The sequence below is a fragment of the Gambusia affinis genome, linkage group LG09 (assembly GCF_019740435.1).
Source record: "Gambusia affinis linkage group LG09, SWU_Gaff_1.0, whole genome shotgun sequence".
Lineage (NCBI taxonomy): Eukaryota > Metazoa > Chordata > Actinopteri > Cyprinodontiformes > Poeciliidae > Gambusia > Gambusia affinis.
The window spans coordinates 9,604,732-9,748,910 of NC_057876.1; the positions used below are offsets into that span (position 1 = coordinate 9,604,732).

At 38.4% G+C, this 144,179-nt stretch overlaps 2 protein-coding genes across 4 annotated transcripts; one reads left to right on the plus strand and one right to left on the minus strand.

Moving 5' to 3' along the window:
• The first annotated feature begins 2,910 nt into the window (after window positions 1–2,910).
• Window positions 2,911–74,875, plus strand: ctnna1 (catenin (cadherin-associated protein), alpha 1). 3 transcript variants are annotated; one of them, XM_044126176.1, is made up of 19 exons: window positions 2,911–3,223; window positions 6,554–6,669; window positions 6,911–7,106; window positions 14,143–14,309; window positions 15,941–16,060; window positions 16,887–17,156; window positions 20,559–20,762; window positions 37,636–37,716; window positions 38,027–38,179; window positions 42,177–42,269; window positions 43,525–43,681; window positions 44,273–44,473; window positions 46,300–46,448; window positions 51,001–51,111; window positions 52,438–52,619; window positions 58,312–58,417; window positions 72,102–72,236; window positions 73,105–73,419; window positions 74,520–74,875. In XM_044126176.1, the coding sequence occupies exons 2-18, from the start codon at window positions 6,565–6,567 to the stop codon at window positions 73,393–73,395; spliced, it is 2,721 nt and encodes a 906-aa protein (XP_043982111.1). In that variant the 5' UTR covers window positions 2,911–3,223; window positions 6,554–6,564; the 3' UTR covers window positions 73,396–73,419; window positions 74,520–74,875. The 3 variants fall into 3 exon arrangements, with proteins under 3 accessions (XP_043982111.1, XP_043982109.1, XP_043982110.1); XM_044126174.1 differs by having other exon boundaries at window positions 73,105–74,875; XM_044126175.1 differs by lacking the exon at window positions 2,911–3,223 and adding an exon at window positions 3,392–3,565 and having other exon boundaries at window positions 73,105–74,875.
• Window positions 28,522–34,087, minus strand: lrrtm2 (leucine rich repeat transmembrane neuronal 2). The gene is made up of 2 exons (XM_044126177.1): window positions 33,334–34,087; window positions 28,522–32,751 (listed from the first exon to the last, which is right to left on the minus strand). Exons 1-2 carry the CDS (start codon window positions 33,335–33,337, stop codon window positions 31,115–31,117), a joined length of 1,641 nt encoding a protein of 546 aa, XP_043982112.1. The 5' UTR covers window positions 33,338–34,087; the 3' UTR covers window positions 28,522–31,114.
• Window positions 74,876–144,179: the final 69,304 nt, after the last annotated feature.

The following is a 144,179-nucleotide window of genomic DNA, read 5'->3' on the forward strand; positions in this document are numbered from 1 at the left end:
CAAAAACAGCAAAGCAGAGGTTTATGCTTGGGTGTGTTTGTGAGAGCTGTGAGCCTGTTTAAATGGGGAAAGTGAAGTTTAAAGAGTGGCCTCTCTGGCCCGTCCAGATAATCTATTTATGTCAGTCACACTTCATTAGGCCCAAACCAAAACTATTTGACTCTTGAATATCTTGATCACGTGTCTCAATATTATCAGTCAGTGCCGGGACAACAAGATAAAAGTGTGACTTCAATGGGTTTTCATGACCTTGAAGCTATAAAAACATTATTTTATTAAGCTTTTTTTGTTCCATTGATGACATTTCTGATCACTTATGTGGGATACTAGGATGTTTCAGTAATCCAATAAAATGTGACAGACTGCTGCGCTTTCTTTCAACATGTTCACCCTGTGCAGTATCAGTGCAATGGGATCCGTCTCTGGAGGCTGTTGTTGTTGTTGCTTGAAACCACTAACCCTTGAACCGACTGACTTAAAAGCTAGCGCAAACAAACACACAAAAGGGGATGATTGAAAAATACTTCTGGTAAAATTCTGAGGCCAAGCAAGGTTAACTCAGCCGTGTCAGAGAGACAGTTTCTTGTCAAAGGAACAGTTGGGAAACGTGTGTGAAATGTATTTTTAAAGATTACTGTCACATATGGTTTGTCCTGATTTCAAAGATAGTTGCTTTACAAAGCGATTCATGCCAAGTGAAAAATTTCTTTGTTTACAAATGTCATATTCTTTCATGATATCTAGGCTTATGTTACCAACATGTCTAAAAATATACTTTCGTTGTAAGTTGGGACATCCTGCCCTGTGTTGGACTGGCGACCTGACCATGGTGTACCCCGCCTCTTGCCCGTTGACCACTGGAGATAGGCACTGGGACCTCTTGCGACCCCACTAGGAATAAGCATGTAATATAATGGATGGATGAGTTGGGGCATCTATAAAGACGACATCTCTTCAGAATAGAGTCCATAAATTCACTGTACTTTATGCTCAAGGGGCTAATGGCAGAGAAACAGTTTACGGTTACAGGAAAACTGTTTATCTGTCATGCTGACAAACCTGAACATTCACAACAGGTTCTGGTAGCTACAGTGTAGCAGAGAGGAGGGGTGGAAGGAAAGAAAAAGGTGAGCTCCCTCTGTCTATTACACAGAGGGTGATTGACAGCACTAAGACCCACCTACTGGCTCTGACTGGTTGTTTCTAGTTAGCACTGGGAGAAGCCAGATTAGCTCGATGTGTCACAGATTATCTGTGTCATACTGTTGACAGAGAGTTTTAACAAATATGTAAAAATATATATCTATATGTTTATGAAAGTTACACACTACAGCTTTAACAAATAAACAATCAATTATATGTTACCAACTTCAATTTTTCTAGACATCTAGCCTTTATCAATTTAAACCCAACACCTTGACGGGGTAAAAAAAAAAAACGGGATTTAAATGATACTGAATGTGGAAGGGTTGTTGGAGCCAAATGCTAGTTTGAGTATTTCAGAAAGTACTCATCCAATAGAACTTTTATCTAGAATTATTACTCCTAAATGTCTTGTTGATTTCAGCAGTCAAAAGAAATAACTGGCTGAAAAGAAACAGTGGCTCAATCAGCTAGTCCTTGCAATCAAGGCATATGGAATAACATTTCTGGAGGCACAGCACATCAAACTTTCAAGGAGAAAAGTGACGGCAGCATAAGACGTTCTCCCTTGTACTAATGGTTTGGTCTGACAGTGATGTTATAATGGTGAAGGGAATTTTCTGTACTTCTCTTGGCATCAACTGAGCCCTAAAAGCTTTGGCATGAAATTACCAAAACTATGAAAGTATGAAATGTTGAAAACTGCTCCAACTGCTCCAAGTCCATAAATTTGTTGGTCATTTTGATCTTTCTAAAATGACAAATCGCATTTGTCATTTTCTTATCTAGTTATTTATAACTAGAAAACCTACAGAAAATAGATAAAGGGAGATACTTTTACACACACGCACAAAAACCACACACAGTTGCCTGTGTTCTTGGTGAATTTATGGTCTAAATTCAAGTTTCAAGTCTCCCTCAGTACAGCTAGATCTTTTTGTGTAACCATACTCCCGAGAATCAGGAAAAAAAACATTAAGGCTGGTTTTACCAATCAGTCAGACTTTCTTGTAACCCTTTAAAATGGATCTTTGGGCCCATTGTTAAAAGAGCACAATTTTCTGTTAAAAATTGATTGGACCGTTTACTGAGGCAATTGCTCCTTCCCTCCCCCACGTCTTCAATGGTCTGGAGATGTGTATGGCTTCCCAGATTGAAGTTCTGACTTCAGAGGTTACTATTGTTCCTGACTTGTCCACTTCAGTGGTCCCTACAGGGACTTCTCAGAATTATCTCCTCCGCACTTCTATTTTGAGAACTTTATGATAAAGCAAAGGTCAATGTGTTGTCATATTTCTAGCTGCTGGTGCTTTTAAACTATACATGACAAACAATTAGTTCGTGACTTTGACATAAAAAAGTCCTTAATATATCTTTAGTATCACCAGTATTAAATGTACCATGAGTGCCATAGTTCTAGAACATTATGTGGTAATAATAATAAGAGACGGAGAAAGTTATTCCAGCTCTTACTAGCTTAATGTTTTGATTTTTTCTTTCATTATGGGAAGGGTTAGGGTTTTATGGGAATAAGGCATTTCCTAAGAAAGGATTTCACAACACAATCTGACAACAACATTCCACAGAACACTATGAACATTTCGAGCGGCTAAAAAAACACACACATTCTCGCCCGTTTCAATTAAATTGAAATCTCTTTTAATTTGACATTTCAACTCCCTTCTAAATTCTATTGTAAACAGATTAAACTGTTAGTCTTAGTCAGTCGCTCGGTTTTATGTAAGCACTAATTAAACCATATATGGCTATGTACGGTGAGGACCACGCCCAGAACACCTCCATGTTCCACGGGCTTGCTGTGGCGTGTGGTCTCCCTCCCTCTCTGCCAGGAAGTTCAGGAACTCGGTCACCGCCCCGGCCTCCCCCCCTCAGCCCCCGCCGATTCGTCTCCTCCATTGTTGGGCAACAGTCTATCTCATCGAAACGGTCTTAACCGAAACTCCCTACGCGCTGAACGGCTTCTAAACTTTTCCAGACGTTTAACATTTTGTCACATTCAGTCGAGAAGAAGAGGCTTTAACTTGTCGACAGGCGAGCGCAACTGACGGAAGCCTTTAAGGTGAGGAAAACTTTTGAGGCGAAGAATTCCATACTTCCCATTCCTCCATTTTGAACTTTTAAACTCCTGTTAAATCTAAGCGATTGTTATCCTAGAATCAACAGCATATCAACTTCTCTCACTGTGAATTATTTAATTGTATCTAAGTACACTCAATTCTGTCCATCCGCTTTTAACTTAAAAAGTTTTTTTCTTAGCAGCAAGGCTGAAGAAAAAAGGCTAAGCTCGGGATTTGTTGTTATTCAGCTAGCGTTAGCAGTAGCTGGGGTATTGAATGCTTGGGTGATGTTAGCGTATGTACGTCAAGCTAAGCTGACTAAAAATGAAGAAGCACTTGCTGAGGTTTGTTTTACTTCCTCATTGACGTGAACCTGATTAGCTGTGTTATTTTCATACTCTAAATGGATCTATATTTAAATGGGTAAAAATAAACAGTAATACTTTTGAGTTGCTTGGGGCAACAGGTGTTACCTGAGTAGCTTAAAGGAACAGCACCTATTAAGTTAGCAGCTTAGTTTGGTCGACACACATTCATGCGTGTCGACTAAAATGAAAGTTCGGTGTATTTTGGTAACCGTCTTGTTATCATTAAACATTTCTGAATTTCCAACTCATATTTGTTGCTATGGACCCAATTTTAGTTTCATTTTTTTTCCTCTTGGGAAGACTTTACCTTACGAGGTTAAATGCCCCGCCCAAGTGGATTGGGTAAACACATTTTAAGTTCAGCTCCTAGTGCGTTTTGGAATCACGAGGAGGAAATGGCCCACTTAAAAAATTACAATTGCAGTTGTTTTTGGGAGCGAGAACATGCTTACATCAGTGATTTTATTTTTTGTCTGTTGTGATGGAAATACAAAATTGGAAGTAATTTTTAACATGTAGAACTGTATCAGCTAAATCTGATATTTTTTATTCAAGCTTAACAAGGTCAACAGTGTTGGACTTATAACCAACTAAAATGCAAAATTGGGTTAATGATTCATATCAGAGCCTAGGAAATGCAATCTTATGGACTGCATTAACATATTTTTTTTTTTTGTTTTCCCCCACCAAAGATGTCCAGCAAACAAGACCTAGGTTAGCGTTTCTCTATTCTGGTTCTTAGGGACCACTGCCCTTCTGCCACACACCTGGCCTGAATAAATGGCTTATTAACAGGCTTTTGCAACACTTAACTGTATGCAGGAGTTAGAGCTATTGTATGAATCAGGTGTGTTGGAACAGAAATGCATCTAAAATATGCAGGGCAGTGGACACTGGCTACCAGGATTGAGAAACACTGGCCTGTTAGATTCCAAAAGAACTGGGTTGATTCTTCCAAAAACATAGAGCCATTCCTTTGTGTTTCCACTAAGGTCACACCCTGACTCTGGTACCAAACAATGGATGCCAGGCCCTAGATCGCTGTTGGGTCTGAAGAATGTCCCCCTTTTGGCCAAAAGGGGCAAAAGGAGGGCAGGCCCATTAAGAACTGCATCCAATCAAAATGTTGTGAGCACCGTCTTTAAAACGTCCAGGTTTTGTTTCTAGAGCTGTAAAATATAAAAAAAATCAGTAACAACACTTTGAGAATAAAATGTGAGATCGGCACCAGAGTAACATCAGGTGATTATTTCTTACCTAGGTCAATGTGCTGCTTACAACTGTGCTCACAGCTCATGTTTTTTTTTTCCCTCTGAACCCATAAATATTGTTTCCGACTCAGTTCTTAAACACTCCTAATATCACCAGATGATGTTTTTAAATCTTATTCTAAAGCCACACTAGTTATGGCAGAAATATATCATCAGTGCTCCCCCATCCACCCACCCCGATAATCTCGCTTTACGTTTTTTGTAATATTGGGGCTTTTGTTGACAATCTAGGTTATGAGCTGGTGATGACTTTGTTCTCGCATTACAGCTGACCAACTTTTTAGTTTCACTCCTGGCCTTCGGGGGTTGCTGATTGCCTTTGCTTGCCCCGTGTTTGATAGTTAATCAATAGAGTTGCAGTGGGTGTCTGAAAAGAAAAATTGAAATTGGGCCACAGTGTTATTGTGTGCATCTGTTGACTGCCCTTCTCTAAGGGAAGGGTGTTTACTCTATAAAGGACCTTTTTAGTATTTTGAACATTTTCAGATAAACTCACTGAGACTATTATGAAAGGATGTCCACAGTAGGAAGCCAGTGTTTTAACTATTTTTATTTTTAACAGCTCAGCACACATCTAAATTCTGTTGGTGACAAAATAGGGGTTTTTCCCAAGTCAGACTGGCTTTTAAGTGATCAGGAAGATCCAATCATGTTTGCATTTATAATCAATCCAGAGTGTTGATTGTATTTACTTAACTTATGTACATTGCTTAAAAAATATTCTGGTGGGGAAGAAAAAAATCAATCTAGAAAAATAAAGTGAGTTTGACTGAGACATTTATCCAGTGTCATTCATAGACTGCATTTTTTATTATTACCTGATACAAATGTATTTTTCCTGTTGTTTTGGCTAACAGACATAAATTTGCCAATGTTTATCTGGACTTTAATTAGCATTAGCAATTTTGAGTGCGAAGCTAATCAACATGTTATCGTAAGTACATGTTCATAATGCTGCTTTTACTTGTATTTATGCTCTTGCATTTCACATTAAACTCATATTGTGCGAATAATAATGGCATAGCACCGATGATTATTCCCATAAACTGTCTTTTACTGTGAAGCCCTGCTAGGATCAGTGTTGATCTGATGTGTGGCGTCTTTTCTCATGTAATCCTCCCATGTCTGTTTGCATTCTTGGTGCGAGCCGTTGAAGATCACTTATGCAACCTCTCTGTGTTGGGCGATGTGGGAAAGAGGGGGGAAAAAAAGCTCAGCATTTCAAACTGAGATTAAGTGCTTCTGTGAAAGTTGCAGCAGGAGGCGGCTGTAGCTTGACTGTGGAAAGGGAGTCTAGCAGCATTTCATCATCAGTGGCTTTATAATACAGGGTTGATGTTGGACAAAACAATACTATGTTCTATAGTAGACTTTGTCAACCCCATGTGTTAAAAAAAGAGTTGGAGAAAGCAATTGCCCTCTGAAAATTAAAAATAAAGTGTTTTGTAAGTTTTCTTTTGTCTGGTGAAGACGGGTTTGATATAGTTTAAATTATTAAATATGTTTTTGAACTAAGTACTGCTGTCATTGTCGATATTTCTCTGTCCCTGCTCTTAAATCAGTTTTTTTGTGTTGCTTTTTTTCCTTTTTTCATACTTTTTTTTCATCTTTGTTTTTAGACTAAAACGTTTATTTTTTTAAATGTGTTGAATAACTTTAAAAAATATTTTTTATTTTTTATTATCTCTTATAGTACCAGACAATATGACTAGCATCAACACACCTAACATCAACTTCAAATGGGACCCAAAGAGCCTGGAGATTCGTACTCTGGCAGTGGAGAGGCTACTGGAGCCCCTTGTTACCCAGGTAACGGAAACTCATTAAATGTTCCAATTCAAGTTTATAAAACAAAATTGCAAATCCTAGAAATAAATATTTAATATTAGCTTCTTTGTCAATATTTTCTCAAATGACAAAAAAAAAGAATATTAAAATGGTTGGATTCTGCTTTCTTTAAAATAAATTCAGCATTGTCATAGGCAATATAAAGGATCATATATTCTGTCTAATACATATCTGATATGCATTTGTTTGTATTTCTGCAAAGGTCACCACTTTGGTCAACTCAAGCAACAAAGGCCCATCTAACAAGAAGAAGGGCCGCTCTAAGAAGGCTCATGTTCTGGCTGCGTCAGTCGAGTCTGCTACCCAGAACTTCCTAGAAAAGGGAGAAAAGATCGCAAAGGAAAGTCAGTTCCTCAAGGATGAACTCACTGCTGCAGTGGAGGATGTCCGCAAGCAAGGTACATTTACAAAAAAAAACAAAAACAAAAAAAAAAACACATTTAAAAGATACACGCCACAGTATTTGGTATAAAGTGCCTCCCTAGAAAGGATAGATAATAAATAAATCATAAGTTGTGTGGATATCGCTTTCCTAAGAGAAGACCTTGCAATAATATTTTGTTATGGTTTTTTATTTTTTACATTGGTCTGCAACTGGCCCATATAGGCTTCATTAACCACACATTGTTTCTTGTAATCTTTAGGTTGATGATATAATTGTACTTTATATTGTTTATTAACGCTGCTGATAAACAAGTAAAGTTTCAAAATAAATGGAAAGCACAAAATAAAACTGCAATTTACCTTATTTAATATCTCTGTGGAAAATGGCTAAAGGGATTTAGATTTATCTTTTTTTTTTATGTGTTTTTCTTTTCATGGTTTATGCAGCTGATTGTCTGAAAATTTAAGTTTCCAGGGATTTTATTATTGATCTTATCCAACACAAATCAACCTAATGTGAAGCTCCCAAAATTATTTTCATCTAGTTAGTTGAAATCCTAGCTTAAGCCTGATGACAATGTTTTGATCATTTGTCTAGTAACTTATTCTGGTGGAATTTTAGTCAAATGTGTGAAAACAAAAAATGTTTCTACTGCTTCAGAAACTGTTTACTTGCAAATGTTACAATTTAATGACTATTTTGTCACTCTCTCTCAGCTGTATGATCAGTTCACATGATAATGTGAGGTACTGCAGCCAACAGTCTCTTTGCCACTGAATTATTGTAAAGAATAAAAACCCTTTTTGGAAAAACTAAATTCCGTTCAAAATAATCTCCTCGTAACCTTTTGACAGCATGTCGCTTCAAACATCCTGTACTGTCCCTTTAAAAGAAACATTCACTGAAAATGTGCTTTGTTCACGTAAACTACGTTTCTGGGATAGCAGCAAGAAAAAAAGCAGCCAACAGTCTGTCTGTCACTGAATTATTGTGAAGAGTAAAAACCCTTTTAGGGAGAGCTAAATTCTGTTGTTCAACATAATGTCTGTGGTCTATAGGAGTTTAGCAAATCATGCACGGAAAACAGATTTGATCAAACTGGTAGCTTGTGGCTCAATAACTCGCTGACGGTGCAGCAGACATGCAGTCGCTTGCGGTACAATACCAGTTATTCAGAGTCGAGCTCAGTTAGGGACTCGCAACTGACTATTAAAAAAGGTTTGGTGTTACTATCAAATCTTGGGTTTACTAAATGTTTCAATTTGTATCTTAACACATTTGTGCAAACATTGACAATATTTTCAGTCATTACTAGGCCCCATTTTACCCATTTCAGACTGAGAGTGTGCTTGGGAGCAGAGGTGTGTGTTTTAATTTTGCATGAGATAAAAGATCAAAAATTGCTTTTTTTTTCACCTGTCAGTTTAACAAACTGTGATTATCGTCCTGTCAAAATGGTTTATCCTCACACTTGGTAACCGTTTGCCATCTGTAGGTGAATTGTGGTAAAGATTTTCCTACCCATCTGCTTTAAAAGTTTCTTCTTTGTTGGATTGAGGAAGAGATCTGACGCTGTTCTGTCCACCGCTGTTTCTGCTTTTTAATTAAAATGCCTCCCTTTTAGCTGTTGCCACAGAGATCAGAGTAGTGCGTGGCATAAAATGATAAAGGAACATGGTTTCCAGCTGCCTCTGACTGTAGATTTATTTAAATGTTTGTATCCTCCTGTGTGGGTAGGAGTCCACCCACTCGGCTTCTACTTCCAATTTAATTCCGCGTCTCCAGACAGAAGTCGACCATCAGCTCAGCAGCCAGTAAAATAAAAATCCTTCTTGTGACGCTACTTTCCATCATCTTAGAAGCACACAAGCCACTCTCATTTGCGGTTCTGACCGAACATCTGAGTCTTTCGAACCAGAGACCTTCCGCTTGAGGGTGGGCCGTTATTACCATGTGACGTGACATCTGTGTCACACTGTCTTTTCCTCCCAGATCTCCTCTGCTCAGGTTCTGCTCTGTGTTGTTGGGCGGTGGACGACATGTCGCTGAAAGCATGTGCAGCACTCGGTGCCCAGGAATGTTAGCGTAGTTTGGGTGAGCTGTCACTGGGCTGGAATTCACTGCCTGTTGTTTGCTGGTTCCTAGGCCTGGCTGTCAGCTATGCCACGCTGCTCAGTGGAGCGTGTTTAGACTGATAATACGGCCATTGACTAGGATAACACCACCTTGGATTCAGGAAACACTTTCCTACCCAGCAGCTGTTTAAATCTGGATTATGATTGATAGTAGGCAATTGGATGACTATTAAACGTTTCAAAATAGGTGTTGAAAAAAGTGTTGTTTTTTTTCCCTCAAGCAGTTTGATACACTATTTTCACTTTAGCATTCATATTACATCTATGTACACATCTCTCACCATGGAAGACTTTCTTTGCTCAGCTGTTTCTCCCTACATGTGCCCTTGCTCTCTCCCTCTTGCCTTTCCCACCTGTCTCTTTGCTGTCCTTCTGCTTGGGAGGCTTATTGTGTGACTTACATTTTAATCATTTCATCATGCACACAGTGGGCTGCAGATGAGCGTTAGATAGATGGAAGTTTATTAAAGAAGCACAGATCACTATCTCCCTTCCAGAAATGGCCTTATTGATTTTTGTCTCCGTGGGGGGGAATAACAGCCTAAGGGGGCCGACTCTGCTTGAGGTCTGTGTTGGCCGTCATTTGCACAAACTGTTATAAGTTTGAGGTGTCGGAGTAAAGTGGATGATCTGCATGAGCTGGTAGTTTAAATCTGCTTTTTACATATGTTAGTTTGATAGAACTCTTTGTCTACAGCTTAAAACCCAAGGATGATGTGAAAAGGGCTGAAACAATCAATTATTGAAATAACTAATTTAGCAATTAGTAAATCGTTAACGCTAGCATTCAGACTCTAAAACATGACATTCGCTGAAAGAACAACACTCTCAAAGTTTATATTCTGTGTATAATTTTGGCTTAATATTGGCACTAAGATGAAAAACCTTCTTTGTCTGTAAATACTTTCAACCCAGAACTCCTTAAGTGTTAGTTTTAACTTCGACCAGTTCAAATTCTGTGTAAAAGGGGTGGGGGGAAATCCAACTTGGCTCATATTGCTATCCAGTTATTAAATCAATTGTCAACAAATCAGTCCTACATTGTATTAATGTTAAGTCAAGCATAAAGAGCTGAGCTTTTCACATGTTGATGTTGGATGTATTCTTTTAGCTGTACATGCATCCTCTGCCACAGATGTTCAAGTGTACACTTAGTATTGGTTTGAACACCATCGTTAAAACTGATTCAGATTTGTCATCAATTTTGCAAAAATAGGTTCCAACTTTATTTTTGTTTACTTCTGTTCTTTTGCAATTTTTGTAGTGTAGCATTATTTAGTCCGCCTCAGCAAAGTGTTCAGTTGAATGACTGAGTGTGGTTGACAGCTCTAAACGGTCTAAAGTGACTTTGACTGCTGGTTTTAGTTTAGGTTTTAGTTGGAGATCATTTTATCTGTACCAACAGAACGTCTATGAACAAAAATCCCACCTCCATAAAGCACGATGAAACGGCTGTCGGGGAAAGGAAAAGACGGAAGCAGCGGAAACTACACCTGGAAAATACAGTGTGAAGCAGTAATAAAAACACTTATATATTGGTGCAGAGGGACGGAGAAGAAGCTAAAGCAACACTGACTGGATATTAGAAAAACCCAATGATCCACAGAGATGAAATGAAAGGCCCTTTTGATTCTATGTGCACTGCATACAAATGTTGCAGTAGTTGTTTAGCTGGAAAGTTTGCAGACTGGTGAAGAGGATGTTTGAGCTAAAACTCCTGGTAGAGCTTTTTAGTACGGCAGGCATCTAATGTAAACAGGAATCAGGACAGCAATGGGGGCGGGCGACACAATGGAATAAATAGCAGGGTCAACTAGATAAGCTGGAGATAATGAGATCCATAGAGATTATGGGAATATATCACCACTGTAGTTGGGCTACAAAGCCCATATTTGTGTCCCTTGCTAAGAATGGATAATATGATAATACTTTTAGGCTAATTATTATTCTTTTTTTAAACAGCCTCATAGGGAACATGCTTGTTTTGTAACCTTACCACATTTGGATCCTTCCATTGATGCTATTTGAGGATAAGACATTAATTGTTTGCATCTTTAGTTTAGAAAAAGTCACTGTAACAATGTATTGGACTCAAAATACCCTCATTTACATCCAGTAATTGTACAGCATCAGCAATCTGGCTAGGAAGACAGTAATAGTGTATGATTACAATCGTTTTCTTTTAGAAAGACTTAAGAATATTAAAATTAAATCGGATCTAATCCAAATGCTCAAATAAATCGGTGAATTTTTAACTTGATGTACTGTTTTTTGACGTGTGAGCACACTACCCAAGTGCTGCCAGGTTGTGGTAACAATCCTCTTTGGTGTGAAATTTGCTACTTGAGGAAAGACTCTCAAAAGTTTGCTTTTTTTTTCAGGGACAGTGAGAATGAATTTAGAGGAGTCACAAAGATGGTAGACATTTGAACAGGACATGCTGAAACATTCAAGTGGTTTATTTGTGGAAGAGGATGAGACGGATGACATGAAATCATAATGACTGAGCATGGTGAAGTTGATCATTTTTAATTTCATTTCTTCTTGAGGTTTCAACCGCAAATATTCACTTGCGTAAATGACCCTGATTGTGTCAAAATGTTTAAATACTTAAGTTACAGTATGGACCCAAAAACCTTTTAAATGCTAATTTCTGAAGTTTTCTAGAAATATGTCTCAAAGTAACTTCAAAGTAACCTTGGCAACAAAGCTTTACAATTGACAGGCTGAGATGGGACTTCTTCACCTTTGATTAAGGGAAATAATGAAATGAAATAAATAAATAGATTCAGTTTAGACTACTCCTGGGTTTACTGGTATTCAGTCTGTTTTGGCCTGCAGGTTTCTTACTGGCTTGGCAACCAGTAAAACCTTGTAGAGTAACAGAAGTACGGTAACTACTTTAAACTTTTCTACATTTAATTTGGAGTGAATTTATTTCTTATAGATCACTTAATATTTTCTTTCCTCACTAAATATAACAAAGAAAAATGTGATCACTTGATGAGTTTGAACATTAGATTCTGAAGTCTTATGTGAAGGTTCCTGTAGCACAGCAGTTTTATTTCTAGATATTTCAGAGGTCTTTGTTTTGAACTGGTTTTAATTGAGAGCCAGTTGGCTGTCTTTAGCATGTAGGATCAGACTGACCTCATTGCTTTCTGCTGTTGCTCTAATCTGGTCATGTAATCTCTGAAGGTTTATGATTGTGCCCTGGTTGATGTTTCACAATACCCAGTGTCCTTCCTTGGTAATCAGCAACAATATAGACATCATTATTATCTGCAACTTAAAAGTTTAAGTTGCCATAGCTACACCGCTCCTCACATACCTTCCCTCTCCTTTCATTAAAACAAACAAAAAAACCACTCATAAGGTCTATAGCCTCACCGTTATTCCTCTCAATGCTTCCAGTGAAGCTGTCATCCATGTTTTTATGTCTACTGGCTGACTGCCATTCATGATGCTGATGAGTGTCACCCAGAAAATGATGTACGAGCTGCAGGTCTCCCGATGCGTTGGTTCAAAGAGAGGTCGCGTTTTTAAAAATAAGACCTGTGTGTGACTCAGGACACACTTCTAAACCAGAAAATAAATCACTCCTGCATGTTTATTTTTCCCTTTTTCCATGTGATTGAGTTGCACGCCCCGCAAAGCAAAAGGAAGAAAAACAAAATAGTGCAGTTACTTTTTGACATTATTTAAATATGCCGAATGACAACTAACTTTTGACTATCAAAAGTTCAGTCTAGGTTTAATTCAACTACGACGAAACCTTGTGATTTGAAATTCTGTATTTAGTTTGTATCTAACACTGCAATATTTAAGTTAGAGGGTAGAAAGACTATCTGAGCCAGAAAATCTAAATTTAAAGATGAGATTTAACTTTCATTTCAAATAAGCAAGCTAAATAGAAGTTGGCTAATAAAGTTAATAGTCGAATAGCCTAAATTATCGTGTAGATTTTACATGCAAATCCAAAAAAATTAATGTGGTGATATTCACTATAACCTTAAAAAGAAATGTTGTTTTCATTTTCTTCTTATAATTCGAAAATTTTCTTTCTCATTCAGTACACACATTGACCCAGAAGAATAACTTATCAAGACGATCAAAAGATAAGCCGAGAGGATATGCAACAGAACGTTGTATTTGTCTGCTGTCTACAGCACACCACTCATGCAGGAAAATTATTCATGTTTTATTTTTGCTGCTTCCTCCAGTTCATCCAAGTCTGTTTAGCATTACCGAAAAATAAACAAGATAAGTACCTGTCTCTTTTGTCTGTGTTAAACGCCAGTGTAGTTGTAAGGCCTTTTCATAGAATAAGTTTGCCTGTCGCTTTCGCTGAAGTAAAGGACAGATTTACTGTCTTGTTCATGATTGGAGGCTACAAAGGCAATTTGTGTGCCAAGTCAACTGTGCAGTCCCATCCAATGTGAGCCAATGAACAATGCTGGAAAAACCAGACAGTGAGCCATTGTTGTGATTTTGACCTCCATTTTTCTTTTTTCTTTTTTTTTTTGTCTGTGAGCATGTCCATTGGGCAGTAGGAACACTGTGTGATACATGCTGACCCCAGCTGAGCAGGAAAGATGCGTCAGACGACTGCTACTCCTGCACACTCTCGTATTGCTAATAATGACTTTTGACGCAGTAAACATGTTGCGGAGAATGGACTGTGACTGATTTCAAACATGTATCATCCGTAGATTATCACTGCTACCACTACTGGGGACAGTAATAGTTGTTAGACTCATTTCTTTCAGCTTGTTTTGTAACAAAATGAATGCCGTTTTACATTCTATTCTGTTAGTCTTTTGAGTTTATACTGGAATTTAAATAAACACTTCACTTTACTCATAAAAAGTGTGAAACTGATATTTTTTTTTTGCTTTTTTTTGTTTCACTCAGGTGAATCAATGCGACAAGCCTCTGGGGAATTTGCAGAAGACCCCTGCTCTTCTGTGAAGAGGGGAAATATGGTCCGTGCTGCCCGGGCCCTTCTTTCTGCTGTCACACATCTGTTGGTTCTGGCAGACATGTCTGATGTCTATAAACTCCTGGTGCAACTCAAACTGGTAAGATCATTTTAGATCTTCTAAAGATCTTCACTTTACTTGAGCTTCTTTTTTAACTCAAGTAAAGTGTTTAAAACTCACCAGTTTTAGCCAGTAAAGAATTTGTCAATTTTTTTAAGTTGCTGTTGACATTGTGGCAAGTGCCACTCACTCTCCAGTGTGTGGATTGCAGCTTGGTATCTTTTCTGCTATCGAGTTGTATTGCAGGTCTGTATTATGCGCTTATTGTGAGCGTGGTTTAGAGGTTCATGCAGCAGCTCTGCTCCTGGTGGTGTCGAAGTGGTCTGACCTGCCAGGAGAGCAAAATGAGGATTATGGTCGCTGGCCGGGGTCCGACACGGTGATGTACCGCATGCTGCCACAGAAAAGGACCAAAATGTCATCTGAATACAGAGGATGGGCATCCTGAGAAGTCTGGAGCCCACATGTACCGCCACTGCAGTGTTTCTAAATCCTGATCAAAATTAACAATGTGTGTGCATATATATATATATATATCACTAATAGTTATCTGAAACTGTAAAATGACAAACTTGTAGCATTTATTTTAGAGCTCTGTAAATAAAGTCCAGGCAGTTAGCTCTGCTGTGGCAATGTGACTTTCTATTGAAATTGCTGCTTTTCTTAACCAGTGACTCAACTACTGTGGGGAAAAAAATATCACATGGGTTTCTGAAGAAATATGCACAGACCTTATCTGTGGTTATGCCAATTCATAAACACAACTTCATATTCTAAACAAAAATGGCTTTCCTCTGGACCAGCAGTCAGATAAAACTTTGTTTAGAAGGTGTAAATGCTGTGAAATCTATTATCTCTATTTCACGTTATCCTGCAATTACATGGATATGTAAAAAAAACAAAACAAAAAAAACAAAAACATTTCTTATGTGCTTGTTTAATGCAAGTTCAATAAAGTGTATCCCTGAGATAAAATGATAAACTGTCAAAAAAAAGGGGGTGGAGTGCTGTGGTGGTGCAGGGGCAAAGCACGACCCACGTATCGAGGCCTTAGTCCTCGTGGTGGTGGTTGCCGGTTCGATTCCCAGCCTGGCGACATTTACCGCATGTCTTCCCCTCTCTGATTACCCTGTTTCCTGTCCAGCTACTTTCAAATAAAGGCCACTAGAGCCAACAAAACCTTTAAAAAAAAAAAGAAAGGGTTGGGGGGGGTGGTTTTTACAACTTTTTCCTACTTAGGATTTTGTCTTGAATTGTGACATTGTTGATGCTGATGTTGTTGCCTGGTTGGATTCTCAAGAACCATGAAGATGCAGAAATCTGGAGTATTGCTCCCCTGGTGTAAAATAAAATGCCATAACCCAAAAAGCCAATCCAAACTTGACTTTCCTATGGGTTTTCATACTTCATACACCACTGGTGTGCTGATTCTATTGCTCTAATAGTACACCATATTTAATACGTCAATACAGAAAAGTACTTCCCTGTGTTAGAACTAAAAGGTACCTAAAAGTTTCAATTGGAATTTTAGTTTCATTGAAATGCAGCTTTGAACAATTGTGGCATTTTGACAATGAGATGTATTTTATTTATGTTTAAGATGTCTTCCATAATTTCAATACATCTTGTTGCTGTTTGTAACTTCAGTTTTTTTTTAAATTTTATCTCAGGTGGAGGACAATCTGTTGAAAGTGCGGAACGCAGGAACAGAGCAGGAGCTGGGCATCCAGTACAAGGCCTTGAAACCAGAGGTGGACAAGTTGAACATGATGGCGTCCAAGAGACAGCAGGTAGTGTAAAGTAGCCAAGAGTTGGAATGAACTGAAAAGCCTGGATTTCATTTTATTTGCTTGGCATGTACCTAGATGGTGCATGCCAACCAGACTTGTAACTATACAAGGTTGGGAACTTACCTATTAAATGCTAATTACAATATACACAAGTGGTACCTTATTAAGTGAAAAGAGAGACATATTCAGTTTTAATCCTGTTCTTATTAGCTGTTCCAGGAAAGCTAATGCAATTTAAATTCACCTAATTTGAATTAATATGATGCATTGTTCAACATTGTGTTGAACATGAATTATTCATCCTATTCATATTCTTCAATTCCAAATATATGCTTTAGCAAATGTAAAATCCATGTATTTCTGAAGTAAGTCCATATGGATCAAAGTCACATTTTGTAAAAAAAGAGATTTTATGTGAACAATTTTTAATGGAAGGGGAGGTTGTATGAAATAATCAAGCTTAGCTGTGGTTGGTAGTTAAGTGGTGATAACCTAAGAGTTCATACTGCTGGTGAGACCCTCATTTTTAATGTTCAGGCTTTTCCTTTGCTCAATATTAATCAGGTGCCTCCTTTTCCTACGACTGTGGAATCTCACTAAAATCTTAATAGCAATGCATTAAATTGCAAAGGGACTTTATAATGGCCTGATTATGACTATTGTATTACCGGAGGGAGCAGAAATAAATCTGGGTTATTTATAACAACTCTTTGTGTCTCCATCAGGGCATGACAGGCCCAGTTTAGACTGAAAGTCCATCATCCCTGTAAGCATTCCTGCTTTCGCTTTAACCCCTGTTTCATCCCTTTTCATTTCACCCTCCTAGGAGCTAAAGGACGTCCATCACAAGGACCAAATGGCTGCAGCACGGGGGGTGCTGCAAAGGAATGTCCCTATGCTGTACACGGCATCCTGCGCCTGCCTGCAGCATCCTGACGTGGCAGCCTACAAGGCCAACCGTGACCTGATCTACAAGCAGCTGCAGCAGGCCGTTTCTGGAATCTCCAATGCTGCCCAGGCAACTTCCACAGAAGACTCAGCCCTGGCCCAGCCTGGTGGGGCCGGAGAGCTCGCTTATGCCCTCAACAATTTTGATGTAAGTCAAATGAGTGACTTGCATGTCACAGCCTGTTTGCCGAGGAAGTGTGTGCGCAGCTGTTAGTCAAAAATACATCATCCATACCTTTCTAAATTCACATTTTAAAAAGCGGATTATAAGTTTTAGATTTAGCAATTTTAAAGCAGAAACTTCACTGAATCATGAAGTGACCAAAAACCCTAAGGGTTTTGAACTTGAGGTGGAAATTAGGACAGGATGAGCAGACAATGTGGAACATGGCTGTGGGGTAAAGTGAGTCTGCTCTTGAGTCACTGCTGCTTCATTTTTTTAATTTACTTTAGTTTCAAATCAATTAGACTTATACTGCCATGAGTTTCATAAATTAAACTATACTTATAAATTACTAAATAACATAACTTAGTATATGCATGAATAAAACCCTTCTCTCTCCCCTGCTTATTCAGGACTTTGTATACGACGTGTGTGGATATGAACTCAACTATGGAGATTTTTTTCCTTTTACAAGATATCCTAGATATAAAATTACAGAAACAAATTTAATTGGTGTACAAAACACCCGACCCACTACTCATAATATTGACATGAAACAAAACATCAAGATAACTGATGGGTTAAAAATAGAGCTAATCAACCCAACACTGCCTAGGGAGATAAATACAAAGATGATTAGATTTTCTATGGCACTAACCTCTCTGACATGCAATGCATAATATTATTTACAGAAGGTGTGTTCAATTAAACTCCAGAGACATTCTGCAGGCCTGCAGTAACACAGCTCTGTAGAAGAAGGTCTCTGCTTTATCTTCTTTTGTGCCAATTTCAATAACTGAGCCAGTACTATTTAAATATTTAGTCACTTGACAAGTAGCGTTGTCTATTGTATTCCTATGGTATTTTGATGTAGTGCTTTCATAGCTGTATGTACTTTATTTATATTGAGGACAATGAAACCAAATTTTAAATTTTTAATTTTTTTGGTGCATGGATGAAGGAAAAAACTTGTTCCTTTTATTTTGTAATGCAACAGAAGTGTAATAGATACAAGAGTAACACCCTTTACAAAAAACCTATAGAGCGATAACAAACAGAAACATGTTGGTTCATCTCTACATTTAATGCTTCTATCAAAGCTTTGTGCTTGACTTGACATGCTGATGGTGATTTTAGGCAATTTATATTTTTCTAAAACATTGTTTAAGAATATTATGCCATTTCTCCCATCATTGATCAGTAGACAAGTTTAGCAAACAGCTGGTTCCATCTCTGCGCTGGTAGCCATTTAGGTTTTCTGCGTTCACTAATCAGATTGATCATATTTTTTCACCCAACAGATTCACCAGTCAAAGTCACTAAAGCTGAAAATTGTTTCGATCACCTGCTGATTTCTCTTTGCATCTCTAATTAAATGTGGGAGGAAAGAGAACTTACATGTGTGGACAAGTTCTCTTACCAAATAGGTGTGATTTAATTTTGGACAGTTTTTGGAAATCGGTAGGCGGATTAACAGCACTAACGGCGAAACTTTATTCAAATCACAGTTTGTTCTAAAAGTTTCCCTCCTCTTACTTTTCATGTTTATTTATTTAAATCTGGGGATCTTAACTACATTCTTTAAAATTCTTAGTTGTTGTAATAGCAGGTTACTAAAAATAAATGTTAGGTTTGGAGATGAAAACAGAAAGCCTCTTATCCCAAAACAACTTGCATCTGCTTTTTGTCTGAAAATCACCTCTCTAAAGTCTACTTTCAAGTGCTAGTCAAAATTAGTAAATGAGTCAACCTCTGACTCTTTCTCTCACTCTGTTTTCTCCTCCGTGTCTCTCCCTTTGCTTGTTGCCATGGTGATATGATATGCAAGCATAGGAGGTCAGATGAGAATGAATGAATGGAGGGAGCTGGAGGTGCCTGTGATGGAGGGCGATCTGCCCAAACAAATTACAATTATAATAACTAAGCAATTTAAATATTTTGTCGCAACAAAGCACCTGAAAAGCAGAGTCCAGTTATTGAGGCCTTATTTTCTTGAGTGTCACTAACCTGAAAAACATTAGAGCCACAGCTAGAATCTGTCTAATGCTTTTGGAATGCATCAACAGCAGAACTACTTGTAGCTGTTAACAGACTTGCCCTACAAAGTCGAACCTAATTAGAGTCGTCTTGTGCTGCTGAAATAAAATAAACAAGACAAGGTTATACTGGTGTCTCGTTACGCAAATGGAAACATATCTGTAAATTCTATTAACTCTTAAGTGTTTTACCGATGCATATGAACCTACCCATTGGCTGGTATGTCATTTTTAAAGGTATTGCAACCTTTAACAGAAATCCCTTAATATTAATCTTTTATGGTATTAAGAAAACTATTTCATTGCTGGTAAAATGTCACATGTCAGTCATTTAGAATAGCTTCGATATCTTTATTTAAAGCTTCTCTTATGTTGATGTAGAAATGCTAGCAAAGATGCAGAGAGAGAGAGAAAACTCTGGCATCAAACAGTGACTTTTACACACACACACACACACAGCAGTCAGCTATTTTATGTGCTCATGACAGACTTTTAAATCAGTTTCAGCTATTGATATGTTGAAGATCAAGGCTGAAAATTTAATTTATTTCCAAGTAGTCGGATTGAATTTATGTCCAAGTCGGCTTAAACGTCAATGGACTTGAAGACCATTTTAAGGCCCAAGAAGAACTGATGAAGATATTTTGCTAAAGTGATATTATCCAAGTTACCTGGGTGGCTCTCTTCTAGATCCAAACCACGGGGGTGTTGCATTTTTTTTTTAAAGACGAGAATATTTTCACTCAATCAAATTGCCATCTTTTAAGCAACTAAAAAATGGAAGAAGATCAGTGATCCCAGGTGATAAAGTCATGGAGTTATGTAATGATAATGAAACACCTGCATCAGAGAAAAGACAACTAATCTGACTCAACCTTTATTCACACTCTATGTGTCCTTGAACAAACGCCTCATAAGAAATAAAGACATCCAACTCCTGACGTTTTCTTTTCCTATAAAAGGATCTGAAGGAGCTTGTGAATCTGTAATTACATTCAACTTTATCTCTGACATTCTTTACATGCATCCTTTTAATACAAGTGAACATGTTGAGTGAATTTTTTAATGTTGATGACAAAAATACACACTAATCAAAACCGTGACCTTTACAAGAGGGCAGGAATATTAAACTGATGTTAGCTGGGGAGAATAATACTAACTCGCATACAGATTTATTCTTGTCCTTGTTTTTCATTTTCAGTACTTTTTTTCCTTTTAGATTGTCAGCTGTGGGCAAAGTCTGCTTTGTCCCGATTTTGAAGGTTTTTAGAGAAGTATGCTCCTCTGTAATTAATAAAAAAAACGATCCAACTCTGCTCTTCGTTTAGTTTCTCTTATTCCTTTTCAACAGAAACAAATCATTTTGGATCCTGTGGGCTTCAGCGAGGAACGCTTTCGTCCTTCGCTGGAGGAGCGCCTTGAGAGCATTATCAGTGGAGCTGCTCTCATGGCTGACTCTTCATGCACACGTGATGACCGCAGGGAGCGCATTGTGGCTGAATGCAATTCTGTGCGCCAGGCTCTGCAGGACCTCCTGTCTGAGTACATGGGGAATGTAAGTGTCTTTATTTTCTGAATTGTTGCGAAACTGACAGGTCTTTAGCAGCTTGTTAAACTTTGACATCCAGATACTTTCTGCACTTTAGAACTATCACAAATGCAAAACGGATGCAACGTATGCAAGGAAAAAAAAAAATCATACAAAGATCAAAGCAGTGAAATATAGTTATTACAAAAGCATTTTTTGAGAATTTTGAAAGTACTTTTACATATGGCAGATTAAGTTTTCTCATCCTTTTCTTATAACCTTGGGCCTTTGTTTTTCAGTATTTCCAGTTTTTGTTCCTTTTTTTTGTTTATACTTTGTCATAGTTCTGACAATTCCCATTTTATACCACTGTTTCACCTTTTATCAATCCACGGTCACATCCATTTTATTTTCAGATCCAATCCAATTAAACAAAATCAGAAGTTTATTTTAAAGCAACGTTTATTTTTGTCTACATTGAGCTCCTACCCACCCCTTCAGTAGTACACCGACTAGAGAAACGAAGAAACGAATCTCATCAACACTGATGGTGAATGGACATGACAGTGATATGACTACTCATTTGGCCAGATGAAGAAAATGGATTATAAGCATAATATGTTACTGCCTGTCATGTGCATTTAATGGCCTAATTTAGTCTCTGAGGTCTATGACATGTGACATGTGGTTAGCATAGTGAGAGAATGTGACCTGGTGCGTTATAGCAGTGATAGACTGTTGGATAACTTGACTACGTTTGTCCGGTATTTGAAACATCGCATGGCTTCATGACCATATGTTTATGTCTTTCATGCTATTCAATTGTATTTGATAATGTACACAGAGCCAGTAGAATGTTATGGCCCTTTTACAAAGTAAATAAGACTGACAATGGCACCTGACCTGTTAGCCTTGAGGTCAGGTGCCTCAAGGCTAACCTGACCTCAAGGGTTGGGTACATTGGGTTAAAAGTGAACATTTTGTCCTCCAAGTCAATGGATTAAAACTGAGTAAATGTGATGTTGAGAAGGGTCAAATTGGCCCGAGTGTTGCCCAAAACTGCAGCGCCTGTGGGTTTTATGGGTCTGCAGTGCTCTTTTTCTATCAAGTAATCCATATAAGGAGCAATGGTGAACTGATGAATCTTGATGGCTAGTCATCAATGCATGTGAGGAGCAATAGCTGACTTGTGTAGCCTTATCCAGTAGAGGAGCTACTGTTGCTTTAATTGTTGAGGAAGTTAATGACTGTGGCTCTTTGAGCATCTACAAAGCAAGAAAAAAAAGTTCAAGAATGGGTTGAAGCTCACAATAATACTGCATTTCAGCTGCCTGAGCCAGATTTGAAGTCAAATCTGTCAGGTAACAGGGTTAAAGTTGAAAACTCTGAATTTCAACATTGCGCCACCAATAAACTTTGTTTGCAATAGCCCTTGCAGACATAATTTTAAGTGTTACTTTTAATAAACAAATGCCATTTTTAATTTATCCAGTTTACAATTGCTGGTGCTACATGTAACACTGATTTTAGGCGCACTTTTACATGTGTCTCTTGTAATATAAACATATCCACCTCATCTTACTACTTTTGATGTGAGGAATGGCCATATTGACACATGAATTCTGCTGTACAAGTCATAAGTGGGGGTAGTCAGCGTTGCTCCAAGTTTCCCAGTAGGAAATCTGACTTCGGAGAGTGTTCTAGTTGATTTTTTCCAATTGATAAGTATGAACTAGAACATGCTAACTAATTGGACTAATGGATTTGTTAACAGGTTTGAGGTGGAACCTCACAACTTACAGGACTTAAATGATCTGCTAACATCTTGTGTCAAGACACACCAGACCACCTTCACAGGGTTAATATAGGCGGGTATTGCCTCTCTAACCTGAAAATAGAAATTTCTGTCATAGATTTAAGCTACGTATTGCCAGTAGACAAAAGTTTAAAAATGGTATTATTGGTTTTCCAGCTGGGTTTTTGAAGTCACCACTGACTCAGAAACACAAATGGAACACTGACTCCTTTTTGTGTACAAAAATCTCATTCAGTGAGGGTTTCAGACGTGCAAAGGGAAAAATATTTAATTTCTTCTGCTCCAAGTAGAGAAATCCTGTCTCATCTTTATTTCCTTTTAACCTTAACTTCAAGCAGCATTCATGCTGCTTTCAGTGTACCTCGGAAGAGGGAAGAAAGTTTTCTTCCTGTGACATTGCTTCATGGGTTGCATTGGATTGCAAATTACCACCAGAAGTGTGAAAGAAGTTTTCTTTAATCTATTTTTTCTAACATGCAAACAGAGAAATCTTGATTTTTTTTTTCAATACTAATGAATCAATTCTGATTACTCATAGAAAAAATAAATGATTAATAAACGAGACTTTTCCTTAAAATTGCCTATATAATCCTGTGCGCATACACACACACACACATGCACACACACAATTAGCATCCATGTTTCAAAGAAGTTGCTAGTGAACCAAACGGATATCAAAGAACTGGCAAGTTTTCCCAACCTAATTTGCCTGTAAATTTTACTTTCTCTCAAAGGTTGCGTGGATATAACTGCTACAATATCACCCCGGTGTGATTTTTGTCTCGTGAATTTGTCTGTATTGTATATTTGTATTCCTTGATGTGTCAAAGGAAAAATTTTATGATTTGGTATATACATTTTTTTATATCATGCAGAACGTAACATTGAGGTACCAAGAGAAAACTGTAGAATCGTGATCTTCCATCAATCAGGACTTTGCTAGTTTTATCTTTTTTTTTTTTTTCCCTCCAAGTTGATGTACTGGCCAACTGATTAAATTTGACATTGGCCCTCAGTTTGTTTCTCGCCTCTAAATATCTTTGGGCAGAAGTGTCTGCTAAATAACTGTGATGCTTTTTTGATGTAAACCTAATTAGCCATGCACAAATTGGCTTTCTGTGGCAGCCGATGTAAACAGAAATTGGAGCTGAATTACAGAGCAAGTCTTATTCATTACTAGAGTTTGGATTGGGACGTCCCTGTTGAAATTGTTTTGTTGAATTATTTGGACTAGGCAAGCATTTCTTTTTCTTATTTGTGTGAGAGAAACAATATTATGTTAATGATGATCACTTGAAAGATTGCAGCCCATCTCCTCAGCCAGTGAAGTGGAAAGGTGGATAAGTGGTTATGTTGCTCTTGCTCTCCCACTCTGAAGCCTCAATTATTCCATATAGCCATGAAGGTTTTACATCGCATATGCAAAGTGTAACAGTTTCTGACATTTTGTATTATTTAAGCATCCCTTGTTTCTAGTATGTGTCAAGGGTTGTCTCACATTGCAAAAATAATGCTTCATTGCTCTGACATACACAGCTACTGACAGTCCCTGCAAGTTTATTAGCATTTTCACCTGTGTGAAAATGACATGCAGTACCTGGCAACTGGAGTGGGATCGCACATCCCTTTCCTCCTCATTTCTATTTAGCTCAAAGCACTATTAGCACTTGGCACTCCTTAACATTTCTTGTACAGATTGAACATCTGGCTTAATCCCATTTCCTCCTTTACAGTCTTCTTCCCGTTTGTTCCTTTCTCCTCTGATGGCTTGCTCTCCCCCCAACTCTTATTTTTTTGCCTTGGGCACCTTAAGTAAGTGGAAGAATTTTAGTTCTATCCAATTTTCTCTCTGCCTGCACAGATGCATCTCATTAAAAATATATTTTGGCTGACTACTTAAGGTTTACAGTGTGTAACAATCTAGTTGCTTTTTCTGACCATTGTTGGGGCATGAACTGAATGTCGTGTAACCTGAAGCTGAAGGGTTTCTTCTGTATACACATTGAATATTTTTCAATTATTGAAACTTTGTAAAATACTATGTGCGACACTAGAAGGAGAATAAGAACGCCATGTTTGAGTGAACGATCCAGTGAGTTCACTGCTAGGACTGGGAAAGTAATCCATCATTTTCAGTCTTCAGATTTCGCCATCAACAAAGGACGTGTTTCAATAGAATATATATATATATTTTTTTTTTTACAAGTGAATGACTTGGATTACAAACTTGATAATAATTAGGCCTGTGGCGGGACCACAGACAGCTGGATTTATCAAATTAACTTAAGCCAACTGAACGCACCAAGCTTGTGAGGATGAGATTTTTAAGGGCACATAAACGGACCACAGGAGTGAAAATGATGACATCTTCACAATATTTTTATATCAGTCTTAAAAACAGAGTGCAGCGCTTGGAAGGAATTGCATGAATAAAAACTTAATTTTCTTATTAGATGACTTCAAAATTCTATTTGGAAATCTTAATTATTTAACTAAACCTCCAAACCAAGCCACTTTATTTTATAAGTTACACTATTATCTTAAAAACTGACTTGAGTCTGAATTGGGCAAATCTGTCCCCTCACACATTTGAGAATGGTCGAATTGTCACTCGAACATTTAGTTTGTGGACGGCTTTTAATGCCGTTAATGTATTCCCCTTAATGTTTAGATACAGGAAGGGCAAAAAACTTGCACTGATATATCAAACAATTTTCAGATTACCATTTTAACTAGAACTCGTTGTTCATAATTTGAATGTGCAGTAAATAGCTTTTATGTGTACTTTAAAAAGTTTCCATCTGAAGTCGTGTAAGTGTTAGTGTTGAGCTCGACACCTTGTTGTGTTGCAGTTTTAGATTTTTGAGAGTTTACAACATTGGGGAGGAATGTTTGCTTACAAACTTCTCGTTGTGCTGGCGTGCTTCACACTGTTGAAAAAGCACTTAAGAAATCACTATTCCTTTAACATCTTTTGAGTTGCGTAATTTGGATTACAGGGACAAAATGGCGACAGGAGGACTGACGACATACAAAGTCCTGTTGGAATTTGATCTTGTGTCCAAAATCTTTAATCCTTCAAATGATTTGGATAATTCTGCACTGGCCAGTGTAAAAACTTAAACATGTGGACACTGCAATCATGGACCGAAATATTTTCTTTCTTCAAAACGCTGAAGATTTAGGCCAAAACAAAAAATAAGACATTTTTAGTTGTCCCCCACAATGGCTGGCACCTTATTTTATGAACCCTGTCCTGTTCGCGCTAGTTACACTGTTATCTATCTTATCCAACACTGTAGTGAGCACTGCAGCTGACCGCTGTGCTCCGAATACAAACCAAATGATTTGCGTCAAATTAATGCATACATTTTATATTTCATGGAGAAGTTTTTAAAGAAACTAAAACTGTCTCATAGCTGAGAAATTGAATCTGAATCCATAATTAAAACAAATTACACACTGCACACTGTAACAGAGAAAAGATCTAGTATCCTGAAGGCTTTACTTATATTTATGGGCTCCATAAAACATTAGTCTGTCAGTTGACGCTTGTCAGGCAACATTTCTTGAATGTGTCCCTTTGATCTCAGGTTGGTAGTTTCTGGGCCTTCTGATCGGCTTTTCTGTCGCGTAGATTGGTGGAATCGTTTTTCTCAGCAGTAAGGAAGAATAATGCATTAAACTCACAATAAGAAGCTCTGTGCTTCGGCAACTTGACTCTTCTTGCTTTTCACAGTTGTTCAGCCTTGTTTTCATTAGCTCCTGTTGTGCAGGACAGATGAACCATCAACAGCCAAATCAATTAACAAAAAGACTATTTAGGGAGTAGAAACAAATTCCTTCAGTCATTAAAGTAAAACGTAATGCAGCAGTTATGCATGTTCCAAAGTTTTGAACTTTCTTTTTACATGTAGAGTCCATTTATACTTTGAGAATGTGTTTAGATGTGATCTTCCACTGCTTTAAAACCAGAGATTGTTCACCTCTGTGTTGCCACATTGAAGTAACATGCATATTAATCCACATCATAATGAATACTAGATCTTAAATAGAGAACTGATAAACGTATGGTCGATAACTTGACCTGGAAGATTTTATTTTTAATTTACTGAAGTATTTAAATGTTGTTTTTGTTGTTGTTAACCTTGTTAATTTTAAGTCAATGATGCATGACAAAATCTATGCTTTAACCTTTTAGACACTTCCCCCCCAACTTAAAAAAATATGTTGTTGAAATCTCAGTAAGCATGAGAAAATTTCATGCTTACTGTTGAGGTTTAGGTTTTAAATATCTGAATATTGTAATTTTTTTCACTCCCCTTAAAGTTTAGAAAAACTGATGTGAATAAGTCTGAATGCTCGTATTTTCATCCAGGGAATTCTAACTTCAACATTTTATAGCCTAAAATAAAAAGTTTGAATAAGTTTTAAGTGAAGGCAAAAGGCTTATAAATGGAATAAGTTCTCACTCGTGTACCTGCGGAGTCTTTACTGTTTTAGAGCCTTCTGTTTTCATCTCATAACTCTTAATCTGCCTTTAGGAGAACTTTCATGTTGAGGAAGTCTTTGATATTAAATGAGCGGTATTTGCAAAAGAGTACTTGATTTGCCCATTGAATCATTAAGCAAGAAACTAAACTCCAAAGTATGTGGATTCCTCCTGCTGTTTTTTTAGGATGGTGCAATAGTTACATTTGCTTTATTTTATTTATTTTTTTCTTCAGGGGCTTATATAAAGAAACAGAACAAAAAAAACATTGCTCTGTGTAGACAGCTCACCTCTTTATCATAAAGCGTTCTCACACAGATACAATTTTACACCCACACTAAGACCTGCTGGCTGTAGTTGTTTCCAGTTCACCTGGGAACAACTCCATGTCTGGGAGCTGTAGTTGAGCCGCAGCTCAAACATACTGCGAAGAATAATTGGATCACAGACGGAGAAGAACCATATATCTTTGGGAAACAAACGTGGGCTGGTTAATTCATTATCAGATGGTTGGTGAATGCAGTATTCACCAAAACATTAGACACATTCAAACTTGGTTACAATAGAGCAGACTGTTATATGATTGCTAACAAATTTCTATAGGAATGAATGGACTTTTGTCCTAATTTACACCCCAAAATTGAAATGAAGTTCAAGGATGGAAAATTAGGGTTTTGTAAAAAGATGTGGCGTACTAATTAAAGAAAAAAAACGTCTTTCTTGCGTAACTGATATTATTCAAATTAATTTGTAGTGCAAATCTTTTAGCTTCCTGCATGGATTAGACTGACGGTTTCACCTGGGCATTTTGAGACACTCTTGAACGTGCAAGTTTCACCTTCACTAAACTCCCATAACTGGTTTGCGTTAAATTGATTAGAGCTGTTGCTGGTCTTTTCTATAGCTTTTGTGAGTCAGTGCTTAAAATAACAGCAGTATTGCACGATACAATATGAATCTACATAAAAATATATGCCTCAATGTATGAAGACAAATTGATTTGATGTGTTTAAAATGTCTTTTACAATGTCACTGGTAAAATGTATACTACTTGAGTAATTTTAAGAAGACAATTACATCCTTGTTGGCCATCGGTCAGCATCCAGTTATTTAAAAACTCTTAGCCAACTCTAAAGCAGTAGTTCAAATAATTTGGGGGTGCCTTCTGGCCATGGAACACATATATATATATAGATGTATATCTATATATATGTATGTATTTATTTTTTTGCTTTTTTTTCATGTAACCATGAGCTACTTCAACTTGATAAAATCAATATGATTTATTAAGTATCAAAAGGTTAATATGTAGATGGATGGCTGAGCACAGAGACATAAAGATTGATAGATAATCACTGTCATTGGCCATTACTGCAATATTAATTTCTATATATATTTCTATATTAAGATATAACAATGTACATTAATGCTAAAATTGTGTAATGGATTGACTTGGAAAAAAAAGACCAAAACCAAGATGTCAGCGTACATCAGTTTGCAAACGATTTGCAAACAATTGTAACCATTTTATTTAAAAAATATATGTTTTGAAGGGACAATGTTTTTTTGTTTTTTTTTTCAGTTTGGCACATCTTATCCACTATACAGATATGAAATTTTACATATTACAATACAAAAGGAAAATGGGAAGAGAAAAGCATTCAGTTTTGCACAAAGAGTTTCGAAATGAGTAGGAATTCTTTTATTTAGTTATTTATTTCCATTTCAGCATTTTTCAGCAGGGAGAGAAGAACTAGAGGGTGACAAGAGGAAACAAAACAGTTTACAAAGAGCCAAAGTGCAAAGGGATGCATAATCCTACAAATTTTGTGGATTTTCAGTCACTTGGTACAACTGTAGTTTTAAAACAGTAAAATGTCAATATCATGATTGCCATAACTCATAGAATTTAATTTACTTTTTTATCCATCAGAAAATGGGGTCTTGTAACTTTTACTGAATGAAACTGAGAAATATTCCACTGAAAGTTGGACTTTTGAACATGCAAGGTCCGAAGGGCAGCAGTAAAAGCAGTGCGAAGCTGGAAGAGAAACTTGAAATTAGAAAGGGAATTACTTGGCTTTGGAAAAAATGGTTTTAACTAAAAGTGTAAAAAGTTTTTGGTTTACTTACACAGTTTGTGTTTGATGGCATGAGAATTGTTAGAGACGCACTTATACAAATGTGTTCACGTAAAAGCCTGAAGCCAAATTTCCATAACCTAGAAGACAAACCCACAAATAAGACCTTCTGCCTCTGCCCAAATAGAAAAATGCTCTCATTCTTGTCATATGGTACATCTTCCTTAAAGGTGCTGTGAATTGGAGCAATGCCTCATTGCGGAGTGATATGAAACCAAAAGCTGCTGTGTTGTACGTTTAAAGCACAAGCAATTATAATGAATCCCATTTTATTAAGCTGTTTTAAACTGAAGTTATCTAACAATTTGTGCCCTCTTTTCATCCCGTCAATTCATCTCAATCCCACTTACTTTCACCCTGCCCCCACTCTTGAATCGAACATGAACTGTGAAGCTGCAGCAGCAGCTTCAGACTGATGCTAATGCACATCTTCTCTCTGCTGCATACAAATGTGTCCTCACCAAAGCCTGCTGTTTGCTTATCATTGGATCTCAATTTGCCTAGACTATTGAGCACAGTTTAGCTCAACACTTGTTAGTCCAAACAGGAGAACTGATATATTTGTTGAATGTGAATTCCTTTTTCAGACTGCAAGTTACAATTTTATTGATGCTGTTGTATAAAATAAGACAAGTGTAGGGGAGTTGTTGGTGTTATCTCACAAATGATGACAAAAAACTACATTTTACTGATGGAAGATCTAGATGTTGCTGGTTCACTGGTGTGGGACACAGAATATTAAGATTCTTTTTGCCTTGCCTTAATTGGCTCAATCTTGAACCCGTCAGTCTTGATTAGAGTGTAGCGCAAGAGGATGGGCTTCTGGGAGAGGTCTTTATTTTCAGCATAAAATGTTCTGGCATTTGCTCTGTTCATTGCCCTTTCACTTGCTACTCGCATATCACGAAAATCTAGAAATTGATTCTGTTATGCCAAATCAGCATATTGTACTTAATTAAATTAAGCCCCAAAAATATTATGGTCACAGTTTGTATGGCCTTTACAAAATGTGTAATCCATATACAAATAATTATATAAACAACTACAAACACTAAAGGTTTGTGGTTGTTTTTTTTTTTCCTTTAAAGATGGGTAATTTGGATATTAACTATAGCTGAACACGCTGTGGTGTGTCCCAAAGGTTAAGGATTTATTTCTAATAGCTGAATGTGATAGACAAAAGCCCAAATGCAGAACGCCTTCTGTTGGCTGCAAATCAGGATTTTTGAGCATATGCCTGACAAAACAGAAAATCATCCAATTAATATAATTGAACATTTTTTATTCTTTGTGTGGAGTTGCAGCTACAATTTATGAAAAAAACAAACAAACAAAAAAACAGCTTATCTGGTTTAAGGTTGTTGGTTAAATTGATATATCACTGATTTGGTGAATGTAATGTTTTTTCAGGTTTCTACTCTCAAACAATTGAGTATTAGTAAGAAACATCTTAATTTCAGTGCCTCTGATGAATTTGGGAAACAATATTTTAAATGCTTTTTATTTATTTTAAATTTTTTTTTTTTTACCTTTTGGAAAACAAAAAAACTAAATATTACAAAATTACATCCCTTCACTTTAGGTACTTTGTTAGCAAAGGGCTCTATGACCCTTTTAATTAAGCTGTGCTGCAAAATATAGACAATGTAGAGACAAATCTCACAGTTTACAATTTTCTTATTTAAAATGATTGCCCCTGGCTGATATGAACAACCTTTCTTTCATAGAAAAATAAAATTGTGACTATCTCCACATAGTTTCTTTACTGTCCAGTCTCTGTCTTTGTAGCATTCGATATTGATCATGTTTTCAAATGTCACTTGTAGAAATTAGGCTTTTTACAGAAACCAGAAACAAATTAAAGAAGCAAACCCTGTTTGTTCTGAAATGGTCAAATGACGAACCTTATGGTCTAGGAATAAATAGGAGTTCATACTTCACACTCTTTGTAAGGCAGTTGCTGACATTTGCACTGCCCGTAGCCGTTGATGATGACGAGAGCCCCTTCTTCATGGCTGGGCTCATACTCATTATAGGGTACCTGTGTGGCTAGGTCTGCCATTGGCTGTCGCTGCTGGGTCCTCATCTGTCTGCGGTTCTGAATAGCAGAACAGTGGCGTATCCTCCGCAGGGTGGGGGGGCAGCACTTTCGTGAGATATACACAACAAAAATTATGAAAAAAAAAGAAAAGAGAAGGGCCATAGTTCCAATGATGACCCTATGAGTCATGACAGTGTTGTCCATAGCTAAGAAATCATCTGTTACAGCTGCCTCTTCCAGTAAAGCAGTAGTTGCTTCAGCAGTGCTTGGTGTTTGTGTTGTGGTTGTGGTGGTTGTGAGTGTGGTAAAGCTCCCAAAATCCTCTGCATAGTCCTGTGTGGGGCTTGGCTGCATAATTCCAAACAAGGAGCTTGTGATCTCAGCAGCCGTAGTAGTGTCTGTGGTTGTACTGATGGTCTGAATGACTGGTGCTGAAAAATTCTGGCAAAGCTGGAATCCATAGACGGCGTCAAGTATCTCCTCCCCTTGGGCATATTCGGGACTATGGCAGACTATGGAATGTTCCCACCTTCCCTTGAAGGCGCTCAACCATGTGGCCAAAGAGCAAATCCTTTTGGTACATTCCCAAAGGTTGCTGGACAGTCCAATTGTACTCAAAGACTGCCACATATCCAAGACTTGGGGCTCCAAGCTGCTTAGTTTGTTGTTATCCAGTAGCAAAATTTTTAAATTTGGCAGCGTTTGAAACACGTCAGGTGTCAGGACACGGATTTCATTTCCTGTGAGGTCCAGCTTCTCTAAAGTGCTCCAGGTCCACTCCATGCCACACGTGACATTGTTGATCTTATTCCACTGGAGATAGAGAAACTGGAGGGCAACGAGACGAGGGAAATGGGCCAAGTTAATCTTGGTCAGCTGATTGTGCTCCAAGTGGAGTTCTTTGAGTTTAATGAGCCCAGCAAATCCATTCCGGGCAAGGCTCCGTAGACGGTTGCTGCTCAGGCCCAGATATTCCAGGTTACGGCAGTCCCAAAATGCTCGTACAGGTGTAGTGCGAAGTAAATTTGAGCGGAGGTGAAGTATCTGGAGCTTCCTAAGTCCATGAAACAGTTCTGGCTCCAATGATGTCATCTGATTGAATGAAAGGTCCAGGATCTGAAGGTTGATGAGGTGGATGAAGGTTGTGTTGGGCAACTTGGTGATACGATTGGAGCTCAGGTTGAGGTCCTTCAGTTTATAGAGGCCTTGAAAGGCATCCTCTTGTACTGTGGTGATCTGGTTGTGATCTAGATGTAGCCAGGTGAGCTGGCTGAAACCATAGAACTGATCGGGGGAGAGCTCAGTGATGCTGTTGTGGCGTAGCGACAACCCCAGGGCGCCCTTGTCCACACCATCTGGTGGTGCCTTAAGCTCCTGGGTGTCGCAGTAGAACTGCAGGTCCTCACAGCGGCATTTTTGAGGGCAGGTTGTGCATGATGCAGGAGACAGCAGACACGCTAGGAGCATACTGATCACACTCACAGCCACTGGTGCAGGTCCCACCAATGGCCACCTTGAATGGAAACCTGGGTCGGTTCAAAGAAAAGAAAATGAACTTTGGGGCGGGAAAGCTAATCTCTGCAGAGCACCTATTATTAATTCAGTTGAGAAATGGTGCCAATTTTCTCCATCTTTTCTTTCCGGAGCTTTAACAGGCAAGACATTTTACATATGCAACTTTACTAAATGCACACGAGCATGTTGCCCTCAATCATAGCTTTAAAAAGGACATAATATGATGAGGAATGTAGTTATCAATTACACGTGACCTGCTGTTGGTTTTCTTGCTTCTAAAATTAGGCTACCCTGCTCTTTTTTTTTTTTCTCCCCCTTTTTTGTGATGTAATAATTAAATGCGAATTTACTGTTTGGAATAAAAAAAAAAAAAGCTTTCTCCAAATTTCCACAGAAATATTTGAGAACAGCAAATTTTATTTTTCTAAGATGCATCTTCCTAACTTATGTCAGTGAAGAGCAGAAAATTGGAGGGTGGTGGGGTGGTATTGCAGTACACAAATGAAGCAGAAGAGCTTTTAGTTCTCAACCTCTTGCTCTTTACTTGTATTCCCTATTTATGACCAGAGCTGCCATATAAAAGACTAACTTACCCATTCTTTTGTGTACATCGGAGGCTGCATTCAACTGTCCTTTTCCAAAGACTCTTGGAGCAACGGGATGGAAGAAAAATCCAAAGGGAAAAAGCCCTTTTGAGTAAACACAAAAGGAATCGGCTTCTTTTGAAATAGAGCAATTCTGAACCCACCCGATTGAAACAAAATGTAAAATTCCATGTCCTAAGATGTTTATTCCTTGTGTTTTTGCCAGAGTCCCCTAAAATCCAAGCACAAAGAAGAAATAAATCTTTTCTCCTTCAACCCACAAATCCTTGATAGAAATAATATATTTATCAAGTTGATCAGTTGGATCCAGAGTGACTCCAGTCAGCAGCTCCCTCTTCTTCTTTTTCTTTTACCCTTTTGATTTCCTTCCTCTGCATTGATGATGTCTGTGACGTTTTACTTGAAAATCAAGTGTTTTTCTTTCATGGCTCTGGTCGTCCAAGCCTAACTTGTTGATGGCAGGCAGAGATCTTGCGTCTGACGCCGGCTCGGACTCGGCAGAGCCTCTGCAGAGCTGTGAGCGGAGCCCTCATCCGCTAGCTGAGACGCAGAGAGAGAAAAAAAAGCAGAGCGGGGAGTCGGGGATGTTATTCTGTGCTTTTTGTTGCAGCCACTCTCTGCTGCAGAGTGGTGGCAGCCTGGCGTCGATCATCACCGCTGTTTCTCTCTCTCCCTCGTTTTCTCTCTCCCACACACGAACAGCCTCTTACTCTGCTGCTCAGTCACTTGCTCCCTGCCTCATACACAGTTCTTGTGCACCTTAGTCTTCCTCCACCTCCCTCTTGCTTCCCCTTTCCCTCCCACTGGCTCGTCACCATCAGAATATTGATACCTTGAATGTGTTGCCGCAGCTTGCTGTTGAAATTAACCACAGCTGTAAATCTCAGCCTCTCCATGCTGTTGTTCTACTTGCAGCGAATATGTAGTAGAATAACTCCTGTGTAGTCAAAGTTTTGGGTGAAAGAGCATGACTGACAATGTACTGCATTGCCTCATATATAATGCATTCCCTTTTATTGCAGTCGTCATTTTCATATCTTGCCCTGTCCTTTTCTTCCACTCCTGCTATGTAATGCATGCACAGCTGCTGAGTGGAGTAACTAAAACTTGCTTTCTAAAGGTTACAGAAAAGGCTGAATGTTCTGTTGTTATGCACAGTCTGGGGCCAGGTCACGGGAAAACAATATGTAGGACTTTCCATATAGATTTGACATTAGCAGAGTAGTCTAAATGTGAATTTTCTTTGCAAGAACCTTTTCCAGTAAAGAGGGCTCTTTTCTGGGACCATTATTTCAGTAGTTTTGTCTCCATTTTAAGAACCAAGGCCAAATCAGATTACAAGGGTAGAAATTTACCCTAGAAACCAATCCAAGTGAGGAGGTTGTACTTCTTGGACTGACCCAGAGAAAAAGTGGAATGGGGCTGCACCTTTTTCCTGGGTAAAAATGTCAAGCTTTTACCTTACTTTATCCCTTGAGTACGTATTTTCGGTCAATGTTTGTATTATGCAACAGGAGAAACTGGTATTTTTCCATTTAAACCAAGTCACTTATGTTGAATATTGGTGTTTTACAGGGCTGGAATTGAAATGTGCTTATACAGTTATCTAATCTTGACGGAAACATTCATGAAATAAATGAAGCATGGACATTTGCTTTGAGCTGAAGGAGCAAAGAGTAAACACTCTTGAACTGCATTAGCCATCTCTAGGGATTTATATCAGTAATGTTAGGAATGAAGACAGTTTAAGCTGTGTTTTCTGACACAGATTTCACATTTGACAAGTGGAGTAGTTAATGTTCATTTAGTGCAAATTTTTCAGGTCGCTAAAAAAATCTGAGAAAATGTCTTTTTTTTTTAAGAGTAATTTTATTACTGTTGTAGTGTATAACCACTGTAAATGGTTAAAAAAAAATCATGTAGTTGTTTCACATCTCTCTCATACACTTCCATAGCAGCCACGCTGCTGCAGCTGGTTTGACCCTCCCAGCAGCAGTGAGTGTAATTTACATTTACAACTTAGACAAGAAACAAAGGGTAGAATTAAAAAGCTAACATTTTAGTAAAAATGTTGCACGATTTATTTTTATTCAATCTTTGTGTTGACTAATTTGTTCCATTAGTTCTCATATCTTGAAACTAAACGCCAGTCTGGCTGTGACTTTCTGGGTCACTTGCCTACATTTCCCACTAACATAGGTTCCCTTGCCAGGTGAAAGGTGAGTATGTGAGGAAAACCGTAGACATTTTGGGGTTATTCATCTTTTTTTGACGTTGGAGAAGAATTGTACAAGGGAAAATTATGATAAAGTCCCTTGAGACTTAAGATGTTGTTCAATAAAACTAAGTTGTCTAGCTCGAATCATTTGATATGTTTTTGTTGGAGAGAGTATGACTAGCTGGAGTGTTATAAAAGATGTGGAGAAGAAACTGCTGCTATAATAAGTGCCGGGAGATCTCTGGACCCTCTGGCAGAAATATGAAATATAGGCTAGACACGGATGGAACAGGATTGAAATGGTAGGTGTAAAGGAGGCTAAACCTCTTTGCAGCACTGCATCCAGAGAACACAAAATCATGGAGGATTTGTGCTCTTGGCTCTCTCTGGTTCCCAACTATCTGCATAACTCCCAGCCCAATAGGCAGCGGGGAGAGAGAGGAGGTCAGTCCCACCACTATCCATGGTGTTAGTTGCACTTGATTTCAGCAATATAAGGGGGATAAAATGCCTAGAGCTTCACTAGTTGTTTGCCTTTTCCTCTGCAGGCTTTTTTATAATGTTTTTCAGAATGGGTGCATCTCATGCTCAGCTCCTCTGTCTCCCTCCATCTCTCCATGTTTCTTGAAAGTTTTACATTTTGAGGTTATGCTTGAGCGAGTTGTAGAATGTGACTGAGCATTTCTTTGCTCTCAATGGGGAGCTGAGGTTAGGACCGACTGCTGTGCAGCACTTTGTGGTGTGACTACTGCCTATAATGTTTAAATGTTACTGTACATAATTTACACAGCTAACCAGCTGCACTTGTTACTTTTTTATTCAACATACATGCCCTTTTGACAGCTGAAGAGCTGCACATGCAGGGCAAACTGGGGATGTTTTTAGAGTATTTACAGCAGTGCTTGTATTTTTTTTTTTAAATCAAATGTGAGATCAAACGATAACCATCTTCATACAAGTTTAGATGCATCTAAATTCATGATTTTTCCTTGTCCTAGTTGTGATTTTCTTTCTTTTTTTGAAGTACTTTTCCCATCTCAAAAAATAAGATGTGAAAACCCAGGGCTCGACCTGCAATGTTTCACAGGAAGAGCACATTATTTTCAAAGTGTTGCCATGATTGCAATGCTGCAAAGCTTTCCAAAACATTGTTGTATTATGCCTCAGCTGAGAAATGGTGACTCTCAATCCACATCTTTCCATGTCCTTTTAAACCAATGCGCAGCTTCCCTTTAATTGGATGCAAGGTCCGGTCTGAAAGGGGCCACTTTGGTGTCACTCCGTAACAATTTGCTGCAGCAACCTTAGTAACTGTGAAGCCAGTAACATTTACATACCAATTACAACAAGGAGCAAGCCTGAACCGTGGAATGTGAACATGTAATCACATTACACTACAACAGTCACAATCTGGCTGATTGCATTAATACACAAATAAATAATTACAGCAGGTGGCCGCAGGTTAAATGAAAGAAGAACTATTTCCTTGGCTGATTGCTGTTAGTATTATCCTTCATATTCAACTGAATTACTTTATTAAAAAGCTTGCTCTCTGTGTGAAGATCTGGCATTTTCCTAACAGTTTATTGGCTATTGTGGTGGTTTTTGCTGCAGGGGGACATTTCTGTGTAAGTTACATAAAATAAAGAACACTAACTTTGATCAGAGTAGGAATACCTCTTCATTCTGAACCACATTTTTTTTTAATATATGTTTATTGAACGGCGAAGGGAAGAATTCACCAGTTGATTTATGCAGAGTATGTTTGTTGCAAGTAAAGAATATGCCACATCTTTTATCTGTCAAAAGAAAGTTACAAAAGTCAATAGAAGCAGGGATTTCTTCTTCCAAAACTATTTATTATACATGTAATGCGTCCTATAAAAGAAACTCTCCCTGTTTATTTTTGTCAACCTGTGTCTTTGAACACGATGTGCAAGATCCATCACAACACATCAGTTTAATTAAATCCTTGAGTGTTTTAACATCCGTCTAGTACATGTCCCTTACAAAATGGATCCGTGGTTAACACTGAATTCTAATGCTCAGCATTTTCTTCTTTTATGTTTCAGGCAGGAAGAAAAGACAAGAGCGATGCTCTGAACACAGCCATCGACAGGATGACAAAAAAGACCAGAGATCTTCGCCGACAGGTATGTTGTTGCAAGCTTTTGTCTCTTCAGCTCTCATAAAACCTTTTTCTTTTTGTGCTCAATGAACTGTTCAGGTCAAAAGAAATTGTCATCAAATATCTTAGGTTTGGTTTTTAAGATATTTCAAAAAATAAAATGTACAAATGTAATATTAAGTTAAGTTTTTTTCAAACTGATTTTTTATTTTTTTTATTTTTTTTTTTCCAGCTACAAGATGTTTTCTCTGTAACTAGGATATTAGGATTCATGTAGAAATATGCAGGTGACATTGTTTGTAATGCCTTTGTTGTGTTTTTTTGTTGATTTCCAGCTGCGTAAAGCCGTGATGGACCACGTCTCTGACTCTTTCCTGGAGACTAATGTTCCCCTTCTCGTCCTGATTGAAGCTGCCAAGAATGGCAACGAGAAGGAAGTGAAGGAATACGCTCAGGTGTTCCGTGAGCACGCCAACAAGTTAATTGAGGTAATTAAAAATGTTTACCTTAGTATATATTTGATTTTCGTTAACATTTTTGATTTATAGCAGAATTGAAGAATCCACTTGCAAATGTGATATTGCATAATGGAAACAATAGTTTCTCTTTACTGGGTTGAGATGTTGTCACTGTGAAGGGGACATTCTGTTCTCCCTATACTTTACTATCAGATTACATAATAATCAAAGAGTAATCAGCTGTAATCTGTATATCTGCTGTACTCCAATTCAAAGTTAACAAAAATCAGTGATGTGAAATATTGTTAAGATTTATTTCTTTATGGAAACCTCTGAATGCTCACTGGTAGCATTCAGAGGTAGCACATACAACCATAGCTTACAGGGGTGGTGAAATGGATTTATCAGTTTATATCTGTCAGTAAACGCTAATTAGTGGTAATTACCTTTAATGTGAGTGCTGTTGTTACAGCTGATGCAAAACAGATCAGAGTTGCCAGGGGATCCTGATGCTGATCATTACTCCTTTCATCAGACCTAGAATGTCTAGACACTGGCTAGATATCTATTAATTTAAACTTGTGCTCATGGGTCACAGGCAGCACATGCAAACTTGTAATTAACTGCTTCTGCGTAGCAAATTTAAACAAGTCATTCCAGTTGAAACACAGTTTATGCATTAGCTTTCATTTATGTTGACGTCCATCTTTAGAAAGGTTGCACAGAGATACTGCTTGGCTTCAACAGCTGTCATTCCCTGAAAACTGGATATTTAATGCATTTTTTTCAGATCTCATTTTGAAATCTTTTAATACTTCTGTTGGAGAAAGAGTTGCTAACTTTTAAGTAACTCATCCCCTTGAATGACTGGTTGTAAGTACTGGCTAAATCACTAAATTCAGTCAAGGCAAGGCAGTGTTCTCATTCGCCAGGGGAACCCGCTGAAGCATTGGAGGGAAAACGGGACCGCACTGGGGTGTAAACCCTTAAGTAGCTCCTAAAGGCCTGAGTGTCACGAGCTTGACATTGGAGAACTTTTTAATGCTTGTTCTACTTCTGCAGGCTCATTGAAACAGACAATCAGTGTGTAGGTTTAGTACTGTGATGCTGTATAAACAAAGTTAACTTTTTTTTTTTTTATTTGGGTGAAAATAGATGCTATTCAGTCTTTCAGTTAAATGGGGCATTGGCATTTCTATATAGTATGCATCAAAATATTCAAGATCTGAACAATGAATCCGAGGAATAGGATCAAAAATCCTACCATACAGCTGGGCTCCCATGTAATCATAAAAGCTTTGTCTATTACCTTAGTCTGTTGTCTTAATGTTGCTTCTAAAGTTGAACATAATTGATATTTTGAATTTTCACAAGACTAATCAAAGAAGAAAAGGAATACAATAAGACTTATCCAGTTTCTACAGGTCTTACTAAACCTGTATTACAGCCTCGATTATTAGCATGACAGTTAGCATGACTAATTGTGAACAATATTGTTTCGGTTCAGAAGTCAATGTATTAAGTTTATCCATGCATATACCCAAAAGGCTTTTTTCAGTGTTTCAAGGTTAATCTTTATGTTCAGTTTCTGTTTAACATTTTGGATATTTTAGTAACTTGAAATGGATTTTAGCACAAACTAATTTGTGGCCAAACCAGAAGTCATAAACTTGTTTTAATCTGACTACCTTTTGAGTACATGTGATTTGATATCTACCTGCTGCCAAAAGAAGTCATTGAATCCTGCTAAAATTTGTTTTGTTTTCTCTGATTCACAAAGTGTGCCTTCCAATGTGGTTGTTTATTAAATGTCAAACTAATTGGCGTTGACTAGTGGTCCTCATAGAAACCTACTAATCAAAAGCTTTTGGGCACTTGCTTATTTAGAGCCAGGTGGGTCATGTTCTTATCCATACAACACATCACTGAAACAAATACCCAGTACTCAAACTATTTCAACAAAAACCTTTGAGTAATTGAAGTTAGTGTTATCTTGAAATAGTTGGAAGTTGCAGTCAATACTCTGGTCAGCAAGGTTTATCACAATTAACCTAACCTGGAGTTTTTTTGTTTGTTTTTGTTTTTAATCTTTATAGTAGTATGCTTGGTTCTTCACCATCCAGGGAAGATATATGCAATAAATGCAAAACCCACTGTTTATTTCTTGGACTAACCAGAACTGGGGTCTGTTTTTATGAATAGTGCAACTGCAGGCTGCCCAAGGGAAAGTGGCTTGTTAGTTCACACATTGTACAGCTGCATTATGAGTGACCCATATTCAGAGAATGAAGGAAAAAAAAACAAATGTATTCATTTTACAACGCCCCAAGCTTTCTGGATCTCTGGCAAGCCATCATAACAAAGCAATTAAGTTACATAGAGGGTTACTTTCAACTAAACCTTTTTGTATACATCTATTCGCTTGTATCCAATGAGCGCAAGAGCAAAAAAAAAAAAAAGGTAAAAACATAGAAGGATCTAAAGTGTTGCCATGGACCAGAACTAGAATAGTGTGGTATATCTCCCAGTGGAAATTGCTTTACTCTACAAACCCGTTAATAAATTTCTGAATTTCTGTTTGGGTGCTTTTCCAGCAGCTCTGTTGGTAAAAGTTTATCAAAGGATAAATAAACGGCTCAGGCATAATAAAGAATAAATACATGTCTTGTACAGAGCCATTTTTTCATTTTCTAACCAATTTTCCACCTCTAGTTGAGGTTAGAGGATTCACCTTGTGGTCTCTGCATGTCTTTCAATGTTTCTGTAGAGTACGTTGCTATCAATGTTTCAGTACTTCAGCAATGCAGCTGAATAAGCACTTCACATCAGAAAGATTGCTCAAGACATTTAAGGCGAGGAAACGGAAGATATTTTGCCATCTAATTGAGTTTACCACTTCTGTAGCCACAGTTATTCTGCTGCCAAAATCACACATTTTTTTCTTCCACAAAATTGGAAATTCTTTACGGTAATTTGACTACTAAGTAACTACCTGCCACAATACTGTTCATCCTTTCAGTTATTTTAATGCAGCTTTAGATTTGTATCACTTCTTAAAGTTGTATCTAATCAAAAAGTTTTTGATTTAGAAGTGATTTTTGTATTTCTCTCACAAACCTGATTGTTTTTTTTTGGTCCTCCATTTGAGTGACCCTGATGAGAACAAGGAAATTGACTGAAAATAATTCCAGCTTTGGTGCAGTCATGATTTGTTTGTTTTTTTTGCATTTGAAAGTGATTATGTTTCAGCACATTTTCTGTCCATTGGATAATCCCATTTTGGCACAGTTCCTCATATCCCAGGCATTCTGTTTCAGCATTGTTGCCAGCACACCCCAACCAACAAATGGGAATCTTAAACTCCCTGACCTAAATTCAAATAAATATGCATAGATATGTAGTTCTCCCTCAGAGGATGCTAGTTTTATTAAATATAATTGAAAGGAAGCTTCATTTTGTGGGTCCGGAATGGGAATATTTCCTCTGTATGTGTAAATGTTGACAGGTAGAGACGAGGTTCGTTCAGCTTTGCTCTGCAGTTCTCATGCTGCTGCCGAGTTCTTTTCAAAGTGTGGACTGTTTGCCTCTCCAGGAGGGTGATGGCAATCTGGCTGCCTGTTTGTTTAGTCACTCAGTATAACTATATCCTTGAGTAATCAGCTACTACTTTGATTTGCATTAAGTGAAATGTTCTACTGTTTTTTTTTTTTTTAGAGGAATAGCGGCCTTATCTATCCAATCAACAATGTAGCTTTTGTCGTTCTACTTTTCCAGTTGCCCTCTCTGTCATCACACTGTATCGTTTTAGCAGCTTTATGAATTAATCTGCAACATTGAGCTTGTATTCCTCAGGGATTAGTTGCTTGGCAGAGCCGTTCTACTTCTGATCAATAAGAATAAAGCGAGCTAAAATACAAATTTTTAGTTTAATTATGCATCTGTGTTCCTTTTCCCCCTCCTTTATAATGTTTCTATGCCAGTGGCTGTTTTCTGCTTAAAAATAGATTTATTTGTGCTCTCTATTTAGGTGGCCAACCTGGCATGCTCCATTTCCAACAATGAAGAGGGAGTGAAGCTGGTCCGCATGGCAGCCTCTCAACTAGAAGCTCTGTGCCCCCAGGTAACGAGGTGTTTTTTAGTTATCATTTATCCAGTGATTGTGCTCATCTCTTACAGCTTACGCCATTTGTCTTCGTGCACTTGCATTGCATGTTTCAAATTAATATTTTTGAGGGCAGTATAAATATCTGATTTTCCATTTCTGTATTCAGTTTGATGGAAATGATGGGTACATTGATTATTATAAGTGTGATGTATGAGGTTCTCACAGAAGGATAACGTTGCTTAAAAATAAGCGTTTCTGTAGAAACATTTAATAAAATTTCTTAATCTTAGATATTTTAATTAAACTGAAATAATACATATTGCTGCTACATTATCAAGTTATAATTATGCTGCAATGTTTTTGTTTTTATAGCCTTAAGTGGAAATATAGAATTAGCATTCTCTCACTTCTGTAGTAGCTCAAGTGACTTTAGCACAAACTTATTGCTCATTGTAAAATACAAGGCTAACAAGTTGTTAGTTGGTTAGTTGAGCTATCTGCTGTTGGCTGTTTTACAGACATGCCCATTCATAGCTTGTCTAAAATGTTACCTTTATAAGAGTGAGTTTTTACCCCATGACTGTCTATTTGAGCAGCTGAGAGTGTAGCAACATGGGAGAGAGGGGCAGCCCTTCATTATTTTACTCTCCATACAGCTGAAGAAAGTACATCACTCTTTTCCCCTCCCTAGCATTTCACTAAAAATAATTTATATCTATTATATCCCAAAATAACTGGGCCACTTCTTGAGTCTGAATTTGATTGTTTTTATCCCATAAGATTCTCATTCCTTTGATTAGCGTTTGTCCTTCAAAAATACTTGAATCTGAAGATTGTAAATTTAACATATTATGTTAAAAGAAAAAACGGGATATATTTAAAAACTCATAGAATACATAAACACATTACTGTAAACAACACAAGCTTTTTTTTTTTCCGGCAACGTGACTTTTTTGTTTTTTCACATTGCCATGCTAATCACTGTTTCATTATTTATTCATATGAGACGTTTAACCTGTGTTCAGTCTAGTGCCACTGGACTTTTTGAGCTTAAATCCACAGACATACTGTCCCATCTTTCAAAACCTGCTGCTCATAGTTCAGTTCCCCTCTGTCCTTGAAACCCCTCATCATTCTGAGGGATGAATTTGCCTCTTGATAGAATCTGAACATTCAGGGGGGAGGGCTTTGTGCAATTAGCGTATGCTAATGTTGTGGCTGAGGGCTATAGTGTAATTGGGCTTTAATGGTTGTAATTTGGCGATTACAGGTGATTAATGCAGCACTAGCCCTGGCTGCCAAGCCCAACAGTAAGGTGGCCCAAGACAATATGGACGTGTTCAAGGATCAGTGGGAAAAGCAGGTCCGTGTCCTCACTGACGCTGTTGATGACATAACATCGATTGACGACTTCCTGTCTGTGTCTGGTAAGTGATAATTTCAGTCATATCGACACAAAAGGGAAAAAAGCAGTTCTGAATGGTTTATAAAGGATTTTTATTAGAATATATGTGTATATTCTACTACAATAAAATAAAATGTACACCTCAGTTTGTATCGAAATTGGACATAATGAAGAATGCATCAGAAGATGTGTAAATATTTTGTTTTCTCTGGAAGACGTGAGCCCGATCTTATTGGGCTGAACCTGAAGCATCATTAGAACTACATCTAACATCGACATCTTGCACCGTCAGGGCACACAAATGGTTTGTCAGCTGTGCCCTGTGAGCGTTCTCATTAGGCACTAAGTGGAGTGATTTCACTCGCCTCGACCCAAGGACAGGCAGCAATTTACACAGTGGACATTTACATTTTACAGGCGTCTCATTGATAAGCAGTCAAAGAATTAGTCTTTTACCCTTTTCCATAAGCGTCATTATGCCGTTGTAATTTATCCAACTCACAATAAAACGTTTCATTTCTATCTTATCTCATCAATGCATATTTTTGAATCATTCCAATGCAGAGTATTAACATTGGAAGTAAAACATATTCTCACATATGAATGTTCTCAGAGAACCACATCCTGGAGGACGTGAATAAGTGTGTCATTGCCCTTCAAGAGAAGGATGTTGATGGTTTGGATCGTACAGCTGGGGCTATCCGAGGCCGGGCTGCCAGGGTTGTCCATGTTGTCACCTCTGAGATGGACAACTATGAACCCGGAGTCTACACAGAGAAGGTTCTGGAGGCTACCAAGCTCCTCACTAACTCAGGTATCACAGTAAAATAAAAAATATGTTGATGTCTTAAAGAAAGGTAACAAACTAGTATTTTAGCTATGCTTGCTTTTTATTTATTTCTTTTTTAAACTAATTCCTTTATTAACTTAATGAATACAAAAAAATATTAGATCTGAACAAATCTGTAGTTTCTGCTTAAATTTTGAAGAAATTTACCTCCCAAGTTAGATAGAGTTAAAGTGATGGAAAAGGTAAAATATCCCTTTAAGAGGGACATACATGATACAAAAATGTTAACTTTATTTTTTCAGTTGCTATCTTTCTGATGCTTTTCAGCTTCGATGCAGAGCTTCCTCAGACTACCTTTCACTTAATTTCAGTGTATTGCAAGATTAAATGCTATCTAGAACTGACTTTCAAACAAAAAATTTCTTATGTGGAAAGTGTATTCATTTTTCCCACTGCTCAGTCTTACCACATTGGGTAATTCATCCTGTGACTCACCATCTGTACAGCAGTTGCTATTCAGTTGTCAAAGAGAATTGAATAACTTAGCACAAGTTGGATCATAGAAGTAATTTTGTCCAAATAATGTGGTATATCGTTAGTCAGCCAGCATGTATCTGTTAGCTTCCATCACTAGCAAGCTAATGTGACAGAAAGATTTTTCGGTTGTCAGATTTGGAAATGGCTCGTCCAGCTTGAGGGTGGGCCCATTAACAGTCATAAAATGCAGACAGATTTTCTTCTGAGGACTTCAACTAAACCGAAACAAGGTGTTGAGCTTTTTATTCTCATTACGCTCGAGCCTTGTGTTCAAGTTGCATACATTGAGGTTACTTTTCATGATTTTTAAAATGCTTTCTCAGTACCGGGTGTTTTTCTTCCCTCTTTATAGAGATTAATTCATCCAATAACAATTGCAGTTGAATAGATGCGAGTGTTATATTTAAATAAGAACATGATTTTATTACCATATTTCATTTCATAACTATTTCCAGTCGACAGGCAGAAAGCTAAAGATGGATTACATCAGCATATTCCTAAAAAGAAAAAAAAATTGTTGCAGCAACAAAATTAATCAAGTTGGCATTTTATTTTGAGACAATTAAATGTTGCTGGCTTTAGACTTCTAACTTAATGTAAATTAATAAGATTTTCCTTTAAAGTTGAGAACACTGAAAATCTGATTCTTCTGTATACAGAAGCCTGCAGGCTGTAAGTGATTTGTAAGCTCAAAACAAAATCCTCTTTGTTGATGCTGCTGCGCTCCCCCCCCCCCCCCTCTACATTTGCATCCCGACATCCAAGCTTCTGCCATGAAGAAGCAGCTAAGTCCTAAAAACTGAATTTGAAGCTATGCAAATCGCTGAGAGGAAAAAAGGCCCCAAGAGCAGTTTTTAAATCGTCACTGGGGCAAAATGCATGCCTGCTGGGGCAGGTTTGTGAAGTCTTCTGTTGGAAAAAACTCTTAATGCAAGATTAGATCTTTTCCTTTAAGCAGTCTTATGTATTTTGAATGCAGCCTTCTAGGGCAGTAAACTGAAAAATTAAATTCTCTAAATGGAGTTATTAAATCTTCAAGTTATTCAGATTTTATGGCAGTTGACATTTTCATTATAATGTTAGATTTTTGATCTGAGAAAAAATTTAATTTAAGAAACATTGTGAATCCCTGCCTAATGTTTTTTTTTTTTTTTTTTTTTTGTTCTGTGTTCTTTATTTCATTAGACTTCTGGATTATGCAGCATATTCTTTGATTTTTTTTTTTCTTTTTCTTTTACCATTGAAGTTATTTTGGTGGAAAACATGTCCATTGACAGTCAATTCTTCTTTCCTCCTTCCCCTCCTTGCCTCAGTTATGCCACGCTTCACAGAACAAGTAGAGTCTGCAGTGGAGGCCTTGAGTGCAGGTTCACAACCTGTAGATGAGAATGAGTTCATCGATGCATCACGTCTGGTTTATGACGGCATCCGCGACATACGCAAGGCTGTTCTTATGATCAGAGTAAGTTGCGCAGTTTTTTAAATTATTATTATTACTATTTTTTTTTTTTTTTACTTTACACTTCTTCCTTTTTCTTCTTTCTGCCAATGCAAGGACTTGCTTACATTGTCATGCCTCTGGCTTTTATTCAAAATTTAAAAGTTCTTTATAGAATATGTAGTAAGCACTTTTATTTCTAGCTTTCTTTTTCAAATTTCTTTTGTAGGTTATAACCGAAAATAACGTAATGTTCCAGCTGAAAAATACAATGATAAATTAAAAAAAAGAGGGATCCAAAGCCTTGGTCTTTTCTCTGATATATAGCTCCATTTCCTTATTGGCTGTGTCGGCAGCTGACAAAGGTTTTGATATCTTCTTGCCCTGTACATATTGATTCAACAGTAAATATTACTGTCATGCTGTCATCCATTACTGACTTTTTTACACAATAATGTTTCTTCTTTTGTATTGCTAATGATGATTTAGATGTGACCTTACTTTATTGAAATCCTGTTTTATCTAATAGTTTTACGTATTTAGTTTGTCACGACTATTGCTTCCTGTTTTTGAACATTGTTTTTCTCTTCATTACTTCCTAACTCTATTTATGTTTCCTTTTAAGTCTTTCCCTTTGGTCTCTCTATTAAATTGCATTCTTGAAAGAGGATTATATATTCCTTCTGACAGCTCTTTGTCTCATCAATATGTCCTCCTAATCAGCCTATTTCAGTGTGTTTATAGGGCTGCAGGCACCAACTTAATTGCAGATCAATCAGTATAAATAAACCCCTGTAGCTTATTAACCTTAGAAATGCAAATTAGAATTTCTCCTCATTTTGTTGTGGTTGAATAAATTTCTATATATTTTTTCCCATATAATAAATTGAATGAATCGGAAGACCTTACGTTTTTTTGTCAGGAGTTAAAATAGCCTGACTTCTTGCCAATATTTATTCTAAAACACAGTCTTGCATAGTTCTTGGAGTTTGTTTTATGCCTTGTGCTATTTTTAGCACCGCAGGAGAAACTTTGTGTGCAGTTTTCAGAAGCCAGAAATGAACTTTTCTGACGAAAGAGGCGACCTAATTGACCAGGCATGCAATCTGGTTTAGCAACAGCCTTTAGATGTGTGTGGGTTAATGGCTTTTGCCCGAGCAGAACCATAACTGAGACAGATGGTAGTGGGGAGCCATTGAAGCATTACTTTACTGACTGACAATGAGCTGACTACAAAGCTCTATGCAGCCCTAAAAAGTGAAATGGATAGTTATAGGGGAACTGGTGTAACTACTTAAGACTGCCACGTTTTATGTGTTTTACATGATGACTGTGTGTATTATGTATTAAATGATGCAAGTTGTGCAGGTTGGATGCTTTTTGCTGCCCTTAACCAGCAGCACTTGAATCTTTTGAATTGGCTTCATTTGTCCACGCGGCGTTTTCTTTGCTGTCATTTAAGCTCTAAAACAGTTTATTGGTTTTCATCAATTATGCTCCTCAGACATGAACAAAAGGCAAATGAAAGCTGGTCTATTATGTATTTGCATTTGCATTATAATGAGCATCTGATTTAAGATGGACATTTTAATTAGCATTCCTTTGCTGTGCTGCAGCGCATGGGAACCGCACTCCGTTCCTATCAGCCCCGGCTCCTCTCTCGTCATCCAGATTAAGCTATTAACACTGGCTTTATGGGCTTGGCTAAACACTACATGGAGGATCAGCTGGTGTGTGTGGGTGTGCATGTGTGTTAACACTGACAGAGGGATTACTGGGGAAACGCTTGCTGACTCATAATTTATCCAACTGATTCATTTTGCCATTAACTGCCAGCTTGGGACGGCGTGATGAGACAACTCAAACCTCCTCCATTATCTAAAATCTCCAGTTCCCCAGAGTGAACCAGGATTTCACCAGAACATCGGAAGGCTGAGCTCCACTGTTTGGATATTGCTTAATGCAGTATTTCTAACACTAACTTTCCAGGGTTTTTGCGCAGTGTGGGATTTAGGCATTTTTCAGGTTTGAATAAGCATGGAAAAATAAACTAGGTTTTGGAATACTGAGTGATTTAGTTGTCTCATTCTCTAAAAGCTGTCTGTGGATCCGTCTTTCTAGGCTTTATCTCTATTTGTTGACAGTTCTCTTAATTTTCCCTGCTGTTTGTCCCTCTTTTCTCATCATTCATTCATCATTTTACTCCATTGACACATCCAGCTTTTTTCTCCTCTGCCTTTCAACCACACATCCACCATTTATCCATTTTCTCTTTTTGTCCGTCCATCTGTTCATCCTTCCGCTCTTCTGTAATCTTACATCATTCAGACTTATTTTCTCCATTCCCCTTTTTTATTCGTAACTCTTCCTTTATTCAGATTTAAAGAATAGCATATTTACTAACATCAGCTGTACAATTGTAGAAACAGCAAAGCATTGTAAATTTTACATAAGTTCTGAAAAATTCTTATTTACTTGGTGGAGGCACTTCGAACACCTTCGACCTTTAGCATCTTGAGTGCTCTCTCTCCAGATGTGTATATTGTTTAGTGTACCACCTAAGAACAGACTAGTTATAGTATTGGTATGCAAAAATGCAAATTCCTCATCCTTAAAATATAATAGCCAACAAATATTCTGAACAGATATTCTAAACAGTGATAATGTTGCAGTCACTGAAATTGAAATTAATTATGCATTTGCAACATACTGTACAGCACTATTTACTTATTTAAAAATGGCTATATATATATATATATATTTTCATTCATGGACTAGATTGTTCTTATTTGAGACACATTAGTTTGCAAAGCTAGACTGACATTCATGGGCAAAGTTTACATGTAAAACAAGCCATATTTAGGTGTACAATGATGTATGAAATTCTACAAATCAGCTTAAACTTCTCTAGAGGGTATGCCCACTCCTTCGCACAAACTCAGTCTCTTGTAAGCCCCTCACATGCTTAAATCAAAACAGACAAGCATGTGGGTATTTTTTTATTTTTTTGCAATAGATGTGTCTTTAACCTCTAAGTGGTTCACAGACAGTCTGTTGGACATCCCTTGGATATATGGAAGCCAGAAGGAACCCATTTCCCACCTACAGTGACATCTGAGAATATGCCTTGTAGACATGAAACTGACTCAAAGTCAATCAGCTGCTGACAGCTAAATGCAGAGGGCAGCCGTCGTCTTTACCTTGTGATTTGTGCGGCGCATTGCAGCCCAAGGTGATTTAACTGGCTATGTCCTAAAATAAAAATCCGTGCAGCTCATCGAGGCTATGAGTACGATGTCACAAGAAGAAAAACAATACGGGATTCTGTTGAACTGAGTTATTCATATTGACAACGGCACAAAGAGATGCAGCACTGGCCTGGTTTCTGGCTTTGTCACAATACTGCCATTTGAAATCCCTTTCGTTCTTTTCTTCATGACTGTTCTTGACACAGCGTCTGGTCTTGCGTGCCTCACAGGTAATTTTTAAGATGAAAAGGAGCATCGCAGCGAAGACGTAGGCTGCTATTAAATGTGATTAGGAGATTTTACAATAGGAGACTAATGTTAAATGTAAATTAACTGGAAAAATATCAATTTCAACGTGCTTTATTAATATAATCCAACAGCAGGTTATTGTTGTGACTCTGTAGTAAAGTACCCGCCACGCTTTATCATTTCTAAGCCGCCCACATTCACAGCTTATCAGCGTTGCAGGCCACTGAGGATGGAATGCGTGCCCAGATGAACAGCATTGTCTGGACTCAGACATGCCTGAGAGTCGCCACTGCTTTGTATCTGAAACTATACCCTATTCCCTCGAGAACAAGACAATCTCTACAATTTCATAAAGGGCTATAAGGTTGTTCAGAGACTCTTTGCTATTTTTAGATACGAGGGCTCTGAATCCATTACAGTAGGGAGGACTGAGACAGTTGGATAAGCACAAATAGAGGCACAAGTGCGATAATGCACCTTATCTGCCCACATCATCTCCCCTCAACCCGCGCCACATCGCCGACAAATTCTTTCCCTTGTTCGTCAATGTTATATTTTGCCTAAAGCGTAACCTATTGAGCTCAAATTCCTTTTGAATATTATTTACGAACAAAATGCTGCTCCTGGCTGGTTTTGTATTCATGGCAGGAGACGAGGTGAAGGATCGGGAATGAAGTAGCACAATTCCACAAAAACGCAATTCACGCTTCACAAATCTTTTTCTTTTTTTTTTTTTTCTCCCTTCAGATGGCAACGACAGATGGGCCTCAAAAGTGTTTGCTCCAATATGTTTCTTGCCTTCGTCTTACCTTCATTTTCCCACTAAAATGCCCAGGCAGCACACTACACTTGATTTACAAATTCATTTGGAGTTTACAGTGTATGCAGTGGGCTATAGGGAAGGAGACATTTATCTGATGCTGCCCAGGCTGGCAGCTCCAAGGCATTTCTCACAGATAATAAACAGGTTTATTATTTAATAGTCCTCACAATGCTGGAGCGTGCCAGTGTTATTTTATGTGCTCCTCTTAATTACAATAAGGCTGTTTCTTACCATGTTCTGCTTTATATCATTAAAGACTCCAGAAGAGCTGGATGACTCTGACTTTGAAACCGAAGATTTCGATAATCGCAGCAAGACCAGTGTGCAGACGGAGGACGACCAGCTCATTGCCGGCCAGAGTGCACGTGTAAGTCCAACTGTTTTCTTCACTTGCCTAAGATGTTTATGAAGGCCCTTCAAGTATAAGTACTTTATTAAAGATACCTTATTAAAAGCTGCCTTACTGATGGATCGAGGGAACAGAACAGTTAAAACATAGTTTGATATAAATTGGGTTGAATATTGACCTACAAGTTTGTCATGTTTCAGTTACTTAGTTCAATAATAAACTCCAGTTTGATTTCTGTTTGAAGTCTTAGAATACTGAACAAAAATAAATCAGATATTTTACAAAACCTGAAAAAGTATTTAATTTTAACTTTTAAAGGTTGGATGTATGATGATTTATAACAAACTTTTCATGCTACGTCTGTCTTAGAAATTATTGCTCCACAAACACCCCACCCCCCTACTTACTGCTAATGGGTGGTGCACAGTTGGCTTGGTACCGCGGTGGCTAATGTGACCAAATGATTTGCAAAAACCTCTCTTGTGGAGCTCTGCCACAGATTTGGATCTCATTTGTCCTTTTGCTGCTGCTCATAAATCTGTGTATATACTGACCAATTTGATAGTTACAGACTCTCAGGGAGTCAGATATTTTGGGGGGCACATTTTAATAAATATTTTAATAAAATAATTTAAGAATCTAATCTGTAAAGTACCGTACAAACCTAATGAAGCACTGATCTGATGTTTATGCCCGTGTCCCTTTGTGTCTAGTAATCACGCCTGTACTGCACTAGATTTACCAGCATTGTCAAGCTGAATGTGGGTGCTCTGCAGTGTACTTTAATTCACTTTAAATTCCACCGCAGCTGTACATTTGGAAGCCAATAGCATTAATAATTTAAAGAACGAGCTATAACTTAATCTTAGAAATCTGTTGTGGCAGAATGATTCATTGGTACAGATTCAAGCAATTTGTTTTGATCACCAAAGATTATCTGACTGTTTTGTTTGGGGAGAACTTTTCATTTTTGCATCGCCTAACTTGCTTTATTCAATCTTACCTGGCTCCAGAGAGACGGAGCCATTTTTACCAGCAATAGAATAAAAACTCCTGCGATGATATTCGATTTCCTCTTAAGTGTCTGCCTACCTCAACCTGACAGGATCATTGGCTGAATGTCTGATTAGCTGTTTGGGAGCTGCCTTTTATCTGTATAGAGGCGTCTGTGAGCTGATTTGGACTAGACTGCTAATCAAATAGAATAAGCTGTGTGTTATAGATGTGAATCAAATGCAATCTTTAGCAGGACCTTTTTCTGCACAAAACACTGCATGTATTATTTGCAAAGCGATACCAAGTCGAAGTCTAACCCGGTATACTTCTTCCGATCCCTTTCTGCAGGCCATCATGGCTCGGTTGCCTCAGGAGCAGAAGGCAAAGATCGCAGAGCAGGTGGCTAGCTTCCAGGAGGAGAAGAGCAAGCTGGATGCTGAGGTGTCCAAATGGGATGACAGCGGCAATGACATCATTGTGCTGGCTAAGCAGATGTGCATGATCATGATGGAGATGACAGATTTCACCAGGTGAGATGGAACAATAATAAATGAACTAAAAATGTCACAGGACATTTTAAAAATATCTCTGATCAGATTGTCAGGTTGTTGTTTTTTTTGTCCTTTTTCCATTTGAAATCCAAACATTTTGTCATATGAAGTCACTCACATTAATACTTCTATAGTTTCTTTCCTATTCAGTCAACATGTCATCGTCTCAAAGACGGATATCACAAGCTTAAGTTAAGTCTGTGTCAAATACAGTCTCTCTGTAAGCCTACGGTTGTTCACCAACATTTGTTCATATTTGAACAATGCTTCATTATGGAGTTTAACTCTGCTGTTCGTGCCGTACAGCTCCCCCTTTTACTTAAGCAGTAGGGTAGCGAGGATTTCTTCTTTATTATTTTTCCATCCTCTCTTAATCTTAATATGCAGAACCATAAGCATAGCATCCAATCTAGCTGCCCCCTGTTACATAAATAAGCTGTAATGTGTGTGCAGTGGGAAGACAAAATGAAATGGACCATCTTCCTCCGAAGAGCTGCTGAAGGCCAAATTCACACTAATGTGTTGACATATATAGATATATTTTGTTGTTTGTTTTTGTTTTCTCTGCGTTACATTGAGTGGGTTGTCACCCATAATTACTAATTTGAAATGTAAAAATGGGATAAGTATTCAGTTTTCAGTTTTAGGATTAACATGCATTTTTAATCTAAGGTTTTATAGCCAGCCCTTTGTAGGCATTAATTGTGTAAGTGTTGGTATTTCCAGGCATCATTAAGGATGAGTTTCCCCTTAACTTATTGCTCTACCAGTTTGTTTCTCGTCTTTCGTGACTTCTTTGGGCTTTCTGCCTTCACTTTTGTCTACCTCACCACATTGTCGCCCACACTAGTTGAGAATCGGTGCCTTAGCCTGTGCTGAGTATTTTTCCTCTATCTGTTTTTGAATATATACGTTTTGGGTCGCTGTCTATCTGTCAGCTGTGCTGAATTTGAGCTGGCAGTGTCTCCGTGTGCTACAGGATTCACCCAGCTGCTTCTGTCACATTGTCAGCACACACTAGCTACCAGTTGTCATTGGGAGTCAAACATGCCCTTGTCGCGACTTTTTTTTTATTTTTTTTTTATGTGATTTGCAGATATTTATTGTGCCTCTGTTTTACTTCTATTATTTTGGTAGAGAGACATCTTTTGTTTTGTAACAAGTGCTGCACCAGAGTTCATATTCAAACAGCTGGATATTCATTATGCCGTTGACTGGTTTTATGCATCTGTTCTAAAAGGCCTTGATGATTCGGTTTAGCGGGTATTACAGTGAGTGTATGACGGTGGTGAAATTTTTCACATTTGGTTTTGTTGGAATCACAAACCTAAGTGTGTTTTATGAGAATGTTATGTGAAAGAGAAGACATTTTCACAACAGGAGACCAAAAGGCACTACTTGCTAACATTCCCTTTGCCCTCTACCATGGCTGTAGGCAACTTTAGATAATAATTTCTTATGGTTTCTGTTAGTAAGAGCTTTCTTCTTGCTGCTTGTTTTTAAAGACTAAATTAGTTGAATGCAGGCTACTAGTTGTTATGTTGACAACTAGTAGTTAATGTCAGTAGTTCCTCCATTGTTACCACTGGTCTCTTGACAGCTTCTCTCACTACATCCCTCTTCCAGCCTGCCAGTTTGTCTGTTTCGTTACCTTTGGAGTTTTCCATGATTTTTCTATTTTTGGACGGTTTGAATTCCGCTTCAGTAGTCGCAGGTTTAGCTTTTGCCACCTAAACCTGCTTTAAATTCCTCCACATTTACTCCCTTTTATATGTTGTGTCCTTCAGTTTTAAAGATGCTATTTGCTCACTAATTTTCTTTCACAGAACAGCTTGGGTTAGAATTAAAATTACAGTACACACAGCTGGTCTCAATTTACTAATTAAGTAACTCCTGGAAGAAGACATTTCCATACATTTTACTTGGAGACATCAGAGTAAAGGGGCCTGAGGTCAATTTTCAGACTTTTGTGAATATTTTTGAAGAACCACATTTCATTTTCATTCGACTTCATAATGTGGAACAAACGGCGAAATGTTCAAGGAATGAACATTTTTAGAAGCATATTGGATGTTTGTTACAGCGTTACAAATGCTGAAAATTGTGATGTTTACATTGCTTACGATTAACTCACATCTTCCGTTTCTTACCTTTACAAAATGTTCCCTCTGCTCTCTAGAAGCTTCAGCATCTCAGCCACTAACAGTATAAATCAGGTTTCTCTATCAAGAGCAGTGATTGTCCACCAGTGTAAAGGCACTTGAAGAATAGCATCCAGCTAAAAATAGCATGCAAGCACTCCTTTGCAGATGCAGTGTTACACACACGAATATCGCGATGACAATTGCAATTTGATATATTATGCATCTTTACTAGAAACTACTGTTAGGTTCACATGAAGAATGCATGAAAGTGCCTTAAATGCATTTTTCACTGAATGTGTTTGTATAGCTTTGCTTTTAGAAATGTGAGTGAATCACTCTGGACATTTTGTTGCAGACGTGTGAGTCACATTGGTAATGATGTAATGTCGTCTCTTTATCCTCATCTTCTGAATGGGTCAAAGAGCCTGTCGCGCTGACTAAATATGTAAAATAGTGAAACATGGCAGAGCAGTCTGAAATGTTAACAGCCAGTGACCCGAAAGGTTGCACAGAACCCGGCAGATTTTATTTGCTGCTCAATCTTTCAAAGGAGTACGGATAAAAGTATTGCAACCTTTTACTACTAAATGGTTGGATGGATTCAGATATGAGGTTATTGATTGCCTTGACATTTTATTTTTTTATACTGCATAAATACCGCCTCTCCCACATTGTAAAGCTGCTGTTCAAAGCAGCCCCTAAGAACTCAAAAAAGAAAAATCAAATACGCATGATTTAGGATTTATTAATTTTGCATACTGTAGAATATTTTTGTCTAGGATAAGAGAATGCATCTCCACTGGAAATAAAGAAAGAAAAATAATCTGATTTTATGATGAGTTTATTAAGTTGGACAGGCTGATCCAAAGCAGGTATTACTTTCAGGACCCAGCTCAAGCCTCATGTGCTGTACTCACATTATTAAACTCATCCTCCTCTGTAGTCCTGATTATTTTGACATCTAATCAGCAGTTCAGCGCCGATAATAGCCTCGATAAATCACAGAGCTGTCAAAAAGTTCTCCCTTCATGGTTTTATTTACAATATTTAGCTGCAGGAATTGTTTTCTGGCTGCCTCATCCAAATGAAGTGGAGAAAACTTAATTTTCAGGGCTGTGCTTGAACACTAACCCGCTATCAGAATTTGTACCGTATATTGGCTTTTTTTTTTTTTTTTTTTTTTTTTTTTTACAGTGCAACACATTTTCCAAGGATTTCATTTTTTTTCCACCTTCATAGCAGTTTGAGGCTATGTTTTCTGACAATTTGAGCAAAAACATTTTCTAGGCATGTAATTATAACCAGTTTTCCTTTATTCTTTACTAGGAAAGCTACAACAATAATTCTCTAACAGTGATAAGACTTTATAAATTACTGCAGTCAAACCAAACCTAATGGAAACTTTAAGCAAATTTTGGAGATAAAGACTGTATTTATTCACATTTTGAGGAGAAAAGGAAATTCATCCCACTGTTTTTCCATTACAGCCTGATTATTTCACTACATTTAAAACAATTTCATCCTTGAGTTTTGGAAACTAGAATGTTATGATTTTTAGGTAAATATTTGATATATAGATATACATGTGATAATATAACATGTTCTACCTTTTACATAATGTCGCTTCTATATTCAAAAATGTTCAACCCATCTTTGTGTCTCCCTTTAGTCACTGATTTTTCATGGAAAGTCTGTTTAAATGTTCAACATGTATGTTTCTCAAAGTCTAAGCTCCCAGGCTGAATACAGTGTAATTAACCAAAAGGTAATGAAACAAAATGGAGAAACTACATGGAGTTAAAAGGATGCCCTCACAGCAATGCTTACACTACTACATTACACTACCACAGATCTTCACCGTTTCTTCAAAGTAAATCCATAAAGTACTGCCCCTCCACCAGCGTTTGAGCCCTACCGATCTGATTCGGTCTTGAGTTTAGCTAAAATACAATCAATATCTTCACAAACTTCCTGCAACTGATCCGCAACTACCCTTTTGTTACTTTGCAGTGAAGTTCCTAATTCAGGGTAAAACTTACAGTTCAGTGTTTATCACGCATTTCTGTTGTTTCCACCCAGACCCACAACCAAAGTCTGTCTTAGGGAGCACACAGACAGCCAGCTAATCTATCCATACGTTATGCCTTCGTGGTGAGGGTCAGTAGCCAGTGAATTCAGCCTGTGCCCGAATTATTGTCCTTTGAACCTTGAGATGGTGTGTAGCTCCACCAAGGTTGATGTATGAGGTAATTGACCTCTCCTGACAAATTTGCAGAGTGAGAGAGGAGTTCATGTCGACTTCAGCAATGCTTGTGGCTCCATGGCAGCCTTCATGAATAAGACATTTTGTCGTCTTGGGTACATGTAACATGTCCAGCAGCCAGATGTCACACTTCTCTGAAGTGCTTGGTTTACATACATCTGGAGGAGCTCTAATAATACTTTGCTCTTATCTACACATTCTGAAACGTATCACCTGTAAAGAGTTTGTCTTGTCTTTGTGACCTGTTTATTTTCCCAGCTAGGTAGAAACAAATTCCTAAGAATAAGCCACTGGTTATATATAAATATTTTAAAAAAAGGGGACACTACTGGTCAGATATAAATCAGTTGTGACTTTTTCTTTATGTTGTACTTTTTTTTTTTGAGAACAAACCACAATGGTGTGCTATCAGCTGCCTTTTTGCCTGTATGCGTTTTTTTCCTCCTTCCCCAAAGCATCACAATGCTTTCAGCTCCGTCTCCAGGGGTTGTCTCGTCCCTGGAGAACTTCCAGTATGCGCTCTGACGCATGGCCTTTCCCACTAGGACCCTGGCTTGTTCAACATCAGAGCAGCAGAGGGAGAACAAGAGAAGGAAGGTTTGGAGACGGGAGGAAAGGATAGAGGAAGTGAGAGAACAGAAAACAAAATTCCATCTGTTCTGGGTTGGACGGTTCTTTTTTTTTTTTTTTTTTTTTTTTCTTTTAGCCTGGAGAGAACAGCTTTGAATCCAATTTGTCTCTCATGCCAACTGTGTCCCAAAGTCCCTTGAGGGGTACCGAAAAAGGCAAATAGCTGACGAGCATTTACAGTGGGTCAGGTCAGAGCTGGGTTGACCAATGTTGGGATGGACTTTGAGTGTGAATCGGGAACAGGATGGCATTGTATGATTGTATCGGGTCATTAAACAAAAATATACACAAATAAACTTTTTTTTTTTTTTTATCCACATTAAATAAAATTGCATTTAGTTATTTGTATAACCTTGAAAATGTTTTTGGTTTAGCATTTTTGATTTCTCTGAACATTGTGTTACTGAGGATGCATTCATGTTTAATATGTGTAATCATTGCGCTCAGTTGTTATGCATTTTTATATCTCGAGCTTTACCTGCACAATCCCCAGAGTTTACGAGATGCTACTGCTTCATAGGGAAAACAACTCTGTTAAAGAATCAGGGGCTCCATTACACAGATTTTACTGCTGCATCACACCGACTCCAGTAGAGGAAAAATGTCGACTGATGTTTCCATCTTCTATCTTCAGGGGGAAGGGGCCACTGAAAAATACATCTGATGTCATCAAAGCTGCCAAGAAAATTGCAGAAGCGGGAACCAAAATGGACAAACTGGGACGCAGCATCGCTGACCTTGTAAGTGAAAATGAACCCATAAAGGCGAGGGGTGATGTAAGCTACACCTTTGTGCAACCCATCCCTGTAAACTCCTGCAGTAAGATATATTCAGTCTGGACTATTTCATTTCTGAAAGGTATGCATGTGCTTCTTGGTATAGTCATTTTATCCCATTTTATTCTTTTGTCACGACTTTTGAACATGTTTTGTTCTGAAATTGTGGTTTTTGAGGCTTTTTTAAAAATTCTTATAAAGCCGAGTTTGAATATTTTTTTGAAGCTTTCTGTGCTGCCTGTATTTGTCTGCTCCGAGTTCTTCTAAATCTACATAGATAATTGCTGCCGTTTTAAATTAATCTAAAATAAAGAAATCTACTCTCGTGATTGTAGCTGTTATAAGATATTGATTAAATTGCTCCCAGCTGTAACAAATTACATACATTTGTATGTAGTGTTGCCTTAATAGTTGGGCACCAAAGATTGACATTAACAGGAAGAAGCTAAATGTAACAGTGTTTTTGTACATGCTAGTACTTGAGGTTTACACATCTTACATTTGCTGTTTTTGTAAATCCTCTGAATTTACAACATCCATAACTTACCTTAGAAACTGTAGTTCTTGACATGAAGCATATGTATTCAACTAATTGAACTTGCGTTGAACTGTTGGATAGTTGATATGTCTTTCAACTTATGAACAAAGTCGTATTGCATCTGGGTCTGCAGTAGGCACATATTTTATTACTAAAAACATGAAAAGCTTTAGTTTGCCAGAAAGCACAATTGCAACAGAGCTTCTCTGTTGGGAGGATGTTGTTTGCTTCTGTGGTCGAGATGGTACCAGCTGTGGGTTTCTCTAAAAACAACTTTTGTTCAAGAACGATGTTGCCTCTGAAAGGACACAGTCTTCAGATGTCACAGATTTCGGCTCGGATAACAACAGTTGGCTCTGTCGGTCTCTCTTACTCCGGTTTGTTGACAACAGATGACATGTTGGCAAAAAGCTAATAGCATGAAGGCTATCTATTGTGGAAAAGGTACTGCCAATTTTGGGATTGCTCTTATCGGGACAAAATAGAAATCGCCATGTCCTAAAAATGTTTTTATCTAGGCGATGGAAAAACGGCTGATTCCTCGCGCTTTAGACCAAGATAGACAAAATGGAAATTCTCTGTGGAAGATGAGACTCCTGCTGCTTCAGTAGGATTTAAGAAAAAAAAAAATAGAAAGTCAGTGCTGCTAATCAGATGTACTTGATTAACTAATCATCAGCAGGTGTAGCTACGGTTAGAAAAACAGGACTTTTTTCAATTTCTGCTTCAGTGCATGTTGTTGTGTGTTTGCACAAAGGCGGGTCGAAAATGCATTACCAACGACCTTAGAGAAGCTGTTGTTGCTGCCCATCAATCGAGCAAGGGTTCTAAGTCTATTTCCAGATGTCTTGAAGTCAATCATCCTACCGTGAGAGAGATTATTCACAGCTGTAAAACATTTTAGACGGTTGTCAATCTTCCCAGGAGTGGACATCCCAGCAAATTCACCTCAAGGTCGCACCGTGCCAGTCTCAAATGACAGAACTACAAAAGCGTCATCTCATACTCAAGAGGCCTCGGTTGTTACAGTCCATGACAGTAGAACGAGGAGTAAAAGAGCTGCTGTGATGGGTTGAAGGAAAAAAGGCTTAAGAATAGGAAAATATATTGGTGCATCCAGGATTTGCTGAGTCGCATCTGAATCGATATCCTTTTGGGTGGATGAAATCCAAGCACAGCACCAAATCTCATTCCAGCTGTCAAGCATGGTGGTGGACAGTGATGATTTGGGCTTATTTTGAAACCACAGACTTTAATCACTTTTCAGTCAGCTATAAATTAAAGACGCAAGGTGTCCTGACTGGCAGCTAAAGATTTGCACGAATTGGGTGATGTAGTGGCCCTAAATGTAGCATCAAATCTACGACATAATGGCTGAAAAGGAGAAAAGTCAATGTACTACAATGATTAGTTCAAAGTCCCGAATAGGTTCATATGTGATGAAGCTTTAAAGAGCTGGGCACAGATTTTCTGCAAACCACAATGTACTGAATCAGCATGACGACTGAGGATTTCCTCCTAATGCTGTAAAAGACTGTAAAATACATGCACACAAAATCACAGACATGTAAAAAGGTGCACACTTTTTTCTCTGATTGTATCTGCATTTTGGGTTACTTAAACAGATTTACTTTACTTTTGTTTATGGAGAAACTTGCAAGAAGCTGTGACCCTTATTACTATCTCTGTAGCTGCTCCATGAAAGGTTAAGTCTTTTCCTCCTGACTCGGTAATGGCTTGCCTAGTTTCTAGTCGGAGCCCAACTATTGTATTCAGTGATTCCTTCACTAACTGGAAACATCTGCTTTTAAGGCTTCAGCTGAGTTCGCTCCCTCATTGTCAGACATAATGAGCTGCTGGCCTCCTAGAACCCAGCACGTCTGATATTTTATTTAAGGTGCCCTCAGATCTTTAATATTAGAGAGTCACGTCTATCACAAAGTAGCAGTCCTACCTGTGCTGACCTAATTGCATTTGAATCAACTGAATGGGGAATAAGCCGCCCTGGAAAGTCACTTTTTTATATGCCTCGCTGCAGCTTTTGAAGATGCATATTGGCTTTAATGAAAACAGTGTTATCCCCCAAAGAAAACAGATGGGCAACTGTGCAGTTGTGTATGTTGGTCTGTGCATGCCTGCACGAGAAGCTTCTGTTGACTGGCATTGGTTCTCTGTAGGCACACATGCATGGATGTTTCAGATTTAGAGGAGTATTTACCCTTTTATCCTCTGCTATTTGTAGAAACTTGTTTCTGTCTTTTATGCATATCTGCAGTTGATGTGTGTGTATATACAGACATCCTTTTAAAAGTTTTGGGTGTTTGAAGCACTCAATGTATAAATAAATGAGGAGCTTTGGCTGTTGAAACAGATGTTGCAGCCAAGAGTAAGGACCCCTTCAGCCTCTGAACCCATCCAGATGTCCCTCTTAGCCTTTCTATCTTGGCAAAGACCAAAACACTAACGCACCAGGTGATTCTTAGCCCCTCCGACACGTCAACGACGACGCCTGGAGACTGTCGTGGGGGTAGAGGGAAAGAAAAGGCTTCAGATTGGAGAGTTGGAAAGAAGGGGGTACTGCATTTTTTGTGGAGAGAGGTACAACCCTCTTGAGAGATGAATCCATTAAGAGTGTTTCGCCTTTTAATTAGCAACATAATTGCCAGGTGGCAGATTTTTTTTTTATTTAATTTATTTTTTTTTTAATGCTAGTGGTTTATATTTGGGGCCATACCTCCTAGCAAAGCAGGAGATGCCACCAATCCATATGCACCAAAGCATGACACACATGGTAAGGGTCGGCATAGTCAAGCAGCAGCAGCAGTAGTAGTTAAGTGAATCTCTGTTAGGATGTTCACAGACTGACAGTCAGAGGAGCAAAGGCAATGCTGGGACTGTTCATTAACCTAGTCATATTAATCACTTGCGTTCTGTGCCTCTGGCCTGCAGGGCCTGTGAGGGTTTGCTCCTCATATAAAACACATTGGCAGATGGTCCCAGACTGATACATCTCACTCCACCTTTCCTTTTTTTTAATTTTTTTGTGTTGTGCTATGGTTTTAGAATACTGTCTTCTCCATAAATGTGCAGGTGGACATGGTGTGGTTTGGACTTTTTTTTTTTAAAGACTGTTAAATATGTGCAATGGAGCCATATTAAATTTTAAAGAAATGAGTGTAGTGTAGAAATGAGCTGCAGGATTTAGGTCATTGCTGTACAAAGGTCTGCACTGCAGTTGATTAAGAATTTATGACCCTACTCTGCAGGGAACCTTATGAGGATTTCTTCCAAGTTGCCTGGTAAACAAATAATGCTGCGTAATTGAGATTTATAATACAAAAGTGTTGTCCTCTGTGTAGCCTATAAATTTTGGCAGATGGCCTTCCCCTCATATAAACACTTTAATAACAAAGAAACACGAGTGAGAAGGGCCTAGCATAGTCTTAGAATCAGCATGCTTTTCTTTGTTCTTGTGTGTGCCGTGGGAGTTTCATTCTCATGATGTATACTGACAACACAGAGTGTACTTTTCCAATTTGCATTCAATCAGTAAAGATTTATGGTGATCCATAGTCTCTGTTGCTGGTCACAGTCTAATCCCAGGTCTGGCCCCAGACACTCTGCAGCAGACAGCTTGTAAATTACCTGCTGCAGCAAAGAGGTAAAATCGCCAAGAGAGTCCACAAATTCTCAGCTCAGCAGACCAAGGGTCAGTCGCAGGCTAACTGCAATTTATACTAATCTAGTGAAGCTCTTCTTTTCTCCGCTTGTTGATTTTTGGTACGTTCAGGAATTTTAAGAGCGTTGCTTTATCAAAATTCAGGCACTTTCATGTGCTGATGCATCATTCTTGGTTTTAAATAATTATAGAGTGTTTTGTTCCACTTTGGTTTTAGTTGTCTGCAGAGTAGTAATTTAGCTTTGGCTTTACTAATCCTCAATTTTTTATCACACCACTTTCCCTTTAGCCACATTGTTGAAGTAATGTGGCCCATTGAAAATGCAATGGAAATGGCTCAATCCAAATATGATGCATTTTGAAAATGGATTTGGTGAAGACAGCAACACAATAGGCTGTAAAAAGTGGCCATTGATACTGGCTAATGGTGGATTTTCTTTTTTACCCTTTAATTATAGAAAAATAAGATTCACAAAACCTCTGCATTTATAAAATATTGTCTTTAAATCCAAAGACAATATTTGGACTAATTTAGATGTACATGTGCATCTAAATTAGAATAACAAGGAAGGTTAACTGAACTGAAACTTCTAATTGGACAGAATCATTACAGACTGGTATATTCATGCATTTATTTTTAAATTGACATAAGACAAAGAAAAAGAAGGTTTATACGTCCATGCACTTGGTCAGGGCTCCGTTTGCATGACATACTAATCAAAGCAGTGTAGCATAGAGGTTATCAGCCTGTGGGTCTGAGAACTGTTGAGCGACCACAGGCTGCTTTCATAGCAGCATTCAGCTTCCCTCCTTTTGTTGGCTCTGATGTCTCATCATCTTCTCAACAATCCTCCTTAGACTTGTTTGGGGGTTTTGGTCAGAGGAGTTTGTTGGTCAAATGCAGTGATGGTTATTAAAGCAGGTAATGGGGCTCTTTAGTTGTCTGGATAGCTGAAAAATTCAATTTAAAGAAATACTTAATTGATCCAAAAGGGAAATTAAATGTTATAACTCATTAAAATCAGCACTTTGAGTTTCATAAATGAGTTTCACTTTTTGAATTAATATATGTAAATAATTCAACTCTTTGTTAATTTTTGAGTTGCACAGTTTAACAAACATTTTGCAAACATTTATGTGCGACTTGCTACAAGTATGACTTTCATTTTTTTTGTGTTTTCAATAATAACAGTGCACTTTTCTCCTTATTCCGTCTTCTATATTTTACCACCATGCTGTTTATACTGGCTCTATTTTTATGGCTTTTAAATTCCAGTCTAGTAAGCATTTCTCATGAAACTGTGTATTTATCTTGAAATGTCTTCAGGCCACTGCTTGGGATTGATCATCTCCTGTCACTGCTTAGCCATATCTTGAATCATAGTTCTTACCTAGAGAAATAAAATGGTCTCTTCAGTGCATTGCTTCCTTTATCTCCTGAAACTTTGTCTTCGATCTCAGACTGTTATTTCCTGAGGGAATAAGAATATTGTTTATCTATGACATCTCTGCATTTCTGTAGACGCTGTAACATTTTAGCACCAGCTACTAGACGCAGGTTGTTCTGCAGGGTTGTTTATGTAAGGTCTTATTTGATTAAGCTAAACTCTGATCCAATAGTTGTAATTTAAGTTTAAAGCTCCAGGTGAGCGGGTGTGCATTGAGATACAACTCAGGGATCCATTGGGTTATGGTGAACATTTGCCTATAAATATCTTACTTGGTGAAATGATTTAGACGTCTTGTATCTTAACATCCAAAAGTCACTGCACTGAAGTTCTTGGGATTTAGACTAAGCTAAAAAGAGCTTTATTCTTCATCCATCAGATTCTAACTTTCTTGTACCACTGTTGTGAAATCGGCTTTTGGCTGGATGGATTCTTGCCATTCATTTCATCCAGTTTCCATTATAAATCTCCAGTCAAAATGAGATTCAGACAGATTCAGGCCATGTTGAGCTCTTTTCTTCTCTTCTTTTAATGTACCCTCCTTCCCTCAGCACCACTGTTCACTTAATCATCCTGAAAAATATCATTGTCAAGCCTGCTTTTGATTGATGGAATGAGAATTATCCAAGATGTCAAGGTGCACCTGTGTACTTACAAACTCAGGCATGACCGTGTTTCATCAAGTCCTTCATGTGGGATACAGTCCCAAAATTAATGAGTTTGGGGAAGTGCTAGTTATCTGTAGGCAGCCGTCTTTGTTTAATTGTATATAAACTATATTGTATATTAACTAATCTGATGTCTTGGAGGAGAGACGCATCCGAAACATGTAGGACATCAGGCCCCGAAGACCAGAATCCTCTGGTCTCGATGCTTTGATTTCTGCCTGCATGTTTCTTTTTTACACCCATCCGATGCCTCGCTTCAAAGTGCAGACAGAATGTTATACAAGTCATCTTCTCAGAGGCGTTTCATAATGGTTCCCATTGTTTCCTCTGAAAGCTCTCATGTTATGACTGTTTTCTGTCAATCAGAATCCCACAAAAGCTTTTTGAGATCCACAAGAACTCTTATCTGCTGACTCATTTGCATAGTCACACTTGTCATTATATGCTCTAGAAATGCAAATTCTAATGCAATTTATATTTTTGCATCTACTTGATCAGAATTTTTTTATTTTTTTTATTGCAAAGCATTACATGTGTGTGTTTATACTCTGGCATATTTATTTTATTTTATTTATTTATTTTTTAACAAATCCAGAACATTTAGGTATAAAGTATAAGTTGCTCTTGCAGGGGGAACAGCTGAATTAATTTTAGAGGTGTGATTACATATTTTTGCCATGGGTTGTATATTTCTGGGCAGACCTGGACATAAACTGCAACTTGACTTGCTGGCAGAAACCTGGGAGTGTGAGTTGTTCTAATTCATTTTGAAGTGAACAGGAATGAGGCATCAGCATTTTTTTAATGCCTGTTTGCTGCAGGGAATATAATTATTTCTTTTCACTTCAAAAGAATAATAAACCAGCAGGGATGTAATATAATAAGTAATTTGTCAGACGGAGGTATTGTTGTTACTTGCACTTTTTAACCTGGTAAAACTTTAGGTGCCCTCCTATGATGCAAAAACCTCATGTAGTTTCAGGTCGTCATAAGCTGATTCAATTAGTATTTGAAGATAACTTATACTGAAGGAAAAATTGTTGTAAAATATGTTTGCTTATTGTGACTCTTTAAGAGGTCTGAATGTTTCAGCTTGTTCTGTGGCCAACCAGAATCTCTAAATTGAATCTTTTCATATCAGAATAAAAAAATCAAAAAACTCATATCTAAGCATTGCCTTTCCGTAATTATGACTCTTTAGATAAAAAAAAACAACAACTTAAAATTAGTTTTCTTTGATATGATTGTGGATTCTCAAATGACATTTTTAAATCTGAGATTTAAAAAAAAGCTATTTTAAAAGAAAATTTGGTAACTCTTTATTTGAAGGGGTGTGCATAAGACTGACATAACACTGTCATAAACTTAACATAACACCTGTTATGAACATGAAGAAGTCTTCATGAATGTTTATGTTGTCATGAAGTGTCATTTAGTACATAATGACACTTTTAGTGCAAAGTTGACACTTTTAATAAATTTTTATTGCAACCTTTAGTAGAATTTTACATTAAAAGCGTCATTATTTTACCAACGGTCGTAGACATTCATGAAGACTCTTTCATGGTTATAACAAGTGTTATGTCATGTTTATGACACTGTCATATCAGTCTTTTGCACACCCATTCAAATAAAGTGTTACCTAAAAATGCAACAGAATAACAGAATACAGCAGAGTTGCTTTGTTTTATCCTCTTTGAATTTTAACATCTATAATGGGACTTGTTGGATGTGAAAATGTTCCTAGTATTTTCAAACTCTTAAGGTTTGACTGGCTAATTGTTGATAAATATCTAAAAAAAAAAAAAAAAAAAACAGTTCAAAAAAATGAAGTGATTAATCTTTTTTTATAATAGCTTGTTACTTCCTCTGACATCAGCTCTGCTTATTGTATTAAAATGTTGTCTGTTCACGACAGGCTAGAAAAATTCTCTGTCATAATATAGTTTCCAAAATAAAATTGCTATTGGCTGGTCAAACCTTTAGGATAATCAGCCATTATAGATCTGCAACAAATTTCAGATAAGTTCATCTCTACGTTTTTGAATGCCAACGCTTGCAAGGTAGTCATTTCCTCCTGCGATAGGAAGCGTCCACCTCCTCGGATCTCCTTGCAGCAGCGTACATGCTCTCACTGCATGCAGAAAGTGATAAGCAAACACGCAAAAACACTTTTTGGGTTCACTTCCCGCTGTGCTCCCCACCAGGTTGCTGGCAGCGACACATTAGGATGCGGCCTTGTCAGTAAATATTGGAAACTGGCATTTCCTCTGGGTGATGCGTCCTGAAAGGTCAGCGCTGGTTGGCGGCAGCTCAGGCGCTCGGTGCGTCTCGCCTCTGTGTAATGGAATCCAGTGGAACTGCATGGCATTTCCATTGATGGGACCTGACCGTCCTGTTCATCATTTATCTCAGAGGTTGTTACTTTATACACAGCACTGTCATGGGGTTTCCTTCAACATCCTGCTTTCTCTCTCTGGACTTTTAGATGAATGAAACATTTCAAGTTTTTATTTTTTTTTCATTCATTTATTTTTTGGACTCTGCTTAGAGTCGTTTCTGCATGTTGGAGAGAAGGCATCAAAAATTGAAAGCATCAGTTTAACTGGATCCCTTTTTAAGTATGAAGCCATTGATGTATCACAGATTAATTTAGCATATCTAAATGGCGTTCTGCAACATTTTGACCTGACTTTACCTTTTATTTATTTATTTTTATTTTTTTTAGATGCAAGCACTAAGGACAAGAACTATACAGGAATCATTGACATTTCAACCTGCACTGCTGGCTCCTTTTTTTTAGGTGGTGACTCACCTTTTCTATTAGTTTGCCTTGAAAAGAATTATGTGCTGAAGTCTCTCCTCCACCTCTTTCTGCTTTCCCATCTCTTTCTACAACTGGACACAAACATACTTCAATGTAAGACCTAAGGGACTCTTTTTGTTGTTGGGACTGATTAAAAATTGAATTGCTGTGTGTAGTTGAAGTTCATGTCATTAAGTATGTGCCAAATTTAGCATTTGGCACAGACTTAAGAAATGGTACACATGATCTGTACACATGAATATCAGCATACTGAGCCAGTGTCCTGATATTATTTTGGACTGCAAGTTAAGATGTTGCATGCATGTTAATTTCCTACCGAGCAGTCTTGTTATTTAAATACGACTGAAAATAGTTTAATCTCCATCTTGAATGATCAAAAGTGTTATGTTGCATTTTCTTCACAAAAACAATTTCCCCAATTTCCGTCGGCCCTCTCAGTACAACTTCAGCATTCGCATGTGACAGCGGGAGCGGCGCTCCAGAGTTTCCTGAGTGCTGAGGGAAGCCAGCAGCTGAAGCGAGTATGAGCACAAGTGATGCTTTCACAGTGCCCTGCTCTCTGCCGTCTGAACACTTCCCCGAGCCTTCATTAGCATGGCTGCTGCATTCAGCCTCATCGCAGGTCTCTGCATTTGCATCTGTGCTTCTGCGCGCGCACGCTTTTCGCGCACTTGCTGTCTCACTCTGACTTAAATGCCCCTCCCAACTTTAGTTGAATCCTCTTGTTCTTTTTTTTTTCCCCAGTCGGATTTCTCCCTTATTTACTCCTCCACACTGTTTCCCCTCTGGCTGACTCTTCATCCTTGTCTTTCCTCCTGATTTTTCTCTGGTTCTTTCTTGCCTTTTATAACCTTCCCCCTCTCTTTTCACCAGTCCAGCAGCCATGTTTTGGTCCTGTCCTGTACGATGAGCAACCCCCCCAGCTCTATTTCCCTTCGCTGTCTTATGCATAGTTTCCTGTCATAAAATGGCAAGTCTCTTTTCTTAGCCTGCTCAATAGTATTCAGAATAATATTCTGTGGTGAGAACTTAGCAAATATAATGATTAATAATTGAACTCCTCTGTGTTCTCTAATGCTCTGATTAGATGTGTGTGAATGAGCACTTATGCTGGCCTGGTAGTTCATAAATAAATGTATGCTTGCGTGGTTTATATCTAGTAGTGAGTCCACCATATTCAGTGGAGCACTCCACACTCCCACCAGGGATACCGATGTGCTCAGCAGGATTAGATGTGTCACAGAAGTTGTAGTCTGTTTGAAGTGTCCGAAAAACAAGATTCCTCCCATTTCCCTTTCCTCCGTTTTCGTTTTGGAAACGTTTTATGTTGGTGCGCTTGTGTAAGGAGACTAAATACACCGCTGTCCTGAGTACTTAGGCCTGTGAAAAATCCTCACAGCAGGTGGACCTTGTGTAAATGTATCAAAGTTAAAAGTGTTTACTTGAATCTTAAAAGCAAATGTAGAACATGATTGGATGTTTAAAACTGGAACGGAGTGATTATTCATACTGTTACAAAAAACAGTTTAGTACATTACAGTTAAAATGTTATCTATAACCATTTTGTTTTTATATACATGCCCTTAAGCAAAAATATAAATATCCACAAATTTATGTTTTGAAATGTTCATTGCATTGAATATAACGTTTTGCCCTTGATGTCTTTATAAAGTAACACAAGTATGACCAGCTGAAATTAGCTAGTGAATTAGCCAGGCTATCAGCTTGGTAATTGACTAACAGCGATGCAGCTTTTGTCTTTCCATCTGTACTTTTATAATTGTGTTAACTTACTGATAGTATTACTGGAAGTCTTTTTCACCTCCAAGTTGTTTTAAATGGTTATGTTTATCTTTCCAAAAGTGCAGCAGCCTTCTGTCTGCCAGCATCACTTCTTTTCCATGTACTATGTATCTGGTGTAAGCTCATTTAGCTTTCAGTGACATCTTGCTAAAATGACTTTAAACTGTAAAAATTCATGAAGTGAAAACTTTTTTTTTTTTTCCTGTTTAAGGTAAGGTTCAAAATGTTGGTTTATGTTTATACAGTGAACTGGGGCATGAACGGTTCTGTTGCTTAGCTGTTTAAAAATGCTTAGTTGTTCAGCACATGTATGTAGACTCAGCGAGTCGATTGCACGTCACTGATCTTCCCAGCTTCTTTTTTTTTCCAACTTCAGGCAATTAAAAGATGGACTGTTGTTAAGTTCACCTTCTCTCAGGACATTTGAGACACTTCTAAAAGATATTCCCCTCAGGGAGCCAAGTTCCTAAAAACACTGGCATTTAAGTCGGTATTTTCTTCTGGCCTTGTCACTCGCGTTGTCAGCCATGGTCTTTTTGTAGCATCTAGTGTGTTTAGTAGATGTTGCAAGAAGCTGGCAGGCTGTGATCTGTACCAAAGTCTGTCTGTTGATCATTACTGATGAAGCATTTGTGACTGGGGTCATTCTGATCTGATTTAAAGCGCCAGGGCCCCCATCAAAGTGTTTACATCCTTCACTTGATGAGCAGCTAAGAAGAGTACTGTGGCCTAATTACTGTGCTGGCAGGGGGCTTGTTTAGCTAACCAGGAAAGGGATTGGAAACGGTGGAGCCCAAGTCTAATTACGACGAGATAAAATGATTCAAAGAGATTGCCAGTGCTAAATGACATGCATTTACGGGGTTCTTCACATGCTGCCACTTTAAAGTGGATTTTATGATAATGTATTTCTTGAAGTTGATGTGTGCGTGAGGGGCTGGGGAGGCAGGGAGGGTTCCAGCTATAATTTAGTGACTGTGTACACCTTGCTGTCTTTTGAGAATCTCTTCCCTAAAGCTGAAATTAGAGGCTTTTCAAACTTGGGGTTCAACTTACAAGGACTCCAAATAATTTTGCCAGAAGTTTCAAACCCTTTCATTTCATTCACAAGTCCTTATCCCCCACCTTTGCAAATACGCTTCACTCATAATGCCTCTGCTGATCACCAACCAAACGGTGTGAAAATCATTGTCTGGCACAGCTTGAGCCTCCATGCTGGCCCTCTGTTACTCACAGATTTCATTTAGGTCTGGGACTTTGCTTTTTTTTAAATGCCAAAACTGCTCTCCATTTATTATCTGCATTTTACAATAAAGGAGGCTACGATGATGCAATTAATCAAAGGTTTATTTAGATTTTCAATCCAAGTGATTTAAGAAAAAATTTGACAAATCAAATGACTTTGACTTGCATCCTTTATGACTTCCTCAATGCAGAAAAGAGCAACTTAACGGGGATAAGATCAAACAAATCGCTGGCCCCCAAAGTATTTAGAATTTTCCAATGATTCACAGAAAAAGAACAATCGATGGACCAAAGTAGCTGAGGCGCCATTTTCCTTCCATTCACTGTGGAAAAATTGACCAGAAAGCAGCTGAAATGCTAGTCCTTCAGAATTAAGACATTAAAAAACGAAAGTATTTAAAAAGCTGTGGAGATTGTTTCTTGTAAATTTTAATCTGCGCTCAAACACTCAAAAAAAACAAAAACTAAATTATTAGAAAGTCATCTCAGTACAGACAGGAGGAGAAAGAGCACTAGCTTGCTTTATATGCAGCTTTCTGTGCAGAGATCTTTAATACGGGCCGAGTATGTCTATTGGAGACTTTGAAGACAAAGGAGATATTTCTTCACACATAAATAAAAAAAATGAATGAACGAGGTTTCTGAATGTTTTTTGGTGGATCGGTATAGGTCACAAGCTACACTTGCAATGAACATTTGATACTGATTCTTATTTTACTTTTTTTTTTTTTTTTGGTTAATAAAAATGGTTTATTATTTACCTACAAGCTGTTAAAATTGCATATAAATTATAATTAGACACCTCTGGGTGGAAAAATTGGCTAATCTGTAAAAAATATAATTATAAAAAAAATACAATAAATGTATTAATTCATAATGTAGATTTAATTTGGTTTCCAAACTCAAGAAATAATAATGGCAAATGGTTGAGGCAAAAATACCACAAAGCTGACAAAGCTGAGTTCTTTCTCCAACACTTCATTCATATCTTCACACAATTTTGCATATTCCCTTCCAACAAACATGCAATTTTAAACTTTGCCTGTTTGTTTTCCTTTCCCGTCTACTGCAACAGAGACTTTAGCGAAATGCAGCCGCCAGCAGCTGATTGACAGCACCTTTCGCCCCGTCGTACAATTTGCATTGTGCGTTAAGTGATCACACTGTAACCTTGTGAAGACAAGACAGCAGGTTGTGGGCGTGTGTTTGTCATTTTGGCTCCGAGTGCGCTCATAGTGTGGGTGTCTACCTGTCACACTGCTACTATCTTATCCTGATAAAGTGTGAGATGAATGAAAAAGTACACAGATATGCACATTAGTGTTTTTTTTGTTTTTTTTTCCCCTCTTTAAAACCAGCTGAAGACGTATAATTTTTACTCTGCTGTGCAAATGTGTTATTCCACGTTATTTAACCGTGTTTTTGTTGTCTCTCCCGCAGTGTCCCGACTCTTCCTGCAAGCAGGACCTGCTCGCCTACCTGCAGCGCATTGCCTTGTACTGCCATCAGCTCAACATCTGCAGTAAAGTCAAAGCTGAAGTTCAGAACCTGGGAGGGGAGCTGGTTGTCTCTGGGGTGAGTCCAGCTTCTTTCTTCTTTTATTTATTTATTTAATTTTTTTTTAAACCAAGCATAATTTTCTTTCATGCTGGTAGACAAATTTTAATGAGTGCAGAAGAAGTCGGCGATGCCGTTTCAAAAGTTACGCCATTTAAGAAACCTAAGTGACTGATAAATGAAAACATTTCAACTTTCCACTGCAGATGGGACAGTCATTGTTTTTTCTGGTGCTTCACGGTTGCTCACCTTGCAATTTGTGGGTTAAACAGATTTCTTTTCATACATTTATTATGATGAAATTGAAGGCACTGCTTACTTTCTGAAGCTTAATTTACTGCTAAAATCCCTGACAAATTCTTAAAGACAAAGGCTGATTCTTTTTCCACAAAAAAAGAATTGAATGTCTTAAAGGCGCCCGGCTGTGTTCAACAAATGTTTTCTAACCTTTCCACCTTCCAACTGAGCAACGTTCAAAGCCTTTAAGCAATAATTAAGCACTTACTCTCCAGTTTAAAATGGCTACATTACTATACCTGAGTGAGCAGGGTGTCGTGATTTTCGCCCTTCTTCTTGAAAAAGGAACACAGAGAAGACTGTTATTCCAGCATTTTTTAAGTGTCACTGGTGTCTCTGGAGCTGTTAAGCGAGCAGATTAAATTAGGGTGACCTTTTTAGATATTCTGAAACTCGCCAGACGCCAGGGATCCTCCGCTGCATACGTCTGAGTTTTAAGCTTTTGGCCCAAAACCAGAAGTCATTAAGAGCGATGGGAAGTCACTTTTCAATTTACGCGAATTCAAATTGTGTAAAATAAAAGGTACTGCAGCAACCTTTCGTTTTCGCAGTTGCTTTGCTACTAACAGCTTCTCTCTCCTCGGTCTAGTTGGACAGCGCCATGTCCCTGATTCAGGCAGCCAAGAACCTGATGAACGCCGTGGTGTCCACTGTCAAGGCCTCCTACGTCGCCTCTACAAAGTACCAAAAGAACAGAAACATGGAGGCACTCAACATGCCCGCGGTCTCCTGGAGAATGAAAGCTCCCGAGAAGAAGCCGCTGGTGAAGCGAGAGAAGCAGGACGACGGGGAGACCAACAGAGTCAAGAGATCTTCGCAGAAGAAGCATGTCAGCCCTGTGCAGGCTCTGAGCGAGTTCAAAGCCATGGATAGCATCTAGAAAACCCCCGGGAGGAGAGCATCAGTGTGTAACCCAAAAGTTTAGCATAGATTGAGCCTTTTTTTATTGAGTCAAATCAAAGAGCTGTCATTTGTTCGTGCAGCTTCTTTGTTTGGGCCGTTGTATTCCTCCGCTGCCTCATTCCTAACTTTCAGATATGCTTTAATCTGCAGCATTAACCGTCTCTTCTGTAGAAAGTGCAGTCAGAAGGGAAACCAACTGGATAGGACTTTTTATTTTATATATATATATATATGAGAAGAAAATGTGGATACAGAGAGTAATTCCAATTTTTTCTTTCGTTTTTGATCAATTTTATTTTTTCGAACACGTTTAAATAAAACTCTGGGGCTGTAAGGTTTTCACATTATGTTTTTGACAGATTGCAAATATCAGCTATGCAAAATGAACTTCTCCCTTTTTTTTTGTCTTAAGCAGTATCTGTTAATCTTAATAGCGAGACATTCAGTTGTTCGTCTTCCATTAAAAGCCAGCTTCAGGCCCATTTCTACATGTGCTTGCATTTATAAATCCTAAAATAATGTTCAGAAGCCACTAAACGCTTAATAACTTTAAACTTATCAGATTTGTGTCATTGCTTTAACATTTGAACAGTTAAATATAGTTTCTTTATAAAACCCTCATCTCAAATCCTGATCATTGTCAGCTGTTCTCTGTTTTATTTTATGACTTCATGTATTCAAACTGACACCACTGCTACTCACTTTAGTGCTTTTTTTTCTTTTTTTTTTTTGTTTTTTTTTTTAAAGTTTCTCGAACTCCTGAGAGTTTGGAAGAGCTCAGAGAGCTGCAGGATGAGCGGAGTGTTTTCGTCAGTACTTTGCAAAGCCAGTGAGCTTCATTTACTAGTGAGACCAAACATCTCCACGTTCTGAATGGGTTCAATTTAACGGGATCAATATTTTCTACCTGCTGTGTAGCGTTTGCCTTTAAACTTCTTGTCCTTGAGCTTGAACACTAAAATTTTATATTAGAATCTTTATGAAACCATAAATCTTTTTTTTTTTCCAGATGATAGAGCTTTAAAACGAAATGTCTTTTTTTTTTTATTTGTAATGTGGTGTTTTTTTTTTTTTCTTTTTTCTCTTTCAAACTAAAACCAGTGGGGTGGAGCTGAAAGGTGCGGCAGGGTTGTGCAGGTTTCTGCTTTCGAGCAGGTCGTTGGTCCACAGCAGTGCTTTGAGATTCTGCTGCTCTCGTCTTGGAGACGAACCTTTGCTGAAAACATCTGACCTCCAGCCAGAGGGACATGTGGAGGAGTTTTTCTTTTTAAGTGTGGACTCCGAAACAGAAAATGTCAGTGGATTGTTTCCCCATCTTTTGCTCTACTGTTGGGTTTGAGTCTTGAGTTGAAATACTTTGCCGTGGATTTTATTATTATTGAGAGCTGACGTATTAGTGCATACATTTCTTATATTAATGTGCCTGATTTCTATCTTAAATAAAGTAAGTCAATCCATTCGTCTGGTTTGCTTTCTTACACACTCCACTCTTATTCTCATGCTTTTAGGTCATGCAGTCTGTTGCCAATATCCCAGATTTTCTGATCTGTTGTTTTACATTTGTCTATTTGAAAATTAAAAGCCATCTCAAGTAACTTTCTCCTACTAACTATGCACTGTTTCATAACAATGAATTATATATAAATATCTCCCTGTAGTCTTTGCTACTGACTTGGGGGCAGTCTACAGTATTCTGTTTCAACATATAGTTGGGGATGCTCCAGTGCCGCCGTTAATCTCATCAAAAATGTCCCCATTTTAGCGTTAAGTGGCTCGTTTAGTGATGCGTTGCTGCAGTCAAAGTGCAGCGACTGCAGCAACGAAATTGGGAACTAAACGTTTCATTCTCAAAGTGTTGCGGTGACAGAATTAAGGAGGGACTCTGAGAAGACGCCTTCATGTCTTCACACCGTCACCGATTTCTATCAGAATCTAGCTTTGCTTCTTTGTTAAAAAAATATTCTAGCCTGTTTTAAATCAGGCTTTTTAGCATTCAAGGACTTTCAACCAATAAGACAGTAAGTTCACATCACAATCAAAACGTTAATGTTCATCTCATGAAAAGTAGGATTTCATTCGGTTTGAAAACTGAAACTTGAATAGTTTCAATCAGCAAAGCTCGATTGTGATTTTCTTCATCAAGTGTTTATGACGATTAAGTAGCTGCAGCTAATGGAAACCGAGATTAAAATTTTTCAGTTATTTTGCATAAAGTCTGAGGCTGGATGACATTATAAATATAATTTTACTTTACTTTACTTTTACTTACTGCTTAAGTTTAGAATATCAGTCTCAAGTCACCGACAAGTGGGGGTAAATAAAGATGTTTCATACGAATTTGTTAAAACCGCCACCAATGGCTCTGTCACGATAAATTCTGCTCGGAGCTAAATTATTTTGGAACTGTTTCGAAGTAATATGTTAATTAATAGTGCAAGTTTGCTCTCTCAGACTGTTCGTGTAATTTTGTCAAGAGAACTCCACACTGGAACCGAAAGATATTTTAAATATCCAAAATAAAACACAAACATCAAAAAGGATAAATGAAAGGGAAATAAACACGCACAGAAGCCATAAATAAAACTGTCTTTGTGAACAGAGATAAATAGATTCCAGTGTGGGGAACCACCTTTAGGCTAGCAGAAAGCACAGGGAAGGCTTTGAGCAGTGCGTGCATGAGGGTGATTGACAGCACTAAAATTCCTAGAGCCCTGAATTCCCCTTTTTCTTTCTGCGTTAAGCTGTGATAGTCTGCTGACCTGGTAATAAGCACCAGCTTTCCTCCTACCCTGTAACAATTGCATAAAACAAACGAATGATAATCAGATTTATTTGTTTGGGAGGCTGAATACAAATGCAAGTGACGCTTGCATATTTAGTCAGTGTGGCGCACAGAGGTGGATAAAATGCTGAAATAAACACCAAGGGGCCTTGATACCAGCTTGCAGAGCTCAAATGATTTTTAAAATCTTTAATATCTTGAGAAATAGTTAATACTCTCCAGAGGGTATATTAAGGGACATAAAAATTTAGACCAGGACCACGCCGCTAAATGAGTCATTACTCATTGCATTTTTGCATGGAGGAAAGAGCCACTGTGGAGAGCTTTCTTAAAGCTTTTGACCTCGAAGCGGAAGAAGCACAGTGTGACTCAGTAGCACTAACGATGGCTCTTTTTCAACGAGTTTCTCAGCATGCCTAGTTCATTATGGAGCTCACACAAAACCTGGAATCACATTATTTATCTTCAAAGACTTATATTTTACTGGCAAATGGTACGTACATCATACCACTCTCCACACACAAATACCACCCCCAAAACACTTGCCTGCAAATTGTATACAAATAAACAACAAGTTCCTTCAAAGCTCAACCAAACAGAACCAGAAGGTGTGTGGGCTTAAACTCTGCTGTCTTCCAGTCATAACCTCTGTAGTAGCAGCACAAGGCTAAAAATCAACCTAAAATAACTTTCTGAAGAAACAATTTCTACAGATTTGTGAACCAATATGATAAAATGTGATCTTTGTGAAGAATCCAGCTACCTGACTGAACCGACAGAGGGTAACTTTAGTCACATTAGATTCACTATGAGACTGGTGAAATAAAAGTAAGCTCTGTTTTTCCATGGGTTATTAACTGTTAATGTCAGAATTCAATAAGTGATCTGATCATTTTCATATTATCTGCCACAGCCCTGACCTTAAATGTTAAATGTTTAGCTTTTATTGTACACTTACCTGTTGTTTCATATCTGTCTAAACACGTTTCATTTCTTTTGGGTTCAGTTATTAAAGACAAGATTGCCAGAGCAGAAATTTTACACATTTTTGTTTTTTTCGACTAAAGCTTATACATAAATATATGTACCAAGTAAATGACCGCCACACAATAGAGCAGTAAGCTGTGTGCTGGTTTGAACGGATCTGTTTTCGGAGAAAGACCTTAAAGTGTAAACTTGATGCTGGTGTAACGTGCGGCTGATCAAGTTGCAATGCATGACGAAAATATAACAGACAAGAACAAACAGGTGGATCAAAGGCAATCTAATAAGTCAATAAAATAAGACCTGGAAAAAGGGTTACATTGTGGTCTATTCTAACCAAGAAAACCTAAATAGCAGGAGGAAAACTTCTTTAGCAGCAACTAAACTTTATTACATTTCCAAGTCCAACGTGCTCTGGACTGCAGCTGCTTTAAATGATATTTCCCCTCCTGGTCCACTGGGGGCTGATTTCAAACCTTGTTTAGCCCCAGGTGGAGCTGTCCAGTCTCATGAGGTGCTGATTACTGCCCCAGCAGAGCAGCGTGAGTTTGTTTCTCTTCATCCAGGTCCACACCGGTGACAATCAGCTGATTGTAAGGGAACATATATTAAATTGCTTAATTTGTTTCCTCTTTCATTGCCTGCAAACTAATCAAGCCAAGGTTTTTGTAAACTACTGCACTACAGGTTGCCCTTTTTTTTTTTAAAGATTATCGTTGCCTTGTTTTTTTTTTGTTTTTTCTTTGCATCTTTTGAATCCAACACTAAATGAATAAATAAATACACAAAGGAAATTAATTAAGAGTCTCAGAGTCAGATCTTCTCCCTATTTATCACGACAGACATTTTTGACATGTCTGTGGTCACTCCTTTTACTGGTCTATAGAAAGGTGGATATTTGTTTGCCTGTGAGTAACTGAGTAAAAAATAAATGAAAATAATTCAGTTTCATTGCGATTTAAATACAACTTGTTTCTTTTTCTTTTTTTTCTTTTTATATAACTTGTTTCTACTCAAGTAATACCAAACCTCAAAATTGAACTAGCATGGACAGTGTTGGCACAACCGCCCCCTGGTGGCGGCTGAAAGGTAGAGAAACATAGCAGCGCCAATATATAACTTGCAGCACAAAACCTTGCATGTTTTAATAAGCCAAAATAAAAAACAAACATGTAGTTTGATGCTGGATAATTAAAGTAGGGGAAGGGGTTAATAAAGCAATACAGCTGATTTCAAGTTTGCACTTCCTGTTCATGCTGTGCTGCTTCATAAAGTTAAAAATGGTCGCCGTTTCCACAAAAATCAAGGCTAGTTTTTATATTTTTTTATTTACCAAGAATGATACTGGAAGTACTGCCACCATCCAGGGGTCAGTGTTGTACCTGGTTCTGTTTTGTTTCTTATCTCGGGATAAGAACTAGCCATGTTAACGTGCTATAATGTATACATACATATTCAAATTAATACTTTCTACTTGATTTATCATCTAGTTGGCAACAAAAACTGGAATATTTTTCGTAATCAATAAATATGTGACAAATTCAGTTGGAAAGGACAGTGCATCCCAGTCTGTTGCATAGCTGCAGACCAGTCAGTGCTGTAGGCAGAAACAATGGACAACGGAGGAATGGAAGTAGGTGGCCTGGCCAAACAAGTCATTAAAAAAAAAAAAATCCTGTAAATGAGCGGATTTATATGCAGTTCTTAGCTGGGCAACACGTTACTCCAGGATGCATTAATCCAAAGTCAGTCCAACGCAGTTGATGCTATGAGAAATGTCTTTCAGTGTAATTGTGGGTCCTGCCATCCTTGTTCGTGTTATTTTGACACCTTTCCACACATTGACGCTGACCACATACCCCCTTTCATTAAAAGGCAATTCCCCGATGGCGTTGCCCTCTTTCAGCAGAGCAACGCGCCCGGCTGTGAACCACAAACTATTCATGAATGGTTTGTAGAGCACAACAATGAGTTTGAGGTGTTGTCTTGCCCCTTAGGTTCCCCAGATCTCGGTCCAATCTAGCATCTGTGTGGTGTGCTTGACAAACAAGTCAAATCCACAGAGGCCCCATCAGAGCTCCTCTGACAGCACAAAGGCAACCAGCACAGTCTCAGCCAGGTGTTCATAACGTTATGATGCCAGAGCTTTCACACTGCACAAATCTGAAGCGTTTCTCATTAAAGCATGTATGTTGTGTTTTTTATCGTTACTCGTCCTCCTTCCCTCTTTTCTCTCAACATGTATTTTCAGTCTGCTTATGCATGGAAATCACTTTAATGCGCGTTGGGAACCACGAACGGCTCAGATTCAAGTCAAACCCTTCGCTCTTCTCTCCACACATGACAACGCTCTGTTTTCAATTCTGCAACCCTGTCAAAGTGACAAATGTAGCTATTAAGACTTCTGAACGACTTCAAATATATTTATAGAACCTCAGAAGGCTTTTTTTTATGAAATTGTTAAAAGTTAAAAACTTTATCAGCATATTGTGTCAGGGTGATAAATCTGGAGGCTTTTTTTTGTTTTGTTTTTTTAAAAAAAAGCTAAAGTTTTTCAATTTGATTCAGTTTCTCAAAAGATGACATGTCTTTAGATCTAAGCCTTGTTTGCTGGTTCATCCCACTTTATGACAGCATGACCCTCGTCGGCTGCCCCGAGGACCGACCACGCTTCTCTGTAAATAAGGGTTTCCCACAGGAGGCTCAGATAATAACAGGATGGATTCCCCTCTGATGCTCCGAATCGGGGAACCTGAATCAGCCGAGGGCCTGAAGAGCGAAGACAATGCTCTGTTCTGTGAGTGAGGTTTCTGAATACAAATATGACACAGAGTCGACAACGCCGAGCAGCTCCTCGTGTCACAGACCCAGCTGCCGGTCCCCCCACCCACCCCTCTGCTCTATTTGTGTTGTGCTGTATCACTCAAACTGCTGTCATTGTATGACATGTTTGAATGAAGTTTTATCAATCACAGTGGTTAAGTACGACAGTTTAATCAATGGCGTAAGTTCTCCTGGGTGCCAAGGATGCGCGTTATTTAAAAGAAAAAAAAAAAATACAGAGGATGGAGAGAAGGAAGGAAACTCAGAGCTGAACATCCATAATCAGAAGAGTGCAGGGCCTTGTGAGGGGTTATTTCTTGAACTAAGCCGTAGAGAGCGGCTTTCTGAAGCACCTGTCTGTCATTTGATGTTTTCAGATTGAGCTCTGTTATGTGGAGTTTATAAATAGCAGGTACGATCCTCTGAAAGGAGCCGGGAAACCCACACCTCGGGTCAAATGAAGCAGTCCGCACGAAAATGTCAGCAGCTTCTCACAGGATCTGAGAGAACAGCAGGACACAGAGGATAGGCTGTCAGGTATTTGGGACTTCTGATACTCTACGAACACACAGAAAGGCCCTGTTGTTCAGCGCGTGAATACTTTGTAGAGAAGCCATTAGACATGAGAAGCTTTCCATTTGAGTTATCAGAGGATAATTACAGAGCAAAGTCAAAACTTAGAGGTATAGAGGCATTGCGTGTAATCTAGTTTCAAGGTCTTCCAAACATTGTCCCGTATTCATTAGTTCAACCTTTGCAGAATGCCAATATTAAATAAAAAAAAGAGTAGACACATTAATAACAATTTTATCTGCAGGAGGTTGTTTGAACAGGGATTTGTTACAGATGTCCTCTGATGCCAAGCACATCGCGAAAAAAGAGGAAAAGCTTAGCAAAAACTTACCTCAAGGGCAGCAGGAGAAATAGAAATACTTATTCCCTTTCAATAAATTGCATATCAATGGACTGCTTATTTACGATAGTCACTAATCATACATCCGGTGAAATATTTCAAGCATTACTTCTGTTAGTTTTGATGAATACGGCTAATAAAAACCCATTAATTTGAAAATTTTAATTAAAAAGTGATTCACGGGGAAATAGCTGATTTGTCCAGGCAGCCATTGACACCCACAACAAACGGTGTGAGTAAGTGATTAGGTCATGTAATTTCTAAAGGAGCTGGCTGTTCACAGAGAGCTCTATCCACACGTAAGGGTGGAAAGTTGAGTGGAAGTAAAAAAGTGTGGTAGGACAAGACGCAGCAGCAACGTCCAATAATCGCAGCCTTAAGATGAATTTCCATGACCAAGAAATATTTTGTAATTTCCCAAGAAATTGAGCCACCACATACCAGAGACGCAGCTGAAGTGTCTTACTTAAAGAGCAAAAATATGTTTTTAAGATCAAAGTAAATTTTACATTTTATTTGAAAATGGATGTCAGAGAGTCTGGAAGACGAGTGGAGAGGCACAGGCACAATCCACGTTGCTAGAAGTCCAATGTGAAGTTTTCACAGTCAGTGATTTGGGGCGCCACGTCTAATGCTGGTGTTGGACAAAGATCACCATTATCTGCAGTGTGTTTAGTGTTGAGTGTTTTAAAGAGGATGAAGATGAAGGCCACTATTAAAGCAACCTGGGCTCCCTTATTACCTCCATGCTACACTGCACCAATGCAGTAACTCATGCAAAGGGAGCAAAAATCAAGTATCAAGCACATATTCCTTTTCAACATGCCTTTTTTAGGTCTACAAAATTAATATTTCTCGTCACCTTTAAGCCATAATCTTCAAAATTAATAGAGACAAATGCTTATGTGACACTTTTTAAATCGAATTAATAAAATAAGTGTGCATTTTACTGATATTTTAGTTGACTGATATGCATCTGTCAAAGTTATTTAAATTATGTCTTTCTGCATGTTCGGCTCTGCTCCCAGTGAGACATGCATTTTTATTTTCCACTTCTGTAGAGTCAAAAACATTTTTGGACTTCCATTAGAGTATGAAAGCACATTTTTGTTATGAATATAAGTCAAACACCGACTCCAGGCCGACACTCACAATAAAAACTAGCTCTATTTGTAAAGAGGAACTATCTCAGCAGTGGAATTATTTTTGCCGTTCTCGTTATAGAGATCAGCCACACTGGTTGATGATCTCACTAAACCTTCTTTCATACCTTAACCTTTGGATAAAATTGCTCCTCAAAATCGGATCCATAAAATGAGCTCTCCTTCATCGTGAGCGCAGCTCGGGATTTTTATTTTTTCCTTAATGCACAGCAGAGCTCGATATCGTGTAATCCAGTGAAACGTTGGCAGCCTTAGAAAGAGCACAATCTTTTCATTTTTAATTTGCGTTTATAAGCAGCTCCTAAGGAATGACAAAACCTGAAAGAAAAAGGGAAAGTAAGAGTATCAGCAGAGGGAATGACGGAGGTAATTATGTTAAAAACTCCTTTCACAAGGAAAAGCTTCAGAGAGAGAAAACACTGTAACAGTAAAGGCTGCTGTCAGCGCGTTGGGAATAAATTTCTGTGGTGAACTGTATGTTCTGTCTGGGATCATTTGTGTGATGTAATTAGATGCAAAATGTGTTTTTGCTTGCTCTTTAATTGTCTTTTGGGTGGAATGATTTGTGATTTTCAGGCCCTTCCTTGTGTTGCGGTTTTGTCTGCAGTCAAGGCTGGTCGATTAAAGTGCCTTAAAAGAGGACTCATAGCACTACATTTTATTTTAAAAATTCCACATAGAAATGTTCTTAAATAGAAGAAAAAGCGAGAGTTGATCTTGTATTTAGCCCTTTTTACTCTGACACTCTTGAACATAATCTTGTGCAAATTACCTTCAGAAGCGTCTGAATTGATAAAGTTCACCAGGTTGTGTTTTAATTTCAGTATAAATACAGAAAAGAAGAGATCAAGCTGTATCATGAAGACTCAGGAACACAGGAGACAAGTCAGATATGAGATTGTGGAGAAGCTTAAAGTGGCGTTAGACACTAGAGCTCTTCAATCCATCATCTGCATATAGATATACTCTTACACAATCGACAACTTAGCAAAACACTGTGGATGCTACGAGAAGCGGACAAGAGGCTTATGTTAACTCATGAGAAGCTGCAGAGATCCACAAGACAATTATGATTTGTGCAATTCCCCAACCCTGACTTCTTTGGAAGACATTAGAAATCTCATCCCCGTGGATCTCTGCACGATCCATGTGGCTCGTGCAGAGATAGGAGTTCTGGTCAGATCCGAACAAAATCTCATCCTTTGGTTGACATGCGAAACACTGTTTGTGGTGGAAAACTAACATTGTCCATCGCCCTGAAAACAGAATCCCTATTGTGAAGCAAGGTGGTGGCTGCGTCATGTTCAGGGGGATCCTCCAGGAGATGAAAGCTGGTCAGAGTGGAGAGAGAGATGGCTGGTGCTAAATACAAGATAAATCTTACACGACTTGAGACTGTGGAGAAATTGAACCCTTTGGTGGCGCTAAACTAGAGAACAGTTGAATCAATCATTTAATGAGGTTTATTTGTATAGCACATTATTAACTCCCTAAAATAGTTAATAATGTGCCATTATTACACTTCAAAATGTTGGTCAGTGTTTCATTTATTGTTGGGTGGCTTGTCTAGATTCAAAGCAACTCGTTGTTTTGGCTGTTTTGCGATTTTCTGGAAGTTTTTTTTTTCCAGATTTGTGGTGCACAGAGTTTAGATCAAACCACATTCATTGTTTTAGAACGGCCTAGTCAAAGTTGAGACCTAAACCTAATTAAGAATCTGATTGCAGATTACTTTTGCAATGTGCTGTACTTGCAAACAGACAAATGTGGTAGTGTCTTGAGGAGCTATGCTGCTCTGCCTCGTGCCGATGCTTTCATGGAAAACACACACCGACAGCTATTTAAAGAGAGCCTGATATTAAACATTCAGCTGAACACCTTTGCATGAGGTAATCCAGCTGTATCGCGCAGCCGGGACGACTACCAATCATTTCATATGAATTCCGGCTCCCCGCTTGAGACAGCACAGTATTTTAATGGCTGACATCTCAGGGCTGCAATTCAAGTGTGATTTATATCTCCTCAAGTCAGCGGTTACAGTCAGATCCGAGAATTGGACTTTGTGCTCGCTGGCCGAGCATTGCTAAAGAGCAAGAAAAAAAAGGGAGCTGTGTCACTTCCCCAATTTCCAGTGAAAAGTTGAATCAAAGGTGCCGCAGCAGGGGTGAAGAGGGCTAGATAGAGAAAGAGAAAGAGAGAGAGGAAGAGAGAGAAAAAGAGGGCTGACAGGCTCTCCGCATTGGTACGCAAGCCTGCGTCTCATCCTTAAACCAATTTCCTTCCTCTATACTCTGGGGAGTGGTCTGATTTGCACCGTTTCCTTTCTCTGAGTAAGTGTTTATCCTGCTTCTGCAATTAGATGTTGCTCCCAGCTGCAACATTAATCAAATAGCCAGACAGATTCCCTGCATTCGGAGGCTGAGGGAATGAGTCCTACATGTCTTCCCGTGTGCTAACAGCCCGGCTATTTGCGCACATACAGTACGTGGATCTGAGCGGTCAGGAGGGTTTTCGTGGTGGGGGCTCCACAAAGCAGCTGGAGAGAGTGTTAATTGGATTTGTACCGCGGGGAAACATGTTTGTGACCTATCGATAACGAAGCTGTGAAAAAGTATTTTCCCTTGCAGATTTTCTTTTGTAATTTTTTTTTCTAAACACATTTACATGTTTCAGATGATCAAATAAATGCTAGCATATGTTTAAATTTGGATTAAATTTATTAAGGGTAAATAGCTGTCCAAACCAGTGTGACCTTATGTGAAAAAGGTAATTACCCCCAAAATGTGCTGTGCAGCACAGTTTCACATTTTCTCCATTTGTAGACTAAAACTCTCAATGCTGTCCATCGGAGCTCCAGAGACGTCCATCCGTCTTTACAGTTTGATGCAGCTTTGTAAGCCTCTCCAGCCTGATGGAGCTTAGTGACTTTTTTCCCATCTATTGTGATAATCAGTAGATCAGACCTGATGTGTTGGCCTACTTCATGTTGTCAAGCCCAGTGGCGTGCACAGACATTTTGGGGGTCAGGTGGGAAAAAAAAAACAGGCACCTTGTGCGTCATATGCGACACAGGTTGAACATAACTTATTTCAAATCATTTGCCATATTTAATGCACTTTTTTATAAAAAAAGAAAAAAAAAGATTTCAGAGGGGCCCTTTTTTTATGTCCAGAACTTAAAGGACACGTGGTCTAGCACCTCCTAGTGTCCATCTGTGCACATCGCTGGTCAGACAGGTTCTGTTTAGGTGATTTCTTTAAACCTTAGCTTCTTTGTGTCTAGTAAAATTCAACCAAAATATATGCTTAATCCCAATAACTGATAATTACTGATCGTTCATAATACAACTTAATAATAACTTTTTCACCTGATTGGTTCAAATAGTTTTTCCCTTAATAAATCACGTTGTCATTTGAAGCTTATTTTATATTTACTCAGGTTATCTTTGTCTAATTGTACGTGCTGTTTGAATATATTAGACATTAAAGTGTGACAAAAAGCAGCAGCAGCAGCAACAGTATAAATCTATGTGAGGGCAAATACTTTCTTAACAGCTCTTAATACTAATATAGTCCTTTATCTTGCTGTGTGGGAGTGCTGAAAAGCTCATAGATGTCGCTTCTGTACTGTTAAGAAGCTCATTAGTAAAATTATTGTTATTTCAAAGAGCAAAACTATTTCTTTTATTGAAGTCTTTGAGGACCTTGAAAAGCTAAGAAGATGATGGAAATAACGCCTGGAGTTATTTTGCAGAAACAAAAAAGCTTAGCAAGATGATGGAGTAATTTAGCAGAGAAGCCATGATCCTCAAAGTTCACTGCTTAGGGTTGGACAGTTTTGTCCGTGTGCGCGCTTGTGTGTGGGCGTGTGTATGCGTGTGTTAGTTGAGTCCTCATCGTAGCAGAATGCCGATAGAAATCCATTACAATCACGTAATGTAGTCTGCTGCTCAGCTCTACATAAGGGCTCGACCAGCAATAATCGAAGAGCTGCTCGTTTTTATCGGTGTTATTTATAGGTAAAGTTAGTGATGATTTTCAAACGCGCTCTGTGATTTGTGGCTAATTAGTACCAGAGCTAGTTAGGCCACAAACGTGTGTGTTTGCTTGGGTGTGGCGGGGGTGTGGGTGGGGGTGCGTGTTTGGCCTGATGGTGAAACAAAGGGCTCACAGCGGGGCTTCCCTTTCTGCCTGCTTTCCACTTTCAGACGATCTGAGACCCAGCACAGCACAGATGAAAGGAGCGGGGTTGTTATTACTGGGAGGGAATGCAGCATTGTGATCTCCCTCAGAAAGAGATGATTTACCAGTCGAGCAGTTGCCTCTGTCACCATGGTTACCGGGGGAAGTTGTGACTTTCAGCCAGGAATATGCATAAAGTCCAATTTATTAGTTTAGAGGTGCTTTGATGGAGTTAGAATTAGGCATGATAGGGTGTGATATCAACATATAAGTCGCTAATCGGCCTTTTTCTAGTGACGCTGCCGTGCACTCCTGGTGCTGCATGTTAAGTACCACAGGCAAACGTGGTGCATCATCGAAGCATGCAGCTCATTTTTCACTTATTAATCCCCCCTAGTTCCCAGCTGCATCTGCAGTAAAAGCTACCCCTTCCTGTCTGTCAAATTGTTTATTTTGTTCTGTTTTCTTTTCTCCATCCCAACCCAGAGAGCTTTCTCTGCTCGCAAAATTTGCAACTTTTTTGTAGCGTCGGACTAAATTATCTTTTCCCAAATGCCAGTGGTTTGTTAACTCAGTCCTCAGGTGGGGTGCCGATGCAGAGCAGTGGGCAAGAAGACCACATAAATTATTTGTAGAATATTGATGATCACAAATTGCAGATTGTTTGTTTGGCACCGGACAGCAAAAATCTCTACAAAATGAATTTTAGGTGCTGGAAAGAGGCAATCATCTTGCAACTGCATCACAAATCAGATTTCAGAAATGAGATCAATTTCATACTACATTAAAATATAAGTTTTAAAATAACAAACATCCTTTTGTTTTTCCTCTGCCTGATGGCATCGAATGTAAGCGCGCAGGTGATGATGCAACAACATGGGATCTGATTACTAGCCCAGCAGTGTTGTTTCTCTCTGGTGTTGTTTTTGTTTTTACCGTGAAATATATTATAACTGAGTAAAGTGTTTTAATGAAAATACACTCAAGTAGAAGTTTAGGTTATGTAAACAACTTAAAAAGAGGCAGAAAGTGCAGACAGATAGTACTCAGCTGCACTAGCACAAGTTAATTATTTACTTCTCACCCCTGTATACAAAGGCCAGAGCATTATTTTTGAATGGATGGATACATTTTTTTATTTATTTATTTTTTTTTTAGAAATTATGTGTTTAAAAGGGATCGTTTCAGAAAGGACAACTAAAAAATTGCCCATTTTATCTCTGTTTTTTAATACGGATAAAGTCTGACAACCGTGAAGTCCATATATACAAAAAGCTGCTGTCACACTTTTTCTTATATGCTGACGTCTTTAATGTGTGGGACTAAGTGTGAGAAATGTAGGTGATTTTATGGAACATCAAGTACTTGTCACAGACACTATATAGCATGAGCTTTAGCTGTTTGGCAAGATTACACATGCAAAGATGCTATTGCAATTTATTTATCCACATGTCCACCCATCTATCTTGCATTTGGGTATCTTGACAGCTCTGGATTTTGACTTGAAAAATGTGTAGGAAGCATAAAATCTGAATTAGTGCATCGATAAAAATGAACAGAGTTTTGTGGTTGCAAAGAGAGAAAGATGTGGAAAAAGACATATCTCCATGACAAAATGAGCAGAAAAGTTGTGCTATACTAGCCATGGTGTTGTTTACTTGTTGAACCCAAATTCTAACGCTGAGGATAAGAACATATGCTGGGTCTAATTTTTGCTCCGCAAATCTTTCGTTTTGCACGTCAGGTCTCACGTTTAGCTCTCCGCGTGTTGCATAAAGCTCCTCAGTTGTTGTGCGTTGCATCAGGCTTGTTCAGCAACGTCGCAGAGAAAGCGGCTAGTGCATTAAGAATTAATTAATTCCATGAAGGGCAAGTTTAACCTTCACAAGGGGGGGAAAGAAATGTATGCAAGAGCAAGACGATCTCTTTAGAGGTCATTTAGACTAATGCATCTCAAAGTCCAGAGCTCCTCTTGTTCTGCTGTCAGCTCCCATATTGCCGCTGTCATGTATGCTGTATTGTTTGTAAGCCTGCAGTGAGTCTGCTGAGGGTGGGAGTGTGCTGGGGGTGAGCTTGAGCGGAAACAGGCATAAATGCCACTGAACTGAAGGGAGTCTGATATACATTGAGTAAATCAAGCCTCCATTGTAACGAGCTGCTCTGTGGGCTGACTTAATTAAATGTGATGCTAAATAATTTCTCCGTGGCGACGGTGCCGCGAACTTTGCCTCAGCCTCACAGCACGACCTGGTACTCCGCTCCACGCTTGATTTCAGCCATCATGCACACCCGAGTGGCTGTTATTTGCTAGAAAGAGACGTTGCCTGGGAAGATCGGCTCTGACAAGAAGTTTGGATGTGAAACTGTTACCTCTTTTAGCAGTAACCTTGGGCAGTGACTCAGAGGGATTGTATGTATAGCTGGTGATGCAGGGAGGGCACAGAGCGGCTCAGAAATGAAGCAGTGTTTTGGAACAGTGCCTCGGGAGTATCTACATTCTCACAATGATTGCTCCAGGTTTTGGAAACTTTCTGTAACGCGGATGCGAGTTGTATATGCAGTGGAAAGTGGTAGTAGAATTAGATTTGTCCATGGGTTGACTGAACTTGTCATGGTGTGGCGAAGAAATACATAAGCGAGTCAGTTATATTTTACCTTGATTCAATGGTACAAAGCAATTCATAGCATCTAATTGTGTGGCGTAAGCTTATTTAGCCTCATTAAAATGCGTTTGCACATGTTTAAACTGCAGATGTCAACATATTTTTGAGGGAAACTATTTAAACAACCAGCCTCTCAATTGTGTTTCAAAGTAAATAAGTAATATTAAAACAAGTTACACAATTTGAGTCTTGCCCACTAAAAGAGGAAGACACGACCATATATGGATAATAATAAAATTCTCTCACAGTGATCAGACAGCGACAAAATTTCTAATAGAAATGTGTCAAATGTATAAAAGATGAGGCAAAATTTCTGACTGGGATTATGCAGCATTAATTAATTAATTAATTATTTCATTAATAAATTTATTAATTTATTTATTTACACATTTAATCAGAAGTATTCTTGTCCATGCATGTCCTACAGGTTTCCACTAACAGTGCCTGTGTTCGTTTTGAAAATTTGAACGATTTTTTCTTTTAGCCATCGATGTGGAAAAAAAGAAACAAAAAACAAAAAAAACCCCCTGAAAACATTTATTATTTAGAGATGTTGTAATTACCCTGTCAAATAGGAGAAGTTGTCTCCCGAGAATCATTAAAACGAACCGATATTCCTTAATATGCCGCCTAATTCAAAATGTAATTATTGTTGGGAGTGTGTAATTTAATATTCTTTATCTTGTCGTGTCCTCGGTCTGCCAGCTCTCAATCAGCCCCCAGTCTCCCATCAGCCAGCAGCACAGCAGAGTGCTGACAACGCAGCTGCCGTCACACCGCTTTTATAATGGCATACATCATGTCTTAAACACTTTGGGGGGAACAATCAAACATCTGTGTGAGTGGTTTTTGTTGCCCTATGGATTCCGCTCGGAAAGAGTGCAGCGTAATAGGTGCGGGGCAAAGCGAAGAGAGCGTGCTGTTTCCAAAGGCAGGCGTGATTTCATGGGTTTTATTTTGACTTTGGGTTTGTGGATGTCCGTTGGCGTGTGGCATCTGCAGAGGCCTGCTGCTCCAGCTGTCGCCCCAGGCTGTGCAGCTAAGTTGGAGAACTCCAGTATGGAGCCTGCTTTACAAAAGACTTTACTGTAAATACTTTATAGCATGCTGAGTGGGCCTATGAATATATCATAAAATAAATAAATAAAAACAAAAAACTGGCACCGATTTGACATAAACATTTCAAGCAGCAACCATTTGCATGAATATGTGCTTTATTGCAGACAACCTCCAGACTGTGTGAAGATGAACAAATGGTCAAGTTAATCTTTGAACACAGTTACTTTCTTGCCGTCTGGTTTCATCTGTTTCAAATTATCTTTAGGGGGTTTAAAGATGCCTTCTCTAAACTTCGCCGGTGTTCAGAGTGCAGGCTGTTTTGTGTAGAGAGTTGATGTTGTGCACGACTTAGTGTTCATGAAGACAAATGCAAAAAAAGTTTGATTTTAAATCACATGAAGTTGTTCTAAAAAAGAAAGGGAGATATTGCGCCTCAAATTCCATCCAGAAGTATTCACATCCCTTGAATTTTGTTATAGCTTCTTTAAGTTGCGTCCATACATTTAAATTATTTTATTGGGATTTTCTTTGTGTATTTAACTATATTTTATCATATCTGACAAGGTTCCTGCTGAAAAAATAAAATAAAAAAATAAAAATAAATCCACAGAGCATCATGCTGCCACACCATGTTTTACAGTGTTTCATGGCTTCTGACAAAGTGAAACTTATTTTGGTTTTCTTTCAACAATGACTTTTTCATAAACATCACATCTGTTGAGTACACAGCTAATATCATCTTGTCCACAGTATTTCCCCCCTGAGCTGTGGATTTCTGCAGCTACCCCAGGATTTCCATGGCCTTCTCGATCGTTTCGCTCATTTTCAGATCATGGATTGATCAACGCTTCGAGAGATGTTCAAATTCTGTCATATGATTTTATAATTTTAGAACTGTGTCTTAAACGTCTCCGCATCGTTCTTCCTGATTGTTAGCGTTTTAATTGTAACAAATTAAGAAAACAACAGGTAGTTTTAATTTTTCTTTAACACATGCACTGCTCCGTGTTGGTCTTTCATATAATCCAATTAAAATACATCGAGGTCAGCGGTTGCAAAGTGACAACCAGGACAGTTCCTATTCTTTTTTAGTATTTTAACTTTTTCATATTTTTGAAAAAGTTCAAGAATACGAATACTTTGCGAGGTTCCGTAAAGATGTGGTGCTGTTATCCAAATCAAACTAATTCTGTCAGAATAAAGTAAGAAAAACAAATATTGCGATGTTAATAATCCACAGCAGATTATCATTTTATAAATGTTTGCCAGAAAAATAAAATGAATGAATTCCTTTGACTTTCTCTGGTTGGCATGAAAACATTGGAGCTGTAAACAGAGAACTACCATCTTATAAGTTGGATCAGAGCCGCTTGTTAAAATGTCTCACTACTCCAAGGATTGGTGGTTCCAGCTCATCAGAGCGCTATTTTAAAAGATTTGGCCAATTTAAACTTCCCACAAGACTCATCACTTACACTTTAATCTGTTCTTGTGTGTCTCCTTTCACATAATATTCAACATCCGCCATAAACGACTAGGTTAGATTACAGAAGTAGTGAACATTTCATTTTTAATTCCACACCTTTGGAAACAATTTCAATAAACACCGTTAAGAATTTTCCTCTAATTTTTCTCTTTTTTTTTGTTCCTAAGGACTCAACCAAACAAGCCTTTTTGATAAAGAATGTTTTGGATTTACTGTGTCTGGTGCTTAACTTTCACAGACATCTTGTGTTTTTACTGTTTTGTCACTCCTATGTATTTCAGATTACAAACTATATTCTAATGTCAGACAACGATAACTTGAATTAACACAATAAATGAGTTTTCAACTGGTGATTTAATTCATTAAAAGTCATTCTATGTAAAACAGCAAGTGTCTGGCTTGGTTAAAAAAAAAAAAACTAAAAAAAACTGAATGTACCACTATTTTTTTTGGAAAGCAGAGTCCAGTCTTATTAGTCACACCCAGACTAGTAAAAACAAGAAATAACAAAAAAAATAGAACTTTTCTGACAACAGGAAGTAGGCTAGAAGATCTCAAACACTAATAAATTCAAAAACAGATGTGAAGCTAAATCACTGTCCTCTATCAGTAGCAAACCTCAGTTAAAGGTGTCATTCATGAATATACAATACATAAAACAGGGTTGAACCTTCCTAGGAAAGACTCGCCAGCCAAAATTACTGCCTAGTTGACTCATCCAGAAGGTCACAAAAGAGCCACACACAAAAAAACTGAAAGCATCTAAAACACTCCAGGCCTCACTTGAATGCTGACCTCACAGCTGAGGTCAGCATTCAACATTCGACAATAAATAACAGCAAAAGCAGCAGCCCTGGGAGAGTTTCTTGGCGAAAACCTCTGCTGATCAGAAGGAACACAAAGACTCGTCTCACATTTGCCCAAAAACTATTTTGAAGATTTCCAATACTTTTAGGAAAGCATGTTGTGGATTTTTCTTTCTTTTTTTTTTTTTTTTTTTAATGTGCTAATCTGTACATGTGGGATAAAACTAATCCAGTATCTCAAAAAGAGAACCATACTGCCAGTTGAACATAGAGATGAAGGTGTAATGGGGCTGATCTGCTGTGTTGCTTTAGGAGAAGCCTGGTCAGAGTTAGGGCAGAAACCAAGTTGAACTGTGCGACCTTAAGCTGCCTGTTCTGCTTTTAAATCATCTGGTTGAAATAAAACAATTCTGAAACAAAAAACGGGGACAAAAATTTCCCCACAGTCACATAAAAGTAGTGACTGAACGTTATCACCTTGTTTGGCAACCTTTGTCCACATTGATCCAGGTTGGATTGTATAGTTTCTCCTCTCAGTAAATAAAACCCCCATTTGATACCTTCTCAGGTTGTCTTTGTAGGACAGAAAGAAAAAAATATATATATGTCCGCTGATTCGAAACATTTAAGTGTGACAAATATGCAAAACTGAAGAGATCTGTAAAGGGGCAATTACTTTATCCAAGCTCTGCACATCACTGGATTGATTTGCTTCTCTACCAGGCTGTAATCTGAGCCATGGCACCACGCTGCCTCTGGCACATTTCTCTTGCAACGCTCAGAGAATTTTGAAGTCCAGTGCTTCACCTCGTGTGACCTGGAGCTGGCTGAATCGCCCTCTTTTTTAAGCCGTCCTGCAGCAAACGGACATTGACACACTTGTAGCTGCTGGCAGAATTAGATAGATAAATACAAAAAAAAAATAAAATCCCCCAAAAATCTGTAACGCTCCAACCCAGAGTCCGTGTCTCGTTTATCGATCAGGTCATGCACCAGCAGATCTCCATTCACCTCGGCTAATGTACCTGGTGCTTCTCTTGATGATGCCCCCAAGGCCTTAAAGATATGGACAAAACTCCCTCAAACCACAGAGCTAAAGTCGTTTTTTCAAGCCAAGAGAAGGCAAAAAAAAAAAAATGGCAGCAAAACTGTAAAATCTTTGCAACTGTTTAGTGAGATTTACGCCACTGCTGCGGAGCGACTTCTTTAGGCCGGGCATCATGCGACAGTGCACAATGTCAAGTTGCTTTTATTGCAGCTTTGCTGGCAAAGCCCAGTCGTGTTTAAACTGGATCATAGCAGAGCAGAGAATGATGGATGTTGGAGCTGCAATTTCACTGTGCGGTTATTACACAGCCCTAGTTGGAAAGAATCCTTAGGGGCATAAATTTTCTCATACCATTAAGTGAAATGTAAAGTTGTAGAGGATATTCATCCAAAAATGAAAAGGGTGTGCTAAAGAGGACGTCGCTCGAAAAACGATGGTCTGTCTTCATATAAATGACACGTCTCCTGACTGTAAGGCAGGAAAGCTTTGCCAGATCGGCGCTGGGAGACGCTTTTGATTCCACCTGCCGTCGTGTGAAATCGACGCGTCCTCCTTTCAAAGAATTGCGCGCGGAACTTTACAGTATCCATAAAACACAAAGAGCATCTTTCAACCAGTCGTGTTGCTGTTGCATCACACGGTTTTAATCTCAGCTAAATATATCGACTCAGAGATGAGAGCAGCGCCGCGTTCTCAAAGCACAAACCCCTGCTTCTCATCTGCCGGGTTTACTCACTTTTTCTTTTTTTTCCTACTCATTTAAAAGACTCTGGACCCCTCATCTGCATTTATATAAGCAGTCATAAAAGCTGGTTTCTGCTCCTTTTTGCTTCCTTCTTCCTTGGACAGTCTTGGAGAACAGGAATAGAATTGAGTTGCTGGCAAAGGCCACCTACTCCACGGAGCCAGCAGCTGCATAAACAATGCTTTATTTCACATCCTCCTAATGTTTATTCACTGAGTCCTATCCGTACACTGATACTGCTGAGTCACACCCTCGTGCACGCACTCTAATCACTCCGTGCCTTAGCAACCGCGACTTAGCAATTGCTAAACCTCTTCCGTTTGAGTGCTTTAGGAAAATGTCATTATTTTGAGTTTATTTGTTTCAAAGTCAGTAAAGTGTGAAGCCGACTGCTCTGCTGGGATTCTGCAGTTTAGATCTATACCTGCTACCTCTCTTCGAACCCTATAAAAGCCTCTTTTGTGATTCACCGATTCAAAGTCTTCAGAGACACAGGGTCATTAAAATTGACTTGAACGACATGTAGCTTCATGCAATATACAGCAAGTACATTGCATTCATTAAGGTGTTGGCTATTAACGTTTAATTAGTGACTTATGCGGGGTATCTGTTGTCGTTCCTGCGCAGCATCCTCTGGAAGAAACTCAATATGAGTTCTGGGCTCTCTTTCAACTGCACTTCCCCTCAGCTAATGGGTTTTTATACACACAAATGTAGAATTAAAAGACGCATATACAACAATGTTTCTTTTTGAGATAGCATACTACTGATATTATATTTTTCTAGGAATTCAAGACCTTGTTAAGCAGCTTTGTCTCTGTCTTGGCAAAGAGCTAAATATGTTTCTGTAATCAGAGTTTTGACAGCTAAACTTTAGGGATTATTTGTGAAATGAAGTGTACTTCATTTGCTCTTCTCTCCCTCAATATTCTTTGTAAACTTCTGTTTACGTTCCGAAGGCATGTTGAGTTTTAATATGCTGGGAACATAATATTTGAAACAGACAGAACTTCCCTCGGATATCTGGAGCAATATTTAGAGCACCAGTGGGGATCTGTTTTAATATTATTAGGGCAGCATTTGAAACAACTTCAGAGGTATTGAACTTTTATTAAGTTTTTATTTTTATTTTTTAAATTAAAAACAGCTGCTTTCTACTGAGTGAAGAAGAAAATGAGGTTATGCTCACATTTATGGACTGCAGAAAATCTCAAATAAATAAATAAATATATATATAAACAGACATAACTTCCCTGTTCTGTCTGCTTATCAAATAAATACCAAATACAATATCTTTCAATTATCAATTTTGGTAGAATTATGTGATCATTTTTATCCCATTACAATTTTGCATTATTTTACCAATATTGTGCATCTGTAAAGCTATAGCATTTTTCAGCCAAACACATTGTAAGCTCACCCATCATGTCCTGGGTCTCAACCCTGCCCAGGACGTAATCAGCCCAGAGTCACTGCCTGAACAGAAAGGTGATGGAAACGGTCTCATCTGTTTCCAGAACACCTGTGGAGACTTGGCGACTCGAGACCTCCCCCAGTACAAATGTCAAAGGTATCCTACCAGGTTAATTATAAACAGAACTGCTATTTTATAGAACTGAAAAAGCCAAAAGCTCAAAATGGTAAAACTTAAAACTTTAGCGAAGCTCACAAGAGAACTAAAACCTATGAGCACCAGACAGGAACAACCAGATGGGTCATTCTTTACATTTGATGCCTCAGAAGTGAGTTTTTTTAAAAATGAATTCTAAAAAATTTTTACACATCAGTAAAAAAACTTGTTTTTAAATGATTGAGCTGTCGTTTGCCTGGTTTATGCCAACACTGGGAACATTACATCTAATTCTGTTATTTCACTGCCATTAATGTCATAAATACAGCTACAATAGCAAAAATACGAAAGCCCTTTTTACTGCTAAACATGCAGAAGTCACTATTACTAATGTAGCGCAATTACTGTTCTGTCCACTTCTGAACGACTACAAGCACCGGAAAAATTGTTAGTTAGAGTTCTGGACAGTATGAAATAACTCGTGTTAAATTTTATTCAAGATTATCTGACATTGTTGTTTTGTTTTTTTTTGCTATAAAATTCGCATGAGGACACATTTTGAGACTAAAGGGGCACTAGTTGTTTATTTCCCTGAATTCTGTCTACCCTTAAAAAATAAAAAATACTTTTCCAAAATAGTTTTAGAAACTAATACACCACTACTGTCAAGACTCTTGCCTGTTGCTTTAGTATGGCACTTTGCTTCAGCCTTGAATGTTAGTTAAACAAGGAAAAACCTGAGCAGTTTTGTAGTGCACTTTACATAACCACTACAATTGCACATTCCCAAACACCCACTGAGAAAGGAATAAAGCAGATAAAGAGTTTAAAGGTTTGTATCACAATGTTTTTTTTTTCTTTTTCTCCCACCAAACTGGCTCCAGTGCTCAACTGGTATTGGTGTTTGCTAAGAATGGGTTGTTTGTATTTCAGCTGTCTAAAAACCGCCATCTGTACTAATGCAAAAAGACAACTTAAACAACTATTAAATACAATGACTTCCATATTAAAAACCTTAAGGTTATGGTTTCTAATTAGAGGAAAAGGAAATAAAAAGCAGTAAAGCTAAATTTACATCAATAAAACATCAGATTAACTATACAAGTTTACCATATAAAGGGCAACACACATCAACTGTGTTTGACGGTCGTTAAACAGGACCTGAGCTAAATAACCCGGAGGAGAAACATCCCAGGGAAACAGCCAAACAATCCTTTATTTGAACCTGTTCTACGCAGAAATGTTAATGTTCCGTTAAAACTATCTTCAGCTCAAGTGCAGCTATCTGTTCTGTCTCAGCGAGCTTCCAGAATGTGTTAGCGGCATCACCCGATGCAACGCTTTGTGATTCTCCCGATATGTGCCCCCATTTACCTTTCTGCTGTTTATCATCATCTGGGTTACATAGAAATGTAGAGCAATGCACAGAGTGCAGCTTTACTCACAATGACTACTTAGAGACTCAGTAGACCTTAAGTATGTACATGCAGGTCCTGTGATGGACTAGCAAGTTTTCCTGCCTTTCTTACTCATGAATGCTGGAGACAGGCGCCAATGGTTCCCTGCTGGTTTTATAAAATCCAGTTAAAACCTGATTCTAACACTTAGACCACTTTGATGAAAAAGGAAAAGAAAACAGCAACAAACTGTTGCCCATCCAGGCTTTAAATGATCACATTACGCATTAATTATGAACTATACACAGTTCCACAGAGGCGAATGAATAGATATCAAGAAGAAGTTAAACAGCTGGTGCAGAGGCAACAACCATGGCGCTCAATATGGACACAACGAAAAGAGATTATAATCGGAGTATGGAGGTCATGACCTGAGCACGCACCCCTCAGCAATGGCAATTATATAGTAGAAAGAGAGGAAAGAAATAAGTTCTTCAGGGTGCAGATTTCTGATGACTTTTCTTAATTTAAGGTCACCGCTGCCATCATTAAAGAATTCGCCGTAGTTTCTGGAGGAGCAAACATCTCTTCTTACCAGTCTCCTCACACGGCTCTGGTGGAAGGTGAGCTGACATACCTCGTCTCTCAGTGGCACTCCTACTACGAGAACACACACAGGAGGGCCCTGACAGGAATAGTAAGGGAATCTGAAAAGGTCTTTGGAGGGTCTCTACCTTCTAAAAGAAGAGAAAATGAGGAAAAGCACTCGTCACATGTAAGCAATAAAATATCACACTTATCTGACAATAAAGTCTTATATAGAATAAAATACTAGAAGTTTGTTCTCTTCTCTCTCTCTGTCTGCTTGTGGGGGGGGGGGGAATAAATAAATCTGGTCCTTGAGCAAATGTTGCCGATGACCTCTGGATTAGAGAATCACCTTGTCTGCCTCAGGAGCTTCCTCTTGTCAAAGATCTCTGAAAGTTCCCCCTTCTCCTCCTTCTTCACAGACTGCCTTATCTTGTTTGTAGCTGACCAGTTTCAGAGCACACACACCGAGTAGGATGCGGTTTATAAGCACGCACACACACCCTCACACCCACACACGCACTTTCTCTTTCTTGCCCTTGCCTGAGGGTCTAGTTTGATTCATGCCCTTTGTCAAAGTTTGAGAGGGTCTCATAGAAATAACGGCGTGACTTCCTTGGGATAGAGGGGCTTTTCTTAATTGGTGTCTTTCTTGCATGTGCATCACATCCCTTTTTTCACCAGAAATCACACATCAAAGGATATAAAAACTCCTCCGATGTTGTGTCTACTTGAGTTTCACAGTGCTTACGTTCAGATAAGCCTCTCACATGAAAAAGAAATGAAGAACGGAGAAAACGGCGAACAACAAATTGGACCGAGTCAACTTCGTGTTTGTGGCCCCTACTGTACACAGCATTCAGTCTGTCAGCCCTTTGAGGTTGTTGCGAACAACTTTTATCTTCAACGCACCAACTGAAGTGGTTTTATGCACAAGATAGTTTCCTCCAGTTATTACACGCAGTTTTATTGGGAGAGAACGTTTTAAATGGACGCCACTTCCAAGTGGTTTGGAGCTTCTCTGCAAAACAAAACTGTTGTGCTGCTCATTATGTCAATGTGACGTGACACATGCCCTTTACTCTTGCAGACGTGGTTTTCGTCCACCACTTAAAGCGAATATTACTGTACATCAGAACGTTTAAATAGCATAGTTAGCAGGCTTAGTTGTCATCAAGTTAATTTCCTTTCCAAATTGTAGAGAGCATCTTTGCTGATTGTAAATTCAGGGTTTTTGTTCCCTCAGCTCTAACCTGCTCACCTGTCCCTGCTGGAGAAAAGCGTTCCCACAGCATAATGCTGACACCACCATGTTTCTACATCAGAATAGTTTGTTCAAGAAGATAAGCAGTGTTAGTTTTCTGCCTCACATAGCATTTTACATGCAAGCCTTAAACAGGAAGTGTTATTCTCATCTGACCAGAGCAGCCTTTTCCACGTATTTGCTGTTTCCTTTGAACTTTAAACTGAACCTCTTGTCGTGTTTCCAACAGCAGCTCTCTCCTTATCAGCCTCATAAAAGCCAGAAGTGTTTTCTTTACTTATTGAGTTGCCTTTTTGACAACTTCTCCCTCCTGAGCTATGCACCTTCTCTGAAGTACCTAAGAGTTTCTTGGCTTCTTCTCTGGTCAAGCACATGTCTTAGTGGGTTTGCATATGTACAGATTTTAAATTGCGGCTGAACAGTACTCCAGACGTTTGTTCAAAGTTAGGAATGTTGTTTTATATTCCAAATTTGCTTTATGCTTCTCCAAAACTTTCCATAGTTGAGGATTTCAATGGTCATCAGACTTTATCTAAGTGTATCAGAGTAAAGGGGTAGGAATAATGGTGTGTCACATACCATCCCAATAAAATAGATTGAAATGTATTGTTGCAACACAGAGAATGGGAAATTACCAAAAGGCATGTTGTATGGCACTGTTGGCGATGTAAAATACCACGGGACATCCCTAAACGGTGACATTATCAGTGAAAACCAAACTAACTAGATGGGTGGACAATTACCACAGCAGCTCTTAAATATTAGAAAACACATGTCTTTTACCCGATGGCTCAATTCAGGCTCAGATGTTTTCCCTGTCACAAGCTCAAATGGATGGCCGTGTTTTTTATCCACTCAGGTGTGAAATTGCCGCCGTATTTGGCAGATCAGTGTGGGTTAATGCACTCCCCAAGGTCCCACTTCGGATCTCCCCGCACCTCTACGGCTATCACGAGTGGTCCGTATCACGGACCGAGTGCTAATTTCAACGTCCGCACTTTGGTGATAACGCGAGATTTGTGAGGGTGCTTGTGTGCAGGAATCTGCTGAAATGTGGAAACATGGCAGCAAACCGCCCTGATGGATCTGCCCAAATGGCCGTAACTGCTCAGCGGTGCTGCCGTCTCTCTCACTTAGTGATTCTGGCAAATGCAAAGAACAGAGATTCCCCCTCCTCTGTACTCAGAGTGATAGAAGCGGCCATTATATAGCAGATTTGTTTTAGGGGCCAAATAGCGGCTACACCTGCCCACCCTGCAGAACGCACGTCTCACTCTGCAGACCAGGTTGCAATCATCTGGTCGCCCCGTCTCATCTGCACATTGATCGCTCTGCTTTAGATCCTCTTTCATCTATAAATAATGTAGTCATCTGCGGAGGGCTCTCCCTCGCCAACACCAGCGTTATGGAGGCAGTCAGCCTTGCGAGGCTGCCCGTGCTGCTATATGAAAACTGTTTCATGGACACCACTCTGTTTTCCTCGCCACTGTCTCAGTGGACGGTGATTGTGCATTTTGATTCAGCCCACTCATTCTCCCAGGCCTCCCACTTCTTAAATCTCCTCATACTTATCATATGATAGCTATTAATTAGATCACAGCAGCCTCATTTTAGGCATGTATAATTAAAAATTTTTTTTTTTTAATTAAATAGGCAGCGAATGAGCATGTTGCTCTCATGTTTTACGTAACTCTGATGCTATTTGTAAAACACACCACGGCAGCTTTGAATTATTGTCCTAATCTGACATTAATTTAGAAAATAAATTACAATGCTGTCCATGCATTTCATAGCTCAATAACAATAATTAACAATAATTACTTATGTGATTTAGCCAGGCGAAAAACAGAAACCCACAGATTTTTCAAATTACAAAACCCATTGATATGTTATCAACAGCCCTTCCTTACTGTACATAACATATGAGAACATCACTTTTTCGGTTGTCTATAGAGAATAATTCATCCCATTTTCCTCCCAACATGACATCACTTCTGTTTCTAACAATTATACTCACTTTTTTTTTTATTGATGTTACACGGGTCTCCAACCACAGTCCACAAACCTTGCAGATGCAGCCCTGCTTCAACATACCTGAATGAAATGAATGACTTGAAAAAATGTGTTTCAAGAAACTTGCACTTTACATGTTTGCAGTTTGTTTCACCTTGTAATGTTTGGCCAGACTTGATGGCATGGTGAAGAGGTGATTCAGTCATTTGATTCAGCTGTAGATCTCGATGTGTAGGGTTGGGAGCCTCCGAGTAATTCAGATTTTGAAGAATATTTTTGCAGCTGCACAGTAGGTAGCATCCTACACCGTGACACCCAGACTTCAATAAACTGTCTCATATGGAAATACACCAATACTGTATATAGTTTTAATATTTAGTTGTTCTAATCTTGGGTCAGATCGGGAGTTCAGAGGAATTAAAACCCTGCTAATAGAATAAAAGCTATCAGCTTTTTCGACAACGTTCAGTTTACATCCACAATCCATGATGTTCACTTCCTTTTCTTTTTCTCTTGGAATAAGCCATATGGGTGGATGCCAACAGCTGGAGGGGGAGCTGTTGCAAAACTTCAAACGGAAAGGAACATTTGAACAAATAAAACTAAATAAAGAACTGTAATTATCTACAGCTGTGACTGGCACCCAGTGCTCATGCTCTTTACTGAATAAAAAAATCAAAAACCATCCCTTTGTGACTGTTATTTCTGATCACTGATCTCACACTGCTGGGAATCAAATGTGCTGAAAACTGAACTTCCTTTTAATCGTCTGACCAAAAGATTTTGTGATTCTTACCATAATATTTATATATAAAAAAACATGTTTCAAGAAACCTGCACTTTACATATTTACTGGTTGTTTCAACTTGTGTCTTTCAGCTTTTCCATTTAAATATGATGACTTTTGAAATGAATTGCAGATTTTTAGAATTTAATTGTCATTGCTGATATATAAGATACACTGTTAGACTTTTTATTGTAATTTTACAGTACCTTACTGGCAACACTGTTGCCAGTAAGTTACTGTAGAATGGTAATTACAGTAACTTACTGGCAACAGTGTTGCCAGTAAGTTGCCAGCAAGGTACTGTAATTACCATTCTACAGTACCTTACTGGCAACAGTGTTGCCAGTAAGGTACTGTAATCACCATTCTACAGTACCTTACTGGCAACAGTGTTGCCAGTAAGTTACTGTAATCATCATTCTACAGTAACTTACTGGCAACAGTGTTGCCAGTAAGTTACTGTAATCACCATTCTACGGTAACTTACTGGCAACTTACTGGCAACAGTGTTGCCAGTAAGTTACTGTAATCACCATTCTACGGTAACTTGCTGGCAACTTACTGGCAACAGTGTTGCCAGTAAGTTACTGTAATCACCATTCCACAGTACCTTTACTGTTATGATATTTCACAGTTAATTTTTACTGTTAGTGTGATTTACAGTTATAACTGCTTTACTGTAAATGTAGTTTATAGCATAAAACTGTAAATGTATTTTATAGTAAAGCTGGTCTACTGTAAACTTGTTTCACAACATAATGTCAGTTTTACTGTAAATTAAAGTTTACATTTTTTAATACAAGAATATTTTACCATAAACCTAAAAAGTTTCATAAAAGAAATTTTAGTCCAAGTACTGTGAATAAAAACAGGTATTTATTTTCAGCAGATTTGTTGACATAAAATCCATTTATATATTCGCAATGTCATAAAGAACAATGTCACAATATAATATAATGTGCTATAAAACAACAAAACCATAGAACACACTACAGGTCATGTCAATATTTTTATGGCACATGTATGTAGCAACATGAACATGTGTGCATCAAGTACCAGCCATAAACTATTAAAGACTGACTTTTAAAAAATATATAGAATATACTTCATTTAAAAAACCAGCAGAGGCTGCATTGTCAGAAAGCAGTTAACAGTAGCTTAAATGTGCTCTGTTACACAATACATCACAAAAACAGTGCAAGTGCGATAATGTACTATATGGTAGGCATTCATATCAATAAATATTGTTATATCAGATGCATTTCCTACATTAGAAGAACTTTTATTCCATTTGTCAAACAAAATCAGTGGGATCCATCTTGTGGAAGCTGAACTGTAAAGAATAAGACAGAAAATGTGGGAGGTCATGCGATGGTCAGGAAGTTATCTACATTTTCAAATCAACAGGAAGGCTGACAAATTAAACTGAAGTGACAATGTCCAAATGCATAAAATCATTGGCATAAAGCAGCATTAAGTTGATAATTTCTTTTAAAAAAAAATCAATTACACTGAAGTGATAATAGAAGCTGCATAAAGAATGAGCAGGACTGGCTTCACTTCAGGTTTTTGGATTGTTTATGGCAAAAGCAGTCAGTCAGTCTTCACTAATTCAAGCGATTGCGTACTGTATTGAGACCCTGCAAATGTCCCCAAGGAGACGATGAAGTACAACATGTCATAACAATCTTTTAGTCATTTTGTTGGTGCTGATGGATTACTGCAAAGGTGTGCCTAATAAACTGAAAACTGCATAGTATAAAAAAAACACCTCAATTAAACGACTACACACTTAAACATTTCTGTGATTTAGTAAGAGATGCAGCGACATCCACTTTTTACCACGGACACAGAAAAGATGCAGGCTACTCTAAAGGGCTATTGTGTATGAATCACATGCCATTTATAAATAATCATTAAAATCATATTAAAAAGGCTAAAGTAAAGTCAGAACATGCAGGATAGGAGGAAAAGACAATAAAATAATAAACATTTGGTAAAATGCTTACCTAGTTGGAAGTCCTCCATTCAAATTCAGCGAGTTTGAGGAAGGTGTTGATCCGGGAGTTGACACTGACTACTTTCCTCTTGACAAGACTTCCCGTCTTGCAGCTTGTACTGACTTTGGCTGTGCATTTGGTACCAACATCTGGATTGATCCTCACAAAGAATCTTTTAACAGAAATAAAATATATTAATTGTATTTTTTTAAATGAAGACATACAATACAGCAATCAGCTATGGTTCTTCATCATCACTCAAACTGTCATTAAATTTAATTCATAAATGGTTTGGTGTAGAGTACTTACAGTTGTATCATCTCCAGCGTGGTGGATGCTGACTCCTGATACTCCAGATTGAAGTCATAATATGACCCAAAAAGACAGCAAGGACACTGGCAAAGTCATGTAGTTGCTCAGGTTCGAAAAATACCTTCTTCTCCATACTGACCATCCACCAGGTTGCAGACATCAAGCTATTTCCTAAAATAGACAAACCCTTGTCAAGCTAATGCTAGTGAGTAAAAGTACAGACTACCATAACTATTACATACATTGCTACAAAAAAATTATAGTGATAGAAAATATTCCTCTTACCAAGCATGATTACCCTTGGTGTTGTAGGTAAGGTCATTTCCATCTCAACAGACATCTTGGTGGAAGATACCTTTGAAACATAAAAGGAAAACTCTTAATTATGAATTACTGGTAGTAATTTATATTTAAAGGGCCAGTTCACCCAGATTATAACAGGTTTTTGAGAACCTCACCCCAGAGACTAGACTAGACTTTACCCCTACATCCTGCTACCACTCTGAAACAGCGGATGTGAATGACAGTTTGTGAGGCTAAACGGATTTTTGAAAGCATTACATTCCACAAATACAGTATCTGAATGGCTAAGTACAATATGGGTTAACAAAATGTTTGTAATTTGGGTGAATTGATCCCTTTAACAAATTAATTGAACAATTCTGATTTAAGATGTGTGTTTTAAGTTAAGAGTCGATATAAAATTACATCAACCAAGATGAAGATTGAGTCCTCTTTTTCTTCTAAATGTTTTATTTTTCTCTGACGGAAGTAGGACATTGCTCTATTCCACAACGAAACCGATAATTAGCTGTGTGTTGATGTTTCTTCACATGAGTACAAAATTCTCTAAATTATGAAGTACAAATGCTGCAGAATTTACACCTGTACATAGTTGCACCTGTTAGTACTGACTTAACTTTAAATTTGCAAGAGCATGGTTTAAACAGGTGAACAGTCCTTATATGGAACCAGGGTTGGAAATTAACTTTTTTGTCCACCTGCCACTGTGGCTGAACCAACTCAAAAAATAACAGAAACCACTTGAATGTTTTCCACCTTTGTCCTCATTTACAGACTCTTATACACTATGTTGGAGATGTAATGATACTTTAGCAGGCTAACTAGCTGTAGCAAGCTCAAAGTTATAGATTAGGTTAGCTGCTCCTCTACATTTCCAGATTATTTTGTGGCTTCAAATATGTTTGAAGAGCTGTCTTTTTACCTGTTGTCTTGTCTTTTCAAGAGTTGAAACTATGTTAGCACTCAGCAGGACAAAACTGCACAGCCACTTGGAGGGAAAAAGCTTGGGAGTTAAAAAAAGTCATCTGACAAAAAGAAAAAAAAGAACAACGTTAGAATTCATCCTTGTTGACCTAGCTAATCTGCACTCTTAACATTTGCAAGGTCATGGTTTAAACAAATGAACAGTTAGATGTATTTTAAAAAAGGGGGGGCCCATCAATTATCAGTTAACGTTATATTGTTCGACAAAGGATGTAACAACAATGCTAACAGACACTCATCACTGAGCTTATCTCAACCCAAAGCTAGTCGCTCGAGGAAGATTTAGCGGCAAAAGCCAAGCTAAAACCTTCGGTAAAATTAGCACCTTAGCTAACGTTAATTCAGATCCAGCTCATATAATAACACCATCATATTTTTCTTTCTTTCTCCTCATGCTAAGTTATTGCATTATTGCATGGTGCTATAAGTTACGTTAGCTCCATCTAAAATATACATTGGCTTCAAACAGTTTTCTAAGTGTTTTTTTACCTGTCTTAAGAGCTGAAGCAGTGTGAGCCCACAGCGACAGAGCTGCACTTGCACTTGGACGGAAAAAGCTTCGAGTTTAAAACAAACGTCATCAGAAAAACGTTGGAAGAAGCCACCCTTGATGACGTAGCTAGATAAACTGCATATTAATGTTAGCTAGGATGTGAAAAAAACAAAAATACATGCTCTCTTTCTGCCTTAAAATATGTTAACCACTAAAGGAGTAAAAATACAGAAACAGAGAACCACGATGAAACATCTATGATGACCGTTGGAAATCAAATAGAATTCTTACATGGCCAGCGCAAAGACATTATAAGTACAGTACCACTACTGTAATGTGTAAACAGTAAATTACAACTTCAAAACATACAGTAAGTTACTGTAATGCCATGTACTATACCCATAATGCAATGCAAATTACAGTAACTAATTGTAAAGATGTTTTATGTTAGTTTACTGGGCATTTTGCGGTATTTAGCTGTAAAAAATACAGTAAAGGCTAACAGTGCAAGATATTATAAATACAGTACCACTACTGCAATGTGTAAACAGTAAATTACTGCAACTTCAAAACATACAGTAAGTTACTGTAATACTATGTCCTTTACCCATAATGCAATGCAAATTACAGTAACTAATTGTAAAGATGTTTTATGTTAGTTTTACTGGGCATTTTGCGGTATTTAGCTGTAGAAAATACAGCAAAGGCTAACAGTGGGGATGGATTCCCATTTTTGACATGTTCACCCATTGCGATAAATAATGCAACTTAAACTATATAGAAATATCCACCGGATATATCAATTTTACATATCAACTAAAGACTACAAATATGCTTATTTGTGTATGGAAACCTGCTGCTTGAAATAGAGGTAAGTGTAACCCATCTCCTCTGGAAGGGTAAATAACAGCAAGTGTAATTTTTCTGGCCTTAAATTTGCAGGAATATGTTGCTTAAATAACACTTTCCCAGGCAGCCTGGCTCTCATTATCAATGCTTGGTTGCGTGTCTTACCCAGTGCACTGTAGATGCTCTCCGTAGAAATCTGGGAGGGCTGTAAAGTGTTGAGATTTCCATTCTGTTGCACATTTCTCTTTTCTGGTCTCTTGAGAGACTCGGGGGGGAGGAATTGCCAGGGCTCCCCTGAGGTTGGACACTGAGCCAGAAACATAACAACAGATAAAATCCAAGTTGGAAGCCCAAATCTCTCCACTTTGTGTCTTCAACTGTATAAAAATGCCAAAAAGGCCCTTGCGTCCCATGAATTTGGTTGTCAAATTGCAAGCATGCCACAAAAAAAAAATTGCAAGTGGAAACGCTGTCACTCATGACGTGTTCACACTCTAGGAGTTGTCAGGGTTCCTCTGGAAATGAGACATTATATGATGGTGAAATGTGTTTTTTTCTCTTACCCAGGCACCACTTCTCATTAAGTAAGGGAAGAGTTGACATGGCTGCTCAGCAAGGTTGCACAATTTCTGTGTCACAGCAGCCACCGTGTGCCTCTTTTTACAGCACCTGGCAGGAGTGGAATACCACATGGTTATTTCCTCTGTGGGGCACTTTTAATTTGGTCACAAGCCTAAAAATGCGTGTGAATATTGCACAGAGGAGCTGGATTCATACGTTAATCTTCCCTTTTAGTGCTGTATCACAAAAGCCATTTTCCATGATGCGGCTTTGTTGTTGGGATTTCCGTCCTTTCTAATGTAATGTGATATCTTAAGTATCTTATCTTATCTTAAATGAAAAGAAGAAGAGAAAAAAGAAGGATGTTATGAAAATGTTGGCTTCCAGTCTTTGTGTTTGTCACAACACAAATCGATTGACTCACTTTCTATTTAACTCAAATTAAGATCTCTATCATGGAAACGGGATGGGGCTGAATTCTCGCGCTGCACCCATTGTGACGAGACAAGATATCTGTAATCTCATGACATTTCTCCAGCCCGTGCGACAGATCCGTTTTGCTCTGGAGCGTATCTCCATGAGAACACTGCGGCGTAAACCTGGCAAATTATTCTGCTGAGGTCTTTTTTGAAGACATGCTTGGCTAAACGGCGTGCCAATAAACAAAACTCTGTGGAGCCGGATCACCCTCGCAATCATCCTGCTGCTGTCACAGTCCTTGAAGACAGGTACGGCACGAATCGGTGCAGCGCTGCCTTCCCTGCAGACAACAATGGCAACGTCGACAAGAAGAAACAACTGTAGCTCTGCTTTTTAACTACCAGAAATGTGGACGAATCGTGGCACCTGCTGTTCAGCATTTGAGGCTCTTGATTTAACTCTTTTGCTGAGAGCATGAGGGCTGATGAATAGAATAGTTCCTATTTTGGCATGGCCATATGCACCGCTGACAGACAGCATTTATCTTTTCTTTTTTTCTCGGATTTATGTGGCTGTTTCACATCTGTTTTGGCTTAGATGGCTGTGACATTGCGACACCACTGGTGGCTGCTGAAACGCACCGCCTAACATTTTAAATGGGCTCATTTACAACATTTTGTCTCTAAAGTGGTTTAATCAAAGAGCCAGTTTACCCCGAGGTGTTATCTGGCCTTGCCGATAGTTTCAGTTCTGTGTACTAAGGCTGAGCAATATTTGACGTTCACGTTTTCTGTCTTTTGCTCTTTTCTGGGTAGCAGTTTGAAATAAATGGGTCTAAATAAGCACATATGGTGGCCTACCATTCACAAAAAGTGCACAGAAATCACCAATAATCAACTTCTTTTACATTCAAGAGAAGCACATCACTTTGTGAGTCACAGTGTTCATTAGTAAATCCCCCTGTATTTTATTATTATTTGAATATATATATATATATATATATATATATATATATATATATATATATATATATATATATATATATATATATATATATATATATATAACATAACTAAAAGCAATCCAAATCATTATGAACCATAATGTCCAAAGTTTAAAAGGACAATATAAGCTTGAGCATTATTTTACAGCTCAGCCAAGAAGAGAAAAATGTTCAGTATTTAGAGATGCCACAAGAACTTGGCTGGTGATCAGAATAGTAACATTTTAAGGTAGTCCAACATAATTGGAAAGTAAATAATTTGGTTAATGTGGGGATTTATGTGCTTTTTATTTATAGTTCAACCTAGTATAAGCGCTATCATGCATGCGTTACCCACAACACTCTTCAGAGAAGCAGCTGTTACTGCAGGAAGGAGCCTTGTTTGTGAGCCTTTTCTGTCAATGATATGATCTGCGGTTCCTTCATTCTGTAATTTATTTCAGTAACTACTTAGGTTTTTTTTTCATAATTTCTGCTATAAATGTTACTGACTTCACTCCTGAGTATCCCACATATCACATTTCAAACTTATTGTTAATTTTTTAACCCTTGGAATACCATTTATAGTGATAAAAGTTCCTTTTTTCCTAAAAGCAACCAAAACCCTACCGCCATACACACATTGAAAAAATTACAATGTGTACAACAAATGTATTTTGAATGTCAGCCCATGATGCCAAAAATGTTAAATGCACACATATTGCGCTTTGCGTTAAGAGGCATATAAAGGTTTGTAAAACAAAGGAACGTGTGTAGAAAAGAAAGAACAAGCTTCAATGGAGCCAGTAAGATTAAAAGGAATCTTTTTTATATGGAGGCATTTTGGCTTTTTATTCAGCACTGAAAGAAAAATGAAGACTTTAGGCAGACAGAGTTATTTTGCTCTTTCAGGATTAGACGCTCCAGGTATAAAACTGGCCATCTACCACAGTAGGACAGTCCATACCTCTGATACAGATGTTTTTCAAATTGAAGCAAAACTGACCTGTAGCTCACTTGGCTTGATTCCTGGTAGGCACGAGGTTTCACAGCAAAGTTTCTGTCTCTTATACTTTTCAACTTCTCAACTCTGCTTGAGAACTAGCTGAGTTGTTCTCAAGCAGAACAAGCAGAACAACCAAGGGTTAATAACTCTCATGGATGGAGTTCAATAACTCCACCCATGAGTTTAATAACTTTCTCAGAAACAAAGAAATGTTGGCAACCTTTTAAAAACTGTAGGTATAGTGAGAGTCTCTGCAAAATACACAGAGATTGAGGTTTACAATCTCTGTGTAAATGCACTTACCTCTTAGTGCATTCATAAATGCACTATGAGGTAAGATGCTACAGAATGTTTATCTGTCAGGATCCCGTGTTGATAGATTGTTTTGTAGTTTGATTTGATTCTAGTTTCATTATTATTCTGTTAGTTTCATTTCTTGATTAGATCTGACTTGTTTCTGTTTCACTTCAGTTCAGTTGTTGGTGTTTCTAATTGGTTATTCAGTCCAGTTATTTTTCAGTGTTTGAGTCATTTCTCCCTCGCTCCCCGTGCCACTCTTTCTCTCCCTCTCCTCAGTCTGTCTCTTTCTCCGTTCACTCACACCTGTTATCAGTTAGCTCATCAACCCAAGTCTTTTGTTCAGCATTCTACCTCCCCAGTATTTAAGCCTCTCTTTCTCACTCACTACTTGCCGGATCCTTTCGTCTACTTCCTCTACTTCTTCCCTCCACCCTATGTTTTCCTCCTGTTTCCTGCCGTGTTTCATTATTGTGAATTTTTGGTTTTGGTGCTGCCTCCCTGTTTCCCCCATGGATATTTGTAAGTTTAAATTCTTATTCTTTCAATAAATTCATCATCACTGCACGTCTCAGCCTCTCTGCTTTTGGGTCTCCAATCATACAACATGACAATAACATGTTAACTCCAAATCATTTTCTTCTTGATTTAAATTAGTAAAACCTCAATTTACAATGACTCTTCTTTCATCCAATCAGCTTGTAATGACTGATCACAGCAGGAACGAACAGTTTTACAAATAACAGAGATCAGAAAATGGCAACAAAGCTCTGATTTGCTATGATTTATTATTAATAACGAAGCCGACAGAACCACACAAAACTTTATAGTGTGATTGTTACAAAGAGAAGGAATGGGAGGTTCTCTGATAATTGATTTTTTTTTGATGGATTTAAAAGATTATGCAAAAAAAAAAGTATTTTATCAGTTAATAAATGAAATTCTGGCACACGTACTGTTTAGAGTAACGAGTAGCAATAATTGATTATTACCAATCTTCTTCCTCTTAATGAGATTTATAAAACAGTGGGTATTTTAATTGTAATGTAATTACAATTACAACTCAAGCATGACACATTAATAGAAATGCATTAGCAGAAACTGCAACAATTAACTTAAACCATGGACGTTGCAATGCGCAGAAGTACTGGAGTTTTCCCTGCACATTTTATCATGGCTGCATATGACATTCATTAACCCGGTCATGACTCAGATTTGCTTTGAGGGAAAATACTATTTGCTCCTCGTTTGGGTGCCGTGCCCCAGCTGCAGTGGCAGAAATTGAAGGGACAGTATAATGAATTTGTATGTTTAATTGGTTTTAAAAAAGTGAAGAATGTTATTTGCTAAAACTTGAAAGCCCTGCAGAAGGAACAGTTCCTTCCATATATCACATCCCAACAACGGCTTGACATCAGTGATGGGCTGATGCTAAAAATGCCACAAAAGCTTAGTCTAACATTCAAAATAAGTTGCTGCTTTGATTCCTTATTAACGTTTAAATGCTTGTTGGATGGTTGGTTGAATAACTGGCAGGATAAGGGATTTGTTGGTCTCATTGCATACTGATCTATAGAAAAAAAAAATGTTGTAAAAGCGATACATCCCTGTTCTCAGTATAATTTTGGTGTCTGTTCATTCTTCCGTCTTTCCGTTTGCTCAGCCTAATTACTGTGTGAGAATATCTACATTTAAATGGCATAAATCTTCAGCTTCTCTCTTCACTGGAGAGGCAGCTTTTCTCCAAAAGCTTAATAAACCACATTTAACACCACCATAATGATACAGTGAGGCTATTTGTGGCTCCAGTGTTAGAAAGTCTTCCTGACTGTAATCAAAACGGCTTTGTTTAAAGCTGACATGAAATCAAGACTGTTTATCCAGAGGAGACCTCATTCATCCCAACCAACCAAACTCTTTAACATAATAAACTCCACCCACGAGTTTAATAACTCTCTCAGAAACAAGTGGCTTTTACTCTACTATAAGGTTGATCATCAGGCAAAGTGTAGTTGTCCTGCAGTTCCTTTTAATCCCAATCTGGGGAATTGTAAACAGGTGTGCAGTCTGCAGCAGCCCAAACAACCACGCCCTCCAGCAGCAATCCTCTTTTCCAAGAGAAGTATCAGAAATACACAAAACCATAGTCAGATACCCGGATCATCACAGGGTGAGATTGGAGCCTAAAGTTGTTTTTTTTCTTTTGCTGTATTTTAGCAGTGCGAAACTCTGTGTTATTGTTTACCCAACAACAAAAATGCTTGATAAAAAAATAAGGGCTGGAGCAATTAATTAGAACGACAGAAAATAGTTCGGCTCAGAGTCTGTGAAGATGGAGAAGTCAGAGCACTCTGCAGGTGTTTACCCTTCTCGGGTGAGCACTACTGAGTCTGATGGTGGGTGGTAGTGGGTGGCTGTCTGATGAACAAGGACAATGAGGATTTTTTAATTTTTTTTAGCTTTTGGAAAAAGAGGAGACATACGGAAAAGTGGCGAATGCATGATGTGATTGGAGGACTGTGGGGAATAAAAGCTGAGGGATTATTTCCAAGGAAAGGAGTGGTGCGTGAAGAGATGCAGCTCATTGGTTTTTGTTGTTGCAGTTTGCATGATAACTGGGTGTTTACCGTCCTTTTCTTAAATACGGCGCCACTTTAATTGTTTTTGAAGGTTATACACCGTCATTGCTTCACCTCTTTGCCAAAATTCCTGAAATTAGGTCAAGCGGTTTCAGTGTGATCAACTAAGCGTGAAAATGGATATATGGCTTTGTCGGAACATTCACTGAGGAGCTGCAAAAACACACACATCTGAAAACGGTGCGATACTGCCAGCCAGCCTGCCTTGTAATAGGTAGATTAAAAAACCTGAAATTTTGTTAGCGCATTAAAAACATCAAAGCAAAACAAGAAAGAGAAAGAGCAGGGTGTAATAGCCCCTGGATAAATTGTGCTTAATAGTGTAAAAACCTCTAAAATTAATTGAGCATCCAAATGCAACCTCATCCTTCTTGTGCATGCTCATGAGAAAGAAAATGAAGGGGGAAATAGTTTTGTTCCCTCTCTTAAAGGCAGAGAGTCTGGACGTCATATTCAGCACAAACAAATAAAAAATCCCACTTTTTCCATTTTTTGAGGATTATGACATTTTTGCTGCAGACTGTGCTTGCTGGGGTAAAGTGGAAGAAATGTGATAAATGCCACACGAGTGTTTCCCTGTGATCACGTCAAACGTCAACAATCAGTAATAGTGCGCCAATCAGCCGCTATTAAATGGATGTGGATTTGCATGAAGAACGGATAATTCACATAAGACTAAATTCATCAGTGTAGGCGTGAGGTCCTTTCCCTTTTATATCAGCACATGTTCAAGCGAGTCAAAAACATGCATCGAGAAACCCTTTTAAGATCTCCGCCTGGCTTCAGGTTAAAGAATAATCACACAGAGGTAGCCAATAAGTGAAAGGTGTTGAGGGTCGGTTTGCAGCAGGCAGCTTGTTGCTCAAGCTTTCAAGTTTAACTCGCCTCGGTTTGCTGGACAGTAGGTGTGAACCAATATGAATCCCAGGCCAATACAGACATGTGGTTTGAGCTTGTTAGGTGACCTGGTATTCAGTAGGATCTTCATGCTTCAGAGAGCCTCCCTGAAATCTATACTCAACTGCAGCACCTCAGAAATTAGAAACATGAGAGAGCTACAGGGGCACTGATAAATCCCATCTCTGCCTGAGGGTGTCTTTCTCTCTTGCCATCAAAAAGCCGTGTTCCTGGAGTCCAGTACAAAAAAAAAAAAGGAAAAAGGAAAAAAAAAGAGAGAGCCATGAATTCCCTGCAAAACCATTGGGGCTTTATTGGCCATTCCCCCAGGAGGCAAGAATTATTTCATTGTAATGAATGCATGCACAACTGTGGTGTGGCACACCACATGACTGCCTTTCAGATTATGCCGCCATCTGATGCCGATGGCAGGCTTTTCAATCTCTGTAGAAATGGCCGCTCTCGCCGCTGTTCGCATGTCCTCATTACCTCTCGGTGCTGCGGAAGAAAAGGGGGGCGAAAAAAAGTGGAAGCGCAGCACCTGAAAGTCTGAAATTGCCAGAGCAAAAACTGATAAAATCATCAACCCTGATGACACACGATACAGTCCCAAAGTCATAAAGATGATGTGTATTTGTCAATGACGGGACAGAAATTGCAGCGTTGCGCTCTACGTATGAGCGTATCAAACCTACATGTTGTGTCCCCAGGGGCCCCTCTGGGTTCATCCTCTTCCATCTTATCTCAACGAGTGGATAAAGTAGATCCCGTCTAAGATCTATCATAACACTTTAAATTGAGCAATGATCTAATTTTTGAAGTGCTGAGCGACAAGAGAGGAGGGGAAAACATGGATCCAACAAAATGCAATTTTGTGACTCCCCCCTGTCACATCTAGTTGCTTTGTCAATTTAGTGCTAACACTGCTGCCTTGGGGCCTCAGCATGGAGACGTGTAGAGAGTATAGATGTACCAGCGCCAGTAGTCTCAGCCACTGGAGCGTGCAGGGGTCACATCTCTTTTGAAATGTAATGTCCAAATGGTCAAGGATGTGTAAAGAAACTATTCAGACTACTGGATAAGCTTGGTATAAATAAAATCGTACCAAGTGTAACGAAAACTTCTCCTGCTAGGGCGGGGTTTTTTCCTTTTTTTTTTATAGCTCCTCTCTTGTGAGGAGAAATATTGCTGTAGCCCAATAGTTTCCAACTGTGGTGAGTCACTCAGGAACAAGTGCACAGCTGGCAGTGTGGGAGAAAAGTGAGAATACTGTGTTTGCACTTTCCTGAACTAGTTGTGATTCTAGGTGGAGTGGGGTTTTAAAGGTATCATGACACATGGAGAAAAAATATGGTTCATACAACCAGACAAGGATGTTGGTCCAAAAGAAGAGCAAAATAGTCAACTACAAATCAGACAACAGAAAATACTTTTCTTTCACTTAAGTCTTAGAAAGAGAAACCAAAGGGTTTCTACTCTCTCTGTAGCTTGAGGTAATCTATTTGTTTACTGTATTTAATTTTTCTTTGAAAGTTTTGTAAATAACATGGGAGGCTTATTCTTGGTAATTAGCTCTTTGACTGTCCATAGTTCCAGTTGTTCATGAAGGCAGGTGGTTTCACTCCAGTGCATCTAGTGGCACAAGGAAGACAAACACTTCAAAATGTCTAAAACTTGCTAGTTGGAGTTTTGTTTTAGAACGCCATTGGTTTCCAGAAAAGATTCCAGGGTATTTCATTTATCTTGGGGGCATTTCGCTGTTCATGACTTTTCGTACTCAGTTACATCTTAAACAGCCAGTTTTCCCACTCTCTGTAGGAAGCCGTGTTTATTTCCTGACCACCATGTTCTATAATATGCAAGCGTTTATCACTAGATAGCAATAGCAATAAAAACTTATAAACATTTAATTCAGACACTTTTATAATTTATGCTACATTGAGTTGAAGACTAGTGTAAGAAGTGTTTTATCCCATGTGGATGTTCATGGAAAAAGAAAAGCAGAAAGATCTCAGAGCATCTTTGATTAGAGGGCTTCAATGTGTGGATTAAAGAGCTAGCTTTCCTTCTTATTATATTCAAGAGATCACTTTCATCACGTGTGCTAGACATTTCTTGGAATCTGATCATTTACAAGAAAAACCCATCCCTCAGAGTATGATGTTCTAATCTGTTTCTCCCATAAACATGCAAAATGTTATTGCTTAACAAACCATAATCCAACACGGTGAGGATAATTTGTTCTTGCACAAGGTGCCACGTTCCTCTTGCCATGTCTGCAGCAAGGTCCTTACTAATGCATGAAGGCAATTGGTGGAAGCTGCTTTTTGAATTTATGGCCAATTAATGTGATGAAGGCGGTCAGTTCAACACGCTAATGTGAAGTCTGAGCTGTAGGTTTAACGTGACGAAGAGCCCTCACAGGATCCAACAGAGGAATTTACCATTAAGTGCTGACCGTGACATTTGAACGCCATTGGGAATTTCACAGGATGACATTACTTTCAATCTGTGGCTGCGTTTTGGTGCCAGCCCAGCGAACGCACAGGAGTTCAACACACAGAGGTGATAATCTGCTTAGAAATTGCGGACGCGAAGCGTTGGCCTTTATCCTCTCTCTGCTCTGTAGAGGTGTCTGTGGCCTTTACAACAGCATTACATACGCACTAGGCAAGGGGTACAATTCTCACATGCCCCTCGCCCCCAACAACACATGCCGCCTTAACTTCCCCACCTCCTGCAAAACACACCAACATACACCAACACAGAGAACACAATGCAAAGGCTTATCATCACAAGCGTTATCTTCACTGAAACCCTCAGAGAATCGAAACGTGAGTGTGGAAACTCCACTGCAGTTTACTTTGCCGATCTGCACCAGATAGCGCTTCACAACACTCCTCTCCACACAGCTGCCACACGTGTCGACATTAAGCCCTCACTTCAAACAGGCGATTCACGTCAAACGGGAGAACAAAGCGCCGCAGATAGCACGGTATCTCCTCCCTTTTTACATAACAGAATCGCCGTCTGTGTGGGCCCGACATTAAAAGGGCTGCTGGCTGATTGCTGCTTCACAGAGCAGAGGCTCTCCGGTGGATGAGTTATTTGTGCAACAGCAGGAGGGTCCTCGTATCCCCGCAGGACAGGCAAAGCTCAGCCATGCCTACAGACTGCAGCGCGCTGGGAGGCAGGCGGGCTGTGGGAACCTCTCAGGGGAGGGATGTACGGGGGGTCACATCCCCTGCAGACACTGTTTTGTTCTACGACTGTTTCTGTGACGATGATACCTGGATATCATAACCGTCCCTGTCTGCTTTTGTCCCAAAACAGAAAGAGCCGGGGAAATTATGTCTCCATATTAAACTCCTCGCTCCTCTGTGATGGTGACATTCGTGCCACTGGTTATTATCTTCTATCTCGCTCTTTGTTTCTCCACGGATTCAAAAATTTTTCTTTGAACAATTCAGGTCAGGGTTTGTCTTTTTTTCAAAGCGGGGAAAAAAATATGAATTGAACATCTTAGTAAGTGTCCATTGTATCTTGCACTGTGGAAACTTACAATGCAATGTTTAATTTTCACTTTAGACTTTTCATTTTATTTTAACCTTAAAAGTACAAGCTTTAACTTAGATAAACTTAGATATGGCAGCTCTACACCCTGGAAATTAAGTTTCTTCAGATAAGATCTTCCTGACAGTGCTGATCCCTAAAGTGGGATAAAAATTGTAAGGAAAGACTCAGATAGTACCAGGAGAAAAATATACACTTAAAAACTTTTTTTTTTTTTCCAACCGTAACTTTGAGCTTTTGCCCACCATGCAAGCACAGAAAACATGAGAGGAGTACATTGAAAATGTCTCCTCTTCTCTGTATGCTCTTTTCTCATGTCAGACAAAAAAAAAAAAAAGATGGGCCCCGTCCTGTCAGATGTAAAAATATTTCCAACTTAGCTTTAATCTGGTTTTCCTTTTGAGGCATCTGGAGCCATCTCTATCAGACGGGAGCACATTGAGTCAGCCTGCGACTTCGACATTGCTAATCTGCAGCATTCATCAGTTCAATTGCCCTGCATTGTAACTTAATCCCCTTGAACTCTCTAATTAATTATTAAGTTCTCTCTGAGTTTATTTGGTGTACCTATTTTGCTGTCTGACCGCAGAAAATTGCTCTGTTGCACCACACTATCCCCACCGGGGCACATTCCCTTCTTTCAAACATAAGAGGATTTTTTTTTTTCTTCCCCCTCCCTCATCATCAAAAGGATCATTTGAAATTCAAATTCTGCAGACGTATTTCATAGAACGCAATAAAGAGCTTTCTTCAGAATGTTCTATTCAAAATGACTAACTACAAAAAAGGATGTTTATTTAATGTATTCCGACATCTTATTTAGGAGCAGAGAGGAGCGTGCAGGAACAGATGTATTTTTTTTTCTTCTCTCTTTTTTTTCCCCCCCTCTCCAACATTTCTGGCTGTTATCTCCTGAACAAGAGCCTGGTGTCCATTATGCAGAGCATTAGCAGATTTTTTGTCAGGACTCCAGAATTAGGATAATGCGACAAAATGAAGAGAATGAGAGACATTGAGTTTCTTTCATAAGTAGGTTAATGGATCATCCAGTATATTTGAAGGACACTGCTCTTAGTAACACATCTGATGTAGGTATTTGTACTGTTACTAATTTGCTTGTTTTTGATTATGGTTCTTGTGCTTTAAAGAAAATGACTCAACTTCTCCCTTGTCACCATTCAGCTGTTTTCAGGAATGACGAGGGCCTGAAACCTATCAGTGAGCAAAAAGCATGGCGCCCCCCGGAGAGGGCCAATGATAGAAAACCATACACATCCACACTCACACCAAAGAGGAAGTCACTAAAAAATATTTTGGCCTATATCGATGTCGCTTTAAGAAACACAATTTTAGAATGTAAAAAAAAAAATAAAATCATCACTCAAATTATATTGTAAAGCAGTCTCTGTGAAACAAAGACAAAATCATTAATTGACTTTTTTTTTTTTTTTGCCACAATTAGCATTATTGGAACATCTGCCTTCATGTGTGTTTTCTGCGAATCCTTACCTTAACACCGAGATGTCCAAAACGTTGGAAACACTTTCAGATCCAACATGTTCTGTCATGCAGAAGGATGAAACTCCAGTCAGCCTTCCTGTTATTTGCTGAGTTGTGCTCTCCTTAATGCTCTGTGAAGCCTCAGTGACCAGTAGAGACTTTGTAGAAATTGCGCAGACCTTCTGAATACCTTCTTGCATCTCTGTGCTTCCTTTGAGTGCAGTGGTTCACTCAACCTGGTTGCAGTTGAATGTGGTTCATTCACTGATATTTTAGCTTTGGACCAGTCAAAGTTGAGCATGCCAGTTAACAGCTGATTTCTCTGTGCATCTCATGTATTTTTAGGCAAGTATACATGACAGCACAGTGCGATCCCATGAAAGACATTATGAAAAATAAAATGTGAGACATATATGTAATAGATTTCCAGTTCCTTTGCAGCTCCAAAGAAATGTGATTTTTGTACATGATACAACCATATAATTTGAAATATGATGTATGAAAATGGAGAGGAGAAAGAGGATAAAAGATAACTGACTCAATTTTTTTTAGAGATACCTGCTGCCTGAAGGATTTGTCACACTTTTCATTCATGTGTGTCAGGGCTGCCGGTGGCCAGTTCCTCAAAGTGTGGGGGAAGTTTTTACTAAAGTCCAGTTTCAACCCACGCTTCCAGCTCCTGGAAGTGACCAGTAAATTGGCTCATTGCTAATGGTTAGCCCTACAGATTTATGTCTGTGATGTCAGTTTAAAGATTCAGATATTATCAGCTCAAATTCCTGCGTCCACTTCTTATCGCTCATAAATGTGACTAAGAGGGGCCGTCGCCACCTTCCTGACAACTCAGCAGGTTGTTATCACTTTTATTGAGGCTGACAAAAAAAGAAATTTGCAGGTAGAAGCAGTGGGATAAGGAAGCTCTGAGAATTTGACTCAGGTGACCCAAATTTAAATCTTTGAACAGGGGGATGAAACCGGAAAGCTCAGAGAAAATCTTAGCAGGCACAGCTGAATCCAACGAGTTGAACCTGAACTCCTGCTGCGATACCAAGGGCTCTAAAATAACCAAATGAAAATACATCTTCTCCAGCTAATGATGGAATAAGATGCAAATGTATTCCCTCAGATCCTCACCATTTGTTAAGGAAAAATATATAAATAAATAAAAACCCCAGTAAAAATATTCAAATTTGCCGTCCAGCAGGAAACGCTAAACAGTGAAAACTGATTGGATCCGTCTCAGAGAGAAAGAACCCACACTGAGGGGATCCCAGAGGTGCTGCCAGTGATCCACCAGAGGTGTAAGACAGCAAAAGTCATGGTTAACAAATAAATGTGCAAAACTACACGTGTCTCGGTGCTTTTGCCCACATGAATAATGCAGGAACCTTAGCAACTGAGAATGGTTAGTAACAACCCAGCTGCTTAAAGAACGCTCACCAGCCCTGGCATCGAATATCCCACTGCATCAACTTTCAATTTAAGTCTTCTCAGTTTATATAAATAGCACCGATTCACAATAAATATAATCCATAAGCCCCTCAGTTGAATATTTAATGCCAGCTGATAATAAATCTGTCTAGGAAGCCCAGAGAGTTTAATCTCTCCTTCTCAGCAAGCAGGTAGTAAGAATCCATTTGCTGTAGACTGACTAAAGGCTGGGAGTAAAGGGAAGAGATAGAGAAGTGCACTGAGCATCAAGAACCTGGAAAGAAAAACAAAGAGAGAGAAGGTAGTTTATCCAGATAAGAGACGCAGCCATACACAAAAAACCCTGAGCCACGCAAACTTTCTATGGAAAGAAATAAAAATGATACAGAACCCTAAGTGAACGACAGTGGTTCCTGATCCTGAGCAACCCTGATGGTAAAAGGCGTAACATGGCCTATTACATGACACACCAAGGAAATGAATCAATGCAAAGAAAAAACAAAAAACAAAAAAAAAAACAACAACCATATTTCACCTGATTTAATCAAAAGTATTTCCAACACATCTCCAGTCTTATAATGGTTCTGCTTAGGGACCCCAGCCGTATCTGGTTGAAATGTAGGGGTAGATAAGTTTTATGTTCAGATTCACTAGACTGTAGCACTGGATTTCTGATGATCAGCGAAAGGAGGAGGAGACGAAGCCCGGTAGACGTTATTGGAGGAAGAAAAGGCCAACCGTCCAGCCATTTCTGTTGAGTGATACCAGGCGATAACGTCCAGTTTAATGCCCTGATCGTACCCATCGTCTGTTAAAGACGGTCAGTCTGCTCTTGTCTCTTTATTTCCTGCCTAATGACCTTTTTAACTTCAGTGTGATCACGGGACGCTAATGATGCAGATATTGGCAGCTTGGTTTAAACCGCATCGATCACAAGAGGCTGCAAGCAAGCCGCAAAGATAGACACACATCACGAAACTCGCAACTGTATTAACCGAGGAAGGTGGCAGCAGAACTGCTTTCTTCTGATCCTTCCGCTCAGTCGGACCTACGTTTCTTATGCAGCAACTTTCGTTTCCCAGTCTTTATAATTTGCATGTTATTGCCTCAGCAGAACACAATTGGTTCACACGAGTAAAACTATAAAATGATTTACTTGGCTGCTCATTTCATCACCGCTGCGGCAAAATTTTATGCAGAACCCTTTGCTGTTATCATGTGTTTTAATTCAGCCCTGAAAACTCAGAGATTCAATTATGGTCTTGAAATACTATCTGAGACTGAACATGTGCCGTCATTTTCCTTTTAAAAGGGATATTTGTAAGTCATGTTTAAAGCTCATTTGCACTTCAAATTGGAAATGTGCTTTTAAATTGCAACTCTAATGACACACACTTAGAACTGAAAAGTAATTCTGATGGGTGAGAAGTTTAAAAGGATGAAAAGAGACATAAATAAATAATAAGGCTCTTAAACACCCACACAGGTGTTTCAGTGGGCCGGCTTTCCATAATTGGAATATTTATGAACATTTCTGTAGGGATTCTTTTCCCCAAAATATGTTCAGAGAATTACTTTTATAAAAGTCTGAATTTCATTTAATTTCATGAACTGTGATTAAATCACAAAGTTAAGGAGTCATTTTCACCCCGGTAGAACCGGACCTTTTAGGAAGCCCATAAGTGATTCTCTTTAATGGGCCAACAAATTAAACTCATCCATAATAATGTTCCTCCAATCAAAACATAGAAAGAAGAAAAGTATAAAAGAACCCGATCACAACAATCCAAAACGCAACACGAAGGCCAGAAGCTTCCAAATTAAGACCATTAAAACTGAACATGTTTTAGCGGAAAGAATTGAAAAGAAGTGAAGCAAGAGAATCAAATTCCAAAATCACAAAGCAATCAGGAGCGACAAATGTTTGCTCTTTTAAATAGTTCACACAGCTTTTGTGCACTCGCCACATTGATGATTTCTCATTTATCCCTTAAAATTCAGTCGCCGCCCACACATCAGGGACCCTGAACACGTGAAGGTAAAACAACGAAACTGTCTTTGATAAGTACAAAAAGCTGTTGCTTTTTACTTGCAACACGTAATTTCCGCCTTTTTAAAAGCTGGTGTAAGTGGTTGGGTTTGCAGAGGCAGGCTTGACTGCAGCTGAAGTGAAGCTGCCCATCCACAGTGACTTTCACCGCCAAGCTTTGGAGGATACTGCAGGGGTAACCTCCTCCTCAGGGCCGCTCGCTGACATGCTCTTTTTATAATCGATACAAACACTGTAGCTTGTACCATGTCTGGGTGGGTTATCTGAAGCAATGGCACTCATGTTCATCATCTAATCCTGTTTGTATGAGACAAACCTGCTCATATAAACAGGTTTGGCCTGGTGGATAATCTTCTGTGAACAGCAAAAAAATAAAAAATAAAATTCATCAGTTGTTTCTTGGGAATACATCAATACAGAGAGCAGCTTTCGGGTCAACTATTTGCAGGATTACTAACCACAGCTCTCAGCTTGCCCATAAAGTATTCATCTCAGTGTATGGAGTTAATGAAGCAAACTATATTTTTGATGTTTCATCGAGCTTCCAGTCTGAGTGCTTAAATATTTAATTCTTCATGGCTAAATTGCAGCAAAATATCACAGGTGCATCTCAATGAATCTGAATAAGATCAGCAAAGCAGTTCAAAAGGTGAAGCATATTAATTTCACATAAAATGACACAAATACTTATATGGCTGATTTGAATGGGTAGGCTAATAAAATGCTACCGGCAAATTAATAGTTTGTCCATATATTGTACACTATATAGTTCTGGGTCTGTTGTTTCTCATCTTCTTCTTAAAACTCTACTGATTATTTTCAGGGTTCAAGTCAAGCGATGAAGCAAGCACAAACATAACATTGTCATTAAACCCGACATTTGGTACTTTTTGAGAGTGGGCAGGTGCCAAAACCCAACTGGGAAGAGGAAGGTTGAAGAACTCTCCAAATTTCCCCAGTGGATGACACGACTCCTCAAATTATGACTGACTGAGGAAACTTCACAGTGGACTTCAAACTATTTGGATTCTGTATCTGCAGTCTTGTCTCAGACTCTCGGTTAAAATTTCGAAGCAAAAGTCAAAAATCTCATCAAAAAAAGAAGACTCTGTAGGTCAGTTTTTTTTTGTTTCGTCATAAATATTTACTCAGAACGACCTTAAAATGACACATTTGTAGGCACAAATGTACTCCAAACTGAATCTGCTGCTCAATTTGTCTACCAGGGCTTTTTCTCCAACAGAAGACACTTTGACATGTGACAGTCGGATGAAACAAGGTCTACCACTGCAACGTCATTTATCTAGAAACTTAAAACTCCACTTTGTTGTTTGAATGTCATGTTTTTACTTACTTTCGTTCTTGCTCTCCATCACACTTATTGTTGGAACATTAACTGGGTTGATACATTTGTAAAAGCAGCTAGACTGCCTGTCTGTTGTCTAAGTTGTCTGTTTTCCTGTACACAGAAAACTCAATCACTAGTAGATATTTCTTTTGATATTTTATCTTGCTTACAGAGCTCCACGTGGACTAAAACAAACACACAATTGAAAGAAAAAAAATATATATACATATTTGATCGACTGCAAAAGTTAGAGCGAAACATAGCACAGCACACTGACATGAGGCTAGACAAATAAATAACGACCTTAAAAGGAAAGTTCTTTATTTGTTAAGAAGAAGAACAACTCTTTCTGTAAGTTTCTTCTGCAGCAAATAAGTGGAACATTGTCAGAAGAGTATTTCTCACATCAAGAGAGAGTGGAAGCAATTGAGCTTTAGCCTAGCTGCTCAACAAACCCTTGTCTCCTCAAAGATCCTGAAAATGGCATGAAACATACATGTTATTTTATATAATTGCACAAACCCTCCCAGATAACTGGACTTTTAGAGCTTAACAAAAACATTCAGATAATTTTAGGAATGCAGGGTTATTCTCCATCCATCCATCCATCCATCCATCCATCCATCCATCCATCCATCCATCCATCCATCCATCCATCCATCCATCCATCCATCCATCCATCCATTTTCTGTTCACCCTTAGTCACTAATGGGGTTTGGAGGGTTGCTGGTTCCAATCTCCAGCTGCGTTCTGGGTGAGAGGCAGGGTTCACCCTGGACAGGTCGCCAGTCTGACACACAACCATTCACACACACACACTCACACCTAGGGAGAATTTAGAGAACAATTAACCTGACAGTCATGTTTTTGGACTGTGGGAGGAAGCCGGAGAACCCGGAGAGAACCCACCATGCACAGGGAGAACATGCAAACTCCATGCAGAAAGACCCCGGGCCGGGAATCGAACCCAGGACCTTCTTGCTGCAAGGCAACAGCTCTACCACTGTGCAGCCCCGGGTTATTCTCCTATTATTAAAATTCTACTTGATCAATAAAAACATTAGACAGAGTCAGGTTAAAAATTGTGTCTACATTGTAATTTAACAGGTGCACAAGTTTAATATTAAATAGTTTCTACTATCAACATCATGTTCCTTAGTTTCTTGTTGGATATTAAGCTCAGTTTATTATTTTCTTCATGTGTGAAAAATGGGGCTATATTTATTGAGGCATGTAAAGCAATTATACCAATAAAATTTGCATAATTTGTATAAAAATGTAAAAACTAGAGCAAGCATTTCTTTTTACAATTGTACATTTGAGTGGCTTAGGATAAAAAAACAAACAAACAAACAAACAAAAAAAAAAACAACATTTGGGCCTCCATACATCCGTTGTCTACATCCACCAGGCCTTGCAGGGCAGCATGGAGGCTCCGGTCACTGGGTGACAGAAAGGGTAGACAAAGGGTGTCTGGACAGTTTGGGAGAAGCCATAAAGCTGTAGAGGTAATCTTAAAAGCATGAAATTATAGGCATAAACCGCAAATTCTTTTTGCTTGTGAGTTTAAGCAAATTTGTTAGTTGCTGCAGCCCTTGGAGCCTTTTTAAAAAACAAATTTGGACCTTTGAGCAAGAAGCTTGACAAGCCCTGTTTTTCTTTTCAGTCAACATGTCTTTTGAAGTTAAATTGTCAAGGTTATATATATATATATATATATATATATATATATATATATATATATATATATATATATATATATATATATATATATATTCAAACCAACACAATACCAGGACAGTCTTTTATATATAAAGTGTCTGAGATAAGTTTTTGCGTTTGTTTCATTTTTTTTCCCCCCCTGGTTGCCTGTTTGTCACCAAGGTTATAGATTCTGCCTCAACGTGTTTCATGACACTTGGGCCCCCGTCACAAGATCCTTTCAAGCAGTGCCTGAGATGTCGTCTCGCTGTCCAAAGTGACCCATGCAAGGACAAAGCCAGCCGGGTGGCCAGGCCTCTGCAGGGAGGTAGTTACAGAGCCGATAGCTCGGACATGTGTCAGGGTAAGACAGTGTCACAGCTCAGTGCTGTCTGTCATCGCTGGGAATTTGTACATCACTCTTCTTTTGGTTGAGCATTGCAAACTTCATTATGCAAGGAAAAGCTGTCGCACAAAAAACCCCCCTAAATATAGGCTCTCGTTTGTGTACATCTGTCGAAAAGAGCTTGAGTTGATGAAAATAGGTTTTTGTTTGTAGGCTAATTATTTTTTTATATGACATACATCACAGTAATTGGTTTAATGTAATAGAAATAGAAGTGCAATTTTTGAGAAAAAGACAAACAAAATGTCTCAAAAGTGTTTTTGAGTCCATGAACTGAGTGACTACACACAGGAGATTTCAGAATATTTCTTAATGGTCACTGCAGAGGTTGGGCTCTTTACTCTGCTCAGAAACGGGAAGGTGAAAATCATCATTTCTTGTCAAGTCTCTGCGATGCTGCATTCACTTTGGATCATGGAAAGACGTGAATTGCAGCACAATTGCCCTCCCATGTTTTCTCAGGGTTAACCCCATGCTGAATCATAAGCAGGTCAAGAGCAAAACCAAAGGAGGCATGAGGCCTAACCTTGTGCTCAGGGCATCGTCTGTCAGGCTGATCCCGTCATATAAAATACTTATTTTCTGCCTGTGCCATTTTATTATTTTTTTTTCTCTAAATTTTTGACTGGCAGAGCTGAAAGTGATAACATCTTATGTTCTCGTGATTTCACAGAGCTATTTCTCAGAGCTAAAGATGGTGTCATTTCAATGACGGTGTCACTCTGACCAGCTGTGGCCATTCGGATTTGTGACTGAGTCGGAGGCGCAATTTCATGCATAAATTGTAGCACTTATTGACATCAAGTGATTCCTCACGAGATTCACTATCAGTAGGACAAAACTGAGAGCAAGCGTTTTGCTTTTTATTCAGCAATACTGCAGAATAAAGGTAGGGGCAGCAGCACATCAACCACTGAAAGCTTCTGCGGATCGACTTCCAATAACACGTTTAAGGGGAAAAGACACTCTGATCACATACCAATCTTATAAATATATAAACTGTGAATCTTGAGGTTAATTTTCCCAATGACAACTACCTCCTTAAAATTTGAACAGTTGCATTTCAAATGATACATCAAGGTTTTTACTTTTTTTTTATTCACTCTCCTGAATCATGAGATGAACCTGTAGATTTAACCGATGAACCAGAAGATAAAGCTCCCTGTGTGCCGCAGAAACCACGTTTTAACCACCTCAAAGGTAATTTCACACAACAACAATTAGCCTTAATCCTGTTCTGTCCTCTGCACACATTTTGTAAATCCATGCCTTGCTTTGAAGTTAAACAGACACACCACTGAAGTCAAACATAAGGGATTAGTTTGGTTAGATTTAAAAAATGTCACCATAGGAGATGCTAATACAGTTGGAACATTTAAATTTATGCTTTTGTCTATGAATCTCCACCTAGAAAGTCACATTGCAAGGGGATGAGAAAAGATGCAATCAGTGCAGCAATTAACAGGATGAAGATATCCACTTGTGTTCTTGACCCTATTCTACCCGAACTGATTAAAACAGGTTTCTTAGACGTCTCTCAGAAAACAATTCAGACTGTGACTTCTCTAATCTTTTTGCTTTCAGTTCAGTTTTTGGATATTTTTTCAGTCCAGACATATAGAAAATGTTGCATGTTTTTATTTTTCATCCACTAGACTATTGCAAAGGATCAGTTGGATATAAGTGCCAGGTGTGAACAGGTGAGAATCACCAAGAGGTTAGACAGATGTTTGATGATTTAATTAGAACATAGGTTAGACTGCCCTGTGGTTACAGCCACATCCAAGCATCTGATATGCTGCGGTGAGTGAGTCTTTACCAATGCAGGCAGAGCACATGCATAGCGTTGAACAAAACCGAATAACATTGTTTAGGTGTAGCTGCAGCATTTGAAAATTACTTGTTTTAATTAAGTAGCAGTGGCGCATACATGGTGGCTAAGTTGTTCAAGCTACCAAAATTACAAACAAATTAAATATGCTAGAGTATTAGAAAAGTCAAAAAGGGATGATCAAATGTCTGTTATAGTAGGACAGATAAAATGCAGATAGTGTGTTAATGGTGTAAATGACCTTACTTTATCAAATATGTCCGATCTTGTCTGGTCTTTCTTTCTTTACATCTCTGTGGATCTGACAAGCTAATGCTAGCTATTTATTCATCCAGGTTATTTTGCTATTATAGTTAGCCTAAAGACATTGCAAGTGTTTCAATTTATTACTAGTTTGCTTTTAAAGATGCAACCTTCAAAAGATTGACGTTTGCATCACTTTGTATTCAATTTGCAGGATGTGCAAGAGAGTGGACACACTACAGTCTTTCTCTATCTGTTTGTTAAAATTAGCTGAAAAGCCTGAAATGGAATTAAAGTTTTGACACTGACTTTTACTATTGCACATTAAACCCAGAACTACACCCTGGCTTCCAGCAATGCTTAACACTCCTTGTGGCCCCGACACCAGCAGCCTTAAAAATTTAATCTTGTCCTTATTCAAAATGTTGAAAAGGTAGTATTTTAAGGTGATATTTTGAAGTTCATGTGTATAAAAACTGCTGATGCAGACTCCTTCAATTATACAGCAGGTTCGAAATGATCTGAAGCAGACTTAGAGAAGGTCATGTAAGCTTTTTCTCTTCTAAACCTGATTTTTGTACTGCACTTTATTCCGCCTCAAGCAGGCAAAGCATCTAAAGGAAGCAGAGGATACAAAATGCAGCTGCCAGGCTTTTAACTCCAACTGCAAAAAGTCCCCACATTAGAGCCAACCTTGCGCCCTTTCACTTGCTACTAGTGAGCTTTAGGATTGATTCTAAGACTTCAGAGCTTGTTTTTAAGCTTTCATGATCTGGCTCTCATCCCATAGCACCTGATGACCCTGATCATTTCTACAAAGCCTCAAAATGGGCCCTAAAGAGGTAGTATTTTCTAATGTTCATTGCAGCCAAAAGACCATCCCAAGAGCTGTGAATTGAGAAGCCATTCTCCAATTTCAGATGTATTCAGTATTTTTTTTTCTGTTTTAGATAAACATGATATATGTAAGTATCAACAGCAGTTTTTAAAAGATGCTTTTATGTGTTTAGAAAAAAATGAAGTACCCAGTGGCTCCATCCTCTGCCTCCTGGACATCCTAAACCAGGATGTTATGAGGTGTGATGGACACATCCCAGCAGGTTGTGGGTCTCCTCCCGAGGTGTGGAAGGAGACCCACACCTCGCTAAGAGCTGCTCTTATTTGTCTCATCAGCAAACAGATGGGTTTTTTTAGTTTTTTTTTTTTTAGTTTTAAAGGTCAAGAAGTTGCTTTCTTGCAAATGTGAGATAGATATCTGTGTTCATTTTGCTTAGTTTCTTTCGCCCAAGATCTCATGGATGTCATTTTTGTTCAGTCTTTTTTCTGATTAATGAATTATGAACACTGAGCTCAAATGAGGCGAGGGAGGTGTGCAGTGCTTCAGATGTTTTGCAGGTTCTTTTGTCACTTCCTCGATGGGCCATTGATGAGCTCTTGGAGTAATTTTGGTAAGCTAGCCACGTCTGGCAATGTTCATTGTAGTTTTTATGTTTGCTCCATTTGTGTATAATGCCACTCACTGTTGTCCTATGGCCCGAGAAAAAAGTCTTTCCAGACAGAAAGACGTGAATTTTTTAATCTGGGCATGATGGGTTGATTTGTTTTAGATATTTTAGCCGACTTCATGTTATCAGAACAGTTTTATTTAAGTAATTTCTTTATTCTACTCTTCTCATATTAAACAGGTGTAGCAAAAATTTGGTTTATTACTGTCAATTTATGATTTAAAATGGGAGTCAATTACTTTTTAACATCGCATATACAGTACAGACCAAACGTTTGGTCTGTACTGTAGTTTGATTGGACAGCTTTTTTGCATAATAAAAAAGTCTAAAGATAAAGATGATCTTAATCTGATATTTTTCTTTGCTTCCCCTTTTTATTCTTTCCTACTTCCAGTACATAATAGATTCATTTAGTTATTACATTTCAAATAATTTGAGTCATTAGTTTATTATTTTTTTATACTTATGAAGATAATGTTAAAAATCTCATATCATTAAAGTTTGTCTAATTTTAACATTGGGATTATTTAGACAAAGTTATGGATATGTGAAAAATGACTCCATCACTGTTTTTATTATTAAAAAAACAATAGCCAGCATCTGCAAACAATGCCACAATGCATTATTGTTTTAATCCTTGTTCAGCAACTTGGTACTGATGCACCTAAAATAGAAAGGTTTTGAAAGACTGTTTTATTTGCCTTTACACTACTGGTTCATTAAGCAAATCCCATTTTGACAGAATTAAAGTAAGTATGAACTGAGGCTAAGAATATTGAGACAAAAGTAAAAAAAGCACATAATGATTTTCAAGAATGCTTGCAGCTCTAAAAGCTAAATGGAAGTACAGCAGCTCTAAGCTAATATGAAGCAATACTTTCCAAGTTTATGTTGTAATCACAGTTAAATTTATTGATCAGTCCAAATATTGATCCTTCCTGTTCCTAGATATTAAAAAGCATAATTTCAGAGTGTGATATGAGAAGGAAAGTGCTACAGGATCCAATTTTTCTCCCAGACTTAAGGCTTATTATTGTAAGCCTGAATAAATAAAGCACCCTGTAGTCCATATGAATGAAATATTTTTGGCTCACGCTGAATTTAATCTTTTTACAGAAGTAAAGTCACGTCAAAAATATTTCCCTTTCCCACTGTCTTGGTTTTGAACTCGTGCCAGTGTCTCTAATAGTCGTCATAAATTCCAGAGGCGAAACCACTTCCCTAAACTCTGCAAGTTAATAGATGTAGTGAGGGAAGTGCAGAGACAGTTTAATTATGTTTTGGCCTAAACCTTGACTATGGATAACATTTCCAAATGGTTCATAAAGATCAGTCAAGAGATTTCTTCTTCTTCTTATTATTATTATTATTGTTTTTTTTGTAGATTGTTGATGAGCACTTCTGAGAACGCTAGACTCTCTACTGTATTGACAGATGGTGAAAACACTAAGCACTGAAAAACTCTATGTGTGTTAATATTTCCACAGAGACAAAGACGTATTCATTGGTGCCGGCCTGTTTGCTGTGTGTTCCCCAAAGCGACGTTTTGAAGAGAAGTGCAGTCAAATTGGCTTTGAATTCCACTGATCATCAGACTCATTAAAATATGTTTATATAGCAATCAATTTTTCCACGGCTCAAGAAAAACATAGCCTCCTAGTCACTATTGTGTGCAGCCAATTGTCAGTCCCTCTGAAGTTAAAACAGCCTTCTTACTAGGAAACCGCTCTACACAAGCCCTGGAACATAATTTACTTTCACGTGTCACTTGTTGAGTACTAAGTAGTACAGTATGTTATGTGCCCCATGTTAGTTTGCTGTTGAATTTTAATGGCCAGTCCATTTAGTCTTCTGCGCTTTGAGATACTATATGAAATAAAAAATGCTTGATAGATTTATGGTGTTACTGCAAATAATAAATCTAAGGCAGATATATAATTCAATAAATCTGGATTACATTAAGAGAAATGCATCTAACAGATTCAATTTAGGACTTAGGAGGTTTGAATTATGAACGACGATTACTGTCTGCCTTCTGCCCTGACCGTGGGAGAACCAAAACTGGAGGGAGCATTTTATCAAGCCCCTCTGACAGCTAATATAAGACTCTTATAAATAAACAGCCCTTACTATAACCAGTGGGGCAGATAAGCTTTTTTGGAAATAATAGATTGCTTTAAAGTCGTTAGGCCAGTCGAGGTCAGCGTCATGCAGTGTGTTTCTTGCACCGGCTATGCAACTGGAAAACAGCTGCAGCTGTTCCACTGTGATTACTTTGACACATCTTGTGGTGTGCACAAAATGCTACCAGGCTCACAGCTGAGTCAAAAATGGAGATCCAGATGCTCCTGATGGGATCTTAGGATTTTCTTTTCCTGTTTATTTATTTATTTTTTAATTTTCTCTTTCTGTCTGCAGTGGTTGGAACTAAAAAAAGTGAAGCATTTTTCCTTCAAAAGTCCCGATGGAGAGGAATTTGCATTACATTATTCAAACTGTAATTAAGTGCATAATACGCTCTAATTACGCTTTATATTTCTGAGTGTGTTTTGAATTCTTGCATTTCGGTTTTTTTTTTTCAGACAGAACACATGATGAATTACAGTGAATTAATAATAGAAGGTGGCATTGTACAGATGTAAAATTGTTCAGTTTTTTTCTTTTTAAGTGACAGCAGAGGGAAATGCACACGTGTTTCTGAATAGACGCTTGAGCTAATAAACATGTATTTGTGTAACATGTAGACAATGGAAAACCACTGGAAAACCCCATGAGAACCACTTGAAAACTATTCTGCAGACACTTAAATGTACAGTTGACAGACATGGGCACGGGTGTGAGGGGTGTGAATATGAAGTTCGCTGCCTTTTAATAAACTTTAGTTTTAGTTGCCACTGAGGTGATGTGAAAAGCTGTGAAGTAGATCCCTATAAGAGCAGCATAATGTTCTTCAGTTATTGGCACTTCTTATAAAGTTTTGTGAAAAGCATTTAAATAATTGAATTTTCCAGATAATAATAAATGGAAGATGAAATAATTTGGGTCCACACCTCTGGATGTGGATTTGGGTCATTTGACTTGAAATCAAGTCAAGTTGTGAGACACAGTTGTGACAGTAGATTAACACGACTTTATGTCCTTCCTCTTGGTTTGTTTTTCTCTGTGCTGTCTGTAGGCTGATTAAAAACGTATCACACGAACCTCGACTCTACTCGACCATCAGGCATATAGTTTTGGCCTGCCCAAAGTTCGACTCAAGTTGTAAGTCTAACTTGTATTTCTAAATGCCATTTTTACTAACAGCACAGAAAATGCTTTTGCTGGCTTTCGTCCAAACCATCCGTTTGACCTTTAGAGAGTAACACATCCTCCTGATTGTGAGTACTACTGGCAAGACAAACTTGGGTTTTTGTCCAGCATTGAATGTTATAGTTCTAGTGCTTTTAAACAGTTGAATTTCAATAACTCTAGATATGGTCAAGGTTAAGTTAGGGACTTTTTTGTATCAATTATCTGACATGTATTAGCAGACAGCCTTTTAATTTTTCTTTACCGAATGTTTTATTGTCTTTCCCATTTTGGAAAGTCGAATGGACCTGAGAAAAACAAGCACATGGATTACTACTAAAAGGCTTTTAGACATTTTGATCTAATACATTTCAGATATAACACATTAAAAACAAGATTGCATGTGGAATATATGGGTTTTTAAAATTATTTCAGTGAACAACTCCTCTACAGCAATAAAAAAATATATACACAATGGGTACCAATGAGTGTACTATGACTCTAGTATTAGTTTGCCAAAGTAACATAGCTGTACATGATAAGAGTGCCATGTGGATGTCGGTGAGTCAGGTATGCGGTTTAATGTCGTCTGTTTGGCCTACTTAGAAACGCGTGAGAGGCCAAATTGTTTTTGAGTTACAGTCTCAGTTTGGTGATGAAATGCGTCGTTGGTTGACCAGACAGCCCACCTACCACTCTGTTGTCTTTTTCTTATGCAGACTCTGTGGTGCACAACATTTTTTACAGCAACAGTAAATTTCCTGAAGCATTTCATTTCCACTCCCAAAGCAATCTCAATGTAAACAGAGAGATTAACTCGTCCCAAATGACCCTGCTAGTGCACCTTGCTAACAAAGCAGGAAATCCAAAACTGCCCACATGAGCTGGTTGCCCACCCACCTGGTGGGTTCTTAGTCATCAGATGAACACTTCATCAGGTTTTTAAATGCAATCGGACGTCAGAAATGAATGTTTGTTTGTTTTTTTATTTCTGCCTCGGTGTATTAGGAGCTTATGTCTGCTACTGGTCTAAGCTCACAGAGGGAAGTTATAAATAGGCTAAGATGGTTATTGCTACTATTATAAAGTAATTCTAGGAAAAAGGAACATTTTTCACAGTTGTCTCAACTAAGCAAAGCTCTGGCATTGATTGAAAAACAGAGAATAATCAAGCTTTGTCTTGATTTATTTTACCACTATTTTGTGTCATAGTGATGTATTAGAAAATAACCTGTTTTCATCATTAAAAACAATTTTCACATTAATAAAAAATTAAAGTAAAAATATAACATTTTACTAGATACACTATTGAATATTTTTATTAAAAAGAAAGAACAAAAAGCTTAACTTTTTTTTTATTTTAGCTTCTTATTTATGAATTTCAACTTGGAGTGGTGCCAGATGGCCAAACTGGGCCTTTTCTGTGTTCACATGTATGTTCTCTGTGTAGCAAAGTCTCAAATGTTTTCTTAGTTGCAGATTGTAGATACATCTTTCATTATGAATTTGAGGAGAAATGCTGACTGTGTGGTGGAACCTTGGAGACATAGCAAACCAGCAACACACCTAAAATGTCTGGTGGGTCTGGTCTGCTTATATTCACAACTCTTCCCTCTCTTAGTCAGGTAGTTAACAACTCCTTTTATTGTCATTCATCTCCTAAAATCCCTTCAAGTTAATAAATAAATTGCAAATAAAAACATAGTCTTTATATGAGTGTTTTCACTTGAACTGTTGTGTCCTTGTCTCTCAACCTTTGATTGTTATTTGCTTTGAAACAAAGTCTTCAACTACAATAACAATCCGGGGTAATAAGTGTTTAAAACTGGGAGATTTATTATTTAATTTGGTGGATGGGAAGAAAAATACCTTCTTAACCTATTTTCTTTTCATAAAAAAAAAAAAATCTACATTTCCTGTGTAGAGGATCTCTGGTGGAAAATAAGAGCGCTGGTTCCATTCTTAATGTGTGTCATCAGTAAGAGGCCATTTGATTAAGAAACATATCAGAATCCAAAATCTTGTGCTTGTATGAATTATAATTTATCTTTAATATAAAACTGTCACTACTACGGTTAGAAAGCCTGTCCTTTGGAAAAAGAATAATTGTTAGTGTTTTGTAACAAACATTTGAATGTACACCTGCAGTTTATGGCTGTGCACCAACGTGGCAACCTGTGTGTTTGTGCACTGCTCTCAGCTTGTTACTTCCACTGTCCTCATGATACAATTTGCATTTCAAAAGAACATCACAGCCATTGCTGAGAGCTCCTAACTGCTGCAGAGAATGACTATATTCAAAAAGTTATACATCTCCAATTAAAGCATGGAAAAGCACCCTCTCTGCTGCATCCAAATATTGCCGGGAGAATGAGAGCCATTTGGAGTAATGGCTTCCTAAAACTCCCCCTGCATCAGTGTGAGGGTAAAGGGGATGAGTGACAAGCCACCAGGATGTGGTAGTGCACTTTTCACAGCTCAACAAGATTCTCCTTCTATTCAACGGGAGAGCAAGCGCACGCAATCTCCCACTGTGGATATAGAGTCAGTGATTATCACCTCACACGTTTGCAACACACGCACACATGTCTTCTTTTAATTATCACGGATGCTCCAATAATCAATTATTAAGCACACTCTAGGCGTTTCTGACGGTATTTTAGGAGTGTAGGTTTTGTCTACTGTAAGGTGGTGGATGTCTAGTTTGCGAGTCTGTGCAATTATTCATTGTGGCCCCACAGGGTGTTTTAGAAACCGTCTGTATTTAAATCAACTGCAGCGAGTTTAGTGGAAGCTGGGGTTTGGTTGTCTGAGTCTAATTTCGGATCCATTCATATTGCAATCACTCTCTGCAGTTCTCTTTTCATCCAGATATGGCATGCCTGGAGTGCAAAACTTAACCCATTACCTCTTCTGTATTTAGGGCCTGAGCTACTTCAGGTTTGCATGTAGAAAAACAGGAACAAAGCTTTTGTCCCGCACAAACCTTACCTCCAAACAACACACTAAACAGGACTGCGTTTGAAAATGAGAAGAATCGCAGGCGCAATAGATTGAGCGTGTCTACCCTCATGAATAGGCAAAACATAGAGCTGCAGGATTAACGAATAACTCCAGCTTCACTTTATGGCAGCACGTCTTGATGCTCTGCAGGAGCGCGCCGCCTTTGCCCAGAAAAGGTGATGCAGATTTTATCGGCCGCATTCTTCACAAATTGTGCAGGAAAAAGAAGTCTGCATGGGACGGATGAATGCCGCCGGACCGATAACACTATTTACGCAATTAAACCAAAACGACTCACTCAACTCAACACGAACAGCCACTGCAGACCTTTGGTGTAGTGAGAAAATATCATCACTTCACCAAAGGGCTTTCAGTGAATAAACAAATAAAAAGAAATATGTTGTGTGCAAGAGTCCCTTAGTTGTTCACAATTTATGCACTCTTTATTTTTCTGTCACGATTCATAGGTTTTGTGTTTTTCATTTGTGCTCCTCTCTAATTACTTGTGGGTTTATTATTGTAGGAAAGGTCTTGCCATAATTAGTTGGTGTTGCCATTAGAGTTTTGCTTTATGAGTTCATTCATTTGTGTTTTGTTTCTTAGTTTATTCTTGAGTTATATTCTTGGTGCATTTACATTTATTTCTCTTAGATCAGTGTTAGTCTCCTTCCCTTGGTTGGTATTAAATGTGTGTCTAATTCAGCTTTATTTGCTATTTTTCAGCTTCCCTCAGTCTGCTTGTTTTCTCTCCTCCACAGCTATTTCCTAATCCCCTGATTAACACACTTGTATCCTCTCAGTATATAGGCTCACTGGTTTCCATTGTTCTTTGCTGGTTCATCTGTTCAGTCTGCTCTGCAGAGCTCATCACTATTCAGTCTGCTTTAGTCCGCCTCATGATGTTGTGCCCTCCATCATCTTCCCACCATGTTCATGGTTTGTTAGCCTTCATTATTTTAAGCTTATGTTTTTGGACTTCTAGACCTTGGACCTTGTCTTCGTAAGTTTGTGTCGTGTTACACATCTTTCATCCTTCCATCCACGTTGGTTATTCATCCATCCAACCATACATCTAGTGCAGCAGATGGCCCGGATACATAAGGGACATTTCACAGAAAACGTGCAGCTGAGCATTATGTCCAGTGGTTCAAAGCCAAATAAAACACCTTAATATTACAACCCTGTGACAAGCCTTGATATTTTTCTCCCAGGTTTAAAACAAATGCTTTCAATTTGGGACAACCCATGTTTCACCAAAATGAGACATTTGCATTGGGTGAGATAGAGCCAATGCTGTAATTCATAGCAAGAACAAGCGAGTGGACGGCTTTGGGCCTGAAATCAGCACTGTTGCTTGTCAGGTCCTCGGTAATGGAAAATGTATTTAAAATGGGGTCCACTGGATCTCATTTTACGAATCATTAATAATAAATTGGTGCCATCAATCCTAATGATGACGGGTCCCCTATTATCAGGGACATTTGGGACACTTTCCTTTGGCCTGGATCAATTAATTCCAACATTTTCTGTGGACAGAAGATATCTGTTTAGCTGGAGTACAACAAGGTACTCTAGCTAAACAGACTCTGTAAATAAAATGCTGTGCAAGCGGGACTGGCCTTTTGAAAGCCTTTCAGTCGTTTCTATTCCTCCTTTTGACAACGTGAAAGCTGGATGAAATGTTTAAGCTCCAGCAGACTTTTTTTAAATCATCACAGTATGATGAATCTGCACATTTTAGTTAAAATCATGTTTTTTTTTGTTTTTTTTTTTGCTGTTCCTCATTGTCAAACTCACAGCTGAAGGATTTCTGTATCTTATGTTTTCTCCTACATATTATGTTGTTTTTAAGTTATTTAAGTGCCCAAAGGTCCCCTATTATCAGGGACATTTGGGACACTTTCCTTTGGCCTGGATCAATTCATTCCAACATTTTCTGCGGACAGAAGATATCTGTTTAGCTAGAGTACAACAAGGTGTTGTTTTTGAGTTACTTACAGAGTTTTTGAGGCTGGTTTATACTGACTAGTCTGTAAAGAGACATAAAGAGCTGTAATTGGTGCAATGTATAAAGAAATAAGTCAGTCACAAACTGTGTCCTTGAATAACCATCATTGCTGGGGTATTCAGTAGCTTAGGGAGTATTTTTAAACATTCCCTGGCTGATTCTTTTCAAAAATGTTTTCCCTGATTTGCTTGGAGCGTTCTTTTTGTCTTGTGCTGCAATGGTAGCGAGGAATACTGATTAAACAGTGGATGAACCTTCCAGACACAAGTGTCTTTATGCTTCAGAAACATGAGACACACTGAGTGAACTCAGATGATCTTTTGTGAGACGACTTGTACCAATTAGCTGGTATTGAAATACGTCAGTCACTTTAAATCTGTTTAAAGGCAATGAATATTCAAGCAATGGCCTGCATGCTCAATACTTTGGTGAGACTTTATTTGAAGGGGTGTGCATAATACTGACAAGACACTGTCATAAGCATGACATAACACCTCTTATGAACATGAGGAAGTCTTAATGAATGGTTAAGACTGTTGTCATAAATTGTCATTCGGTAAATTATGACAGTTTTAAAGCTAAAAGTTAGATTTAAATTCAATTAAAATTGGTAACTTTACATTAAAACTGTCATTATTTACCAAATGATACTTCATGACAACAGTCATAACTGTTCACAAAGACTCCCTCATGTTTAGAAGAGGTGTTGTATCATGTTTATGACAGTGTTAAGTTGGACATCAAAGAGGTTTTTGTAAATGCTTTGTCAAAAAAAACATTGTTTTTTCTTATCATGATTGATTAGCAAAAATAATAAGAGAGAAACTATGTTGCAATGTCAGTATCATCCATAATCTATGGAAATCCTGGAGGATTGAATTTCTGTTTCACACTCAAAATTGATAAGAGAAAGAAAAACTCAATTTATACACTTGAACGTAGACTAAGAAAGTAAATGGTAGTAAATGGTAGGATGGATCATTTTAAAAAAAAATTCCATTACATTTCAGGAACAGCAACAATGCTGGATATTTGATGTTATAGTCAGATCCTCATAGGGACAGAAATAGAAATATTTTTGGATAATCCCAGGAATTTCATATTTTTTCTCCTGCTCATTGTATCTTGTGTTTACTCGGAGAAGTAGTCCCCAGAGAATGTGTGCCTGGCGTCAGCTGTAGCTCATTAGCAACCTCCATAAATACCGTTTTCCTGCCTCCACATGGCGCCAAATCATTGTCTTCTTCAAGTCTACTTAGTCACGTTTAACCCACTTTCTTTCCTCCTCTCTTTCCTTTCACTTATTTATTTTTTGATTGATGGATACCTTGATTCAAAGAGCCAAAAAAAAAGCCCTTTTAGTTTTCAGAAAGTGCATTACAAAAAAAAGCATTTATTGCTTTGTGTTTCATACTGTCAAGATTTTTGCTCTTCTGCCTCTAAAATTTAATCGCAAATTTTGTATGTTACTTGTTTGCCTGCTAATGGCCTTTCACATCTAATCTCCTTGCCGACCTCGTTGCTGCATGTCGGAGCCCAGGAATGTTTCTGCAGCCCCTGTGATAAAACAAGTTGAACTTTCGAACATTTTTTATTAACACGCTCCTTCTTACCAAGCAGGAAACTTGTTGGTATTCTCAACTTTGTGCTTGATGAAAGACTACATTCAGCTGCTGTGCTCACAGGTTATCTACGATCGAGAGGTCCTGAGTGGGTCGGTTAAGATACCGTGTGTCATACACCGAACTCTGTAGGAAGGAACTACCTTTGCATTATTCATGGCACCGCAGATCTGAAAACCTGCTGGCACCTTGATCACACCACTGAATGACAAATTGTTTGTATAGTAATGACTACTATTAAGAAACAGTGTCGACCCACCTGTGGTAATATGTTTCTTACACATTTATATGTTGTGACTTCTGGTCTTTGTAAACAAATTCAGTTCAAATTTCTGAACCACTGCAACAACTTACTGGGCTGTATTGGTTGAAAAAACTTTCATTAACAACAGTGAATTTCTCCAGTTTGGACAGCCGTATTGATTAGAGGATATTTGCATTCAGTACATTTGCAATCATGAAACTACGGCACAGGATTGACTTTCATTACAAGCAATTCGATTTTTAAAAATTTCTTTTTATTTCTTCTGTTTCATTTCATCTTCAAATACTGCTATTTCACAATAAATGCACTTGTTTTCGCACAGGACCACTGACCATTTCTTTTTTGCTTGTTTTTATACCTCGCTTTTTCAGACGCCTTGTTGCGAACCAAAAATAATTGCCTGCCAGTTAAACAGACGTGCAATGTGTTTGACGGTGCAATCAAAATGAGCCACCTCATTTTCATATTTATCCGTTTTGAAAGCCATTTTCATCTCCGGTTAGTCAGAGCCCCAGAAAACCTGAGGTGTCTGTGCTTTTTGAAATGTTTCTGAGAATAAAGGCTTTTACCTCCATTCATCTGTTCCCCATGGCAAATTAAAGGTTTTCTGGCACAGAATAACTTTTTGAATGTTAATGCAAGAAGTTCGTTAAGCTTATAGGATGTGCTGCTCACCGCGGATGTTGTGATGCATACTAACTAGGCACATCTCAGAAGGAAATACACGTTTAAAACCCTGTCAGAAATACGTCAAAAGAGTCGTTGGTCCTCTGGAAGGTTTTCAGTCTGACACCGCTCATCGTTGGGGCGCAGACTGAGTGCAGCCTCTCATTGTGCATGCCTAGTCATACTACTGCTCAGCTCATGCGCCAGCTATACCGCTGGAGGCAGAAAATGAGTCATTTACGCATGCACTCACCCAGGTCCCTCAACCAGGTCTCACTGAAGCAGTGGGAGTCCTGCAGGCTGTAAGCAATCTATGGCCATAAATCCCATGCTGTAATCAATGTCGCAGAATTGGTTTTACACCAAACATTCGGTTTAGCTGTGAATCTATCAATATCAGCAATTTGTTGTCTCAGTAGTCTAAAAATTGTATCAAGGACTGAACACGACCTTTGACCTTTAGATTTAAAAAAAGCATTTTTACTGTTCGTACATTGATTTTCAGAAAGCTGTCAAACAATTGGGAAGACTGCATGTAGTTATTACAGCCCTTTACACACTAAATGTCACAGGGTGTTGAAGCTGATGTTAAATTATCTTTTCTCATAATAACATCCATCCATTCTGCAGCTTACATCGCTGTAATGTTTCACCACAACATATGCAAAATGTTTTTAAACATACACAGGAAGTATAAGGACACTTCTTTAGCTACACTTATTGAACTACTTGTTAACACAAATAAATCAGCCAATCACATGGTGACAATTCAATATATTTCTGCATCTAGGAGGGGTGAAGACGGCTTACTGAGGTACAAACTGAGCATCAGAGTGGTGAAGAAAGAGGATTTAAGCAATGTTGAGCTTGACGTGCTGGTCTGAGTTTATCAGAAACTCTTGTAATAAAACTGGGATTTTATGACACAACCAATTTCATAGCTTTATAGAGAATTGTCTGAAAAAGGCAACCTCATATGACAAAAAAAAAGTCAACAGTAGCTCAAAATACCTGCCAGTATAAGATATATGGCATACATAAAACATAATCCAAATTTCAAAGCAGATGGTCTGTGGCAGTGGAAAACAGTCAATATGGTTGCATTCACACCAGCCCTGTTTGGTCCATTTTAACTGAATTTTAGTTTGTTTGCATAGAGGCAATCAAACTCTGATGCTGACCAAAAAAAGCGAATAGTGGTCTGCCTTAAAACCAAAGTCCTGGTTTGAATAAAGTGAGCTCAGTTCAAAAGCATTTGAGGATGCAAGCGGACTGGAGAACGTTCCAAAAGCAAGACGCAGAACATAGCGTAAGGCATTCTGGGCAAATACAACCCCGAATGTATTTGCCCAATGGACAAGAAACCTTGTCCATTTCTCCACAAGAGAAATGGAGTTTCTCTTGTGGGAGAAATGGCTCATGGTCTTTCACTAAAGACAGAAGAGAAATTCTCCAGCATCTAAAATGTCACACCACTCCAGTTTTGTTTACGCATCGTGAAGAAGGAAGTTGTGTCAGTGATTCCTTCAGAAGTTTTAGTGTCGTTTCCTTCAGTGGTTCCTTGTGCAGCTACACCACTGGTGAGACGGGGGCAGTCAAGTTTTTCAATTGGTTTGTATCATTTGAAAGTGTGAAAGCGTACCACACCACATGAAACTGTAACAACGGCTGCTATTCTGGGTCCACAGTCGAACCGAGTCTATCTGACTATCAGGTGTGAAAACACCATAAGAACTGGGAACAGGCTACGATTCACATTCTGACGAAAGTGGGACAAAAACAGCGGAGAATGTTGCCTGGTCCGATTAGTCGGAGCAATGGTGTGAGGGAAGTTTTCTTCACATGCTTTTTGTGTTAATTAAGCACAGTGTAAATGCTGCTGCCTGTCTGAATTTTGTTGCTGATCATGGCCATCTTTTTACGACCACAACACACCCATCTTCTGATGGCTGCTTCTTGTGTGATGATGCACCGTTACGAAGCTTAAAACCTGGTGATAAATTCACTGACCTCCAATCGTCCTCACATTCACCAGTCTGATAATACACTTTTTGTAATTTGGTGGAACAAGGAATTAAGGAGTCATTGCAGACAAACGGGAATCCAATCTAGTAGCAGTGAGATGTACGTAATAAAGTAGCCAGTATACTGGCATTGGTTTGTATTAATATGTCAACTCATTGTATATTTGTTCATGGGGAATACATTATAAGATAGTAGCGATTATATTTGCAAACATTATTCTTTCAAGCAGAATATTCTTATCTGAATTATGCCAGAGGCTTCTCAGTGATGTACTGCATGCTGCTTCCAGCTTCTCTGTTGTCTGTGGAAGCATGCAAAAATAGGTCTGCATTGTCTGATGCAGTTGTCTTCATGCCACGTCTTCCCCACGACAAACAAACAAACCACTGACAGCTGCACAGATTGCACTTAGCAAGCAGCCTCTCAGAGTAAGCGGACAGATTTTCCAAGGAAATGAAGGGCACCCAAGGTAAGAGACAGAGTCCAAGACATTTCCTCAACTAGATTGGTGAAGATTAGGACAAACAAAGCTATTTTCCTTATATCTACAAGCCTAGTTGTGACACTTGCATCCATTTATGTAATTGTAAGTGACAGCCACCATGTTCCCGCTGTACTTAGCAGTATGCAGAAGGTTTTTTTAGCTTTAAATATTCAGATCATTGTTGGACAGAGTATTGCACCTCCCTCCCAGGCTTTTAAACAACATCTGATTTGATTCATGGCACTCTCATCGCACTAGCTTAACACTTCAGCAGACATATTTTGAAAGTCAGATTGGCATGGAGCTCAAAGCTCTCTGGATAAGATGGTTGTTAGTAGATGAAGTTGATGAAGCGCAAGATTTCAATAGTGCATTTCACATAATGAATATTTACATCATTAAAATGGAGGGATCCAAAAATACTTACAAAATGTTTTTTAACTGTTATTATTTCTGAAGATATTAGACTATCTTGTTTCCAGAGATCTGTTTGGACCAGTCAACTCCTTTGAAAGATTAAACATTAATGACATCTGATGGAACCAAATTAGCTATGAGCAAGTTCTTGTCAGGAGATAATATTAGTCACCTAACCAGATTTCATTTCAGTTAATTAATAGTTTATAGAAAACCCCCTGTAAGTGAGGTAGAAATTGACCTGAAAGGTGGAAATGATTTGATGTGTAGTTTGTGTAAAACAAAACAAATTGCTAATTTAGGTGCTCAAAGAAGAGGAATACAACATTTCCAAATCAGATTGAAGATAAATTCATAATGGGGCAAAAAGCTTAACTGGTTATATTTGCAATTTTTCTCGATTGGGATGTTTAGCCAAATGTTTTCTGATGTAATTTTTTACAATCAAATTCTTTTTACCCTTTATGATATAGATTTTGTATTGTACGCTTCAAGGCCTCCATGCTGCTTTGACTGACAGAAAGGTAGGGGACAGTCTCCAGTGACGTGCGGTGAGGTTCATAGCTGGTGAGGCACTGACGTCATCAGAATCAGATTTGCAAATAGATGCATAGATTGACAGCAGTTTACAGGTTATGTTTCACTTCTGCATCCTTACACATACAAACTGTAGCTCACAAAACACACATTTCCTTTAAAAAAACACAATGCAGGCTAGCTCGCTGTCACTTACTCGGCAGTTGAGGAGTGAACAAGACGAACGTCTGGGATCTTGAGCGCCCCCTGCCATGAGGCAAGAGAACTGCCTGCCTCACCTCGAACCTGTTCTCTGCCGTTTATAATCGCTCATTACACGAAACACGTTACACAAACACAGTTGGTGACAAAAAGCACTGTACATTATATACATAAGCTAAATTATTGGAAATAAGTTCACATATTAAATTTGTTTAAACCATTTTATTGACGCCGTACAGCAACATGCTCTCTCCGCTTAGCAGCCAGCGCAGAGCCAGGGGTTGCGCAATCCAAGGTGAGGCAGAGCTCGCTGCTGCCTCACCGGCATCGCTTCCAAGCATTTGAATGGGAAAATAAGAAAATTCAGCGATTTTGAACAAATAAAAAACGAAATTGGTGAAGCTACATGAAAAATAAATATTTTTTAGTACAAACCACCGGATGAATATAACAATTTAAATTACTTTATGATTATATATTTTCTTTCTTTCCATGATGGCTGGTGAGGCACTGCTTCACCTGCCTCCCCTGACCGCACGTCACTGACAGTCTCACAAGCCCTGCTTTCTCTGAGTTTTTAGCATTTGCCCAAGGTTCTTTTTTTTCTTTTTATCTGCTGACTCTCTTAATTTCAATCTCTCT

Excerpts from the sequence above, each read along its gene's own strand:
- ctnna1 (XM_044126174.1), top strand. The coding sequence starts at position 6,565 with ATGACTAGCATCAACACACCTAACATCAACTTCAAATGGGACCCAAAG. Across the intron at positions 37,717-38,026 it reads CCAGAGATCTTCGCCGACAG|CTGCGTAAAGCCGTGATGGA; the intron begins GTATGTTGTTGC and ends GTTGATTTCCAG. Across the intron at positions 42,270-43,524 it reads TAGAAGCTCTGTGCCCCCAG|GTGATTAATGCAGCACTAGC; the intron begins GTAACGAGGTGT and ends TGGCGATTACAG.